The 144,179-nt window shown below is 37.6% G+C and overlaps 4 protein-coding genes and 1 non-coding gene across 6 annotated transcripts; 3 read left to right on the forward strand and 2 right to left on the reverse strand.

The window, feature by feature from the left end:
- The first annotated feature begins 10,183 nt into the window (after nt 1-10,183).
- On the forward strand, nt 10,184-12,573 carry LOC136218596 (COMPASS-like H3K4 histone methylase component WDR5B). The gene is made up of 2 exons (XM_066005572.1): nt 10,184-11,135; nt 12,090-12,573. Exons 1-2 carry the CDS (start codon nt 10,476-10,478, stop codon nt 12,378-12,380), a joined length of 951 nt encoding a protein of 316 aa, XP_065861644.1. The 5' UTR covers nt 10,184-10,475; the 3' UTR covers nt 12,381-12,573.
- Nucleotides 12,574-24,752: 12,179 nt separating this feature from the next.
- LOC136221267 (small nucleolar RNA R71) lies at nt 24,753-24,859 on the forward strand. Its single transcript, XR_010685042.1, has one exon. It is a non-coding gene; the product is annotated as a small nucleolar RNA R71 (small nucleolar RNA).
- Nucleotides 24,860-45,681: 20,822 nt separating this feature from the next.
- LOC136217124 (probable serine/threonine-protein kinase At1g09600) lies at nt 45,682-51,156 on the forward strand. The gene is made up of 6 exons (XM_066003711.1): nt 45,682-46,014; nt 46,087-46,917; nt 46,990-47,084; nt 50,367-50,454; nt 50,532-50,882; nt 50,962-51,156. The coding sequence occupies exons 1-6, from the start codon at nt 45,682-45,684 to the stop codon at nt 51,154-51,156; spliced, it is 1,893 nt and encodes a 630-aa protein (XP_065859783.1).
- A 7,849-nt stretch (nt 51,157-59,005) lies between these two features.
- Nucleotides 59,006-83,376, reverse strand: LOC136218597 (mitochondrial ATP-independent inner membrane protease subunit 1a). The gene is made up of 4 exons (XM_066005573.1): nt 82,707-83,376; nt 82,395-82,619; nt 71,336-71,446; nt 59,006-59,332 (listed from the first exon to the last, which is right to left on the reverse strand). Exons 1-4 carry the CDS (start codon nt 82,815-82,817, stop codon nt 59,294-59,296), a joined length of 486 nt encoding a protein of 161 aa, XP_065861645.1. The 5' UTR covers nt 82,818-83,376; the 3' UTR covers nt 59,006-59,293.
- A 36,907-nt stretch (nt 83,377-120,283) lies between these two features.
- Nucleotides 120,284-124,310, reverse strand: LOC136218598 (solanesyl diphosphate synthase 1, chloroplastic-like). 2 transcript variants are annotated; one of them, XM_066005574.1, is made up of 6 exons: nt 123,730-124,310; nt 123,544-123,647; nt 121,872-121,999; nt 121,683-121,786; nt 121,134-121,261; nt 120,284-121,048 (listed from the first exon to the last, which is right to left on the reverse strand). In XM_066005574.1, the coding sequence occupies exons 1-6, from the start codon at nt 123,947-123,949 to the stop codon at nt 120,500-120,502; spliced, it is 1,233 nt and encodes a 410-aa protein (XP_065861646.1). In that variant the 5' UTR covers nt 123,950-124,310; the 3' UTR covers nt 120,284-120,499. The 2 variants fall into 2 exon arrangements, with proteins under 2 accessions (XP_065861646.1, XP_065861647.1); XM_066005575.1 differs by having other exon boundaries at nt 123,544-123,627; nt 123,730-123,842.
- Nucleotides 124,311-144,179: the final 19,869 nt, after the last annotated feature.

Below are 144,179 nucleotides of genomic sequence, written 5' to 3' on the forward strand. Positions count from 1 at the left end.
GCTGCTTCGGGGACCTAGATCCTTCCAACTTTGGAACATGCTTGACGGGCGAAGGTGAATGGCGACGCCTTTTATGTGAAGGACTTTTAAGACTTTCTTTTGATCTTCTTCTAAGTACATCTGGCTGAGCTTCTTTGAAAAATCCCCGCTTCCTATGACATGTTTGAGCAACATGATGTCCAGTAGAACATGCAACTGACCATATTCTTTCACTATATCTTCCATCATCCCTTGCCTTATTTAACTCTAAATAATTAACTTCCATCTGTGTAGCATGCTCGGCTTGAAGGATGTTCATTGATTCTTGAACAGATCCCATATTGTAGATTAACTGTGTTGTTGAACCATCCATAAAACTTCTTTGTTCATGATCCAATGACCCAAGACAAGCATCAATCCTCTAGTCTAAAGTTGGAGTAACAAACAATGGTGATATCAGATGATTACGAAAATCAACCAAGCCATGATAAAATGCAGCCGAAGTACTCTGCATATCTTCAGTTCTTTGGTTAAGCTGAATTACCGATTGAACTACAGATTGAACAGTACGTTGAATTACAGGATGAACAACTGAACTCTGAACATGAACCATCTTTTACGAAAATTGTCCACGCTCACTGCACCAAATGGTGTCTTCCTTTCTGAAATGTAACTCTCAACCGTCTCCGATGACCTGAAAGGAAAACAATCGTTAGAAAAGGGGGCCAGAGTTCAAGCGAACCCTCTTCGATGCTAAAGTCAGTTGAGTACTTAAGGAAGTACAAATTTAACTTGAAAGCAATTTAATAGGAGAGAGTGTGTATGATTACGTATCTGTAGCTCTGATTCCCAAGCTATTTTTAGGCAATAAAATGTGTACCTGGACACATAGCAATGTTTGATTGGTCTTCAAATCCTATATTTCTGTTCCGTGCTAAATGTGAATTGGGGAGTGTGCCTTTAGGATCCAGAGTGGCCATTGGTCCATATGTCCTTTGAGGTAGCTCACAAAGAAGCTTTATTCATCTATCCACTGTCCAAATGTATATCCACGAGCTTTGGCCCAAATGTTGGATTCGAGCCTAAACCGAAGGCCAAACATTCAAAGCCCATTCAATTACTACCGTATCAGATGGGCACGCGTAAATTTTCAGTGAGCAACATGGCTGAGCTTGAATCGATTACCATTGAGGTGGCTGTGCATGGTGAGTTTTGGGAGTAGTGACTTTGCTAGTTTGTAAGCTTAATATCGGTTTCTTTTTGCATACATGATTTGATTTTTGTCTTTAATGTTTTCTTTCTGTAAGTTCTAATTTCTCTTTATACGTACAATTGACCGAATTTAATGGAATAATATAAATGACGTGTTACGTTCCATTATCGAGGCCTAAATTGGTACACTTTTTTAAACGTTAAGCCTAAATTAATAACTTTTTTAAACATTAAACTTATATTGGTACTATTTTATACGTGAAGCATAAATTGTTCCTTCTAAAAAAACCATAGACGTATTACCTTATCACTAATAATAACTATCTTATACTTGAGTTACACGAAATGCTCAGATATCAGTAAGTACTCGAGTGACTGATAGGGCATCAAAGCTCGTAGCTGTCGAGGCAAGTTTCGATCATGAACAACAGCAGGGGATGACTTTTGCGGTAGTAGGAAACTCAAGCTCGACACAAGGAGGGAGGAAACCAACATTAAAAAAAATTAGCTCATAGAAAGCTCTCAATGAACACGAGTCTACAAGCTTTCACAGTCAGTTCAAAACGACCAAGAGAGCATGTGGGATTTTATGAGGATGTCATGGCTAGTGAAAGCACCGAGAGGAAAAAGTTACAATTGGATAATGACTAGAGGATGGTGGCCGACATAGGGCCCCATCCTACATTATGAAAATACTAAGTTGGAACGTTCAAAGGATGGGTAACACTTGGACGTTCCGAACCCTCTAGAGGCTAATGAAGGACAATTGCCCAGACATGTTTTTCTTAATGGAGACCCATTTATAGAAAAACGAATGCACCAACTTCTATAGACAGTTTAAAGACTTCAAATTGTTTATTATTGATGCAGCAAGTAGGAGTGGTGGGCAATTTTTGGTTGGAAAAAGGAAATTGATGTGGTCATTTCCCGCTATTCATTACATTGTATGTAGTACAAGTCAATCAGATACCGGTATGGAGAGGTGTAGGGATCTATGGATGGTCTGAACGATCTAACAAGACTCTCACATGGGACTTACTTAGGCATATCAGTAGCTTAGATGTTATCCCTCTTGCGACCTTTGGATATTTTAATGAAATACTATGGCAGTTGGAGAAAAGAGGGGGTAGGGACCGGGACAATGGCAACATGGCTGACTTCCACACTTGTTTGGATCAATGCAATCTGATGGATCTGGGTTTTGAGGGTGCAGAGTTTACATGGTATAACCGTCGCCAGGGAGAAGAAGCCATCTGGGAACATTTGGACCGTGTAGTGGCTACGCAGGAGTGGGTCGGGCTGTTCCTAGCCACACGAGTTCACACCTTGGCTCGGGTTTCATCTGATCACAATCCTATCTTGATTAATTGCGAAGCTGATATACAAGAGTAATGGCCTCGATGAAAGCTATTCAGGTTTGAGGTTATATGGGTGCGAGAAGGCTCGTGCTCTAACATCATTAAAACTTGGTGGAAGAACTCGAGTTCTGGACTGACTGTTTAGGATAAAATCAAGTCTATTGCTAAGAAGCTTACTCAATGAGCTTAGGGGCTTTCGATAATATTCACAATGAGATCCGCACCTTGACTGTGGAACTAGATGTAGTTCAGAAGCAGGAAAATCTGGTTATGATTGTGTCCGAGAACATATTATAGGAGCGTATTATCGAACTTCAGACTCGCGAGGAAATCAAATGGCAGCAGTGAGCAAAGGTTGAATGGCTAAAGTCGGGCGACCAGAACACTGGGTATTTCCACTCGAAGTGCTCAACGAGACGTCGGAACAATAAGTTGAGCAGATTACAAGACAAGAATGGAGTTTGGAGGGAAGGTCCGAAACAAATTGCAAACATTGTGGCAGATTATTTCTCAAGCATCCTCCTCCGCGAACCAACTGTCGACATGGAAGAAGTTATGGGGATTAAATATCCCGCCCAAAGTAAAACACTTCGCCTGGAGACTCTTAAAAGGGATTCTTCCGTGGCTATCAGTGTTGCGCCAATGGGGGATAAATGCAGAGGTTGGGTTTGGTTCATGCAGGGTGGAGGATGAAATGCTAGTTACAGTGTCCGTCTACACGATAGACGTGGAAATCAGCAGGGTTAAAGACACTGTGGGACAAGGTCAGGGCATCGAATATACAAAACTGGGTACTGGAATGCTGGACGCAGTCTGATAAAGTGGAAACTGAAATGGGAATAATAATCCTGTGGTGGATATGGTATAATAGAAACCTGCTTATTCACGAAGGTCAGTGTTTGGAAGCTGATGTTTTGATCCAAAAGGCCAGAAACTGCTACTCGGATTGGAGGCAGCGTAGTGGTGATCCGGAGGCGATTGAGTCCGTCAATTCACCCCTTGATACTTACAAGGTTTGGTGTCCTCCTCCCGATGGTGTCACGAAACTCAACTGTGATGCCGCATGGGAGGACAATGGTCTCTCCGCAAGTATCGGGGTGGTTGCTAGAGACTCGCAAGCACATGTTGTGCTCTCTGCCGGAATTCCTCTCCTTCCATGCCTCTCGGTTGAAGCAGGTGAACTCCTCGCGATTCAGGAAAGCCTTCGCTTGGCCAGAAACTGCAATCTTGATGCGATATGCGTTGAATCTGATGCGAAGATTATGGTGGATGCACTTACTAGTGGACATATTATGTCTTCTTTTCTATATTTTATGTACTTAGATGTAATACAATTATCTCAACTGTTTTCTAGCTGTACTTTCAAATTCATAAGGAGGGAAGGGAATAGAGTAGCACATAAGTTGATTAAGTGGACTCGGGATTTTCAGGCACCACTTATTTTACATGGGAATAGTCCGGATATAATGTGGCCTCTACTATGCAGTGATGCTATGAGTTTCTTTTTTTTTGGTGGAAACAGGAAAGAAAGACAAACAAACACCGAAACAAAAGCTAACCTGGGATTAGCCTAGGAAAGCTAACCCCAACTCTGTCCTCTAAAAGGAGAGAATAAAGATAGATAGGAGGATCCGAAAGGGTGGTAACACCTAACATCCCCTCGTTCCCAGCCGCCGCCAAGCGATCCGCAATTCGATTTTGTTCTCTGTAGATGTGACTGAACTCTAAGGAATCAAAGGAGGAGCTAAGGCTTCTTATAGCTTTGATAAGGTTCTGGCTATTAAGACAAATAGCATGATTATTAGAGATCAAACTAATAGCCTCCTTATTATCAGACTCCACAGCAAGCCTTCTAATACCCAGGTTTCTGGCAAGCTTGACTCCAGAAAGAATACCCCAAAGTTCCGCTGAGAAGGAAGAGCCCAAACCCAGGTTATGGGTAAAACCAGACAACCAGGCACCTCCCGCGTCCCTGAGCACACCTCCAGCCGCGATTTTTCCATTGTTAAGACAGGAGCCATCTGTGTTCAACTTTACCAACCCATCCTTCGGCCTACACTAACCAACGAGGTGAACCTCTTTATTCTGGGTAGAATTAGCAAGGGGTTCCCCTTTGAAGCTCCCCGTAATGGTAAGGAGTTTCTTAGAGAAGAACTCGGGTAGGTTCTGAATAAAAATAGTCTTCTCACCAAAGATCTCCTCATTCCTCCACTTCCAAAGGTGGTGGCAGATAATAGCAAATAAAATGTCTCCCTGCTCAATACTAGCCAGTAACCTACCTTTAACCCCATTGGAGAACCAGTCATTCTCAGGACAGGCAAAGAAAGAGGGGAGAATGTGGTGCGAAAGAACTTTCTGCCAAACCTCCTTACTCTTAGAGCAGTCCCTAAGGGCGTGGCACAAAGATTCAACTTGGCCTCTGCATCTACTGTAAGCACCTGAATCCGCCAAGTGTCTTCTATGTTTATCCGAATTAGTCAGCAACCTGTCCTTGACTCCAAGCCACATGAAGCTCCTTATTCGGTACGGGATTTTCAGAGCCCAAATAGCTTTCCAAGTGTCCGAAAGAGGGTCGGAACTGTCAAGAGTAAAGGCTTCAAAGGCAGACTTGCAAGAGTAAGCACCATTGTTCGTTAGGGCCCAGCAATGCCTATCCTTGTCCTCCTCGAGGTTACTAATCTTAACACCCCTGATTCTGAGGAGAGAATCAAGACTCAAGAAGGAATCAAACATAGACCAAATCCAGTCCCCATCAGAGTCCACCACATCAGCAATCCTCCAGTTGCGGAAATTGCAAGGCGGGGGAGAGCAACAAACCTCTATCAGCAGTTTATCTCCGATCCAGGTGTCATACCAGAAGCTTATGATCTTACCATTACCCACCTCCAGGCCAACCCCCGTGCAGAACTCAGCAAACATAACACTGAGCCCTTTCCAAAGGAAAGAACAATTGCCAATTCTCTCTTTAGGGCCCCCAAAGATTTTGTCCTTTCGATACTTGCCACAAAGCAAACGAACCCAAAGAGAAGAAGGGTTCTGCCACATTCTCCAGAGAAGCTTCATCAACAAGACCTTATTATTATCTTTAGCTTGTCTGATGCCAAGACCCCCCCTGCTTTTAGGCTGGCAGACCTCCTTCCAAGGAACTAGGTGAATCTTCCTACCCTCTCCAGACTCACCCCAAAGAAAACGCCGGTTGATTTTATCAAGCTCATTGAGAACCGGCTCAGGCAACTTACATGCTTGCATGATATGATTGGGAGCTGCGCAGTTGACAGATTGAATTAAGGTTAGACGGCCAGCCAAGGAAAGAGAATTGGCCTTCCAACTAGCACACAACCCATTAGTTTTATCCAGAGTCTCCTTAAAGGAGGCTTTGGAAACTCTGTCACTATGAAGGGGGATCCCAAGATACTTTCCCAAGGATTGGGTAAGAGGAATACCCGAAAGATCACTAAGCTTCTTGCAAAGGCTTCTATCCATGTTCTTAGAGCAAAGCATCCGGGACTTGTGGACATTGATCTTCTGGCCAGAAGCAACGCAAAAGCACTCAAGGATGTTCATGACCACCCCAATTTGCTCCTCATTCCCTTCCACAAAGATCATCATATCGTCAGCGAAAAACAAGTGGGAAATAGGAGGGCAAAATCTGTTAATGGACACAGGATGGAGACTCCCCTTATTCACAGCTTCTTGAATTAGGTGAGCCAACCTTTCCATTGCTATCACAAAAAGGAAAGGGCTCATAGGATCTCCTTGACGGATACCCCTAGAAGGAGAAAACTCATCAGACATATCTCCATTGATCAGAACCTGGAAAACAGGAGAAGACACGCAACCTTCAATCAAACTCCTCCAGTTCTCAGGAATACCAGCTTTACTTAAGCTATCCATAAGAAAGCTCCAATTTAAACGATCATAAGCTTTCTCCAGATCAAGCTTGAGAGCCACGATCCCTTTTTTACCCTTCCTAATTTTCATGGAATGGACCATCTCTTGGGCAATAACCACATTGTCCATCATTTGCCTACCAGGAACAAAGCTACCCTGATTTTGGCTAATAATCTCAGGAAGGATCCGCCGGATCCTATTAGCCACAATTTTAGTGATAGCTTTGTATAACACATTACAAAGGCTGATCGGTCTCATTTGCAAAAAGGAGGATGGCTTTTCAACCTTAGGGATCAGAACCAGGAGGGTTTTATTAACCAGGCTAATCTCGTTGGAGCCGCGGAAGACTCCAAAGATAAAATTATAGACACCATCCTTCACCGAGTCCCAGTGCTTATGGTAGAAACTAGCAGGGATACCATCGATCCCTGGAGCTTTAGTAGCTCCAATACTGGTGAAGGCAAGATCAATTTCTTTCCGGTCGATAGGACGAAAGGCATCAACAATAACCTCCTCCTCTAGCCTAGGAAAGGTGACCCCAGAGTGGGCTTTGTCCAGATCCACAACTTCCTCTTTAAAGAGGCTTTTATAGAACTCAAGAGCAAGGCAACAGATATCTTCTTCCTCATAAACCCAGTCACCATTAGAATCTTTAATAGCATCGATCTGGTTCCTTTGCCTTCTAATAATAGTAGAAAGGTGGAATTATCTGGTGTTCCGGTCACCATCCTTAATCCAAGCCTTCCTAGATTTCTGGAACCAAAGGAGCTCTTCCTGTCTAAGGACCGCTTCCAGCTCGTTCTGGAGAGATCTAAGATGACAATTCATACTGTGGTCAAAACGGATCTCCAAACAGCGTTGAATGCCTTCCATCCTCCTTAAGAGTTTATTTTTCCTTCGGATAATATGGCCAAAGATGTTTTTATTCCATCCCACCACATTCCTTCTAAACTCCTCAGCAGCAAGGAGAACATTAGAATGTGGTTGCCAATTATCCTTAACAAAGTTCCTGAACTCAGGATGGGTGTCCCAAGCAACAAGGTACCTAAACAGTCTATTCCCTTTGGGCCGATGACCTTTAACCAGCTTAACGAGGATAGGACAATGGTCCGAGTGGCGAAAAGGGAGATTCAACACCTTTACCTCAGGAAATCTATAGATCGCCGCAACATTCGCATACACTTTATCCAACCGAACAAACACGTTGTTCCTTTTCCAGGTGAACTTGTGGCCAGCCGCACCAAGGTCCGAAAGCCCGCAAAGGTCCATATTCTGCTTATGGTTAAGGCACCGGTTGATATAATGATTGCCCCCCCTTTCTGATCACTCATCCGGGCAATATCATTAAAGCCACCAGCGACCAACCAAGGATCCATCATATTCGTACTAATAGAGAACAGGATCTCCCAAAGCCTCTTTCGGTTAGTCAGAATCGGATCGGCATAGACAAAGGAGATAAAGAAAGGGTTGTTGCCAGGAAAACACACCTTGCTATGAATGAATTGATTATCTATAGTAATAATATCAATATTAACACGACCTGGCTTCCAAAAAAGCCAAATCCCCCCTGCTCGACCAGTCGCTTCCGACCTGACACACTTCCAATTTTTAAACTTTTTAACCACCTCGTCTGCTTTAGAACCACTAACCTTGGTTTCCAGAAGAGCAAAACAAGAAGGATTAAACTGCTTAATAAGATCATTAACATGGATGCGGGTCGCCTTGCTAGCCGCACCTCTAACATTCCAAACAAAGAAGTCCATCAGAAGGAAGACAACTGATCTCAGGCCCAAACCTTAGAGCAGTTATTTATTCGGGGCTCCTGAGAGCCTAGAAGAGGTGCCAGCCGGCCCTCTCTTATCCCAAGAATCAAAAGAACCCAGGTTCTTCTTAAGGTTAGCGTTAGGTTTCTTCAAAGGTAACTTATTAACTCCTATAGACTTACCAATTAAGGGGTCAACAAGAGGGTGCAGGACACTAACCTCGTTGAGCTTAGCTTTCCCTGTCGAGCCAGTGATCTTGGCTTTCCCCTTAGCAAGGGCTTTGGGATCAAAGAGAGGATTAATAGAGTCCCCGAGGTAGGTAGCTGGCTCAGCAACCTCCAGACCAGGCATACTTAACTCCATATTCTCAGTAGGTAAATCCAAACCCTGACCCTCCTCAAGAGATAGGGCTCCGAATCTAGATCCTGAAACAGAAACTGAGTCAACACCAGCACCACTCTTAATAACAGGAGGCCTAGCCTTGAACTCAGGAGCCATCTAGAGAGAGAACTTCTCCTTACTGATCTCTGGAACTTGATCCCGAGCAGCATTAGCCCGTGGCTTCCTTCGGATTTACCTTTTGGCCAGCATCCATGGCTCAAAGTTCTTCTCTTCACCTTGGCTAGCTTCATCTCTACCTATAATAGGTTCTACCACCTCCTCAACCACATTCCTTCTTTTAGGGCAGCCAACAAAGGTATGGCCAAACATGCCACATTCATAGCAGATATTGTGAATACCTTCGTATTCTATATGGAAAACCTTATTCTGAACAGAGAATTTAGACAGAAGAGGCTTAGCAAGATCAATGTCAATACATACCCTGGCAAACTTGCCTCTTACTGCCCCAACAGTAGTTTTATCAACGTGGTGAACTTTCCCAACCAGGCCACCAATCTTATTTAGAAATCTTTCGTTATAGTATTCAATGGGTAAACCTGGGAATCTAACCCAAGTAAGGATCCTATTCACAGAGCAGTCATGAGGATTGAAATTTGGGACCCATGACCTTAGCGCTAAAACATGATTGGAAATGATATAAGGTCCACCATTAATCACTGTATTATAATCTTCTGCCCTAGTAAATTTTATGACATAATAGTCATTCTCCAGATCCGTGATGGTAACCTTCCCTTTCTTAGCCCATTGGGCCTGGATCCTCTGGGCAAAGTAATTAAAGCTTATTCTTTTCCCAAGAACAGTAACAATCAAGGAGAGTTTCCATTTGGCTCTAAGAACCCGCTTGTCCTCAGATGAAAGCCGGATAACAGGACACAAAGGGTCCTCATGCTCACCATCCTCAACATCTGAATCAGAAACATCTCCCTCTGAAACCTCCTCGATAATGTCATCCTCAATCATGGGTTCTTCCTCTACCACCCCCATTATCTTGTCTTTCCAGGATAAATTCCCCAGCCCTAATCTAGGGTTAACATAAATATCGGGACTAGACCTAGGACCTGAGATGTTTAGGCAAGCAGCCCCCTGGGCCAAAGCCCCGCTCAACGGGGGAGCCACAAAATCCCCAACATCCCTAGTCTCCTTGCCGTCATTCGGGGCCTTGCCATGGGCAACCACCATTCGTGTCGGTAGCCCCGCGTCGCTGCCTACCATCGTAGACACACCAGGCGAAGGCCTACCGCCCTCCCCAGCCGGGGCGCTAAAATCATCAACGCATGCCAAGGATCCCGCCCCCCGCTCATGCTCGCCACTTCCTGCAGCCGGCCGTAACACGGATCCATCACTCCCGCCAATGCCGTCAACCAGATCCGGCGCCCCCGAAGCCGCGGCCGAACTCTGGCCACGCTCCGATCCACAACGTCCCGCCCCATCAACGCCTTCCTCCGGAGCAGGACCCCGTTCCCTCGACCTATCACGGATCCGGTCGGTGCTGAATCCGGTCGGTGCTGAATCGCCTATCCCGCAGAGATAAATCCGCCCATCTCCTAGCCTCCTCCGCCACACTACCAACGTGAACAAGATCCACGCCCAGCCCCTTCGCCGACACACGAACCGCCGCCTCCTTCGCAGCCCGGCCGCCTGCTCCTCCTGTTGTCACCCTAGACCTAGCCTCCCGTTCCTTCGCCATCCAAATCGCCCAAATACCAAAAATCCCCCTAAACTCTATTTGCCATTCCAAAACTCCGCTCTCTTTCTCAGTTCATGCCCCACTTCAATTGTGCAAGATTACATGATATTGTTCATCGGAATCATAATTGTATAATCTGAGATTTCTTGAGCACAACTCTGGAAATAACAAGTTTACTAGATAATGGCCAGTGGAGGAGCCACCCAACAGCCACCGCCGTACAAGCCATACCGCCATCTCAAAACCTTGGCAGCTCACGAACGTGCAGTTTCCTGTGTAAAATTCTCCAACGATGGTACCCTTCTAGCCTCAGCTTCTCTAGATAAAACCCTAATCATCTGGTCGGCGTCTTCTTTTTCCCTTCTCCATCGGCTGGTAGGCCACTCTGAGGGGCTATGTGATTTGGCTTGGTCATCGGATTCCCATTACATATGCTCTGCCTCCGACGATCGCACTCTCCGCATTTGGGACGCGCGGCCTCCGTTTGAGTGTCTTAAAACCCTAAAAGGTCACTCCGATTTCGTCTTCTGTGTGAATTTTAATCCTCAGTCGAACCTCATCGTTTCGGGGTCGTTCGATGAAACGATTCGTATTTGGGAGGTGAAGACGGGAAGATGCTTACGCGTGATTAGAGCTCACTCTATGCCGGTTACATCAGTGCATTTCAATAGGGATGGTTCGTTGATTGTTTCTGGAAGTCACGACGGGTCTTGTAAGATTTGGGAGGCATCTACAGGAGCTTGCTTGAAGACTCTTATTGATGATAAGAATCCAGCAGTTTCGTTTGCAAAGTTTTCCCCCAATGGCAAGTTCATCCTCGTTGCTACTCTTGATAGCACTCTTGTAAGTTTTCTTCTTTTCTTTCTTTGTTCCATTCACTTTTTTTTTTATATTCAGTTTCAATTGTGGATCATAGCTACTCCTAAATCGATTTCCCAGAGTGAATATATGTCATAGAATTTAGGATAAAGGGATTTTGGAATTTACAGAGTTGAAGATAGGTATAGGGCTCTCTCTCACTTAGCTTTGTAGATGCAACATTGCTATGATTCAGCCCAATCTCATTTGTATACCTATCAATTAGGGTGTGTTTATTGATAATGTGGATTAATAATAACACATGCTAGTAAAAGTTGCAATTTTTGTCACCATGTTCAGTCATTTAGATGACCTGTTTATTTCCCATGGTTTATTGACTTAAGGTAGTGGACGTTGTAACTAGGATTATGAAGATTATGAGAAGAACAGAATTTCGATGTCCTTAATTCAAATTATCAGAGACTTCATCATGTTAATGAACCTACTTCTTATTTGTGGATTAACTGTCAAAACATTATTTTTGGTTTCTTTACTTGGAAGAATTTTCTAAACTTTGATTTGATAAGATTTGGTGTTTTTTTTTTTTTTTTTTCGTTTTTCAAATTGTACACCTTTTGAGGATGGAACTATTATGCTTGTGGACTTCACAATCACGCTCAGATTGAATGAAGAAATATCAAAGTTTCATCCATTAAAGAGTACATCGATGGTTCTGTTCGTCAAAGGGGGGGGTACATAGTTCATGGGCTAAATTTTAGGAAAGTCAAAATTGAAATACAGGCGAACTTACCCAGTTAAGAACTATGAAACAAACTCATCTATCCTAACCTTTTTAGGTTTCATCTGTGGTAGGAAAGCAAGATGTGAATTCTTAATAACTGGGTTTTCATTCAGCCTCCAGAATAGCAATATGTGTATGTGTTTTGTTCATCATCTAATAATATGTATTAAGGATGGGATTTTTGTTTGTCAATTCAGAAGCTGTGGAATTACTCGACGGGAAAGTTCTTGAAGATATACACGGGGCATACAAATAAAGTGTACTGCATTACTTCGACCTTCTCAGTGACAAATGGGAAGTACATAGTAAGTGGATCAGAAGACAAATGTGTATACTTATGGGATCTCCAGCAGAAAACTATGGTTCAGAAAATAGAAGGTCACAGTGATACTGTCATTTCTGTAAGTTGTCATCCAACTCAGAATAAGATAGCTTCTGCTGGCCTTGATGGTGATAGAACTATTAAAATTTGGTTTCAAGATTCTTAGACTCATTTCCTCTCTATAAATCTTCATATCTGGGATTTTAAACTTGCTTATTATTTACTCAAAACAATTCTGCCCTTTTTTTTTTTTGAAGAAAAAACGATTGTGCCTCAGAGACTGTTTAAAGTAAATTATGAAACTCAAACAAATTAAAACTTTGGTTCATATGAATGATAAAGTAAAATTAAAAGAGATAGATGAATGTAGGTACTTTTGTGGTTGTCGCCAAAGAATAAAAATTGAAACAGAAACATTGTTTATGCTGTTATTTGGAATAGTCAGGCTCAAAAATAGGAATAGTTTAATGTTTTGGTAAATAGGTCACAATGTTTTTATATATAACGCTAGTCAGTTTTTGTGTTTTTAAAAATAATTATATAGTTATTAAGTTTTGTTTTCGTCAATCTTTTAGTCTTTCTGTTAAAGTAAAGTCTCAAATTAGACTAAATAATGACAATGCTACCATTTTCCCTATAAAATAATGCTAAAACGTTTATTTTTTCTTTTCTTCTACATACTTTTTTTTTTATATAAAAAACCATATCATTCCATTAATTTAGAAAGCACAAATACATCACGAGGATAAAGATGAATAAAACCTTCCATCCATATAGGCTACATCCATAAAGGGAAGAAAATTTATTTCCTACATATCAGGGAGTGTTTGGTTGTGTTAGAAGACACCATGGTAGGGCTGTAATCGAGCTGAGCCGAGCTGAGCTTTGACCTGTTCAAGTTCGGCTCACAATAAAATTAACGAGCTCGAGCCTGAGCCGAGCTTGCTCAACGAGCTCGAGCCGAGTTTCGAGCTTGTTTCGAGCCCAAAATCCTTTTTGGAATTGGTTCATTAAGAAAATTATCTAACCATGAATTGTTTGTGAGTAAATTGTTAATTACATCTGTGAAGTTTGCTCGCAAATAACTCTTTAATTGTGTACATAAACAAGCTCACAAACAAAGTTCGTGAATAAATAAACAAAATGCTTACAAATAGTTCGTCTATTACTCATTTATTATGTTTTTGAACGAACTCGTCTAATAGTAAATGAAATAATATTAAGTTTAAATATTTGTAAACTAATACAAAACTATATAATTTTCTACAAAACTAAAATTTGTTCATAAATGTTCTAATTGAGCCTGCTTGCGAGCTTTCGAGCCGAGCTTTGGTTATCAAACGCTTGAGGATTATCCCCTTCGTCTGGTTGGCACCGTAGTGACAGATCACAATTTTAATTTTATCATATTCAAACATTATATGACAAGTCTCTGGCGCCTAGCACAACACATGTCTTTCAATTATCGAGATAGGGGAGAATAATTCTCTTCCGGTTTTTTCATCAACATGATTTGCGATGGGTTATGGACGAGGACACCAGACATTTTATTATCACCTTTTAATGCTTCATGAGGTAACATATGGAGAAATACCAACGACTGTACCCTATCATTACGATGCTTCTTGGGTTCAAGTCTATGGTTATCAATTGTTTTTGTCAGAGAAGTGGTGGGCACAACATTAGGCAATTATGTTGGAACCTTCATGACCTATAATAATAAGAATAAATGGACGATGGATCGTAGCTATATGAGAATTCGAGTTTGTTTAAATATCAGACGACCATTAAAAAAGATAAGAAAATTCGCAAGGCGGGAGGTGAATGGTTAACATGTCTGTTCAAATATGAGAAGTTCCCCTCTCTCTGCTTCATTTGCGAAACAATATGCCACATTGTCTATTTTCAGCAGCTTGAAAGTGATATTATTCGTCTATGAAGTGTTTTACTGTGGGGGCTCTTTATTGTCGAGCGACAATGCTAGGCGGAGAATGCTGGTTAAAGCAAGAAAGGGTTGGAGGAGGTAGTTGGCTATTGTGGAAGGAGAGACTGTGGAGAAAAGTCAGCAAACCAGTAATACTAATGAAGGCACTATCAATAGCAATATATTCCATCTTACTAGAAATTTTGGTGCATGTATTTTTTAGAGTGGGCAATCCAAGAAAGGGAGAGGGTGGATAAGCAAGCTGGGGAGATCAGCATTGGAAGTTAACCATGAGAGGAAAAGGAGACGTGGGGAAGAGCAGTGACAAGGGGATCACAGGATTGTTAAAGTTCAAATTAAGGTGACGTATATTGATAACCGTAGCCCTAAGCAAGCTGCTAAAAGCAATACTGGCTAGAATTATGAGAATCATGAGTTGGAACTGTCGGGGGATTAGGTAATGCCCCTAGAGTTCCTGTGTTGTGCGAGCTTATTCAAGCCCATAAGCCTGATGTTATTTTCCTTTTTGAAACTCACATTTATAATTCTCTTATTGAAATTATTTGAAATAAAATTGGTTTTGACGGGTGTTACTCTGTGGATAGTATTCGTCATAGTGGGGGCATTTATGTGCTGTGGAAAAATGCTAATTGGTGCTCTTTACTTTCGTTTTCTAATGATCATATTGATATCGAGGTGTTTGATAGTGTTATAGGTAATTGGAGGCTCACATGGTTTTATCGTTGCCCGGGACGTTCTCAAATGAAAATCTCTTGGAATATTTCGCAAAATATTTCTAGTGCTTCATCCTTTCCTTGGCCATTTTTGGAGACTTTAATGATCTTCTAGCTCAAGGCGATAAGAATGGTTTAATTGCTCATCCGGAGTGGTGCCTTAAAGGTTTTTGGGAAACTATTGTAGCTTGTGGTCTTATAGATCTTCCTATGTCGGGTTACCCGTTTACTTTGATTTGTCACCGAGGTAAATATTGTCCTCTAAACAGACTCTAGCAAGTGCACTAGATACAAGTAATAAAGTGATAAATAGAGTATCGTCTCCACAAGGATTGATGACCAAATTTTACTAGAAAAACCTTGCAGAACAGGGTGTTCGTGGTGTGTGAATTCTTTATATTGAGAGATATTGTGAATGGGTAACCAAGTAAATGATTCAGCTTATAAAAATGAGTATTTGATAAAGATAAAAGATAGAACAGGTTAGGTCCCAACAGAACATGTTACTTTCAGTCTCTAAACATCCTATTTATTCATGAATGATGTAAAGTGAAGTCAAGGTCTCTGCTTTAATGCTCACTTAAGTCAACTCTCGTGTGTTCTTAAGATTCTAAGACGTACTACAACCTTAAGCGTCCCTAAAGTTGGTTCTTTCTTGCATTACGATTGAAACAACATTTCTATTAAGAAAACCCTTGATACAACCTCCTAACATTCCTGCTTCGGGGGTTTGGACGTTTGAGAAATAGTTCCGTGAAGATGAAAGCAGTTCCCTATCATTCATCCAACACTAACATACATGCATATAGCAATGAAATGATAACTTTCTCAAACACGACATAATATATCACCATTCATTCATAAATAAGAAAATAGAAGACTTACATAACAGGCCCTAACTGGCCGAACCCGTTCAAAACGACTACTCACTCATGCTAAAGAGTGAACAACCTAAATCACATAAACAGAACTCCATGAAAGGAGCTTGAAAGATCTTCGAGAGCTTCTCTCTCTAAAAACTAATCTATCTTCTGTTCTCCCAAAAAAGATCCTCCTTCCTTTCCCTTCACTACTTTTATAAATAGAAGGAAAAGGAAACCCGTACACAAAATATTAACAAAATATTACCAAAAGGAAAGATTGTTCAAAGTATCAAATATATCTAGAAGTGGTTAAAATATGTTGACCCTTGAACACTCAAGGGTCGATCACTCTTGTCATCATGTTACTTTAGCCTCTCATTCCTACCCGCTCCTGCCTGTCAAGTCGCTACCCGTCATCAGGTACACAACGTTTAACCGCTGGATCAAAGGGTGCACGTCTCCTCTTGGATGCTGCAAAACAGGCTGCATAACAGCCTTTTTGACTTAATCTTTTCAAATCTGCATAAAACACTTATAAGTCCTTCATTTAAGTAATATTACGCCTAAAACACCCCTAATTTATCACAAATAATATGTTTAATTGTAGTCAAATTCATGCCTAACAAATACCCCCAAATTAAATCTTTGCTTGTCCTCAAGTAAACAAAAGATAGAAAACAAAACAACTTACTGGAAGAATTTAGGTATGAAAGAATACGGAAGACAGATTTGATGAGATTACAGAAAGAACAGGAACAAGGAATTACAACAGATTATCTAGCTTGATCAGAAAATGATGCTCGGAAAATTATAAACAGAAATGCGCAAGTCACGGTCATAATTGAAGTTATGTCAGTGTTAAATCATGTATCCTTACTCAAGAAATTCCTCAAAGCTTCAAGTTAAACCTCAACTTTCAATTGAACAACCTGTTCACCCGAAATGCCTCACTAAGGAAGGGATGTTTCACTCACTCTCGAATGGCCCTTTTCTGCCATAAGGAAGGGAATGCAACTTCTCTCCTCAGCTCAGTAAATATACCCGTTGGGTGTGAATTTGCTTATCGGTCCTATTTCTATGGATCAAAATTTTCCAAACAAAGTCCAAAGGTCTTTAATGGTTGTACTGTAAGGTTAAGGTATAGGTGTGGACGTGAATGACTTTTTATGTGTAAGAATTCTGTCCTCATGCATATTACACAAATACCTTGGTTTTTAACATACAACTCTGCACAGTTTGTTTAACAAATGATTTACCCCATCTTCCCATTAACGCCTACCACTAAACAACCACTCTCAATGATTTTGGGCACACACTATGACTGTGTGCCCTGAATTAGGAGGTGCTTTTATTGATTCATATTGTTTTTCCTCCCAATCATTCTATTAAATATTTTATCTCAATGTGTGCGCGAGTTTCCTCTGCCAATTATATTTTCAATCAACACAGCTTACATGAGGCAAATTCTCGGTTCTTTAGGATCAAAGTGATGGATTTGTGATTATTTAAAGGCTAAGTTAACGAAAGAAAAGGGGTAAAGCTCAAATGGTTCATCCTACTATGTGAGTGCAATGCACGGGTTATGTCTTTTAATGGTTGAGTTGGGTGCCTAAGTGCCTTTATCATTCTAAGCTTGTCCAAAATTTTTCCATTTCTATAAGGCTTACCAAAGCAAATTCTCCCTAAAGATAGTAAGTACTATCCCACTCTTTAATGAATCAATGCATTTTACATGCAATTGTAGGCTCAAGTTCTCACTATTTTGGGGGTTTCATGCATTGGGGCAAAAGGTCCTTCAAGTGAATGTTGATTTAAAACTTAAAAATTCTTGGAACTTCAAGACTCGAGAATTTAAAATTATCACAAGGCTATCACCACACATTTCAATCATAATAAGCGCAAACTGTTTAGGAATTACTGCAGAGTCTAAACAATCGAAGCACGAGATGTTTACTAGAAAATGAACACAAAACAAGAATTATTTACTGAGGATGGGCAAAGATTTACATTTGTACATGCCAAGAGTCACATGGGGATAATTTATTATTCAGAACATACTACAATAACAACTTGTTCAATCTTTTATCATGTTATGCACACAGATATTGCAATTATTATTGTAATTTCCCCACCCCCAAATTAGAATCGAACATTGTCCCCAATGTTAATACTAAAAAGCATAGGAAAACAACATAACATGATATCAAAGGAGTTTAAACAAATGCAAAGAAGGTGTATAAGTGTTACCAGATGCTTGGATAGCGACAATTGGAATGTTCAGACAAGCGGGGAAAGAGAGGAATCAACCTATCTATCCTTAGCAGGAGCAGTGCCATCCCCTTTCGAGGAGGCAGCATCATTGGGTTCTGTAGCAGGTTTTGCTCTTATCGGACTTTTTATTGAAGCACTAGAGAGACTCTCCCGCCCTTGATATTCTTCCACACAAAGTTGCTTCAGCATATCAACCTCGCCCTGCAGATCAACATTTTTATGCTCCAGAGCATGGATCTGGTCTCAACAGGTTTTGGTCTGTGCAAACATGGCGTTGAACTTGGAGAGGATATCTTCATTGGAGAGCTTTGCGCATTTCTGGTAAAAGCCAAGATCATTGGCTTGTTCAATTTGCTCAGACTCTGACGACACTGATACTGCAGGCTCGTTCTTCCACTTCCGACTCTCAACCCTCTTTGCCTCAACGAAATTTGGCATCCATACCCACTTGCCATTCACCATCTTCCCGAACATCATGCTTTGTAGGCTTCTCAAATCGATTTGGTCCGGGTGGTTCACCACCGTCAGCCTGTTTCGGTCTTCAGGCTTGAAGACCCCGATTGCCTCAGCTATTCTTGTCACAATGCTGCCACAACAGATGACGGAAGAGTTTTTCCGCCCAAAAGCACTAATGTATTCCCCAAACCAAAACCCTAAGTTCATCCTGTGCCCATGCATCATACTCCATAGAGCCGTAAGGTATAGTTGCTTGATTTTCTCTCGCGAAGATGGTGCCGGAAACCAGTTTGTGCAGATAACGGAGGGCGTAGTCCTTGATGTTAGATGCTTTTGAAGCACTACCATCATAATTTGGCTGGCCAGAGATTGAGCGCCAGAAAACCGTCGGGTCGAACTCATCCGGGGTTTCGGTGAAAGCCCCCTTGTAGCCGTCCGATTCCAAGTCATCATCATCAGTGGCACCGAGCAGGTTGTTAAATGTGTTCAAAGATGGCCGAAGGGTATGGGTCATAAGCCGAAAACTGAACTTCCCTTCTTCTTCAGGGTCAGTGATCTCTAGGTTATGTTTAAAGGTGGCCAGAAACTCCAGCGTAAGGTCCCTGTAAGCGGGCTCCTTCATCTCAAAGAAATAGCCAAAGTGGCATGCTTCCATGGGCTTCTTCACACGCTCTGCAAGTTTAAGCTTTTTCAGAGTCTCCCAGTAGATCGTTCTTACCGGTCTGAACTCCAGTTGAGCCAAATCATCATAATACTGCTGCACAACAGCGTCTTTGAACTGGGATAATTTCTTTACCAGTTTTTCATCTGGCACAAAAGCAACTGTGCTTGTGCCAACCATTTTGCCTTTCGCTTTGTCTTTCTTTGCGCCTTCTATTTTCACTTGCTTTCCAGAGCCTCGAGTCCTCATCATGAGACAGAGACTAAATAGGTGCACCCACAATGGTTATCAAAAGAAATATGGGGAACGGTGTGAAAGGGAGATAAGAAAATGTTTACTAGGGTCCGTAACACACCCTTTGTCCTTTAAGTAGAAAAAAGTTTGAAACGGTCTGTTGCCAGAACCTCCATTATGACAACGTTTCTCTTAACGCCACCTGTATGAGTGGTTGTGGCAACAGCAGCGGACAGACGAAAGGACGCTTAGGGGAGCAACGGTTACTTTTTGTTTTGAAATTACTATACTCCACCTACTTTGATTTTACCGAGAGATGTGCACATGCAAAGTACAATAGGCAGCCCACAAATAGTTTGATTTGACGTCCCATTTTTCTCAAAATATTCAATTTAAATTTTTTTGACCATTTGATTCCCCCCCCCCCTCAAAAGCTTTTCTGTCCCCTTTTTCTCTCAAGTAAAAATTAAAACTTCACCCTAGTTGAAGGGTAAAAAGTTTATATTTTTGCTCGCAATTTACGTGATGAAAATCAAGTGGTTAGCTTACGGACCCTCAAGACAACACAACATTAATTTAACTCAACAAGGCAATCATACATAAAAAAATTTACAAAATTAAAAGTCGGAGATTACTCCCCTGCTGCAATTGGTGTTTGCAGCAAACACCCTGTTCCTGATTCTACTGGCTCGGGGGGTCCTAGAAGTGGACAGTGTCAATTTCCCCCTGGTGATCATTCTCGAGATATGGTTTTAACCGCTGTCCGTTGACCTTGAAAGGTTCATGACCATCTTTGACAATCTTTATTGCTCCGTGGTAAAACACCTTGTTTATGGTGTAAGGTCCCGACCATCTGGATTTCATCTTCCTAGGGAATAGTCTGAGGCTCGAGTTGTACAAGAGGACCATCTGTCCTTCTCGAAAGACTTTCTCCTGTATTTTCCTATCGTGCCATTTCTTGGTCTTTTCCTTATAATTTACCGCGTTTTCGTATGAAAACAGCCTGAATTCCTCCATATCACATAGTTGCAACCGTCTCTGTTTGCCCACAGGCTGTTTCTCAAAATTCAGGAAAGTTAACGCCCAGAAGGCTCTATGCTCCATCTCGACTGGAAGATGACAAGATTTACCATATAATAGTCTAAATGGGGACATTCCAATGGGTGTCTTGTATGCAGTTCTATATGCCCACAAAGCATCGTCAAGCTTGTTTGCCCAGCCCTTCCTAGAATTGCCCACCGTTTTCTCCAAGATTCTTTTGATCTCTCTATTGGAGATCTCTACCTGCCCACTTGTTTGTGGGTGATAAGGTGTGACAATTCTATGAGTGACTCCAAGCTTGCCCATCAACTTTTCAAATCGGGCATTGCCAAAATGGGTTCCTTGGTCACTAATGATAACTCGTGGGACACCAAATCGGGCAAACAACCTTTTCAGGAATTTTACAACCACACGGGCATCATTAGTGGGACTAGCTATTGCTTCTACCCACTTGCTTACATAGTCTACTACAACTAATATATATTTATGCCCAAAAGACGTAGGGAATGGTCCCATGAAGTCTATGCCCCATATATCAAATATTTCACATACAACAATGTTATTGAGGGGCATGACATTCCTAGCCGAGATATTACCTGTTCTTTGGCACTCATTACAAGTACTTACGAACATATTGGCATCCCTGAAGATTGTTGGCCAGAAAAAACCTGATTGGAGCACCTTTGCGGCTGTCCTGCTTGCACTATGATGTCCTCCAGCTTCTCGACCGTGACAATGGCTCAGAACAGCCTGTCCTTCCTCTTGGGTGATGCATTTGCGTATGATCTGATTTGCGCACAACCTGAAAAGATATGGTTCTTCCCAAAAATAATATTTTATTTCAGCATAAAACTTCTTCTTTTGGTTGGTGGACAAGCTGTGAGGTTTAATTGAACTAGCAAGGTAATTGGCAATGTCAGCAAACCATGGAGTAACTTGTAGAGAATATAAACGCTCATCTGGGAAAATCTCTAAGATTTCCGGTTGTTCCTGGCTATTGGTATGAGGAATTCTAGACAGATGATCAGCAGCTACGTTGTCTGTTCCTTTCTTGTCCTTCATCTCGAGGTCAAATTCTTGGAGCAAGAGCAACCACCGTATCAGCCTCGACTTAGCTTCTTTCTTTGCAAACAGGTAGCGCAAAGCAGCGTGGTCTGTGTAGACAACTACTTTTGACAAAACCAAGTATGGACGGAATTTGTCAAAAGCATACACCACTACAAGAAGCTCCTTCTCTGTCGTGGTATAGTTCTGCTGAGCCTCGTTCATCTTTTTGCTTGCATAATAGATCGGTCTAAACTTCTTCTCAATTCTTTCCCCAAGAACAGCTCCGACGCATGTGTCGCTAGCATCACACATCATTTCAAAGGGCAATTCCCAATTTGGTGCGGCTAGAATGGGTGCACTGATCAGTTTGTCTTTCAGAATCTCAAATGCCTTTATACAGTCTGTTCCGAAAGTGAAATCCACATCTTTATGTAACAGAGCTGATAGTGGTAATGCAATCTTTGAGAAGTCTTTTATGAATCTTCGGTAGAAACCCGCGTGTCCAAGAAAACTTCTAACATCTTTCACATTAGCAGGAACAACCAGCTTCTCTATCACCTCCACCTTTGCTTTGTCTACCTCCATTCCCTGTTCTGAGATCTGATGTCTGAGCACAATTCCTCCCGTAACCATGAAATGGCACTTCTCCCAATTTAGGACTAAGTTTGTTTCTCTACATCGTACTAACACAGCCTCTAGGTTGTTTAGACAGCTTTTAAATGAATTTCCATACACAGAGAAGTCATCCATGAAGATTTCCACCGTTCGCTCCACCATATCATGAAAGATAGACATCATGTACCTCTGAAATGTAACAGGGGCATTACACAACCCAAAAGGCATGCGTCTGAAAGCATAAGTCCCGTAGGGGCAAGTAAAGGTTGTTTTCTCTTGATCTTCACAATGGATGGCAATTTGATTATACCCGGAATACCCATCAAGGAAGCAGTAAAATTCATATCCCGCCAATCGTTCCAACATCTGATCAATGAAGGGCAAAGGAAAATGATCCTTCCTGGTTGCCTCGTTGAGCTTTCGGTAGTCCACGCATACTCGCCATCCTGTTATTGTCCATGTGGGAACCAATTCATCTTTTTCATTTAGAACAACCGTGGTACCTCCTTTCTTTGGAACTACATGTACAAGGCTCGTCCAAACGCTGTCAGAAATAGGGTAAATAATCCCTGCATCCAATAGCTTGATTACTTCTTTCCTCACGACCTCCTTCATGTGTGGGTTCAATCTGCGCTGTGGCTGGACACACGGTTTGTGGTCTTTTTCCATTAGGATCCGATGAACACACACCGCTGGACTAATCCCCTTGATGTCATCTATCTTCCACGCAAGTGCATCCTTGTTTCTTCTTAACACCTCCATAAGTTGAGCTTTCTGATCAGGGGTTAATTTGGAAGATATAATCACCGGGCTTCCGCTTGGTGGTTCGAGGAAGGCATATTCTAAGTGTGATGGCAGAGGTTTTAGTTCAGGTTTCGACAAAGGCACATTGGGCATTTCTGGTGGTTCTTGATGAGTAGGAATATTGGGGTCTAGAGGGAGCGTTGAAGCTTCTGTCTCGATAGAACAGCCTGTTCCCTCGCAAAGATTCACCTCTTCTCCCAAGAGTGCCTCCAATGTGTCCTGTCCCTGTTCCTGCGAAACACACAAACTTTGGAAATCATCTAAGAAATAGCATGTGTCATCACCAGTGTTATCTCGTCTCATAGCTTCATTCATTTTGAAAATGATTTCCTCCCTATTAATTCTTAAAAATAATTGCCCTTCTCCTACATCAATCAAGGCTTTACCCGTTGCTAAGAATGGTCTGCCCAGAATAATAGGAACATGCAGATCCTCATCTATGTCCATTATGATGAAATCAACAGGTAGTATAAACTTCCCTACTTTGACTAACACATCCTCCACAACTCCCCTAGGGTAGCATACAGACCCATCAGCCAGCTGAATGGACATTCTAGTTGGTTGTGGTTCTCCTAGCCCTAGTTTAGTATACACAGAATATGACATTAGGTTTATACTCGCTCCAAGGTCACATAATGCATTTTCAATGTTTAACTTGCCAATAGAACATGGAATTGAAAAACTCCCTAGATCCTTTAGCTTTTTCGGAAGCTGCTGCTTATTTTGTAGTATTGATGAGCAGTCCCTGTTCAGTTGGATCATCGAGATGTTTTCCAATTTCTTCTTATTAGATAAGATATCTTTCAAGAATTTTGCATATGTGGGCATCTGTGCAAGTGCTTCCACAAAGGGAATGTTGATATGCAACTTCCTCAAGGTGTCTAGCACTTTTGAATTTTGCTCTTCAAGCTTCTTATTCACTAGCCTCGTCGGATATGGTACAGGTGGTACATAGGGAGGAGGTGGATAGTACTTCTTCCCTAGTTCCTCCTGATCATTGTCAGATGTAAGACCTGTCTCGGCTGGCTTCTCTTGGTCAAGAACAGTCTGTTCCTGTCTCTTCTCATTAACTCCGGAACTACCTGCACACTCAGCACTCTTATTAGTCATCAAAGGAGGATTAGTTTCCTTACCAGATCGTAGGGTGATAGCCATGACATCTCCTTTAGGGTTTGGTTCGGTATTACTCAGCATCACCTCTTTTCCTTTTGATGATGAAGCAGCCAGTTGATGTACTTGTGTCTCCAAACTCTTGATGGAAGCCTGTGCCTGCTTCATAAATTGCATCATCATGGTCTTCATGTCTTGTTCTACATCCTCCTTGGGTGGAACAGGCTGTTTGTAGTGCTGTTGCGGCTGCCTCTAATAGTGTCCTCCTTGTTGTTGCTAGTATCTAGGTTGCTCCTGCTAGTTTGGCTATCCAGTCCATCCGAAATTTGGATGATTTCTTGTAGCTGGATTGTATGTACTGGAGTATGGATTTGGTGGGTTCCGTTGATTGTATCCAGCATAATCACATTGTTCCTGCTCACTTTTTCCTTGCTTAACTCCAAGACAGTTGATGTTGAAGTGAGGCCCTCCACAAAAATCACAAACATCATTAAATGGTGGTTCACTATGAATGGATGAGACATTGATCTTGCTGATCTGCCTAGCAAGCTGTTCCACTTGGGTCGTCAGCTTTGAAACCATGTCACCATCTGCCGTTCTTTTTCCTTCACTCCTAGCTGAGTGCCAATTATAACTTGTGCTTACCACCTTTTCAATGAGGTCGTACAAGGCTTGTGGTTCAAGATCCTCGGGGTTACCATTCGCAATGGATTCAATCTGGATTTTGTACGTGTTGGTGACTCCATTGTAAAAATTTTGCACTTGCATCCACATGGGGATGCCATGATTTGGTACCCTTCTTAACAGCTTTTTGTACCTTTCCCATGCCTCGGCCAAGGATTCATCCTCTTCTTGCACGAAACGGGACACCTCATTTCTGAGTTTGATGACCTGTCTAGGTGGAAAGTATTTCATTAGAAAAGCACTGGCCATGTCCTGCCATGTTGCAATGGTCCCTGGCTGTAGGTTCTTTATCTAGTTCTTTGCTTTATCTTTGAGAGAAAACGGAAACAGCTTCAGCCTTATCACATCATTGGAGACTCCTCGGTTTGATCGAAAAGTGTTGCACAGCGTAATAAACTCCTGGATATGTCCATTTGGATCTTCCGACTGGTATCCACTGAATTGCACACCTGCTTGCAACATATGTATCATGGATGCTTTTACTTCGAACATGTTGTTCCCTTCGTTAGGCAACACAATACACAACGAGTGTCCTTCCGTGGTAGGTCTGGAGTAATATCTGATTATCATGATTGGTGGATTGTTGTTCTCTCCTTCTTCTTCAGGAGGAGGTTGAACTGGTTGTTCTGGTATTCTTCCAGCCATCCTTCTTTCTCTTTGTCTTTCTCTTTGTCTTGCTCGTCGAGCTCCCGCTTGGTTTCGTCTACACGTTCTTTCTAGTTCAAGATCAATAGGAAAAACTGGTGGTCCAGCTCTGCGCATAGACAGTAAGAGAAACTGCTTCTGGCTGCACTACGTAACAAACAGATTAAAAACACCTTGTTTCACAGAAATTTTTAGATAAACTTTGTTGCTTTCAATCCCCGGCAACGACGCCAAAAACTTATTGTCCTCTAAACAGACTCTAGCTAGTGCACTAGATACAAGTAATAAAGTGATAAATAGAGTATCGTCTCCACAGGGATTGATGACCAAATTTTACTAGAAAAACCTTGCAGAACAGGGTGTTCGTGGTGTGTGAATTCTTTATATTGAGAGATATTGTGAATGGGTAACCAAGTAAATGATTCAGCTTATAAAAATGAGTATTTGATAAAGATAAAAGATAGAACAGGTTAGGTCCTAGCAGAACATGTTACTTCCAGTCTCTAAACATCATATTTATTCATGAATGACGTAAAGTGAAGTCAAGTTCGCTGCTTTAAAGCTCACTTAAGTCAACTCTCATGTGTTCTTAAGATTCTAAGGCGTACTACAACCTTAAGCGTCCTTAAAGTTGGTTCTTTCTTGCATTACGATTGAAACAACATTTCTATTAAGAAAACCATTGATACAACCTCCTAACATTCTTGCTTCGGGGGTTTGGACGTTTGAGAAATAGTTCCGTGAAGATGAAAGTAGTTCCCTATCATTAATCCAACACTAACATACATGCATATAGCAATGGAATGATAACTTTCTCAAACACGACATAATATATCACCATTCATTCATAAATAAGAAAATAAAAGACTTACATAACAGGCCTTAACTGGCCGAACCCGTTCAAAACGACTACTCACTCATTCTAAAGAGTGAACAACCTAAATCACATAAACAAAACTCCATGAAAGGAGCTTGAAAGATCTTCGAGAGCTTCTCTCTCTAAAAACTAATCTATCTTCTGTCCTCCCAAAAAAGATCCTCTTTCCTTTCCCTTGACTACTTTTATAAATAGAAGGAAAAGGAAACTCGTACACAAAATGTTAACAAAATATTACCAAAAGGAAAGATTGTTCAAAGTATCAGATATATCTAGAAGTGGTTAAAATATGTTGACCCTTGAACACTCAAGGGTCGATCACTCTTGTCATCATGTTACTTTAGTCGCCCATTCCTGCCCGCTCCTGCCTGCCTGTCAACTCGCTATCCGTCATCAGGTACACATCGTTTAACTGTTTGATCAAAGGGTGCACGTCTCCTCTTGGATGCTGCAAAACAAGCTGCATAACAGCCTTTTTGACTTAATCTTTTCAAATCTGCATAAAACACTTATAAGTCCTTCATTTAAGTAATATTACGCCTAAAACACCCTTAATTTATCACTAATAATATGTTTAATTGTAGTCAAATTCATGCCTAACAGTAAACCTAACGAAGTGTAGGAGAAACTTGGCAGGTGTTTTGTCTCGGATAATTGGATGTCTCGGTTTTTGCAATGTACTCCATACAATACCATTGCACTGACATCAGATCACTCACTAATTATTCTTTAAATTGATGCTTAGTTGATGTTAAGGCCGAATCGTTAGTTTAAATTTGAGATAAATGGTTACGTCAAGAGGGCTTGCATGAAGTCGTGAGGGAGGCTTGACAGGATGGTATGAGGGGGCTCGGTGGAAAGTAGGTTGCAAATTATGACGTCTAGATTATCTTAGTGGGGCCACAACTTGGATGTTAATTTTACAAAGGAAAGTAAGTCTTGTAATAAAAAAACTCGAACAGCTGCGCACCAATAAAATGAGTATAGACAATGGGGAGTACGAGGCAGTCCGTATAAGTTGGTCAATCTTCTCTTATGTGAGGAAGATCATTGGCAACAAAGGGAAAAAGTCATGTGGCATCAGGAGGGAGATGCAAATACTCGGTTCTTTCATGCATTTGCTTTAGGGCGAAGAAAGATGAATTTTCTTACGAAGCTGCATGGTGCGGATGGGGAATGGGTTTCAAGTACTAACATGCTTTGCGAAATTGCTAAGTCTTATTTTGCTGATCCCTATCTCCTTACCTGTTTATTCAATGTGCAGAATGCCTACCAGCTCTTCTGAAGCAAGTTGAAGCTCGAGGCATTATCCATGGGTGCAAGGTTAGCAGGTAAGCACCCCGTATCTCTCACCTCTTGTTCGCTGATGATAGTTTTTTTTCTTCAGGACCTCTACGGTGGAAGGTCAAACGATGAAAGAGTTACTGTTGTACTATGAGAACATCCCAGGGCAAGCTTTGAATCTCTAGAAATAGAGCATCATGTTCAGTTCTAATGCCCATGCTTTAAGAGAATATCAAGCAAATTCTTCGAGTCTCATCTTTGCTCAACATAAGCAGGTATCTAGGCCTCCCTTTCCTAATTGGCCAAAAAAGATATCAGTGTTTAGCTACTTGAGGGATAAAATGTGGCAGAGGCTCTTTAATTGGGATGTTAGATTGTTATCCTAAGTAGGGCATGAAGTTTTCCTCAAATTATTGGCCCAAGTAATCTCAACCTATTGTATGAGTATTTTCATTCTCCCAGTTTCCCTGTGTACTGAGCTCTAGAGGATGATGAACTCCTTCTGGTGGGGTTCGAAGGTTGATAAGAGGAAAATCCATTGGGCTTCTTGGAAGAGACTATGTCTGAGAAAGGAGTGTGGTGGCATTGGGTAAAAATATCGCTAACAATAAGTATATTGCTAAAATATCGCTAACAATAAATATGCTGAATAAATTTAAAAAAATTAAAGACAGTTTATATAACTAATGGTAATTTTCTATTTTCATATACAAAAATAAAAAGGAAAAACTTACTACAAAACTTATATATATATATATATATATAGGAGAGGGCTCTTGTGAGAACCCTTTCCTAGGTGAAAACTCATCTTAGGTGAGAACCACCCAAAACTACGTAGTTTTGGGTAAGAAAATTTTAAAAAAAACAATGCTGTCTAGGAGGGATTGAACATGGGACCTTGCATCTATACTCCATATTACTTACCACTGAGCCAATTATCTTTCTTGTATATTATGTGTTGCGCTGCTTAATATATTATGACCCTTTTAGCTTCCATTGTTTAATATTTGATGCATGCACTTATTAATATCAATTAAATGTGCATAATAATAAATTATTAATAAAAAAAGAAATATGCATAATAATGAATTATTAATAGAAAAAAATACAAAAACATGCTCTAATTTCTTATTTATTTAATTCCTCTATATTTTTGTAATTTATATTTTAAAATGTTAAGGACGGTGTTCTAAATATTGTTACATATATTCTAAACTTTATAATTTGTGTTCTAAAAATTAAGTATAATGTTTTAAAAAATAGTAAATATATGGACCATTTTTACATTTGTTCTATAATATAATTTATAACACTCATATTCTAAATAACATAATGTATGTTCTAAAAAACATAACGCATGTTCTAAAGTTTATATTTTGTGTTCCAAAAATTAAGTATAATGTTCTAAAAAAATCAGTAGATATCTCAATCGGTTTTTCATTTGTTCTATAATATAATTTATAACTCATGTTCGAAAAAAAATAACACGTGTTCTAAAAAACATAACGTATGTTCTAAAAAATATGCCGTACGTTCTAAACTTCATAGTTCGTGTTTTAAAAGTTAAAATATATGTTCTAACGTTTGTTTTAAAAAATATATAGTTTGTGTTCCAAAAATTAAGCATAATGTTCTAAAAAAATCAGTAGATATTCACTTGTTCTATAATATAATTTATAACTCATGTTCGAAAAAACATAACACGTGTTCTAAAAAACATAACGTATGTTTTAAAAAATATGTCGTACGTTCTAACTTCATAGTTCGTGTTTTAAAAGTTAAAATATATGTTATAACGTATGTTTTAAAAAATATATAGTTTGTGTTCTAAAAATTAAGTATAATGGTCTAAAAAATCAGTAGATATCTGGATCGTTTTTTCATTTGTTCTATAATATAATTTATAACTCATGTTCGAAAAAACATAACACATGTTCTAAAAAACATAACGTATGTTCTAAAAAACATAACGTATATTCTAAAAAATTTGTCGTACATTCTAAACTTCATAGTTCGTGTTTTAAAAGTTAAAATATATGTTCTAACGTATGTTTTAAAAAATATATTTTCCTATGCAACATAAATTACAAAAATATAAAGGAATTAAATAAATAAGAAATTAGAGCATGTTCTTGGATTTTTTTTATTAATAATTCATTATTATGCACATTTCTCTTTTTTTCTATTAATAATTCATTATTATGCATATTTAATCGATATTAATAAGTGCATGCGTCAAATATTAAACAAAAAAAACAATAGAAGCTAAAAGGCAGATGATATATTAATCAGCGCGCGAAATAATATACAAAAAGAGCAATTGGCTCAGTGGTAAACAACAAGGTATTGGTGAACAGGTCCTTGGTTCAAATCCCCTAATAAGTAGCAGTATTTTTTCTTAATTTTCCTACTCAAAACTACGTAGTTTTGGATATCTATATATATAGGGGAGGGATCAGGTGAGAACACTCCTTAGGTGAGAACCACTCAAAACTACGTAGTTTTGAGTGTAAAAATTAATTAAAAAATTGGGGTTTGAACCCTGGCCTCCTCACTTACACTCCACACTGCTTACCACTGAGCCATTTGTTTCTCTTGTATATTCTGCCGCGCGCTGATTAATATACCAATGCCCTTGTAGCTTCTATTGTTTAATATTTGATGCATGCACTTATTAATATTGATTAAATTCACATAATAATTATTAATAGAAAAAAACAAATGTGCATAATAATTAATTATTAATAGAAAAAAAAACCAAGAACATGCTCTAATTTCTTATTTATTTAATTCCTCTATATTTTTGTAATTTATGTTTTAAATTGTTAAGGACGATGTTCTAAATATTGTTACATATGTTCTAAACTTTATAATTTGTGTTCTAAAAATTAATATAATGTTTTAAAAAAATAGTAAATATATGTGCCATTTTTTTTTGTTCAAAAAAAAAAACTCACATTTTAAATAACATAATGTATGTTCTAAAAAACATAACATATGTTCTAAAGTTTATAGTTTGTGTTCCAAAAATTAAGTATAATTTTCTAAAAAAAGCAGTAGATATCTGGATCGTTTTTTCACTTGTTCTATAATATAATTTATAACTCATGTTCGAAAAAACATAACACGTGTTCTAAAAAACATAACCTATGTTCTAAAAAATATGTCGTACGTTCTAACTTCATAGTTCATGTTTTAAAAGTTAAAATATATGTTATAACGTATGTTTTAAAAAATATATAGTTTGTGTTCTAAAAATTAAGTATAATGTTCTAAAAAATCAGTAGATATCTGGATCGTTTTTTCATTTGTTCTATAATATAATTTATAACTCATGTTCGAAAAAACATAACACATGTTCTAAAAAACATAACGTATGTTCTAAAAAATATGTCGTACGTTCTAAACTTCATAGTTCGTGTTTTAAAAGTTAAAATATATATTCTAACGTATGTTTTAAAAAATATATTTTCTTATATAACATAAATTACAAAAATATAAAGGAATTAAATAAATAAGAAATTGGAGCATGTTTTTGGATTTTTTTCTATTAATAATTCATTATTATGGACATTTTCTTTCTATTAATAATTCATTATTATGCAAATTTCTTTTTTTTTTCTATTAATAATTTATTATTATGCAAATTTAATCAATATTAATAAGTACATGCATCAAATATTAAACAATAGAAGCTACAAGAGCATTGATATATTAAGCAGTGCGCAACATAATACATAAGAAAAGCAAATGACTCAGTGGTAAGGAGTGTGGAGTGTAAGTGAGGAGGTTAGTGTTTGAACCCCAGCAGCAACATCAGTGTTTTTTAATTAATTTTTACACTCAAAACTACGTAGTTTTGAGTGGTTCTCACCTAAGAAAGGGTTCTCACAAGAGCCCTCTCCTATATATATATTAGTATATTAAGTAAAAATATAGAGATTAATTAATTGTTTGATCTAATGTTTTTTCTCATAAATATGTACCTGGTCATATGAATACCACATAGCCTTTGAGTTATATTTGTCTTTTCTTTTAGTTCATTGCACATATATTTATTTGACATTCTTCTAACAATATTCTTTATTTTTACAATATCGCTATGAAATTATAATTCCATTACTTGACATCCTAATTTTATTGATTGATAGAATGATAAAATTAGACATATATAACATCCGCTTCTCGTCTTTTTCATTTCTTTCAATGCAATGATGAAATTATCTAAGATACAATATTTGGAGCTTATACTCTGGCGAACAACTATCCTTAGCTTTTACACGTGACTTTTGATTTGTTATTTCTAAAAATACAATTTTTTTTTATCCTGCTCTTTTTATTTTATTTTATGTTGTTTGGCGTTTCTTATCTAATTAGTTATTTTTTCGCTCTTCAGCTCTATCATTTTCATTTGTTTCTCATTTGATTTTCTTTTGGTTTCTTTGATATTTATATTAGGTTTTCGTTTGTATTGTGCTCGATTATTTTTTTTGTGTTCATTATTCATTATTTTTTTTCTTACTTAAAAAAATGAAATGATGAAAGGTAGTAAGAAAGTGCATTTTAATGCATTTTCTTATAAGGGAGAACCTTCTACAACTTTTAGTTCTGGAGATTCTGAAGAGAAATCGTTACTTAAATTGATTGACGATTTGAATTTTTCCTAACCCTCTTAGTAGTGTGTCAGGTACTAAGTCTCATAGGAGAATTTAGAAGAAAATACTCTATTTGTTCTATAATATCTGTTGTTTTGTTGTTTTCACTAGGATTAAGGGGCAACTAATTTGTCTTGATTTTTAGGAAAAAATAGAATGGTTTAGGCTAAATAATCTTTATTTCTAGGTCTCAGGTGTTATCTAGGCTATGGGGGGTTTGAATTTGTTTTGTTTAATTAATCTACTCCTAGTTAAGTTATGCTACTCCTAGCTAAGTTATTCTACCCCTAATTATGTTATTCTACTCCTAATTGATTTTTCACTAATGAATTTACCCGAAGGAACATGAGATGATACGATAATAATGAAGATAGAATTGCTAAGGCAATTGATTAAAAACCTAACCCTAGTCACTTATACTCGAGGCGATTAAACCTACTTATCATCCTGACGTCCCTAGCACATGATTCCTTTGTAAGGGCGATACTAGCTCTAAGGCTCAGCAATTTGGGCCTCATCAACTAAGAGGTTGTCAATCCCTTAGGCTCTGACTAGGTCAGATTCGGCTCGCAATATGTGCCAACTTAATTTTTGGACTTTTGAATGAGTTAAACCAATCAAGTAAAGCGTAAGACAAAGATTAAATCAATAAATCAATATGAACAGAACAAAAACTATAATATTATTAAAGATGGAGAGAAATTGTCACATGTATTCAATTAGCCTAGGATTCATAGACTGTATCAAGCGTTTTAAACAAACTATGAAAAGGATGAGAAAATCCCTTTCAGAGAACCTGTCTACCGCTGCAGGCGTCTTCCTAGGACTTAAAGATGGACCTTGAACAATCCTCGGTGGGCGGAGCTTCGGAAGTTCTTCAATGGAGGTTGAAGGAGATGTAGGAGGTGGAGAGGATTCTTCAAGCGTGAAAGCTAAGGAAAATTACAAGAATGAAAGATATCTAATTTACAATTAGAAAGTCCTATTTATAGTCGCGGTTCGGGCCCTCTTTCTGACCTAATTCGTTTCCTTTTGCAGGTGGAAAGACGTGGGGTCGATCGTGGCGTCGTCGGGCCGGGAATCAGTCTATTGAATGATTCCCGCAGGTCAGCTCGGCGAGCTGGCCCCTTAGGGGCCCGCTCGCCGATCTGGCCATAAAAAGGCCATTTCGATGAGCGGGAATGCCCATAACGCCTTGTGCAACTGCCGGATGTCCCGAAACGCAATTTTCGCCCGAACTCGTTCCTGTTTTAACCTGCACATGCACGTAAACTCCAAATAACATTAGTTCCGAGGCTAAATTGACCCGCCAATCGCTTGTTTTTGAGTAAACACTCCGTTTGGTGTGACTTTTGGCGGACCAATTATCCATAAAAGATAATGGACATTTAACGTACATGCTAATTTGGCCATATTTGCCTAAAATAATTAGAAAACGAGCCTAAACAACGAAAAGTAGATAGAACATATACAATTTCTAACTAACTCACACAAAAGCATATAAATGCGAGAATTGCTCGCTTATTCATAAAATAACGCTAAAAACCGTCCTAAAACCGTACCCAAAGATAAGGGGTTTTGACCTATATCAGTTGCCTAATCACTTCAAGTTTAATAATAACACAACATTCAACTAGTATTGGATGCAATTCTTATGAGCACAATGACAATAAACGTAATCCCACACCTAAGAGATTAACTGTTTCTAAATTTGAGTCTAAAATATTGATCTTTATGGCTCTAGCTCACCATTCAGGGATTATTTGTATCAATCCTAGCCTCAACTAACGTTTCGTTCCATGTCAATCTTGGGCAAATAATACTATATGGAGATTCAAACGTTGTTCAAAAGTTTTCGCATGCATCAATTTCATTTGAGTGTTCAGACTTTTCAAGCACAATTTCAACTGTATTGTCGGGTTTGCTAAATGCATCATATTCAACTGCCTAGGATTCTGTTTATTCCTAAAAACTGAAAACAAAGAAACAAAATCTCTGAAATCCTAAGAATTGAAAGCAAACAAACAAAGTCTCTAGAAATACACACATACACACACAATCATGCAACATAAACTAGAAGTAAAACATGCAAAGTCACACAAAATGGCATAAAGAAATCCAAAATTTTCTATCCTATTGCACTCCTCCCCACACTTACGAGATGCATTTATTCCAGAAAGGCATAAACCGAAGCATAAAGTAAAGTGCAAGAAAGAAAATAGGATAGAAAATACTCCCTAGGGGTGGCGGTCCATCCAACCTCGGATATCGCTCGCCAAGCTGTTGAAATCCAAGCGGAAATCTTGAAAATCATAGTTAAGTGCCTGGATATCCGCTATGTTTTGCTCGCCAACAATAATAGCCTGCTCCAACCGCTCCTCTAAATCACCACCATAAGCCGGCTGGTAATCCTCGTCCTCCTCCTCAGAACTGGACTGCATCAGATCTGCCGAACCTGCACCAGAAGAACTGGCTCCAGCTGTTCCTGTACCTGCATTAAAATCTCTATTCCACACACTAGAGTTGTGGATTATACTAGCCCTATGCAGATAAGATTTACTAAGTAGTGAAAATGGAATACTGGACTTTTGTTTCAGCTCATCCGTAAGACCTTCACAAAAAGCAATGCGAGAAATAATAAAGCCGAAGGGGAATGCAGTCTGCTTATTGAAGCGGAAGTTAGCCATTTGATGGCAAAGGATGTGGGCCATCCCTTTTTCATACACCACAGTAGAAGGAGGTCCATTTCAGTGACCTTATCGGCCTCCCTCTGACCACAAAAATTATATGAAATCCATTTGTGCATTAGACGGTCCATTGGGTCCGTCAGACTCTTGTTTGTGGCAGTGGATTTACTGTAACGACCACCCCTAGAAATTTCAGTGAAGTACGCTTTGTGGTATAAATCCTTTGCCCATTTAGTAATATCGGCCTCCTTAAATTTGAAGGCCGTATTAAACGTTTCTTCAGTCCAGGCATATGGGGTATTATTAAGGCGGAATTCTAAAATTTTGTCCCCTTCATCGTTGGTCTCATATCGAAGAGTTGTGTAGAACTCTAAGATGTAGAAAAGATACAGGGGACGCCGACGTTTATCAATTATGTCCCACCCCATTCCGTAAGAGAGTGTTAACACTCGCTTTTAACCCACATTTATCTAACCATTCCCAATCAAAGAAGTGAGGAATTGAACATTGATAATTTTTAATTTTCTGAAAGTAATAGGAAAGGACATAAGTACCTATGTGAAAGTGCACATGGGTAAGGTTGGTCGGTATTTTGGGCGGGGACAATAGGAGGGCGTCGTGGTTCCTCAAAAATTCGGGCCCGTACGATCCTTGAATTGGCTCCAATTCCTTGGGGAGTGAATCTATGCGGCGGCGTAGGCATCTTCGGGTTGGATCTGCCTTTGAAATCTACAAAAAATACAAGCACAAAATAACAAAAACAACTAAACTCACCCTCTAAGATTAAACAAAAACTCCCAAACAAAAATAAAATTAGTGATAGTCTTTAGATAAGCTAATTAGAACAAAAACCAACAAAAATTCAAATTAAACGATTAACTAGCACAAATCAACCCTAAAAACAAATATTACCACACAATTAAAAGCAAAATCACAAAGGGGTTAGAGTAAAAATTAATTCCTAATGCATGCAAATTCCTAAATAAACCAAGTTCCCCAAAATCAAAATAAGACCAACAATCAAACCTAAACCAAAATCACAACAAAATTAAACCAAATTTGAACTTACAAACCAAAAGACTTGAAGAAGGTGGTGGGAAATGAAGAAATGAGAAGGAGGAATGATGTTGGGGAAGAGGTGGTAAAGGTTTGGAGGTTTGAAGGGTTTAAATAGGTGAAAGAGAAGGGATTTGGAAGGTATTAATGGTGGGGAGTTGAGAAGTTGGGAGTTAGGGGTTAGGAATCTAATTAATTAGGTGGGAGTTGAGGAGATGAGAGTTATGGAGGAAGGAAGAAGGTTAGGGTTTTAGAGAGAGAGAGAGAGAGTGAGAGAGCAATTGATTAAGGAGAGAGAGAGTGTATGGGTGAGTTATGTGATGGTAGGGGAGAATGAGGGTTAATAATTGAGGTTAGGAGGGTTAAATTTGGAAGTTTGGGGGTTTTGAAGGGGTTGGTTCGGCCAACCCCTCGCTGAGCCGCCCAAGTATAGCCTTGGGCGGCTCGTCTCGTCGAGACACAGTGGCTATAAAAATAGTCGATGTGCTCCCCGAGGGACGTCTCGTCGAGACATCCCTTTGTCTCAACGAGAAGTCCCCTGTCTCGGCGAGACAGGTTCTTGTCTCGCCGAGACAAGGCGGACATGCCTAAATTTATATATATATATATTACCTGAATCCTGGTTTTGGTTCTGCTGAGGTGGTGGAGCTACGAATCCTGGTGGTCCTAAGGCCGCTTGATTGTTGGACCAACTGAACCCTGGATGATTCTGTCTCTAGGGGGTCTTGTAGGGTCCAAACTGCTTTATATAGTTCACCTGTTCAAGAACCGTCGGGCACTCTACGTTCTTGTGCCTGCCACTACAAACCTCACACTTCGGCACTGCTTCCGGTGTCTTCAGCTGAGCTACTAGGGGGTCCATCTTCTCTGTAAGTGCTGCTATCTGTGGGTCAGGTTCTGTAGGTGTACTTAGGGCAGCAATAGAAAAAACGCCCCTCCTCTGACTTGGCTTCTCAATCTGCCAATGTGCATTTCTCTTGGCTAGCTCTTTCACCAAACTGTATGCTTGAGCTGTCGTCTTGTTGAAAAGGTTGCCTTCGCTGATGCATCAAGTGAGGCTCTGCTAGCGGAAGTGATTCATGAGTAGAACAGGTCAACAAGATGGTGCACTTCAAATCCATAGTGGGGGCACCTCCTTAACAGTTTCTGGAATCTCTCCCAAGCCAAGTGTAGATTCTCGCTCTCAAACTACCGGAACGATGTAATGTCGCTCTTGAATTGTGCAGTCTTTGATGGAGGGAAATTTTTTTGCTAGAAAAGCGGCTACTGTGGTTTCCCAATCTGTGAGAGAGCCTGGTGCAAGTGAGCTCAGCCAATCTGCAGCATCATCCTTCAAGTAGAATCAGAACAGCTTTAGGAAAACCTGTTCAGGGGTCACATCCTTGTACTTGAAGGTGCCATAGTACTCCATGAACTTGTTAAGGTGTGTATTGGGGTCTTCATGGTAATCCCCACCAAACTGACCCGAATTCTAGATCATCTGGATCATTGCTGGTTTGATCTCGAAGGAAACAGCGGTGATCTCGGGATCAAAGATACTAGAGGTAGTAGTAGGCCTCTTCGCCTTAAGCAGTTCCATGATAGACCGATCAACCATTTGTTCTTCTTCACAACCTTCCTCAGGGATAGCTGTGTTAAGATCCTCGTTGGCTCTCTGCCTGATCAAAGCCACCTTGCGTTCTTTCCTTAACCTGCGAGAAACACGATCAATTTCAGGATCAAATCCGAATGGAGAATGACTCCGAGAACGTCGGTTCATAGGAAGCTAAATAAACAAATATACCAATCTAATTTAAACTAATTACAATTACAATAGTCCTCGGCAACGGCGCCAAAAACTTGATGCTCGCAAAGTATATAGCAGTTAATAGGACAAGTGTATCCTATCGCAACAAGTAATATTGTGCTAAGCACGAGATCGAACCACAAGGACTATTATCCTAACTAGTAAATTCGACAAGTTAATCTAACTATTTAGTGGAGTTGGTGATAAAATGGTTTGTGAAACAGATTAAATAAACAACTATCTAATTAAAGCAATAAACAGAACAAGTCGCAGGGTGGATTGTGATTCAACGTTGGTTACAATCTAGGATAGGGAATTCATTGATTAACTCCTAAGTATGAGTTTAAGGACTCCAGACTTATGTTCTACTAGTGATTAATGGTAATTGTCCTAAAAAGAAAGATTAATGTGATCAAGATTCATCTAACCTATTCACATGCATTCGGCTAACGACTTGATTAGGCATATAACTTAGGGCATGCAAAGCAGTAGGTTCCTTGACAATTAAGACTAAAGCCATGGACCAGTCACGAAGCCACACTCCTAGTGGTCTCTAGCAAGGTCAGATTTACACAGGTTCAACATAGATAATTCCATGGTCAAGTTCTTATCTATCTATAATCCTATCTTTGTCAGGTTTATAGGCATTAGGCACAATTATATACATAAAGCATGCAAGTTGATCGTCATCGAGTCTCATTCTAGCAATAATCCTATTCCTGGCAATATCTAGGCATTAAGCATGCATCATCTGATCAATCAAGAGTAATTACATAAACCCTGGGTCTTAATCATACATATTCATATAACCAATTTCATCCCCATCCTAGATTGGATAGGGATTAGCTCATAGACAAACTAATCATAACAGAGATGTAAACATGAATAACGGAACACATTCTTGATTAAAAGTAAAATATAGATAAAAGGGAAGGAGAAAAGAATTCTAAAACCCTTTTGTCTGATTAATTACAATGAACAAGGTAGATCCTCCACCCGTTGAGCTTGTTCTTCAACAGAATAAAACTAAGCTACGAATAAAATGTAAAACTGAGAAATAATGTACTGGAATAGCTAATAAAAATCATCTCCGGAAGACTGAGAGTAGCTCCCTATTTATAGAGATTGGGTGAAACCCTAGTGTCTCTGGGGTAAAATAGGCATTTTGTGCAGTAAAAAGATGGTTTCAATGCTCTAATTCACGAACTTCAGCAAAGGCAAGGCGCTGGTGCGCCTTTCCCCACCTCGTCTCGTCAAGACAAGGACTGTCTCGATGAGATGAGGGCCTATCGCGACGAGACATGTATGTGTCTCGATGAGATAGGTCCCAATTGGGGCAAAACTCCGGATTTTGTCTGTTTAGGTCATTGGGCTTCCGAAATATGCTCTAATGGTCCATGATGAATCCCAAAAGTGCTCTGACGGTCCCTAAATAGTCCGAAAATGCTCCAATGAGCTTGGGTCTGGTTCGGAAATACTTGAATAGTCCTTGGAAATCCCTGAAAACACCGAAAATGCCATAAATAAAGAAAAATACTGAATTTAACTAAAAACTAACAAAATGATACTAGAATTGAGTAAAAACAAAGTGAAAACAATCCAAAACAATCCTAAAAACTCTATAAAATAGGGAGCTATCAGGAACATTTCCAAGGTAATGTCTCCACGTGGTGCATGCATAAATGCTGGCCAACAATTCTATTTCATAGGCAAATGATGCTTACGGAACAAATATAAGGACAAGTACACTCGTTACATACAAATGATGAAGTGGATATTGAGGTGCTTGCATGAAACCTCTAATTATTTTCTTGAATATGGAAGATCTTATTAGTTTGGTTGGTTATTGTGATTCTTACTACGTTGGAGACTTTGATAAGATGAGATAATTGAGGGGTTATGCTTTTTTTTTTTTTTACCATTGGTGATAATATTATCAGTTGGAAAACTTTTCAAGAGCCTAGAGTTGTGTTGTCAACAATAGAGGCAAAGTACATGACACTATTTGAAGCCATTAAAAGAACAATATGGTTGACATTTTCTTGCTTCGTGAACTTACAACGAAACAAGAGGTGGTGTATATTATACATTTGATAAAAGATTAAATGTTTCATGAAAGAACAAAATATTGACATACAATATCATTTTGTTCGAAAGTTGTGGGTAAAAGGCAAATTTTGCTCAAGAAGATTCATATTTCTAAAAATTCGGTTGACATATTAACAAACCTTGTATATCCTACCAAGTTTTCGAGTTGTGTAACAACTCAGTATGACTTGGAACATGATGTGTGTGGCCCTAATAGGCACAAGGAGATGATGCATAATATGAAATTAATAGTTGAGGAAGATATTGTTAATATTAACTATTAAGTCAGATTATTAGTTAGCCATGTGTAAAATCATGATTTTTAATAGTACTAGTATTGTGCCCGCGCGTTGCGCGGGTAGATAATATTTTTTTACAGAAATTTAACATTTTAATACCTTTTAAATTTTATGTCATTTACATATAGTACTTTGTTTTTAACAAAGTAAGCATTACTTTGTTTTTTCCACCATTGGATGGTGATGAACTTTGACAAAGTAAGCTCATCCAATGATAGAAAAAACAAAGTAAAGCTTACTTTGTCAAAAACAAAGTAAGCATAGAAGGCACCATTAAATTAATGAACATACATTTATAATTGCTTGATAATAGTGTTTGGAAGTTATTGAAGTCATAATCTTTTGTCCCTGTTGATATGTTTGTAATGATCATTCATTTCCGTTCTTGTATAATATTTTTTCTGTATAATCTTGCAATTTTAAAATAGTTACTACACTTTGTGACGATGTTTTTTCAATCACATTCTAGCTCTCCTAAGAAAAATCTCGTGCTTTCTAAAATCTTTAATAAATCCATGAATTTGAAATAAGCTTACCTTTTTTAATAATGTTATTTGATTTATATAGTAGTTTGGAGGTTTAAATATTGTGTAAATTATTACAAAGAAAAATTAAATGTGTTATCAAATTTTTTTCTGTATAACTAGTTTTAATGCTATTTATTAAAATCAAGCGAATTGAATTTGAATGGACCCTTACATATTTTTTATCATTATATAATTTGTTTTCATTGGGATATTTTGTAAGTTTTTTTAAAAAAAATTGCGCACAATGCGCTTACATTAAAGAAGAAAGAAAAATCCCCACCAGACCCGGATGTGATTCAAACCCATGACCTCCCTAGTCATAGGTAAGTTCTCAACCACTAGGCTAAGTTATTTTATTATATCTATTAAACATAAATATATATATATATATATATATATATTCAGTTATATTAGTTTTAATGCTATTTATTAAAGTTAAATGAATGGAATTTAAATAGATCCTTACATATTTTTTTGTCAATGTATTATAATTTTTTTTTCCAGTTATATTGGTTTTAATGTTATTTATTAAAGTTAAATAAAGAGAATTTGAATGGATTTTTACATATTTTTTATCATTATATAATTTTTTTCGAGACTACATGTGACATATATCTGTATCACACACACATCAATATATACCTACTTAAAAAGTTATATCAATAGACAATAAATGAAAGGGATATGACGATCCAATCAAATAATTTCTATTTGAAATAAATAAAACTTACAATTAATAAATTATAAGAATTGGAGATAGAAATTAATATATGAAGATGTTAAAATTTAACTTATTATCATTTATGGTACACATAAAACTGTTAAAAAATTTAACTATTAAACTACTAATTTACTAACGTATGAAGATCTTTTTGTTCTCGTTCAAAAAATATCATCTTGATATATTGGTTCATCAAAGAAATTTCTTATATAAAGATGACTGATAAAACCTCGTGAAATACTAACAATGTTATACAAATCGCAATATAATGATTAATAACTATAAAAGCTAATGTTGCAAAAACAATTGTCTTAATATCCCATACCTAATGTATATTTTAGGATTTTGGGCATTAAAAATTATTTTTATTTATCTTTCATTTTGAGTTCATATCTAACATAATCCAAATGGTTTCAAGAATAGACATTTTATCAAGTGTATAGGATGTTTATAATCTATCCATCTAAAGGATTAAGGAAAAAAAACTTAACTTCTTAATGATGACGATGATAATAATAATAATAATAATGTAGAATGGATGACTAAAAATAGGAAAAAACTTAGAATGGTAATCATGGCCAAACATGATTTATAATTGAAATAAATTTCATTGTAAGTATAATGCTTCAATACATTTTTAATTATTATTTTTAATATGTCTTCAACTTCAATGAAGAGCTATTGTATGAAACTTTATATCTATTCGTACCAAAATGCATAAAAAAATTCAATTCTTATGAGTTAGATAAACCCAAATTAAAAAAATCAGTGGACTTCTCCAGGTTTTGAATTTGGAAAATTGATCTATCTCCAATTAAACCTAACAATCGAGTCCATATAAAGTCAAAATCCAAATTTTATTTAGAGTTAACAATCCAAACGATTACACCTAGCAACTTATACTAAAAAAATGAAAATATACCAAATCTTTATTTTAGCCATTTTGAAAAAAAAACAAATAAAAAACATAGATAAGATAGCTAGAGGTGTGAAACAACACAATTGAGAATAAAATAACTACTACATATGAAAAAAATCGATTAATTACCTTGGGAAATATAACGATTTCCTGTCAGTTTTTACACTTTTGCTTTTCCCGATTTCAGTTGCCCATGTCTCTTCTATTTCCATCAGATTTCTTCAATTGGAGATATCAAAGTATAAATTTTGATAATTCTTGAAGAAAATGCTATTAATACAGTTTATCAATGGAAATCACTCCTAAATAAATATGAATCTCTTAATGAAGTAAGAATAAAATTATAAGACTGTATTATTTGAAGTAAGAACAAAATTATAAGATTAAGAACTAAACTAATACATAATCAAAATTAAAGGTAGATGATGACTTTGATTTTCGGTGGCCAATGAATATAATGATGGAATGCTATGTATCATGCTTTATATATAGGTTTATTTGTAACTTTTGGATTTTCTTCGGTTTATGTTTTTTTTTATCTTCATTTAACTCTTATTTTCTTTTATTACTTTAATTGATGGAGTATTAATTGACAATAAATAATATGTTAATATAGTACTAATTACATAGAGATAATTAAAACTCATTAACTCATTTATTCTCTTTGTTCCTACAATGCCAACTAAGCCAAAAAGTCTCTAAAACACTTCTTGCAAATTCTTTCTGCTTCCGCTATTATATATAGTATAGATGAGAAAACATTGCTTTTTTTTTAGAGAAAAAGTATTGCTTTTTTAAATGTGTGGGAAAACATGTTTTTGGAATAGTTGGTATGAAAATGAATGTTGTTTAATTTCCATTTGTAAATTGATCTTTTGAGGCTTGTAAATAAGGGATTTAATGCTAGACTTAATTCATCAATGAGAGAAAATAAAAATAGAGAATTAAAAAACACTTGGCATATAATTTATAGAAAAATTATTAGGTTTGTGAAGTTTTATAAATTTCTCTTATAAATTGTTTTTGGTTGCTCTAATAATAAAAGTTTCTTCTCTCTTGTGTACGTAGGCACAAATTGTTGGAACCACACAAATCTCTTATCTTGTTTATTGTATTTATTTTTTAATTGTTCGATTAATTCACATAATAAAATACAGTCTTAATCTCTTAACAATTATGATTTCCCTTTTTTTTATCTGCAACTTATCTATGGCTCTATTAATTTGCCGAAAATATTATGCATGAAAATATTTTCCTAATTTTTCCTTTCCAAATTTTTCCTTTTATTTATTATTCAAGTTTTAAATGAAAGAAAAGATGTGAATCTAGGGTTTTCTCTCATCTTGCCCTCTTAGCAAGTTTTCTCCCATCTTGTCCTTTTGCAAGTTTTTTCTCATTGATTTTCACCGATGGGTTAATTGAGCAATTTGGAACTATCTTATGTGAATCTGAGCCTGGATGAGGAGGATGATGGTCGTGTTACTATGTAGGACACATATTCGAATGCTGAGCATTTGAATTTTTGCTAGTGTTTAGTTGGAAGATTTTTAACAGGTAAGTTAGTGGATTTTCAAGCTATGCATGATCTCATGGCTTTTCCATGAAGATCGGGTAATGAGTTAATATCAGATCAATTAACCCAAACTTATTCATTTTCCAATTTTTTCATGAGTTTGATATAAGGGGGGTTATGGAGAACGATCATTGGAGTTTTGATAATAAAATCATAATTACTCAGAGATTATTTGTGAATAGTTTGGTCGAAAGCAGTCACCAGGGGTTCAATGTGGCTAATGAGTGACACCAGTGCTAGGAGTGATGGTGGATTTCGGCCAACGAAGATTGACGGTTCAACAAAGTTGAATTATAACTCCCAATTCGGAAGTGGTGCAATTAGTGGGGATGTTACCTTGAATCAAGGAGAAGAGCAAGGGGTTACTCAAATACTAGTTGACTAAATAAGTGGGGGAATATTGAAAACGATAAGACATTTAAGACTGTTTTAAATGAGGAGGTAGTCAGATTTGATCCAAAACATAGAAGAATGGAGGAATCATTAAAGGAAGGGACAATTTATAAAATTAAAAAAGAAATGGAAGTGAGCAAAAAAAGGTCAAAGGTGGGCTCTCTTGGACAGGCACGCCTATCATAATGAGTATCCTTGATTGGAATTGTCGTGGGCTAGGCAACCCACGGTCAATTCGTGTTCTATTGGATCTTGTTCGGGTTAATAAGCATGCGAATGGAAATTATTTGCCTCGTGTTGGAGAAGCTCTAGGGATCCGGAAAGCACTAAGTTGGTTAGAGAACAAGGGAGTTGATGGGTGTATTGTTATGACAGATGCTAAAGTTGTGGTGACCGATCTTGCTCAACCTTCATTTTGTTCTTCTATTGGTCTGGTGTTAGATGATTGTAAAAGGTTGTTAAGGGTTGTAAGGTTCTTTTAATGATGGTTATGTTAGTTATGTTAATCATTCTACGAATAGAGTCGCTCATGATCTTGCTAGAGTTTCCTATTCTAGGCCAGAAGTTATAGAGTGGTCATCTAGACTTCAAGATTCCATTGTTTAAGCTTTGTAATGTATGGTTTTTTTTTTTTTAAAAGTAAAACTTTTTCTAAGGCATTGGTAACTCTACTCCATTTTTTCTTACCATTTTGAAAATAGCAACCACCTACAACTTTTTCCCGTTTTTGTTGCTGTAGTCAAACACCAAAAAATATTTTATTTTCCAAAACACATTATTTTTCGGAAACAAACTTAATATGTTTTTTTTTTTACTTTATAACTTGTTCCATATTTTCCATTGTCGATGATTGGCAGGAGCTCTGTACACTAAGATTGTTTCTTTTCTTGTCTTCTTTTACCGTACATGTACACAGTTTGTATAGTTGTATGTATAAGAAAGTGGAATTAAAAAGACAAATATATATATATAGTGTTTTTGGATTCCTTTTTTATTATTGTCATCATGTAAATGTTTTATTTAACAAATCCATGTGGACATTTGAAATGCAATAGAGATATTAATCATGATTTTTAGAAAAGTTAAATTGATTAAATGTAATTTGTTAGGAATTATTTGTGAAATATGTTGAGGAAAAAAAATAAAAAAAAAAATGTTGAAAAAAAAACAATAATTAACAGGGTAACATATCTTAAATTAGATCCAAAAAAATCTCTTGGCTAGTCTTTTTTGTAGCAACTACTCAAATCTTGATGTCTCTCTTTGTAACTGTTCCATTCCTGACAAAGTTTTTCAAAATTCCAGAGAAACACATTCAATATTCAACTTGATTTCTATCTTCCTCATTTTTGTTTGTTTGTTTTCATTAAGAGAAAGCAATGATGAAGTGGGAGAAGAATATAATATTGGTTAGAGATGGTGTTTAAAGGTTAATAGTGTGATCAGAATAATAAAATTGGATCAAATAAAAGCAGCGATTACCCTGAGATTGAAGGCATTGTGGATTGGAATAATGGGTTGCATTTGCTCGAAAGCAACTCGAGCAAATGAACATGGACAAAACAACAATAAAGAAAAATCAAGAAAAGAATCAAAGAAATCTGCAGCTAAAAAAAGACAAGAAATAATTAATGAGAACAAAAGTGAAGATGATAATAATAACAATAGTAAGGAAGATGAGAAGAAAAAGAGCAATATTAACCTGTCAAGGCTATTGAGCTTAGGTGGAGGTGAAAGAGGAGCACAAGTGGTGGCCGGTTGGCCTTCTTGGCTTACTGCTGTTGCCGGAGAAGCAATCAATGGATGGGCTCCTCGAAGGGCTGAATCTTTTGAGAAGTTGGTTAAGGTTAATAATTACTTCATTTTCTTTGTTTGTTTCTTTTTAAGCATAGCATATAACATATGTACTGTTTTATAGGTTGGACAAGGAACATACAGTAATGTGTACAAAGCTCGAGATCTAGAAACAAATAAAATAGTAGCATTGAAGAAGGTAAGATTCGCAACAATGGATCCAGAAAGTGTTCGGTTTATGGCAAGAGAAATAATAATATTGAGAAAGCTTGATCATCCAAATGTAATGAAGCTTGAAGGAATAATAACTTCAAACATGTCTGGTAGTTTGTATCTAATATTTGAATACATGGAGCATGATCTAGCTGGACTTTTGGCAACACCAGGAGTTAGCTTCACAGAACCACAAATCAAATGTTATATGAAACAACTCTTTCATGGCCTACAACACTGCCACAGTCGAGGAGTATTGCACAGGGATATAAAAGGCTCTAATCTTCTATTAGACCAAAATGGGAATCTAAAGATTGCTGATTTTGGGTTGGCTACTTTTTTTAGTCCACCTCCAAACCAACCCCTAACTAGCCGTGTAGTAACACTTTGGTATAGGCCACCAGAACTTTTGCTAGGTGCCACCACTTATGGTGTTTCAGTGGATCTATGGAGCAGCGGTTGTATTCTTGCAGAATTGTTTGTTGGGAAGCCAATTATGCCTGGAAGAACAGAAGTAGAGCAACTGCATAAAATATTCAAGCTGTGTGGATCACCATCACAAGACTATTGGAAAAAATCAAAGCTACCAAATGCAACGGTATTCAAACCTCAACAGCCATATAAACGTCGTGTGGCTGAGACATTCACTCATTTCCCTTCTTCTGCTTTAGCCCTTTTAGATGTTCTACTTGCAGTTGAGCCTGACGCTCGTAAATCTGTTGATTTTGCACTTTCCACTCAGGTACCTACATTGCTTTTTTTTTTTTTTTTTAAATGTCATGAATTACCATTTTTCTATTTTTGTATTGTATAGTTCTTCATCAATGATCCTCTTCCATGTGATCCATCTAGCTTGCCAAAGTACCCACCAACCAAAGAATTTGATGTCAAATTTCGAGACGATGGAAGGTTAGGACTATTAAAATATTTATTACTATTAAAATAATTATAAAAAATTTTGGATAACTTTTTAAACTATCTAAAATATTTATTACTATTAAAAAAACTATATAATTTTTTTGGGTAACTTTTATAAAAATGCACAAAATTATTTCAATTTATAAACAAACCTATTTAAAATATTTAATGTGATAATGGAATAATTGTCAAATTAGTATATTCAAATTTTTTTTTATTAGACAGAGATAAAACTTATCTAGCAGCATTAGAAATAAATTTACACTATTTCATACATTTGAGACAAATTTACACTTTCTAAAAAACGATAGAAGTAAATCAACCTTATCCCCTAATATATAATTATATCTTATCAATACTTTCTCTTTTTAATTTTATTATATAAGTAAATACATATTAAAATTTAAAAAACATAAATTTTTTTTTAAATAAAAATAACAATCTTGTTTTTTTTTTTATCAAAGATAACTTAGAAATTCTAGGAATATGCGAGCACTTGATGAATTCAATTTTTTTTTTTTATTGATTTTGATCATTTTTTTTATAGAATAAGGTACCAAAATAGGTTTAAGGTTTATGCGAAAGTACCAATTTATGCTCAACGTTCAAAATAGTACCAATATAAGCTTAACGTTTACAACATAATATCAATTTAGGCTTAACATTTATAAAATAGCACCAATTTAGACCTCACGTACAAAATAGCACCAATATAGGTTTAACGTTTACAAAATAATACGAATTTAAGCTTAACGTTTACAAAATATAAACAATTTAAGCTAAACGTCAAAATTAAATTAATCATATTATATTCTTTCTCTATTAACTTTATATGTTATCTTTTTATTTAGTTGTATATTCTTATTTATTATAATACAATTAATTAGTATTATTGTCCATTAAGATCTTATATATGTTTTTCATCAATGATTACTAAATTTCATTGTTCATGTAATATATGCAAACTAAAAGTAATTGAATATCCACAATATTTCGAACACTGACATGTATCAATATTATTTTACACGAGCCATGGAATTTAAGAGTCATGGAATGGTTGATGAAAAACAAATATAAGGTTTTAATGGGCAAGAATACTAATTAATTGTATTATAATAAATAAGAAAATGGAACTAAATAAAAAGATAACATATAAAGTTAATAGGAAAAGAATATAATATGGTTAATTTAATTGTGACGTTTAGTTTAAATTGGATATATTTTGTAAACGTTAAGTTTAAATTCGTATTATTTTGTAAACGTTAAGCTTATATTGGTGCTATTTTGTACGTGATGCCTAAATTGATGCTATATTATAAACGTTAAGCCTAAATTGATATTATATTGTAAACGTTAAACCTATATTGGTGCTATTTTGAACGTTGAACCTAAATTGGTACTTTCCCAAAAACTTTAGACCTATTTAGATACCTTATCCATTTTTTAAATACATTAAGCTTCTAATTTTTAAATATATGTTTATCATGCATAGAACGGTTAAAATAATATTGTTCTTGTAGAGTAAAATATATAATTATGAAACTGTGTTGCGTGTCAATTTATACATCAATTGACACATTAAGGGCCTGTTTGGTTCAGCTGTTAGCTAATAGTTGTTGCGGTTGCTGTTAGCAGTAAGCTGTTAGATGTTGCTATTTGTTATTAGCTGTTTAATTACTAGTGTTTGGTAAAATTATATTGAATTGTTGATATTCGGATTTAAAATGTCTAAAATGGACATATTTTAAATTAATCAACGATGAAATTATAAAAGGAAAAATGTGAAAAAATGCCCATAACGTTTACAACTAGAAATAATTTTACTCTTAACGTCTAAAATGATACAATTTTACCCATTATGCTAGCAGCTACAAGCAATTTTACCTTTAACATTGACAAGTTAGGTCGATTTCAGATATTATTAGAAAACATAGATATTTTATTTTTTATTCTATACCAATTGCCCATAATCAGTAGTTCTAAAACAGAGATTTCATTTCATTTTATTTTTTTTGCGATTTAATAATAAAATTGAAAATTAATATTTATGAATTCGGCGAAATATTTGAACTTTTTTTATCCAACGCGTACAAAAGACAATATATATCTTTTTTATTTTCTTAAAAAAAAATCACGTCTAATTATATGTTTGTAATCTCTTACTAACAATGATAAAATGGTGTACATGTGAAGTGTAGATGACAATATCCATGACCAAAAACAGACAGTTTGAGAAATTATTTCTCAAATTGACCCAACTTGTCAATGTTAGGGGTAAAAAATGTTAGAGTGGCTGCCAATATTAGGGGTATAATTGCATAATTTTAGACGTTAAGGGTAAAATTGCTCCTAGCTATAAATGTTAAGAGTATTTTTGCACTTTATCTTACTATAAAATAAAAAATATGTTGCACAAATTAATAAAAATAATCTATATAAAAAATAAAAAAATTATTGAACGCAACAAAACCTTGTTCTTCCGGTAATTATGTTTTAGAAATATAAATAATGTTAAAGAATAAACATATTTTATGAAAATAAGAAGGATAATTTTGTCAATAACATATAACTACAAACAGCTCCAAAACGCTCCAGTTTTCAGAGAAAATGCTAAACGTTGCGATTATAAAAACCTAACCAAACACTATATTTCCTGCGGTTTGAAGTGAAATGTTAAACCCTCATCCGAAAAGCTGAAACAAACACTCTCTAAAATAGTTACATACCAACCGTTCCATTTACTCTAAATGGAATTTAAATCTTATACAACAAAATCATTAAAGAGAGATTTATTGAAAAATAAATATTAATGTACTAAAAAAATTAATGATACAGGGCTTAATGTGCGTATTTAAAAAATTAGATACTTAATATGTGATCATGCACTTAATATATCCCTCCCTTTAAAAAATTAAAGACTTAATGAATAACAAAATGGTTTGATCAAACATGCATTTTAACATTAATAGAATTTCTAAGTAATTAAATATTGTATAAAAAGGAAATTGTTATTTTTATTTTGAAAAAAATTAATGTTTTTAAATATTAATTATTAAAGTACTTAAATATTAAATAATATATATGCATTTAATTCATTGGGTGCTTAAATATGGAAAAAAATCTTCTGTGCATTTTTTCTTAATTTTATTTTCTTATTATTGTCATCTCTCTAAGCAAGCATATGAAAACCCAAACTCATAATTGCTTTAAAAACTGGTGCACTTTGTTCATCGAAGCTGAGCCTTATTTTCCAAAAAATAACATTTATGGCAGGCGAAAAGGATTTGGAGGCAAGGGAAATAGAAAAACTTCAAAAGAATCTAAAGCTATGGCACGCACCAATTCAGAGATGATACAACAGGTATTTCTCTTCAAAGTACAGTAAACAATGCAAATGCAAATGCTATGACTGAAACTGACATTGTTTATCTGATACAGAAGGCACACAAGCAATCAAACCCTAAAGTCAGCAGCAATCCAGCAGAAGAAGAAGGGCAATCAAGAAATGTTTTTGCCAATTTAGGTCAATCTATGCATATGAGTCATGCCAACAAAAATTCAAGTTTCAGGGTTAATGGCCTATCATCTACTTCTCCTAAGCCCCAAATATTGACAAATCAGAGATCTTTTAGTCAGGCTCTTGTAGGAAGAGGCAATTCACACTTGGATAGTAGCAGTTCTACTTTGAATCCAAGATATAACAATCTTGAGGTTTCCTCTCACCATATATTCAATAGGCAGAAGTTGTCCAACATGGAGGATCTATCCATGAATTTCAAATCCTCAAAGGTAAGTCAAAGACAAGGCTCAAATTCTATTGCTTTGTTTTAGAAAGAAAATAATTTGGCATACTGCATTAACATATCAGGATCCATTTTATAACAAAGGGAGAATTCACTGCTCTGGACCATTGACCAGCGGAGCAGGAGGAAACATCGACGAGATGCTGAAATTGCATGAGAAACACATCAAGGAAGTTGTTCGTAAAACAAAGGCTAACAAAACAGTAAATGCAAATGAAAAAAATGATTCACAATTATACATTGGGGAAAGAGGCAGATAGCCTATTCTTTTGGTTTCTAGATTGCATTTGCGAGCTTCAAAGGATTGGCTCACTGGTCAAATTGGACCCAATCATGTTTTTCGACAAATCAACCAATTTTATATACAAAATCTTAATTTTGGAAAACATTGACCACATTTGAAGATTGATCAGTTGAATTCAGCATCACAAAAAGTAGAGAGTAGCATAGAAAAAGTGTCTTTGGTCTTTGGTTTTAATTCGTCAAGCATACTATGTACAGCTGCAAAATTAAAATAGTCTATGCATTTCTTTTCCTCACTTGATTCAAAATATTCCTCAAAATCAGTTAGGTTTAAAGTCCTATAATCCAAAAAATAAGAAATTAATTGAAACTAGAGAGATTTAGGGCAGTTTCCATGAATTGAAACATGATAAAAAAAACATGAAAATCCTTGAGGATGCCCAATAAAAACAATTATAGGCCGGGTGAAATAGAGTTGTCATGTTTAAGAAATTCAATGAGAACCCATTGGATCGGCCGGAAAAGCTGAAAGAAATAAATTGAAAAGAAAGAAGATGTATTAGAACCTTTCATGCGATTGCAAAGCAACGATCAAATGCGAAAGGAAATAACTGTTTCTTTTTCTATTTGCCCGCAACGGAACAAGAACGGCACCTTTGTTCTCCGCTCTGTTCTCTCTAAAGGCATTGAGGACCACAAACCCTACTCTTCCTATTATATATACTCAAGAATTCTCTATTTTACCCTTCTATTTTGTCAATAATACCATCTATGAAAGACTTTAAAACTCATGGACTTCTTTGATTTTTCCTCATGCCGGGTATGGATACTATATTCTTACCTAAAAAATTTATAACTTTTTAAAATAACAAAAGCTATCATTTTTTTTTTTTTTTTTGTTAATTTCAAATAAAACTGTTTTACATTTTTACAAATCGGTTTTTGTAGTTGGTAAAATTCTATTAATCGAGTTTTATATTCAAAACTACCTTTTATGATCATCAGGAGCTTAATGCGATAAAAAATAAAAGATCGAAAACTTAACATGTCCAAATAAAATGTCAATGACTTAATACACCAAAATATGAAAGATAAATGGCATCAGAATGCTTTTAAATCTCATGTTTGCCTTTTGTACGAGATAATTCCTAGCTTAATTATTGTGATAAATAATTGTAATTATATCCAGGAAAAATTCTATCTTTATCCTTTTTTTTTTAGGAAAATGGAAACTTTATTAAGAATTTTCAAGCAAAACGTTACAAAGAAAATGAGAGAACATGAGCTCACACTCCACAATCAGACTTACGGCCACTCACTCAAGAGTCACTATTTACTAAGCTCATGAAGACTCTCACCTGTCTCCAAGCAGGCCTATAGAGTTATGGATCAACAACACGAGGCATTACCCACCTACATAGATGCCTTTAGATAGTAGGGGTAAAAGGCAAAACTTTTGTTGAAAAACAATTTCCACTAAGTTTTTAATTATGACAAAAATCACATTTAAGGATTTAAATTCTCATAAGTATTTAATTGAGAAATTATTATACTAATGGGTTTGCTAGGTGTTGAAATATAAACTCTAAGTATAATTGTCAAAGGCCCAATAGCCTTAAAAGGCCCTAACAATATAAAAGGCCCAACTACATAAATGTTTATTCGAAATTAGAAGTCAGAAGACAAGATTCAAGAGAATCAAAGTCAACTTACAGGCATTTCTGGAATTTTATACTGATGGGTTTGCAGCAATCCCTGTTTACTATGACCAACTGTCCGCCCATTAATGCCTCCCTTGATTTCCCATACCCACTGGCTTCCGACCGTGAGCTATTAGCCTTTAGACTACTTATTAGGCCTCTCTATAGTGGTAAGAACAAGACCTGGCCTAGGTATACTCCTTTATGGAGGGACTAGATTAACCGGTTGTCACCCTTGTTTGCCCCTCAGTGGCAAAAACAACAAATTAAGGACTTCATTGATTTGACTGCCCAGCCAATCCAGTTTTCTGAGGTTCTGGTATTTGGTGCATTGTCCATGTGGTGTATCTCCTACAATTCCTTCATCTTCTCTGGGGGCCAATGTCCATCACCCTTCGAGATATACTTGCTCTGGCCCATTTGCTAATTCTTGGGCTGGACTTCCCTTGCATGATCACCACAGAGGCCTCTCCCAATTTCAATGTCACACCTTTCAATTATTATAAGATGATTGCTTCCTATGCTTCTCTCATGGCAGAACAAACTCCGACTGAGGATGAACATATTGCCTTCTTATGGGTTCTGCTGAACAAGTATGTGCTCTTCCCCTTCGGTGGGGTACGACTCTAGACTCTCTTGCAGTGGCTAAGGTCCTAGCTTCCGGAGCCACCTTTGCTTTTGGCAAGATCCTGTTGGGATATGTTTTTCATCAGATTCAGCAATCAATCATCAGTGAGCCATTCACCAAGCTAAGTGGAGGTGTCCGAGATTTCAATTTTTCATTAAAAGCAAGTTGTTTTACCTAAAAAGGGAATGAGTATGTTTTTATAATAAAAAGACCAATCACTGGTCTAGTTATTCTTATTTTGATCCCCTTCTCATGATCAATTCACTTTCTTATCTTGTATGATCGTTTCTAAACTTGATCATATACAAAAAAAAAAAACAAATATTAGTTCATATATAATAATCTCATTTTCCTTTAAACAACTTGCTCAAATATCTTTTATGCAGATTTTTGTAAATATTTTTAGTGCTATATTTTTAACGCTATTTCACTTTTTGACACACCCTTAACCTTAACCACATTACAATCCGAACTTCGAGATTGTTTTTGATATTGTTTGAGTCTTAGCAATGTAGAGGTATTCAGATGAACGTGCAAACTCACCTGTAACTTTAGGCAAATGTAAAGATGAGAGTAAACGCCGAGCCACCTAAATATTGTGTGATTGAGTGAACAATTTTCAGTGAGGTGTTTATTTGGTTTTGTCCCTTGAACTCGTTTAATTAAGCATGTCTCATTTCCCTTAAAAGTATGGCCTTTGCTAAATCAAATTGCAGCTTTTGGGCATTGTGTGAAGAGGTTTGATAGGGGTCAAAACCCCCTATATTTTAGTACGATTTTAAGAATTATTTTGTATCTTTTATTGTCTTTTATTGTCTATTTATTTACTTTAATAGTAATTTATCTTTGTTTTGTCAATTTTGGGTTTTAAATTATTTTTTTAGCATTTTGTTGTTGTTGTTGTTTGTTAAATATTCCTAACTTGATCAATTATTTTGCCACTTTTAATAAATTAATCTTCTATATGTTATAAAGGCGAATGGAGGAAAATAATGTTTACATGTTCGGAAATCATTCAGCAAGCTTACTCAAAAAACCTAGACCTATGGCTTGTGATACGCAAATTGCGCAGGAGGGGGTAAGAACAGATTTCACTCAAATTATCTCTAAGGTGCTTGCTAACCGACTTAAGAAAGTCCTCCCTTGTCTCATATCTGAGAATCAATCTGCATTTATTAAAGGTCGTTCTATTCATGATAATATTCATATTGCTTTTGAGGTGATTCACAATATGAAAAGGAATCTGACCAGGAAGAAAGGGGAGGTGGCACTCAAAATTGACATCAGCAAGGCCTATGATAGGGTAAATTGGGATTATTTATCTGCATTATTGGACAAATTGGGTTTTGATCATGTCTGGATTAAATATACAATGCTTTGCGTCACCACGGTGAGGTATTCGATCAAGGTGAATGATAGGATTGTTGGTCCCATATCTCCTAAAAGGGGTCTGAGATAGGGTGACCCTTTATCTCCGTATTTATTCCTGATCTGTGTGGAAGGTCTCTCAGCTCTTATCTCACACTCTGAACGGAAAGGAAAGGTGCACGGAGTCAGAGTCTGTCGACGTGCTCCTCCTATTTCTCATCTATTGTTTGCTGATGACGCCTTTCTGTTCTTTCGTGCTAATTTTGAGGAATGTCGGGAGATGAAACGAATTTTATCAGTTTATGAGGAAGCTTCGGGGCAAGCGGTAAATTTTACAAAGTCTGGCATCTTATGCAGTAGTAATGTTGATTCGCTGTTTGCAGAGGGCATTTCTAGTATTTTGGGGGTTACTCAGCCTCTTGACACTAGACGCTACCTTGGGCTTCCATCATTAGTGGGGCGGAAGAAAAGGGCTATATTCGCCCAATTGAAAGACAGATTGTGGAAGAAATTGAAAAAATGGAGTAATAAGCCCCTGTCTAAAGCGGGACGAGCAACTTTGATACGAGCTGTGGGACATGCCATCCCTATTTATTACATGAGTATCTTTCTGATACCAATTTCAACGGCCGAGGAGCTTCAACGCATGTTAAATTCCTTTTGGTGGGGAAATAAAAATGATGGGGCCCGTGGAATTAATTGGATGGCCTGGGAGAAGTTATGTGTCGCGAAGGAGGAGGGAGGCCTGGGATATCGGGACTTCACTGCTTTTAATTTAGCACTATTGGGAAACACAAGGGTGGCGATTACAGTCATCTCCAGATTCTCTTGTCAGTAAAATTTTCAAAGCCAAATATTATCCTGATGGGGATTTCTTGGAAGCAAGATTAGGACACTCTCCTAGCTTCATTTGGCGGAGTATCTGGAGTTCTCAATTTTTTCTTAAGTTGGGAAGTAGATGGAAGATCGGAAATGGGCAGTCCATTAATGTCTGGAATGATAGATGGTTGAGAGACGAACTGCATGCAAAAATCACCTCACCTAGAATTGAGGGCCTGGAGGAACTGAAAGTAAGCGACTTATTTATTCCAAACTCTGTCGATTGGGACTTTGACCTTCTAGAGGAATTGTTTTCTGAAGCTGATATTGCTGCTATCAGTCGAGCTTCGATACACGTCGCAAACAGGAGGGATGAAATAATCTGGAATGAGTCGAAATCGGGCCTTTACACAGTCAGGAATGCATATTGGACGACCATGAGGGAGGGTGGGATTTCTCAAAGCTTCAGAGTTGATGGAGATTGGCAAGGGATTTGGAAAGCTGAGGTTCCGTTCAAAATTCACTACTTTTGTTGGAGGTTTGTCCGTAACTGTATTCCTACTCGAGTCCGATTAAGGAATAGAGGGGTGGATCTGGCTGATGACTGTGTGATGTGTTCACTTGATATTGAAGATGTTTGGCACCTCTTCTGGTTATGCCCAAAAGCCCAACAATTGTGGTGAGAAGCGGGCCTGTTTAATGAACTGAATAACTTGGCTGCGGATGCGGACAATTTCTCACATCTGTTTTTTTTTTACTTTTGCAGGTTAGGGAGTCCAGGACGTTTTCAGCTCTTTATGGTTCTCCTTTGGTGCTGGTGGCGTGCGAGAAACGAACTGCTCTGGAAATAGACGAGCAGCCAGACGTCAAACATTATCAGTAATGGACGGCGGACATTGGAGGAGTGGCAGCTTGCTCAGCGTCGAAGGAGCATCTCTAACAGCAGGTCGCCCCTCTCTTCGTGTGTAGGACGATGGCACCGCTCGTCCCCGCAGGTCCTTTCGTGCTATACCGGAAGGAAGCACTTTTACCATTCTAGGAAAATCTGGATGCAGCGCGGCGCTAAGGCGAGCAGACGGTTCCTTCATATCAGCTCGGACGAATACAATTGAAGGGCTAATGGACAACCGCGAGGGAGAGGCCTTGGCTATTCTCCAAGCTATACATTAGCTTACCGAGAGAGGAGAAACAAACGTTATTCTTAAAAGCGACTCCCAAGTGACAGTACACGCCATTCAATCCAATCATCTTGACGTTTCAGAATTTGGAGATATTATTGGTTAGATTCGCAACTTATTATCGACACACAGAGGCTTCTCAATCTGCTTTATTCGCAGACTAGCAAATGGCCTTGCCCATGCTTTTGCAAGAGCAACCTCACAATATGTTAGTCCGTTCTTTTTTTATGCTATTCCGAGTTTTGTTCCTTTATCCGCTTTGAATTTTTGTAACGCTTTGATTCATTAATGAAGGTAATTTTCAAAAAAAAAAAAAATCTTCTATATGTTATTTTGAGTTGTGCCCAAAATTAAGAAATTAACCTACAAAAAATAAATCAATTTTGACTTAGTAATTAAAAAATATTTTTGGTATGATAATTAAATAATTTTGGGTGAATTATCTAAATAATATATTATGAGATTATGTGCAGATTTTTAGAGATAAATGTGAAGATTTTTAAGGTTTAGAAGTAAGAGCCTTTTTTACCAGATTCATTGGACTCAGCCTTTCTGGCCAGATTCATTGAATCTACTCACAAGTTCAAATTCAAATAAAAATAAGGGAAAAGTATAAAAATAAATCTTGTGGTTACACCTGTTTTCGAACAACACCCATATGGTTTAAAAGTTTGCAAAATGGTAACTTGAGGTTCATTCCGTTAGCAAACACATACCAAATTGACTAACAATGTTAAAAGTCAAAGGCAAAAGAGTTAATTTGGTTCTTATATTTATTTATTTTATAAATTAACCCCTTTATTATCTAATTATCATAAAAAAAACTCAAAATAAAAAAATAAAAATCAATTACACCATTCGACCTTTGATGCAAGCAAAAGTAGGAGATGAAGATGGTTGGAGAGAAATTAGGAAGATAACCGAGTTGAAGATAACCCATTGTAGGTGTAGTGTTTGTCCATGGTTTTGAAGGTATAAGTGAACGAAAAGTAGGTTTTTGTTTCACAACATCAATTACATCATTGAGATGGGTTTTCTGGTACTTGGCTTGTTTGATAGCTGAGTATAGGGTAATGGGTTCAAATGGTCTTACAACTGATCTAATTTTCGACCTTAATCCAACATTAAAACTAGAAATATAGAAAGATTCAGTGTGATTAGGATGAACCATTTCACATTTTGAGCTTGATAGCTTCAAGTATCTCCTGACAAGCTAACACATTCGTCTCTTGTTTTAGTTGGAAAAGCCAATGCACCACATCTTCTAGAATCCAGTTTTGATACCACTTCTCAACCCTTCCTTGTAGGTATAGCCCAACTAATACCACTATCTTCTTTTCTGTCACCACAAATATTTGGAAATATTTGGTGCACTTGTTAATCCACGGATCTACATATGTTCCTCCAAAGGAGCATAAATCACATTTTGGAAAACGCTTATTGAAATAGGGAGGCTTTCATGATGAGAAGTATCTCTTGAGTTTGATCCGACATTACTTCCTAATATTCCTTTCGCATGATGACTGCTAGAAGGTATATATGTGTGTGTGTGTGTGTGTGTGTGTGTGTGGAAGAGGAAATAGGAACTTTAGGATTGCTCTAGACTAATTTGGTTAAGGTGGTAATCGTGGTGTGGATTTTATCCTCCAAGTATCGATGTGAATCTATTTGATCTTTGCGTAGTTGAAACCGCTCTATGGAAAAAGCTTCTAGCCTTTTGTGTTGATCTCGTATTTGTTCCAATTGCTCTGCAGTGGTCTCAAATCTATCATGGAACTGGGTGGTGAGATTTTTGATTTGTTATTCTAGGGCATCCATGGCTAACTAAGTCTTTTTGGCTATGCGTGTAATTCGTAGAGGTACTAACCATACCACAGAGGAATGGCCGAAGGAAGGACCATCTCTGATACCAATGTCAAGGGTAGTACTGACTTTAATACAAAATTAGAAAAATTAGGGTTAGGAATAGAAGAATAGAGAAGGAGAATAGATTAAGAAATTCTGAATATTCTCAATGTTACATCTGAGGTCATAGATTGATAAGTAAATACGTAAGTGATGTAACAGCGAGCCTAACAACTTCCACAATAGTCCAAAATAGGCTATTGCACAAGAAACACAAATATCTAACAAAACTGACAAACCGGGCATAAACTTGATAAATAGCGGCTAATAATAACAAAATAACAACTAATTTACTTCTTCCTTATGCTGTATGTGACAATCTACTCTATCGGTATACCTTGTTTGGGGTATGATAATTACTACGAACTTAAAGACCAACATAATAGCAGGCAGACAGAAATTACAGATTAAAAATTGTCAAAAATAATATCATGATAACAAGAGAATCACTAATCCGTCACCTCTATTCAAAATATATAGAGAGAGAATCGAAGAGTTCAGCCTAACAAAATGATGATTGATTACCTCCTAAAATTACAATCTTTAGTGATTTTGATTATTGTCCCACTGATCCAAAGCCATGTGGCGGCCACACCTAATTGGCAGAAGAAAACCAAAGATTATTTGCACTATTTATCATGAATCAAGTAGTAAATGTGACAAAACATTCGGAGGACAAAAGAGAAACTTTTAGCAAACAGTACTTGACATATGTGAACTACGCTTAGCATACAAGTCATGAGAAAACATTTGCCAAAACAAATTGTATGCAATACAATATTGACAAAAAAAGTAAAGGTTCTCAATTTTCATGGAAATAATTTTTTCCCTCATGATTGGCAAGATGGGAACATAATAGCAAATATACCACGCCACATTTTTTGGAAGTTTCAATCAAAGATAACAGGCCACAGAAGCTATTCTGTCAGAAAATTAGATAAGTTAGAACCTGGTACAGGAGAGGAACTACATTAGCTTATGGGGAGGGACAAGTTAAATAATAATGTTAATAATAATAATAATAATAACAACAATAACAATAATAGTATTGAAATAAACCAAAACCCCTAAAAAAATTAGCTCACAACATCCCCTGAAAATGATGCAACTGAGGAGATTTCCTTGCTTGAGAAGGAGGATTAATACGAACACGACTCCCAGTAATATATAGTTTTGTGGTTTTTGCTAAATTGATCATTAGCTTGGAAACTGTCCCGGTCCTTAATGATGTTCAGATTGGTTGAAAACATTGAACAGAAATAGAAACAGAAGTATATATCGAAACCTCACTCTAGTTGTAGTTTTGGCCTTTTTTACTTCTGTATATATCAAAAGCACACTTTTCAATAGTATCGTGGAAGATTCTACCTTCTCAAAATAATTATATATATATATATATATATATAAACTTGTTTTTTGAAACAATTGTTTGATATAATGATGAATCATGATATCCCATAGATTCCTCTCTATCTCCATGGTCTGTAGTATGGTATCAGAGTCTAGTTTTGGCTTCTCTTTTGGGATTCTGGATTGAGATTCCAGAATTTATTTTCTGCCTTGTGAGCAGAATTTCTAGGTTTGCATGTTTGGGTTGTTTCTTTCGGCATTAATGTCTGCCTTGTGAGCAGACTGTTTGAACCTAGTGTTCCAAGTCTCACTTAGTCTCACCGCCCCTCCCACGAGCTTCCTCTTCTGCTGACCGTCCGATCTGCAAATTCCAGTAACAAATCTCCCAGCACATGGCAGCACCGTTTCCGGCGACTTTTGGTGTTCCAGCGTTGTCTGGGTATTTCCAACCTTCATGTATGGTTTGTGCAACTTGGATTAGTGTTTAAATTCTTTGTGGGTTGGGTTGGCAGTGATTATTGCGTTCTTGGTCTCTCCTTTTTGTTATATGTCTAATATGTTTTGAATTGTATTGTTTGTTTTGTTTTTGAGTTGTATTGTCTTTAAGACTATGTATTCTGCATCTGTAGCAAACAGAACATGATTAAAATCCATGCTCCACCTTCAGGGGAGTGTAATAATGTAAGCAGGGTATGAATCTATCTAAGTATGTGTTGTAATTGTCTAGGTAGTATCCTTAATGTGTACATATATGTGTTCTCCTTCAATGAAATATATTCATATAGTTTTAGTATATATGGTATCTCATGTGTTTCCAATGCATTCACATGGTTTGTAACACTTACATTACATTTATGAGATTACCCTGAAATTCTGCATTTTTCCTTTACATTTTCACTCAAAATAAGAGTTTTATCCTATCACTGTCAGAATTGGAAGACGACATCGAACTTTACCTCTTGATGGAAGTGATGCAGCATTTGAAGTCTAAGCATAGTGGTGGATGACAGAAACTAGAAACTATAAATAGGTCAATGTTTTTAATTTTGCAAGACCTCCCCTCCACCAAGAAAAATATTAAGACTTCTAGTTCCACAGTGACTAATATATATAGAGCATCAACTTCAAAGCAACATAATAGCCAAGTAACAAAATCACACTCATAGAGCTGTAAATTTGCTTTGACAATTTAAGATCTGATCAACAAATATTCTGACTTTAAGTTTTAGACTTAAGCTAGTTAAGTGGTTCAAGAATTAGAATCATATGAACTTAAATGAAATGGATCAAGGGGCATTGACTCCTCAAGAGCAACTAAGTCAAACTCCTACATAAGTTTCTTAATGCAGTTTTAACCTTTTCCTTACCCACTGAGACCAACAATCTTCACATAAATCATGTCCTCCCTTTTCAAATAGCTTCCTTTCTTTTATTTTCCTTCCCTGAATTCCATGTTTATGCATCTGAATTTCTATACTAACATCTTGCTTCAAATTGCAAAAAAATAATAAAAACCTATAATTAATATCCAAAACTGTATAAATGCAAGAGTTTTATATTCCAACATTGGAGTCACCGCATAAATCAATTATATCAAGTTATATATATATATAAAAATATCCATTTAAATATACTTTTGTCTACATATAAGTATGTATAAAAATTAAGGGAAAGTACAAAAATAAACCTCGTGGTTACACCAGTTTTCAATCACAACCCTGTGGTTTAAAATTTTTCAAAATGGTACCATGTACTTCAATCCGTTAACTAACATAAGCATTCTTGTCAAACGGCGTTATTTGTGCTGAGCTGGAAATTTTGGTCAAATAGTCAATGGGGGTATTTTTGACATTTTCCACCATATCCTTCTCTGTAGTAGTTCGCCTCTCCTCCATAGCAGCTCCGCCATGACGAAGTAGTTCTACCTCTCCTTCTCCATAGTAGCTCCGCCATAGTAGTCCCGTCGTAGCAGCTCCGTCGTTTTCCTAAGTCTCACCTTTTCTTTTTCTTCTGCTACTTTCTCAACCTTCTGATTTTTCTAATTACCCACTAAAATTAAATTGCAATTATATATGTATGTTCAATTTCATGACTCCATTCTTCTCTTTCTTCTGTTCAATTTCAGTTTAGAGAAAAGATATGCATGTTCTAATACTTTCCATTTTGCAGCATTGAATTGCAATTATATAAATTATTCAATACTTTTCAGTTTTACGCTTCAGAAAACTCCATTTCGTAGTCCCTTTTGCATGCCCCGAAAACGCAACATCGTCGGCGACTTGAAAGAAAAACTCCGAGGAGATGAAGATGGAAACATCGAAGGTGTCGAATAGCCTGAAATTTTATGCAATGGTGTGAAATAATGAAAAACAGAGTACGAGCATCGCTATCACCACTGTTCACCTTCTCATCTCCTTCCATTGTTCCGCCGGCGGCAGCGGCCAGATGTTTCACTTTCTTCCCCCGTATTCTTTTTTACTTTCTCCACTTTTTTCAACAAATACACCTTCACATTCTTCACTGCAGATCGTGGTTACCCGAGAGAGGAGAGAACAAGAACAAGGAAGAAGAGGGAGAAAATGTTAAAAATACCCCCATTGACTATTTGACCAAAATTGACAGCTCAACACAAATAACTTCGTTTAACAAAAATGCTTATGTTTGCTAACGGATTGAAATACATGGTACCATTTTGAAAAAATTTAAACCGTAGGGTTGTGATTGAAAACAGATGTAACCACAAGGTTTATTTTTATACTTTTCCCTAAAAATTATATGGATTTGATAGAGAACAAAAGTTCACACAAAATTTTCAAAAAATGCACTGACTCTGCATGCTAAGGGTTAAAAATCAAACAGCAAAACATGTACAGAGGCTAACTGAAGAGAGAGGGAGAGAGATCTATATGTTCTTGGGCTGAGCTCTTTTCACTTACATGTATACTTGCAAAGTCAAAATTAGACCAATAGTGGTCAAGAAGCTTTAGCTTAATGGTATAGCAGCTTCACACTCTCACATTTACAAGGGAGGTGGGTTCGGGATACAAGGAGGGGAATGTCACGATTATAGATAGTAATTATTTAGGTATTATTAGGTGGTTAATTGTTTTTACATTAAGTTGTATTTAGTTTTAATAGATGTTATTAGGAATGTTTACCACTCTAACAATAATACAGTTGTGGGAAATTATAACAGTTGTCATGTCAGTAGTTGTTATGTCTATTTAGAGTCCTCCTTTACTGTGTAACGATTATCATATTAATATTGAATGAAAACTATCTCTCTTTCCTTCTTTCTCTCTTCTCTCTACTGCAATTCTCTCCCTAATTCTCTGTTCTCTTTCTCTTCTTATTCTTCTCCTATCTCCTACCTCCAACCCTAATTCTTCCCTAATCACTACTTCCAACAATCCCTAATTGTTACATTGGTATCAGAGACCGTCTTTCCTCCGTCCATGGAAGATTTTGAACAGCAAATGGAACGGTACCGCAGGGAGACACGTGAGGGCATCAAAGGTTTGACGAACAATCGAAACAGCTTTGCAAGAAGCAACAAGAAAATTATGAATAAATCTACAAATCCTTCTCGGTTTTGATTCAATCAATTCGAGAATTTCAAGGCGTTTCAGATTATTCTTCAGTTGCATCCCAAGTGTTCGATGAAAAGTCCGAGCAGAAATTGGAGCCGGAAGATTTCAAATTGCAAGGAAAAACTATAGAGATCGTTGAGCAGCTGCACCAACAGAAGCAAACAGCTACTATGGAGGTTCTTGAGCTTCGAACGGAGAAGATAACCCCAGAAAATACCGGTTGAAACCTGAAAATCAGTTTGAATCAAGTTCATACCCATCCATAGATTTTTTTAAGCAAGCTAACTTTCAGGACATCCCTCCCAATGATGTGATTGAGGCTCCTGGGCACAATTCTACTTTTAGATCTCCCCTTAAAGCAATGGCACCAAACTAACCATTTCTACACCATAACCTCTGCTGAAATAAACCCAACACATGTAATAACTCAGAAACCTAACCCAACATTCATACCTCCATTAACTACTTCACCCTTACTCAGAACACCCCAATCAAACCGCAACTTCTGCCTAAAACCAATCTGATACCAGTGGCCAACCCGAAAACTCCGGACAGTGTACTATTTGGAACAAATGTGAGCCCATCGGCTGGCCAAACAATAGAGTTATGCACGTATTGGTTCTTCTATGCTAAGGAGTGCGACTCCTGATCCTCAAGTTGATGCTAAGGCTCTGTGCCTTTGCACTACTCCCATTAGACAAGGGAGACCTTATGCTTATGAAAAAAGGAGGTTTTAATGACTCAACATTAATCATGGGTATTTCCTTTGGCATGAACGAGTCTATAGATTTATCAGCTATTTTAATTGACATTTGGAAGAATTGGGTCTGCTGTTAGAGTGAAGATGAAGTGGCGTGGAGCAGCTAAAGAACGATAGCTAAATTGTAGATTTGTTGCATTCATAAACAGAGCTGAAGGACAAATAGCAAAAGATGAAATGCAAGGAGTGGTTGTGAATGAAAATGAGTTAAAGATTGGGTGGGGTAAATCTGTGGCCCTTCCGTCACTAGCACTACCTCTTCCAACTCTAGGACATATGACCATCAGGATTGATGAAGACATGCACTTGGTCTGGTCTCATCAAATGTATAATGTAGAAAATTATAAACAAGCTCTGGGACATAATAATTGACAAGGGAGACCTTATGCTTATGAAAAAAGGAGGTTTTAATGACTCAACATTAATCATGGGTATTTCCTTTGGCATGAACGAGTCTATAGATTTATCAGCTATTTTAATTGACATTTGGAAGAATTGGGTCTGCTGTTAGAGTGAAGATGAAGTGGCGTGGAGCAGCTAAAGAACGATAGCTAAATTGTAGATTTGTTGCATTCATAAACAGAGCTGAAGGACAAATAGCAAAAGATGAAATGCAAGGAGTGGTTGTGAATGAAAATGAGTTAAAGATTGGGTGGGGTAAATCTGTGGCCCTTCCGTCACTAGCACTACCTCTTCCAACTCTAGGACATATGACCATCAGGATTGATGAAGACATGCACTTGGTCTGGTCTCATCAAATGTATAATGTAGAAAATTATAAACAAGCTCTGGGACATAATAATTTTGTTTATGAGAGGAGTTCATTAACTCCGCCTGTGAGGGTCACTTGGTGGCATTTACAGCCGGTCCCAAGCCCGGACAAAGGAGGAGGATTGCGGTAGGTTTGTGGCGGCCAGCGTAAAACTTAGCCACATCTTATGACATGAACCATACTATGAATATCGTGGGGGCGTTCCCTACTCAGCGACGCACTGCACTTCCTAGACCCGGGTGTAGTGAAAAATATGCAAGGGTTGCTAGTTTGTCGTCCCGAAGCGGCGCGCCACCCAGGACCCGGGGGTGGTGTCAAATATGCAAGGGTTGCGGGTAAATAAGCTAGTCCACGGTAATGGTAGGGGTAGGGGTAATAGGTTACGCTTTGGGACATGGAACATAGGCTCTTTGACAGGAAAATTAGCTGAAATTGTAGATGTTATGAAGAGGAGGAGAATAAATATAATGTGCCTACAAGAAACCAAGTGGGTTGGAGCCAAGGCTAGAGAGATAGCTCCTTGGGGTTCTAAACTGTGGTACTCAGGAAAGGATAAGGGTAGAAATGGAGTAGGTATTCTTATTGATAGGGAGTATATTGATGATGTAGTAGCGGTGTCTAGGAAGAGCGATAGAATTATGAGTGTTAAGCTTGTGATAGGAGATGAGGTTGTGAATGTCATAAGTGCATATGCGCCACAAATAGGATTAGATGTCTCTATAAGACAAGCTTTTTGGGAGGACTTGGAGGAAGTGGTGCAACAGGTTCCCAGAGATGAAAAGATGGTACTAGGTGGTGATCTCAATGGACACGTAGGTTCTAGGCGAGATGGGTTTGAGAGTGTTCATGGAGGGTATGGTTTCGGAGATAAAAATGAAGCAGGAAATGATATCTTGGAATTCGCATCAGCCTATGACTTGAGTATTATGAACACATGGTTTATGAAAAGAACATCCCACTTAGTGACTTATCGGAATGGCTGTAATGCGAGCCAAATTGACTTCTTCTTAGTAAGGAGTGCTTGGAGAAAGAGTTATGTTGATTGTAAGGTGATCCCTGGTGAGAGTACGACAACCCAACATAGAGTAGTGGTGCTTGATTTTCGAAGTAGGAGATGTATGAGAAAACGAACACCACAAGTGGAGACTAAGATTAAGTGGTGGAAACTGCAAGGGGAGAATCAACAAAAATTTGTGGATGAGATGGCCAAAAAAGATATTTGGACTTGTAATATGGATTTAGATATAGATTCGATATGGACTAAGATGGAACATAGTATAAGGGAAGTAGCGAAGGAAGTTCTAGGGGAATCTAAAGGTAGCATGCCACCGGGTAAGGACACATCTTGGTGGATAGAAGAAGTACGACAAGCAGTAAAGAGTAAGCGAGAATCCTATAGAATATTAGGGAAGTGCATAAGTGATGAGAACTACGAAAAGTACAAAGAAGCTAAAAGGGAAGTAAAGAAGGTCATACGTGATGCTAGAGCAAAGGTGAATCGGGATCTGTACACAAGATTGGACACGAAGGAAGGGGAAAGAGACATATATAGAATTGCTCGGATGAGAGATAGGAAGACGCGAGATCTCGGAAAAGTTAAATGTGTGAAGGATGTGGACCAAAAAGTCCTAGTTGGAGATAAGGATATCAAGGAACGATGGAGGTCCCATTTTGATAACTTATTTAATGGAGATCGCGGACAAGAGGTTGGAGATATAAGTATCCCTCACGATATGATAAATCGTGAATGCATACGAAGAATTCAAAAGGGTGAAGTCAAAATGGCATTAAATAAGATGAGATTGAAGAAAGCAGTAGGACCTGATGGCATCCTTATTGAGATTTGGAGATGTTTGGGAGAGAGAGGAATCGAATGGTTGACGACGTTCTTCAACAAAATTTGGAGAAACAATAAGATGCCATCTGAATGGAGGAAAAGTATTCTAATCCCGTTGTATAAGAACAAAGGCGATGTCCAAGATTGTGCCAACTATCGAGGAATCAAATTAATGAGTCACACTATGAAACTGTGGGAGCGAGTGATCGAACAAAGGCTAAGGAGGGCGGTGAAGATCTCGGAAAACCAGTTTGGCTTTATGCCGGGAAGATCAACTATGGAAGCCATCCACCTAATGAGACAATTAATGGAGCACTATCGAAATAAGAAGAAAGACTTGCATATGGTTTTCATTGACTTGGAGAAGGCATATGATAAGGTACCAAGAGAAGTACTTTGGTGGGCCCTAATAAGGAAAGGCATTTCGCGGAAATATGTTGACATCATAAAGGACATGTATGAGGGAGCATGCACGAGTGTACGCACCAGTGTTGGGAAGACTGAAGAGTTCCCTATTACGATTGAAGTGCATCAAGGTTCTGCACTAAGCCCTTTTTCATTTTGCCATCGTTATAGATGAACTAACGAGTTCACTTCAAGATGGTATACCGTGGTGCATGTTGTTTGCAGATGATATTGTGTTGGTCGATGAGACGAAAGAAGGCGTGGAGAGGAAGTTGGAACTATGGAGACAAACTTTAGAATCTAGAGGCTTTAAGCTGAGCCGAAGTAAAACAGAATATTTGGAGTGTAAGTTTAGCGGCGATAGGAGTAGGGAGGCAGGGACAATCACACTAGATGGGAAAGTTGTTCAAGCATCGGATTGCTTTCGGTATTTAGGATCTATTATTCAAACGGATGGAGAAGTAGATGGAGAAATCTGGTTGGGCGAAGTGGAAGAGTGCTACGGGTTTCTTTTGTGACCCCGGCATGCCAAATAGATTGAAGGGAAAATTCTACCGCACGGCAATCAGACCAGCACTGTTATATGGTACGGAGTGTTGGGCAGTGAAACACTGTCACACTCATAAGATGTCGGTGGCGGAGATGCGTATGTTGAGATGGATGTGTGGTCATACGAGAAAGGATCGGGTGAGTAATGAAATAATTAGGACAAAAGTAGGGGTTACATCAATTGAGAATAAAATGAGGGAAAACCGACTAAGGTGGTTTGACCATGTAAGACGAAGAGCGCTTGATGCGCCGATTAGGAGGACTGAAGAGTGGCAAAGGGATGTAATGGTGAGGGGTAGGGGAAGACCTAAGCAGACTTGGAGGAGGGTGATCGAGAGTGATATGAGTTTATTGGGGATTGAGGAAAATATGGTAGTGGATAGGAAAGAGTGGAGGGAGAGAATTTGTGTCACTGGCACGACTTGATTTCACGGTTTTATATGATGGTTCATGTTAGCCGACCCCGAATCATTTCGGGACTAAGGCTTTGTTGTTGTTGTATGAGAGGAGTTCATTGCACACATATTCTTCTTATTTTGGCTGCTACTCTTCGATTTGAGCCGTTTTTTGCTGTGTGTTGAATAAATGGAAAATGCTTGGAAGGAAATGAGTGATATTGATCTTGCAATTCGTCACTATTTGATTGCCATTGAGCTTCGACCTAACTTTGCTGATGTTGGGTCAAACTTGGGTAGTGCCTACATTCGAATAGGAAGTCTTGATTTTAATCAATCTGATTCTAGTTCAGCTGATGTAAGTGATGGTGATGATGACCAAGAAGTTCGTGTAGAGAAGTCAGAAAAATCAGGAGGATTAAGAAGGTCAATGCGTACAAGGAAGCCTATAAAATACATTCTAGATGGAAATCATGATGAATGTGATGCAATTAGTGCTGATTTTCAGCCTCTCCATGTGGTGGGTTTTTGTGCTCTTGAGCAAATGTTGTCACCAAGAACTGAAAATGGACTTAGTGCTACTCCTGTAATGGAGCTGATGATTACAGTTGGAAAAGCAGTCCTTCAATTACATTGGGAGCATGGACTAGTTGTTGATAGTGTATGCTTCTGTTCTTCTCTTGACATGGAAGGATTTTCCATTTCCATAGTGAAGGCAGAGGTAGCAATCTTGAAATGCTTGGACATTCCATCAAAGGCTGCATTCTGGCTTGCTGGAATTAATCCTAATCAATCTACGAAGAAATATGTTGCACTGCCATCTACTCAATCCACAAAAGCAGATGAGCCATTAGGTCATGCTATTTATGAGAAAGCAATGAATGCAAAAATTGATCTTAGGGACAGCAATGTGCAAGGAAGCAGCTGTTTTGGAGGTTAGAATAATTCAAGGGGTCAACAGGTTGACCATGGATATTGCAGCTCCATTTAATGAAACAATCGGTGAGGCAGATGCACTACTTGCTTTGCAGTCCAAGTTGAAGAAGAATGTTGAGATCCAAGTTGCTCCTAGTTCTGATGACACTCCTATATATATGTTACAGAGCCAAGCTCACTGATGCAGATTACAAGACATACGGGCAGCATTGGACACTCCTTGGAAATTCAGTGTGGCAAGCTCACATTTGTACATTCTTAGGGACAAGAATGCTTCAAAGGGGGGAGTATTGTCACAACTATAGATAGTAATTATTTAGGTATTATTAGGTGAGTAATTGTTTTTACGTTAAGCTGTATTTAGTTTTAATAGATGTTATTAGGAATGTTTACAGCTGTAACAATACAACTGTGGGAAATTATAACTGCTACCATGTCAGCAGTTGTTATGCCTATTTAGAGTCCTCCTTTGCTGTGTAATGATTATCATATTAATGTTGAATGAAAACTATCTCTCTTTCCTTCTTCCTTTCTTCTCTCTACCGCCATTCTCTCCCTAATTCTCTGTTCTCTTTCTCTTCTTATCCTTCTCCTACCTCCAACCCTAATTCTTCTCTAATCACTACTTCCAACAATCCCTAATTGTTACAAGGAATTGGGGAACCATTATTAATCCTCCTTTAATTTAAAGAAAAAAGAAACTTAAGACCAATATTGTGGCCCATAGAATTAGAAAAAATGGGACTGCAAAGAGAGATGGTTTAAGAGAAACAAAATCAAATTGGAGAACATAGAAAATGTCCAGCTTCAAGAACCAGAAAAGAGTAAAAAAAAAAAAAAAAATCCTTCCATAAAAGATGCAAAACACATTACAAAGAAGTTAAAAAAGAAAAAAAAAAAAAAATATATATATATATATATATACAAAACAAAAGAAAGCAATAACGATAGAAACTTGGCAAAGTTGTGATTGTTGGACGGAACCCTGATTGGCCTTAGTGATAGGTCAGATCCTAGCAAGCTGCTAGGAAATGAAACCTGAGGCAATCCTATCCTACTACTGTAATAACTAATGTTTTCAGATTCCCTAAATTCTAAAACCAATTATGTTTATCTTATGTACTAAATGAGGAAGGCAATTTAAAACATCTTGCTTCAAGAACCCCAAAAGACTCAAAAAAAAAAAAAAAAAAAAAAAAAATCCTCCACTTAGATGAAAAGCATTATCTATAGAAAAGGATTCTCTTTTGTTTAAGCAAAAAGAAATAACGATTAAAACTTGGGATAACCGTTGTTTTATAAAGGTCACTCAACTTCATTTTCTTTCAGTAAAGTAAGTGAACTTTACTTTTTATTTCAATAAAATCATTACGGTCAATTCAGCCAGAAAAATGTCTCCTAAATAGTGACATGGCAGCCACGTTGGAAAGAATTTCAGAAAATAAAAAATAAATATTTTATCTACTTAATCCAACTTATTTAAACTGTCATGTGACTGCCATGTCATACATATAAGCAAGTCATTTCTACCATGGCTGTCGCATCACTATTCTGTTGATTTTTTGTCTGAATTAACTTATTTCTACCATGGCTGTCGCATCACTATTCTGGTGACTTTTCTAAAATAAACACCAATCTTCAGTGACTTTTCTAAAATAAACACCAAATTCACTTGGTCATTAAGGTGCATGTGAACATTGCTGATAAACTTTTAACTAATAGAAGTTTCTCTAGTTCCACTACGTCTTCCACTCCATAAGTTGGATTAATACTTCAGGAATCAACAGTGAAATGACTCAAAGATGTAAAAAAAACAAACTCAAATATCTGTGACATACATTGCAGGGTACCAGAGGAACTTTATTTCTAGTCATTCATTACTAAACAAATGATTCTAGGAATAAATTTATATATATAAGCAACATTCCACACAACACTTCAGATTATATGACAAAGTAACAACTGACAACAAAAGACATAACCATAAAAGTGGTAGAAGTTTACCCTCAAAAATACTTTGCCTTGAATAAGACCATATGGAACAGGCCCATAATGTCTTGAATCAGTAGAGGCATACATATTGTCTCCCTGAATCCAAATGTGCCCCTTTGGGACCTATAAATTGAATTCAAATGCCAAAGAAAAATTAATAATCTAAAATCAGCAGAAGCACATTAGGGGATCAAAATATAAATTCAAAATATATTCATATAAAAAGACACTTAACTTATAAGCATGCAGGAGGAAAGAATTCAAAGATTCATTCTACCTCTTACAAGTTAGCAATGAAATAGTACATGCAGCAGTAAGTGATAGAGAGAAACAAGAATGTCAAGAAACAATTCCATAACTACATGATCTCAGATCAAAGGATTCAATCAGGATTCAGGTGTGCACACAAAATCCAAGACGGAAAAATTGTAAAAAAAAAAACAAAGAAGTCTGGATTCTGCATTGCTACTTCATGAATCAGGTGAAGCTCATCATTAAGACATGGGAATTTGAATGCAAGGATATAGAAACATCAGTGATTTTAATTTGGGGATAACAAAGCACCTATAGACAAATAGGAGAGTGGTAAAGAACAATATACTTTATGGATTCGAAAATAGCCATATATTTTGATAAATAGATCAACCTTTATAAACTAATGCTGAATTCACTGGTAGGAAAAGTCAATCAAAGGCTTGAAAATTTTGTTACAGTAGCATAGTAACCAGGGGCCATTTCAGTAGTAGTAGTAAGTGAAATACGGCATTCCAAGAGTGAGTCAGCACTATGGTTATGGGAAAGAAAACACAAATATTGAGTTGCAAAGTTCGTTTCCAGCTGAAGAAAAACAATAAATGAAACTGCTATTATCCTAAGCAGATCAGAGAGAAAATCCTGTAGGTATCAGAATGCTGTCGAATTTGCATCTCAGTCTGTCAAATACTGGCATTAAAACTAGCAGGGTGTCAAGAGTGTCAAGAGTAGTACTGACTTTAGTACAGACTTAGGGTTAGGAAAAGGAGAATAGAAGAAAATAGAATAGATTAGGAAATTCTGAATATTCTCAATTGTTACTTACTATTACATGAGAAATTTTACAGTACTCCGAGAGTAATACACCAGACCAATGAAAATCGTTTTGCCTACCACTACATGGAAGATGATTGGTGTACCGAAAAAAATGTATATATGTGGCATGAATAGATTGGTAAGGAGTATTTCTCCGGGAGTACTCTAAAATTTCTCCTATTACATAGGTATGACCTTATATATCAGCTGAGTACAGCTAAGGTCAGATACAGTTGTGATGTAACTGGCCTAACAACTTCCACAATAGTCCAAAAGAGGCTAACAACAACAACATCAAAGCCTTAGTCCCGAAATGATTCGGGGTCGGCTAACATGAACCATCATATAAAACCGTGAAATCAAGTCGTGTCAGCGACACAAATTCGCTCCCTCCACTCCGCCCTATCCACTACCATATTTTCCTCAATTCCCAGTAAACTCATATCACTCTCGATCACCCTCTTCCAAGTTTGCTTAGGTCTTCCCCTACCCCTCACCACTACATCCCTTTGCCACTCTTCGGTCCTCCTAACCGGCGCATCAAGCGCTCTACGTCTCACATGGCCAAACCACCGTAGTCGGTTCTCTCTCATTTTATTCTCAATAGATGTAACCCCTACTTTTGTCCTAATTATTTCATTACTCACCTGATCCTTTCTCGTATGACCACACATCCATCTCAACATACGCATCTCCGCCACCGACATCTTATGGATGTGACAGTGTTTCACTGCCCAACACTCCGTACCATATAACAATGCTGGTCTGATTGCCGTGCGGTAGAATTTTCCCTTCAATCTATTAGGCATGTTGGGGTCACAAAGGAAACCCGTAGCACTCTTCCACTTCGACCAACCAGATTTAATCCTATGAGCAACATCTCCATCTACTTCTCCATCCGTTTGGATAATAGATCCTAAATACCGGAAGCAATCCGAGACCTGAACAACTCTCCCATCTAGGGTGATTGTGCCTCCCTACTCCTATGGCCGCTAAACTTACACTCCAAATATTCTGTCTTATTTCGGCTCAACTTAAAGCCTCTAGATTGTAGAGTTTGTCTCCATAGTTCCAACTTCCTCTCCACTCCTTCTTTCGTCTCATCAACCAACACAATATCATCTGCAAACAACATGCACCATGGTATACCATCTTGAAGTGAACTTGTTAGTTCATCCATAACGATGGCAAAAATAAATGGGCTTAGTGCGGAACCTTGATGCACTCCAATCGTAATAGGGAACTCTTCCGTCTTCCCAACACTGGTACGTACACTCGTGCATGCTCCCTCATACATGTCCTTTATGATGTCAATATATTTCCGCGAAATGTCTTTCCTTATCAAGGCCCACCAAAGTACTTCCCTTGGTACCTTATCGTATGCTTTCTCCAAGTCAATGAAAACCATATGCAAGTCTTTCTTCTTATTTCGATAGTGCTCCATTAATTGTCTCATTAGATGGATGGCTTCCATAGTTGATCTTCCCGGCATAAAGCCAAACTGGTTTTCCGAGATCTTCACCGTCCTCCTTAGCCTTTGTTCGGTCACTCGCTCCCAAAGTTTCATAGTGTAACTCATTAATTTGATTCCCCGATAGTTGGCACAATCTTGGACATGAACAAAGGGATTAAGATACTTTTCCTCCATTCTGATGGCATCTTATTGTTTCTCCAAATTTTGTTGAAGAACATCGTCAACCATTCGATTCCTCTTTCTCCCAAACATCTCCAAATCTCAATAGGGATGTCATCAGGTCCTACTGCTTTCTTCAACCTCATCTTATTTAATGCCATTTTGACTTCACCCTTTTGAATTCTCCGCAGGCATTCATGATTTATCATATCGTGATGGATACTTATATCTCCAACATCTTGTCTGCGATCTCCATTAAATAAGTCATCAAAATAGGACCTCCATCGTTCCTTGATATCCTTATCTCCAACTAGGACTTTCTGGTCCACATCCTTCACACATTTAACTTTTCCGAGATCTCGCGTCTTCCTTCTCTCATCCGAGTAATTCTATATATGTCTCTTTCCCCTTCTTTCGTATCCAATCTTGTATACAGATCTCGATTCACCTTTGCTCTAGCATCTCGTATGACCTTCTTTACTTCCCTTTTAGCCTCTTTGTATTTTTCGTAGTTCTCATCACTCCTACATTTCCCTAATATTTTATAGGATTCTCGCTTACTCTTTACTGCTTGTCATACTTCTTCTGTCCACCAAGATGTGTCCTTACCCGATGGTATGCTACCTTTAGATTCCCCTAGAACTTCCTTCGCTACTTCCCTTATACTATGCTCCATCTTAGTCCATATCGAATCTATATCTAAATCCATATTACAAGTCCAAATATCTTTTTTGGTCATCACATCCACAAATTTTTGTTGATTCTCCCCTTGCAATTTCCACCACTTAATCTTAGTCTCCACTTGTGGTGTTCGTTTTCTTATACATTTCCTACTTCGAAAATCAAGCACCACTACTCTATGTTGGGTTGTCGTACTCTCACCAGGGATCACCTTACAATCAATATAACTCTTTCTCCAAGCACTCCTTACTAAGAAGAAGTCAATTTGGCTCGCATTACCGCCACTCCTATAAGTCACTAAGTGGGATGTTCTCTTCATAAACCATGTGTTCATGATACTCAAGTCATAGGCTGGTGCGAATTCCAAAATATCATTTCCTTCTTCATTCTTATCTCCAAAACCATACCCTCCATGAACACTCTCAAACCCATCTCGCCTAGAACCCACGTGTCCATTGAGATCACCACCCAATACCATCTTTTCATTCCTAGGAACCTGTTGCACCACTTCCTCTAAGTCCTCCCAAAAAGCTTGTCTTATAGAGACATCTAATCCTATTTGTGGTGCATATGCACTGATGACATTCACAACCTCATCCCCTATCACTAGCTTAACACTCATAATTCTATCGCTGTTCCTAGACACCGCTACTATATCATCAATATACTCCCGATCAATAAGAATACCTACTCCATTTCTACCCTTATCCTTTCCTGAGTACCAAAGCTTATAACCCCAAGGAGCTATCTCTCTAGCCTTGGCTCCAACCCACTTGGTTTCTTGTAGGCACATTATATTTATTCTCCTCCTCTTCATAACATCTACAATTTCGACTAATCTTCCTGTCAAATAACCTATGTTCCATGTCCCAAAGCGTAACCTACTACCCTTACCCCTACCTCTACCCCTACCATTACCGTGGACTAGCTTATTTACCCGCAACCCTTGCATATTTGACACGACCCCCGGGTCCTGGGGTGGCGCGCCGCTTCGGGACGACGACCTAGCAACCCTTGCACATTTAACATTACACTCGGGTCTAGGAAGTGCAGCGCGTCGCTTAGTAGGGAACGCCCCCACGATATTTATATTGTGGTTCATGTCATAAGATGTGGCTAAGTTTTACGCTGGCCGCCACGAACCTACCGCAACCCTCCTCCTTTGTCCGAGCTTGGGACCGGCTGTAAAGGCCACCAAGTGATATTGTACAAATATCTAACAAAACAAACAAATAAGGAATAAAACTTAATAATAAATAACAGCTAATAATAACGAAACCATAACTAATACTTATTCCTTCCTTCAGCTGTATGTGACAATACCCTCTCCTTTAGCACATTTTTGTCCCCAAAAATGATAGAATTCTAGAAATTGCTTGCTAATTGTAGTTTCACCTTCCCAAGTGGCATCTATTGCTGAGAACCCAGTCCAAAGTATAAGAAGTTGTTTTATATCATTAATGTAGGCAGTTCTTGTGTTAAGAACCTTCTTAGGAAGAATGATCCACGCTGCATCTACTATTGGAGGAAGTGTAGTAATCACACAGGGCGAGTTTTGCACTCAGGTGGCAGCTGCAATTTGTTTCCTACCTTGCCAATCCTTTCTAGAATAAGGAATGGCCCATAGTATTTAGTATTTAGCTTAAGCGAGGTGCGCATTGCCACTGTTGTTTGCCTTGATAGCAGTGGAGTTCTTGTATTGAGAGCGGATTCATTTTGGTTGAGGTATGATAACCATGCCAAACTTATCCAGTCAGGCCACATTTTAGGATTGATAAATCACATGCTCCTGAGATAATTCTCTAGGCATTGGTTAAGCCTCTCTGTCTGACCATCTGTTTGAGCTGCAGCTTAGTGCCCAAAAGTCTCATGATCTCTCTCCAAAATGTTCCAATAAAAATCTTGTCCCTGTCTGAAGTAATGGTACTAGGCATGCCATTCAATTTAAAGACATGGCCTAAGAATGCTTAAGCAACTATAGCAGCATTAAAGGGGTGAGAGAGAGAGGAATGAAGTGACCAAATTTAGTGAATCTGTCCACTACTACAAGGATGGTGACAAACCTTTTTTATTTTGGCAATTTCTCAATGAAGTCCATTGCCACATCCTTCCATGCTTCTTGAGGAATGGGCAAAGGCTGTAGTAACCCTGGATAGGCTAAGTGATCTACCTTGCACCTCGAGCAAGTATCATAGGTAGACACCCATCTGGTGACATCTGCCTGCATCTTTGGCCAGTTGAAATGTTGGTGTAGTCTTATGGGAGTACCTTTAATCCCTAAATGACCACCAATAGAAGAGTTGTGAAAAGCAATGAGTACTCTTGTCCTTAGATCAGCATTGCTGCCAACATAGATTCTTTGTTTGAATCTAATAATGCCTTGCTGCAATATGTATCTAGGGTCACTGAAGGTTGTATAATGAGTTGTTGAAGTAGGTTGGAGGTAATGGGATCACCTTCATAGGATAAGTCAACCTCTTCGAACCAAGTTGGATTGACTAGTGATAGGCTAGAATGATGCTTGTGTATTACCTAGATAAGGCATCTGCAACCTTTTCTTATCCTTTCTTGTATTGAATAGTATACTCCAATCCTAAGAGCTTTGATATGCCTTTGTGTTGCAGATAGGCATGTAGCTTTTGTTCTAACAATTGCTTAATGCTTTCATGGTCAGTTTTAATAACAAATGAGGAATTTTCTAGGTAATGTCGCCATGTTGTACATGCTTGCAAGATTGCTAGCAATTCTCTTTCATAAAGAGATAGATTTTGATTTCTAGGGCTAAGATAGGTAGCAGAAAGGGTTACCTTGTTGCATTAACAAGGCAGTTATGCACGATCCACTAGCATCATACTCCAGCATAAAGGGTTGCTTGAAATCTGGTAGAGCTAACGCATGGCCTCGATCATCGGTGCTTTAAGTTCCTGGAAGGTTGTTGCAGCAGCTGGAGACCAGATAAACCTATCATTCTTGAGTAGGTCGGTTAGGGGCTTACTAACGCTTCCATATCCCTTTATGAACCGCTTGTAATATCATGTCAAACCAAGAAACCCTCCGAGCCCTTTAAGAGTTGTAGGTAAAGGCCAATTAGTCATTGCAACAACTTTAGTTGGATCAGTGGCAACACCTTCATAGGAAATTATGCGTTCTAGATAAAATACAAAGGGAACGACAATTTTACACTTGGACCCCTTAGCAAAGAGTTGAAAAACCAACTGTAATACTCTTCTTTTGAATTGCTATAAACTAAAATATCATAAAAAAAATACGAACAGAAATTTCCTAAAGTAAGGTTGAAAAACTGTGTTCATTAGGGATTAGAATGTTGTTGGTGCATTTGTGAGGCCAAAAGGCATCACTGGAAACTCATAGTGCCATGTATCAGTTCTAAATGTTGTTTTATGCACATCTTCAAGTCCCATCCTGATTTGATGGTATATAGACCTCAGATCAAGTTTAGTAAATACTTTAGCACCCCTAAGTTCATCAATGAGTTCCTATATGATCGGAATAGGAAATTTATCCTTCACAATTCCTTTGTTTAGCTCCATGTAGTCCACACAAAACCTCCAAGTGCCCTCTTTCTTCTTGACTAGTAACACAGGGGAGGCATATGGGCTATGACTGGGTTGTATAACACCATCCTGAAGCATTTCTGCAACTAGTTTTTCAATTTCATTCTTTTGGTGATAGGAATACCTATAAGGTCTCATATTCGCTGGTTCAGTGGATGTTTTCAGAGGAATTTGGTGATCATGAGCCCTCTTAGGAAGTAAAGATGTAGATGATTGAAATAAGTGGTTGTATTGGGTGAGTAAAGGTACGTAGGTAAGTGGAGTTTTAGGGAGGCAGTCTGTTGGAATTGGGTTCGGGTCAGGTGGTTGTTTAGCAACGAATATTAGAAACAAGATTGAAGAAATTCCTTTCCACCCTTTCGTGATCATCCTATTTATGGATTTATGAGACAATGATTTCAAGGATATGTCGTCCTTTATCCCTTTTAACTCAATCTCTTTCTTACCCTGTACCAGTAACCTATTGTTATCAAAATCAAATGTTACCGGTGTATGTCTCCTCATCCAATCAGCCGTCAAGATCATATCATAATCGCCTAGCTCTAGTACTCTTAAAGGAAAAGCAAACTTGTTGTGATGCATGGTCCAATTGCAATTTTGACATTTATAGTTCATAGTCAATTGTCTGCCATCAGCTAACAACCGCAGGTTTCACTTTGAGGAGGGGCAACTTCAATTCTTGGGCTAACTTTTGATCTACAAAGCTATGGTACTGTAGGGCCCACGAGTTCACCAACAGCTCCACCATTAGTATGATATTGTCCGCTTTGGGCCAAGCCCGCACGGATTTGTTTTTGGGCTCCTTCCCAAAAGGCCTCATACTAATGTTGTTGGTGAACTTATTTATAAACTATGTAACTCCCTTGTATCTTTCCGATGTGGGACTTGGGATGTATACCCAACAATCCTCCCCTCAGACCAAGGACCACAAGCCTCCCCTTCAGCGATAATCTGTCTAATCATCTTGTACCGCAGCCAACCCGCAAAACACGCCGCCTGACCACCACAATATCAGGAAGACTTTCGACACAAAGCACCAAGCACAGATTTCCCATCACGAGGTCACACACTGAGAGCCTCCCACATCTCCTTAGATCTCATGCACCATGACTCCGAGCATTGTATGCATGTTCTCCTAGCCGAACCATCAGCTATGATACCACTTGTAGGGCCCACGAGTTCACCAACAGCCCCACCATTAGTATGATATTATCCGCTTTGGGCCAAGCCCGCACGGATTTGTTTTTGGGCTCCTTCCCAAAAGGCCTCATACTAATGCAGTTGATGAACTTCTTTATAAACTATGTAACTCCCTTGTATCTTTCCGATGTGGGACTTGGGATGTATACCCAACAGGTACTCTTATTATCGAGTAAGATCATGATGTCCTTCTTGTGCAGGGTGCCTTGCTTGAGGCTACCACTTGCCATCCCACCATCTAAGGCATTAATTGCCAGGGTGATTTGTTGATCATCATTGTTAGCCTCTACAATCTTAAGTTCCCTTTCAACTGTTTCTACTTCACCATTTCTCTGTTCTTCTACCTCTTCCTCTCCACTTAAAACATTCAGCTTCTTGTTGGTGCATTGGTGGCCAGAGTAGTACTTATCCCCACACTTCCAACAAGCCCCTAGAACTTTTTTAAAGTTGTTAAGGGTGGTAGGGTTTGATTCTCAGTTTTTGTATTTGAAGTTTGGTTAGGATATGATGTGTGTGGTAGTTGCTGTGTTTAGTGGTTTTGGTTTCACTGCATCAATGACATCCTTGAGATGGTTTCCTCGTACTTGGCTTGTTTGATAGCTGAGTATAGGGTAGTGGGTTCAAATGGTCTTACGGCTGATCTAATTTTCGACCTTAATCCAACATTAAAACTAAAAATATACACCCCTTTCAATTTTGAGCTTGATAGCTTCAAATTTCTCGTCTCTTGAGTTGGAAAAGTTGTTGCACAACATCGTCTATTTCTATCTCCTGGAATTGTTTTTCAACTTCTACCACGAACTCAGTGGCCTTAGGATTGGTGGGGATCCGATTTTGATACCACTTCTCAACCCTTCCTTACAGGTATAGCCCAACTTATACCACCTTCCTCTCTTCTGCCACCTCAAATATTTGGAAATATTTAGTGCACTTGCTAATCTACAGATCTACATTTGTTCCTTCAAAAGAGGGCACATTTTGGAAGAAGTTCATTGAAATAGGGAGGTTTTTCATGATGAGAAGTATCTCCTGAGGTTGATCCAGGGTTACTTCCTAATATTCCTTTCCTATAATAATTGTTAGAAGGTATAGATATAGAAGAGAAAACAGGATTTTCAAGATTGGTCTAGACTAATTTGGCTAAGGTGGTAATCGGAATGTGGATTTTGTCCTCCAAGGACCGATGAAAATCCATCTGATCTTTGCGTAGTTGATTCTGCTCCCTCAAAAGAGCTTCTAACTTTTTGTGTTGTTCTGCTTGTATTTGTTCCAATTGCTCTGCAGTGGCCTCAGATCAATCATGGAACTGGGTGGTGAGAGTTTTGATTTGTTGTGTCAGGGCATCCATGGCTAACTGAATCTTTTTGGCTGCGCATGTAATTCGTAAAGAGGTACTCATACTAGAGAGGAATGGCCGGAGGAAGGACTGTCTGATACCAATGTCAGGGGTAGTACTGACTTTAGTACAAAATTAGGAGAATTAGGATTAGAAATAGAAGATTAGAGAAAGAGAATAGAAAAAAATAGAATAGATTAGGAAATTCTGAATATTCTCAATTGTTACTTTCTATTATATAGGTATGACCTTATATAGCAGCTGAGTACAACTAAGGTCAGAGACCGATAAGGAAATACCGTTGTTACACCACAGGTGACCTAACAACTTCCACAATAGTCCAAAACATGCTATTGTACAAGAAAAGCAAATATCTAACAAAACGGACAAATAAGGCATAAAACTTAATAATAAATAACAGCTAAAAATAACGATAACATAAATAATACTTCTTTCTTCTGTTGTATTTGACACAGGGTCAAACAGATTTCTTCTAATGCAGTACTTCACAGGTTATAAGCACCTGATACTATTAAAATAGTGAAACAATAAAGAAGTTGGGCTGAGCCTTGCTAGACATGTCAAATGAAGAAGTTGACATTATGAAAGGTTTTCTTTCATAATACTGCAGCAGGACATGGTTCTAACATAACAGAGATGGTTAGTCTAGTCTGTTCAAAATTAGCAAGTGGGGAGCACCATCGGTATTAAACCTATGTCGAGGCAACCTTCTGTTAAGCTAGAGATGCAAATAATTTCTCTAAACTAAGAAAAACAATAAATGAAACTGCTATTATCCTAAGGAGATCAGAGAGAAATCCTGTAGGTACTGGAATGCTGCCGAATTTGCATCTCCATCTGTCAAATACTGACATTAAAATTAGCAGGGTCAAACAGATCTCTTCTAATATCGGAAGAAAATTTTTTGAAAAGTTGCTTCAAAATAGTAGCCGATTTCTTTAATGCATAAACAAATAGATAAAACGAATTATGATCTCAAATTAAGAAATTCATATAATTTTTCTGTTAAAAAAACTCATATAACTTCTCTAAATTAAGAATTCCCTTGGCTTAAGACACTTGGAATTCTGTCAATCACATCTCCACTAAACATAACAAGCAGTGGCAACAAATTCCAGGAAGTGATGCAGAAAACAGAAAAAGAGAAAACAGAATCACAGCAAACCTTAGTCTAAGACTTTGGCTAGTCCATGATATACATCACCACCCGATAAAACTAATATAGCATTATATATCCTCAGAACATGAAGTTTCCTCTCACTATAAATTACTATTTACGCACACCAAAAGCAAAACGTGAGCATACCTGGAAAGACTAGTAGGAAAAAGCATATGTAAGTTGATCAATAATGAATGTATGAAATGCAAATGCCTGATATCTCTTACCAATTCCAGTTAAAACTACATGCTTTAAGAATTCAAAGTTGCTTCCTAAATATGGAAAGAAATTTTTCGAAAAGTTGCTTCAAAATAGTAGCGGATTTCTTTTATTCATAAGCAAATAGATAAAATGAATCATGATCTCAAATAAATTGAAAGTTAAAACCCTGATCATACCTGGATGGTACGAGACCTCTCAGTAGCAGCTGGATGTGGCAAGAAAGTGATGGTGTCGCCGGCCATGGCTACAATGCGTTTGGTGATCATTCTGGTAGGATCAGAAGGGGAGCGAACAAGCACCACATCTCCAGGTCTAACTCTCTCCAAACGGTGAGAGAAGTGTTCCACTACTAAGACATCACCAGACAGATTAAGCGTTGGAAGCATGCTCTCACCATAAACCTGAAAACAACAACATTCAGAGACGAATCAGAGATAAGAAGGGGAAATGGACTTGAATAAAATAAAAGAAAACAAAAAAAACAGTACCAGGAGGGGACTCCATAAGTAAGTGTTGGTGATGTGAAGAAGGCAAAAGAAATTGGCTACAATGGATGAATTAGCTAATGCCTTTCGCAGTAGGCTCCGCCATTCACTCATATATAGAATCTCGCTCTACCTTCTGTTTTTCTTTTTCTTTTTAGTGCGAATTCTGCGAGGAAACGGCGCCTTGATACCAAATCTTAAAGAGACTCGAGTGTTTGACGTCTGTAGTGAAATTGGACAAGCTAAATGCTTCTGATTGTGTAATTTTATGCTCGTCAATTTTGACCCTTTAATCAATTTTGGGGATAAATTTCACACATGGCATGAAGTAACTTAGTTTCAAAATTTGATATAAAAATAAAAGTAAACATAGAATTTTTTGGCAATAAAAAAGAAACTAGATCCAAGAAGGAAGATTGCCTTCTTTCTTCTCCTCCCATCCTTCTACAGGACAGAGATTCATCATGGCAAGGGCATATCGACGTGCATGACCCATCCGCACTAAAAAATACGCTTAGTAAATGTTTACAGTTAGGTTCGCATTTGGCTTAAGTAAGTAGCCAAGTGGTCGCTCACACGCTAAGGGCTAAAGCTCCTTACCCTTTCCTGCGAAAACCAAAGCATCAAAGACATCGGCCACCTAGTAAAAAACCGACCGGGGTTGTGCTCAATAACTGCCGTCCCATCCCTCATTACTGATGCTTATTTTGTTTTCTATTCACTTTTATTGAAAAAGAAAACTATCTTCCTACTTTTTTTTAGTTTTTTTTTTTTCCTTTTTTCTGTTGAAGTTCATACTTTTCTTTAGATTTTTTCCGTTTGATTTGCATCTATGAGCTATATCTCTTCCATTTACACTTTTTTCGACTTTACCAAAAGCGGAAGCGTATTATCGTATACGTAGATCTATGGATTTACGGGGTTGCACCAATAGAAAGGATTCATATCCGAATAGTCGGAAGAAACTAGATGATGATTGGTTTGCGGCTGCTTTCAGGTGCATTTGGATTCGAGAGAAGTATGAGATTTGTTGTCCTTTTATTTTAACCGTACCTTTTATGGTATTTTTTGCTCTTTGTAGTCTTTCTATTTCCTTTGTGGCATCTTTTGCTTTTTGTAGTCTTTCTATTCCCTTTGTAGATTTTATATTAGGCTTTGGCCTATATATGAGTAAGGTTTTAATCCTTACTATTTTCATATTGTACTCATATTTATCTAATGAAATATATATGCATTATTATAAAAAAAAAAATCAACATTTTAATAATATACTAAAACTAATTTCAATCTTGAACATGTGTGGATTTGGATGTAGAAATTAAAATTCACAACTAATTTAAATGTTATTGGATAATATATAAAATAATATGTCTAAACTTGAGTTCTAGAAATGAAATGATAGAGCAATGGATTCAAAGATTATAAATAAAAAGATCATTCTTAGATTCCTAGTTTTACTTATAAAAAACTTAACTAACTTAGCAAAGTTTTTAAGGAAATGAAAATGAACGTAAAGAGATTTTTTAATTTTTTTCTTTTTATTGATTTATAAAATTCTTGATTACAAATAATGGAAAATGAAGAGATTATCCTGACAAATAATCATAATACAAACACGGGTTTAAGGCTTACCTATTATAGAGCAGAACCAGTTGAGAAGATAAATAGTGTAAGAATAGGATCAACAACGATATCGTATCACCTACGATGACGTTAGCCAAGAAGTGATAACGAATGATCCACGAACTAAATGTTGACTTATGAGACAGAGGGGATGTCGCAGGAGTACAGAGGGAGGCATAGAGAATATTGTGGAGTGTGATTATGATTAGGAGGCTATCTATTTATAGCCTCTAGTTAGGTTATAAAACTCTAACCTTAATCCTCTATCCTTTTAGATGGGCTTGGCCCATTTTACTTATGGGTGGATAAATATTTGGCCTGTAACCCGAATATTCCTAATATCTCCCACTCACAAATAATGGAACATATCTCAATCCTCGTCTCAGTCTCATCAATACTATTGCAAATAGTTCATGTGAATGGCATACTATGGAGAGCTCTAGTGCTATATACTCGTTAGAACATATAGCTGCTCGATGTGCATGTATCAAATTTGGAACTATACATTCGTTGGAGATATAGTCTTTACATTTGAACATGGATCGTCACTGGTGTGTGTTTTATCCTAGATTCCACATCACATCCACCGTAATAACATTGATCTTTATAGTTTGTCTGTTTTTCATAAATATGCATATATGCATAAGTGTCCTGACAATGAAATACAAGAACTCTCAAGATGTGAACTATATGGATATTTTCCCTACTACATTATTCCTTCCATCACATTCTAACTCGCTTATCGAGTTGGGTTCTTGTTGGTTGGAATTATCACATCAACCTAAAGGTAACCCTTCCAAGGTAGCCACATTAGATATACTTATAGAATAAATTAAGGGTCTTAATGATAATAAATTTCGAGAAATTGTGATTTCACGATGTAAGTCTCACACTAGAAAAATGCGAGATCGGATTTTTTCCATCTTGTGGTTGTTGGTCCCTAATAAGGTTAGATTAGTTCTAAAGGGGGTGAATAGAACTAATCGACAATTTAAACCTTTAGAATTTTTTCTCCTTTAATTCAATAGCAGCACAGATGCAACTCTCGGAATCAGAGGCAACTTCAGTTTACTGAGGTTGATTCTGCTTCTGACACTTGCACTCAGAGGATAGCTCTTTCACATGAGCTTTTGAAGATCTCTCGGATAAATGATTTACGCGTTAAGCACAGGATGATCAGAGTTATATATATGTGAGATAAACTATTCAGATCATGCAATGTTCAGAAGAAATAAAAGACAATAGGGTGGAAAGAAGTACTCGATGGATTTATACTGGTTCGGCCTTATGCCTACGTCCAGTCCTCATAATTCATTCTTTTGAGCTTTAATCCACTAAAGAGCTCTTTCACAAGTACAGAACAAACCTTTTACACAAATAGTTTAAGCTTGAGTAAAGTATTGTCCTTTACTCCAACACTCAACTATCACTCTCTTGTTACTTACCTGTAACCGAAGCAATAACAGAGCTTCTGAATTTACAATAGAAAGGATTCTGATAGGAAACTTAGATGAACTAAACTCTCTCTATATATGATTACACAAATATGAAAATGATTATGTATAGGTGCTTTTTTCACTTTTGCAATGTATCTCATTTTCACTTGAATGATTAGTGTGAAAATGAAGCTTGAGCTTGGCTTTAATAGATGAAGCATTCAAACTTCACATTTGAATCAAAAGGTGCTCATTATGAAGAAACAACTTTTGTTCTTCTCTGGAGCTTCTAACTTGATGCGTCTGTTTTACCATTTAAGCAAATAGTCGTTCCACAATTCAAAGGCCATTTGACTGTTGAGAGTCATGTCCAATGATCAGCTTCTGAATCCCGAACTTGCAAACGTACAGACTTCACATTTTCTGATTCGTGATTATCGAGAGAGATGGGTTGTTTGGCAGTCTTCTGTCTTCTAAAATTTTACCAGAAATGGAAAGTCTTCTGTTGACTTTCACGTGGGCTCCTGCTCCTAGGATGTTTCGACTTGGGCCTTTAATTTTATTAAGGCATTTTTACTTATGTGTATTGCTTCAAACATATTTCAAACACTTAAACAAACTTGTTAGCAATAAAAACACATTAATTCAATTCCGAATTTTAATACCTTGGGGATCTGATTCCTTAAATCATTATTTTTGGCATAATCAAGAACTTCATCAAAATTGGGATTCAACGGTTGTTGTTAAAGCACACATGGTATGAAACATGTGTTATAGTGTTCTTTTCTTTCTTCAAAAGAGAAGGATGTCTCTCATTTTAACACCATAAGGAAACATAGGTTCAGATGTGTCAAAAAATCTAACTTTAGTTCACTACTTATAGTTGAAGGAAATTATACAAGCCTAGGCGCAACGGAAATATAAAATCTTTATCTATTTTGTCTACTTCCTTTTCCCAAGATCCGTTAATCGTTATTTCATATAAAGAGGAATTGGACAAAATACCGTTTGGTTGATGAACTATCTACTATTGCTAACAAAGTGCCCACATGGATGTCACTTCAATCACGAACACAGTCACGAACATAAACAAGAAATCAAAACGAAAAGTTAGCAATCAACCAAATAGCAACCAAGTGTAGATTGCCTCTAATGGTATCCACACGAATATAAGAAACAGATGAACGGAGTAAATAATTTAATCGAGTAAGAGACGGGAGAAATCTTATATTTCTAATATGCGTTGGCCGAATTTCTAAGGCAATGGGGTCTATTTGTTGGGGTTTAGTGTCCTATAGACAATTGTTCTAGGATATAAACTTAATATAAATGAAATGTTCTTTATATCATTTGTTTTAATAAGATATGGTTTCATAACTATATAAAGGCAACCTCTTTTAAGAACTAAATAAGTCTAATAAAAGGAAATCCCTAAGTTTGTTTAAAGTGATTATAAAGTGTTCATACAAGCATGAAGTGAGACGAAACTTTATAATAAACTAATAAACTTAAAACCACCCCAAGTCAAGTAATATGTTTAGAAATAGGATTGACATATCACTGTTGAGACTTGCATGTAACAATGTCTTCTGTCGAGACAGGGAGATGATCTCACAAGCTTCAGATATGCAGATATCTGGACAGTTACATGGATTCAATGAAAGGGAGTTCATTAGGATTGGGGACTTGACTTGAGATAACAGGATGGGTAGATTTATCCTTGTCACCTGTACATCTCATTGGTATTAATAGGTATAAGTAATCCTATGACTCAAAGGAATGTTAATTAGTGATTCTGGATTAAGGAATGTGATGCTTTGATCCTGTTGTAACACGATCCATAACAGAGATGACTCTGGGATGTGAACGGCATGCGTTGGATATCACATGAAGTAATTGCAAGATAGTTATACATAGGATTGAGCATTTGTCACTCCTGATAAATGGGAGATACGTCCAAGGATTGCTTCTGGAAGACTTGACTCTAAATCCTTGCAAGGTGATAGCTTAAGACTTGAAATGCAGATTTCACTTAACCTATCTAATTGGAGTTAACTTGGCCTGTACAAGTAAAACGAACATCTCGCTATATGTGACTTGACATTATCCATAGTCATAAGATTCTGTTCAAGGATGTAGTTGATAAAGGATCGAATTATACTGTAACTAATACGGAAAGGTCAACGACAGAATCAACATGTCTTCTTATAGCTCTGGGGGAATGTTTTGGATCTGCCAATCACATTTCGCGTACTCATTCCGTTATGCAAAGATTAAATATAATTCTGAGAAAATTAATTTAATGGTTGCATACGGCTAGAAGCAATAAGAACCTAATGGGTCACACATAAGACTTGGAGCCCAAAAGAGAAACAGATGTTAATTAATTGATGGAAGCCCAACTGAGTTCACTAAGGCCCAGTACATAGGGGGGCGATTTTATGTATATAAAATACATAAATAATTAATTTGATTTTTAAAAATTCTAATTAGATTATGATTGTGAATTAAATTAATTAAAGGATAAATAAGTTAGGAGGTTTAATGAGATTAAATTGCTTATATTATTATCCTGTCAAGTTATTATTATTGTCTTTATATTTAGATATAATTATAGATAATAACTAATAAAAAATTTATTCCGAATTAAATTCTTATTCAGTTACCTAATTCTATCTAACTAGGGTTTAGATACAAGAGAGGATATATAGCCCCCTTACATGAGAATTTCGGCCAACCCTAGCTAACCGAAGAGAGAGAATTTCGACACCCCCAGTTGAGGATGAAATAATCCACCGCTTCCTCCCGTTTCAATTGATTATTAATCTCTTTCTCTTATCCTTGATCTTGTGTTGATTTATTAGAGGCAATCTACTTTGGTTGCTTTTATACGGTTGAGTTCTAATCATATTTTGAATTGTGTTTTTGTCTTGTGCTCGGGAACTCGTAGTAAGAGTTGTGGGCACTACGATTGCAACGGCAGATAGATCTTCAAAAGGTATTTCTTTCTATCCCTCTTTATATGAAATAACGATTAACGGATGTTGGTTAATGGAAAAAGGTTAAAATTTTTATATTTCCGTTGCCAAACGTTAGCCTATTTTCCTTTAGTGGTATCAGAGCCTACGTTAAATCCGTTATTTCATATATGAAAATTAAGAAGTTTTTCAATCAGATTGAATGAATATTTATAGTTAGGTTAATTAACGAAACTGTTTTGATTAATTAATTCTAAAGATAAATAAGTTTTAATTAATTGTTAATTAAAATAGATTATGCATATGTTCCTAATTATTTTGGTTGATAATCATTATAACAAAATCTATTAGTTTTATAGTTAGATTGATAAAAGTTAGTTTTTTTTTCTAAAGATAAAATAGAAAATCTCTAATAGGTTTTTTCTTATTTTCTGAAAATCGTTTTAAAACCGTTTTAAAACTGATATATGTATATATATATATATATATATATATATATATATATATATATATATTATTTAATTTGGATAGCAGCTCGGGTTGCGCCTCACGGCGCAACCCGACTGCTGTCCTGCGGCAGCGGCGGACCAGATGCAATGGCTGCTGCCAAACGACAGCAGCCACGTGTTCGGGCCCGGCCCAAAACCTACATATTTTAAAATCGTTTTAAAATAGTTTTTAAATATATTTATATACATATATGTTTCAGAAATTAATAGTTTTCTGTTTTTGATTATCGGATAAAAGAATTTATTTAAAAGTTTGTTTTACCTATTTGTAAATCAAAAGTATTAAATGAATTAAAATCAAAATAACCGGGATATGCATATATAGGGTTTTGTATAGTTGTATTAATCTAATATGTAATTGCTACATTTAATTAGATTAAATATATAAGATACGAAACTGATAGAATTAAAATTGGATGAAAGTTAATTTGATAAGTTAATTCGATTAACCTAAATATTACATAAATATTTTATGTAATCAACCAATTAAATTTATTTAATTGAGTCTATGTATGTTTGGAGTTATGGACATATTTGGGCCCTCTATTTAGTCTTTTGGTATTTTTGAAATAGGGCCTGCGTGTCCTACCTATCTACTATCTATTGTAATTTCTCCTCTCATCTAATTCCCTTCAAGATAATTGAAGTTTTCTTTAGTAGTATAGAAATTAATATGTAATTTCAAGGCGCCATGGAGAAGACGGGGGACCTAAAGAGAAATATGTAATAGTTAGTATTTCCCTAGGTTTGGCCTTTTATTCCGTTTCTGGCTCAACAGAATAATTTAGATAATATGTCCATAACACCAATGTATGTGTCTGATGTATGCTAAAGCAAATCAAGACTAGGTTAGATTATAAGACTTAAAATAAAAATCTCTCACTAATTAAAAGTTAAGTAAATAAGCAAGTTATTAAAATCGGTTGCCCCTCCCTAATATTATAATTCAGCCGGCAGTACTGGGGGCCTTTGGGTTGTTGAGTAAACTCAAGCTCGGGGTCTTATGGTAACACCTGAATTATCGAAAAATCGTTTTTCATGAATATGGGGTAATACTTAAATTAGATTATGATAATTGGATGGGTAAACTCATGTTATCGTAAACTAATGGGCAATATGGTTGGGATTAATATGAATAACATATTAGTTACTAATGTGGTTAGTAACCCAATAACCTAGGAGTCATATTATTGATGTGATTGATTGCATGAATCTACCTAACAAATGAGACTAGCTTGTTGAGTAAACTCAAGGTGAAATCTCAGGAGTTAGGATCCTAGCTCACTAAAGGATTTTTGAATTTTTTCGAATTAATATGGAGGGCTATTAATTTGGAAAAATAGTGGGAGCAATTTAAAATAAATTAAAAGACCTATAATTTTAGATTGATGTACTTTAAAGCAAATGAATAGCATACGTTTACTCTTTCTCACTCTCAGGATTAATTAAAACACTCCTAAAATCATGACTAAAACCAATCTGCAAAATATACTTACCGATAACAAGTTGAACGGTTCAAACTTCACCGACTGGTATCGCAACCTCAAAATCGTTTTGAAGTTCGATAAGGTAGGGTATGTACTTGATACACCGATACCCCCTAACCTGGCTGATGATGCTCCCATCGAAGAGATCGATGCTTACCAAAAGCACAAGGCTGATGACGATCATGCGGGATGCATCATACTTGCATCGATGACACCGGAATTGCAAAGGCAACATGAGGAAATGGATGCATATTCCATCATCATGCACCTGAAGGAGTTGTTTGGGAAACAGACTAGGTGCAAACGCTACGAGATATCAAAATGGTTATATCATTGCAGGATGCAAGAGGGTACACCTGTGATGACACATTGTGTCAAGATGATTGGCTATATTACCAAGCTTTCTAATATTGGATTCGCGATGGATAACGAACTAAGTGTGGACTTAATTCTTCAATCCCTCCCAGAGAGTTATTCACAGTTCATCATGAACTACCAGATGAATGACTTGCAAACCTCTCTTGAAGAGCTTGCAAACATGCTCAAGATAGTTGAGCCTAATATGAAGAAAGACAAGGCAATACCGGCTCTTGTCATAGAGGGATCAAAGAAGAGGAAAAGGAATTTTCCCAATCCTAAACATTCCAAGAAAGGCAAGAGGGCCATGCCCACTAGAGCTAAGGGAAAGGAAGTGAAGAAGCCCAAAGGAGAGTGCCACTTCTGTGGTAAAGACGGGCATTGGAGAAGGAATTGCAAGGAGTACCTAGCATCCCTCAATAAGGGAAAAGACGGTGCTTCAACATCTGGTATGTTTTATATTGAAATAAATACAATTTCACAGTCTGAATCTTGGGTACTTGATACCAGATATGGATCTCATATTTGTACGAATATGCAGGAACTAAATCGGACTAAGGAATTGAAGAAGGGAAGCGTAAACTTGCGAGTAGGAAATGGAGCAAGAGTTGCCGCCCTCGCTGTTAGAGATTATGCTTTGAGTTTGCCCTCTGGGCTTGTAATAGAATTAAGGAACTGTTTGTATGTTCCAGAAATGTCTAGAAACATTATTTCTATTAGCTGTCTTGTTGATGACGGTTTCATATTTCAATAAAGAACAAACATTGCGAGTTTTATAGAGATGGGATTTTCTATTTTTCAGGAATATCACAAAATGGGATTTATGTGCTAGATGACAAAATTTCTGTATTCGCGATTGATACCAAAAAACATAAGCTAGATAATTCGACTTACTTGTGGCATTGTCGTTTAGGCCATATAAACAAAAGACGCATGCTTAAGCTACATCAAGATGGGCTTATAGATTCAATTGATTCTGAATCATTGGAAACATGTGAAGCCTGTTTAAAAGGTAAAATGACAAAGACACCCTTTAACAATAAAGGTGAGCGTGTATCAGACACTCTAGGATTAATACATTCAGATGTATGCGGTCCTATGTCAGTCCAAGCAAGAGGAGGATTCAGATACTTCATAAGCTTCATGGACGACCATACCAGATATGGTTATGTTTACTTGATGAAGCACAAGTCCGAAGCTTTTGAGAAATTCAAATGCTTCGAGAATGAAGTAGAAAATCAATTAGGAAAGAAAATAAAAATACTTCGATCCGATCGAGGTGGTGAATATCTTTCAGATGATTTCCTGAATTATCTAACTGAATGTGGGATATGCTCACAATGGACACCTCCTTATACACCACAACACAATGGTGTATCCGAGAGGAGGAACTGTACCTTACTAGATATGGTACGATCTATGATGAGCATAGCATTATTTCCAAAGACATTCTGGGGCTATGCCTTAGAAACTACCCTCTTCACCCTAAATCGAGTACCAACTAAATCCGCTAGTTCCACACCATATGAATTGTTTGTTGGTAGGAAACCCACATTTTCATGAGAGTATGGGGTTGTTCAGCATTTGTCAAACGCGTAGCGTCAGACAAACTAGATTCTAATTCTGATAAATGTTTCTTCATTGGATACCCTAAGGAAACTATGGGGTATTACTTCTATCATTCAGATGATCAGAAAGTAATAGTATCCAAGCACACAACCTTCTTAGAGAAAGAGTTTCTCGAAGAAACAGAAAAGGGAAGCATGATTGAAATTGATGAAGTTCAAGAAGAAGAAACACCGACTGAAACAACAGAGGCGGTTGAGGAACCTGAAGCAGTCCCATTGGATGAGACTCAAGTGCCACCTACTCATAGATCACAAAGAGTTCGTGAACTCCCAGTTAGATATGGTTTTCTAGTGGGAGATGATGATGAGGTTCCCGTGTTAGACGACGAACCCAAAAACTACGAAGAGGCTCTAACCAGTCCAGATTCTAAAGCATGGCTCGAGGCCATGGATTCTGAAATGGATTCAATGTACACCAACCAAGTGTGGACTTTGGTTGATCCACCCGAAGGGATAAAACCCATTAGGTGCAGGTGGATCTTCAAGAAGAAGACTGACATGGATGGAAAGGTTAGTACCTACAAAGCTAGGTTAGTAGCGAAAGGATATCGTCAGAAACAAGGAATTGATTATGACGAAACTTTCTCTCATGTGGCTATGTCCAAATCAATCAGAATAATGCTCGCTATTGCCGCTCACTACGATTACGAGATTTGACAAATGGATGTGAAAACAGCTTTCCTAAACGGAAACCTGCTTGAGGATGTATATATGATGCAGCCTGAAGGTTTCACGTCAAAGGATGCAAACAAGGTTTGCAAACTACAGAGATCCATTTATGGACTCAAGCAATCATTGAGAAGCTGGAACAAGCGTTTTGACGAAACCATAAAACAGTTTGGTTTCGAACAAAATTGCGAAGAAGCTTGCATTTACAAGAAAGCAAGTGGGAGCTCAATTGCATTTCTCATATTATATGTGGACGATATATTACTAATGGGAAATGATATAGCTCTACTACAGTCGATGAAAGTATGGTTATCAGGTAACTTCTCCATGAAATACCTTGGTAAAGCAGCTTATATACTTGGTATAAAGATCTACAGAGATATATCAAGAAGACTGTTTGGTCTTTCACAGGCTACATACATTGAAAAGGTGCTAAAGCGGTTTAGCATGCTTGAATCGAAACGATGTAACTTACCCATGGTACATGGAGTAAAGTTAAGCAATCATCAATGTCCTAAAACCGAAGATGATAAGAAACGCGTGGCTGTAATCATGTACGCCAGCGCAATCGGTTCGATTATGTATGCTATGCTTTGCACTAGACCTGACGTAGCGTTAAGCATAACGAGTCGTTATCAAGGTAATCCGGGAGTCGAGCATTGGAATGCCGTCAAGAACATTCTTAAGTACTTGAGAAGGACTAAAGACATGTTCCTAATGTACGGAGAAGGGGATCTGAAAATAGAAGGATTTTCAGATGCCAGTCATCTCACAGATGAGAACGATTTTAGATCCCAATCAGGATACCTGTTTATCTTGAATGGGGGCGCGGTCAGTTGGAAGAGTTCTAAGAAGGGAAGTGTAGCTTTTTCTACGACCGAGTCAGAGTACATCGCTGTTGCGGAAGCAGCAAAGGAAGCGGTTTGGATTAAGAAGTTCATTACAGAACTTGGTGTGGTGCCTGACATTGTAAATCCCATTACTCTGTACTGTGATAACAATGGAGCCATTGCACAAGCAAAGGAACCACGGTCTCATAATGCATCCAAGCATTACCTAAAGCGATACCACCTTGTAAGAGACATTGTTGCAAGAGGAGATGTGAGAATAGAAAGAGTACCTACTGAGGACAACGTTGCAGATCCGTTGACAAAGCCCTTAGCCCAGAAAGTACATGATCGTCATCTAAGTTCTACTGGGATAAGTTGTAGAAACAATTGGCTTTAGTCCAAGTGGGAGTATGTTGGGGTTTAGTGTCCTATAGACAATTGTTCTAGGATATAAACTTAATATAAATGAAATGTTCTTTATATCATTTGTTTTAATAAGATATGGTTTCATAACTATATAAAGGCAACCTATTTTAAGAACTAAATAAGTCTAATAAAAGGAAATCTCTAAGTTTGTTTAAAGTGATTATAAAGTGTTCATACAAGCATGAAGTGAGACGAAACTTTATAATAAACTAATAAACTTAAAACCACCCCAAGTCAAGTAATATGTTTAGAAATAGGATTGACATATCACTGCTGAGACTTGCATGTAACAATGTCTTCTGTTGAGACAGAGAGCTGATCTCACAAGCTTCAGATATGCAGATATCTGGACAGTTACATGGATCCGATGAAAGGGAGTTCATTAGGATTGGGGACCCGACTTGAGATAACAGGATGGGTAGATTTATCCTTGTCACCTGTTCATCTCATTGGTATTAATAGGTATAAGTAATCCTAAGACTCAAAGGAATGTTAATTAGTGATTCTGGATTATGGAATGTGATGCTTTGATCCTGTTGTAACACGGTCCATAACAGAGATGACTCTGGGGTGTGAACGGCATGCGTTGGGTATCACAGGAAGTAATTGCAGGATAGTTATACATTGGATTGAGCATTTGTCACTCCTGATAAATGGGAGATACGTCCAAGGATCGCTTGTGGAAGACTTGACTCTAAATCCTTGCAAGGTGATAGCTTAAGACTTGAAATGCAGATTTCACTTAACCTATCTAATTGGAGTTAACTCGGCCTGTACAAGTAAAACGAACGTCTCGCTATATGTGACTTGACATTATCCATAGTCATAAGATTCTGTTCAAGGATGTAGTTGATAAAGGATCGAATTATACTGTAACTAATACGGAAAGGTCAACGACAGAATCAACTTGTCTTCTTATAGCTCTGGGGGAATGTTTCGGATCTGCCAATCACATTTCGCGTACTTATTCCGTTATGCAAAGATTAAATATAATTCTGAGAAAATTAATTTAATGGTTGCATACGGCTAGAAGCAATAAGAACCTAATGGGTCACACATAAGACTTGGAGCCCAAAAGAGAAACAGATGTTAATTAATTGATGGAAGCCCAACTGAGTCCACTAAGGCCCAGTACATAGGAGGGCGATTTTATGTATATAAAATACATAAATAATTAATTTGATTTTAACAATTCTAATTAGATTATGATTGTGAATTAAATTAATTAAAGGATAAATAAGTTAGGAGGTTTAATGAGATTAAATTGCTTCTATTATTATCCTGTCAAGTTATTATTATTATCTTTATATTTAGATATAATTATAGATAATAACTAATAAGAATTTTATTCCGAATTAAATTCTTATTCAGTAACCTAATTCTATCTAACTAGGGTTTAGATACAAGAGAGGATATATACCCCCCTTACATGAGAATTTCGGCCAACCCTAGCTAACCGAAGAGAGAGAATTTCGACACCTCCAGTTGAGGATGAAATAATCCACCGCTTCCTCCCGTTTCAATTGATTATTAATCTCTTTCTCTTATCCTTGATCTTGTGTTGATTTATTAGAGGCAATCTACTTTGGTTGCTTTTATACGGTTGAGTTCTAATCATATTTTGAATTGTGTTTTTGTCTTGTGCTCGGGAACTCGGAGTAAGAGTTGTGGGCACTACGAACGGTAGATAGATCTTCAAAAGGTATTTCCTTCTATCCCTCTTTATATGAAATAACGATTAACGGATCTTGGTTAATGGAAAAAGGTTAAAATTTTTATATTCCCGCTGCCAAATGTTAGCCTATTTTCCTTCACTATTTATAGTCCTTAATTAATTGAATCCTAATTCAATTAGGTTTAGTTAATTAGAATCCTAACTAGCTTAGATTTTCTAATTAGATAATAATATGTATTTATCAAATATTATCCATATCAAATATAATATATATTTAATAAATATTATCCTAATCCCATTAGAATAATTAATTAGGTTAGGATAATTATATAGATGTATAATCAAATTATATTATCTAATTAACATTATCCTTTTTAATTGATTTAACCAGAATATAATCTAATTATATTTATCTAAATAAATCAACTATAACCCTAATGAATACACTACAAATTTCGGCTTCCTATAGTCTCTCTCCATTAAATTACTATTCCATCTTCCGGTCTTACTTCATGTGTGACCTGTTAGGTTCTTACCGAAGCTAGCTGTATATGTTTATTTAAATTAATTCTACTAGATTAATTTAATCCTAAACATATAACGGAATAAGTGCGCAGACTATTTTATCAGAAACGTCTCATTCCCCTATAGTGATAAGAAGTCATGTTGATTCTGACCTTTACCTTTCAGTATTAAGTCTAGTATAATTCAATCCTTCATCACATCCTTAGACGAATCTTGTAACTATGGAATATGTCAAGTTACATATATCGATACGTCTGTTTTACTTATTCAGGTAGAATTAACTCTAAATAGATAGGTTAAGTGAAATCTCCATTTCTACTCTTAACCCTATCACCCTTGCAAGGGTTTCAGTTAATTCTTCCACAAGAGGCCCATGGATATATCTCCTATCTATTAGGAGTGACGAATGCTCAATCTAACATTAACTATCTTGCAATTGCTTTATGTGATACCCAACCCTGCTCTCACACACCTTAGGGCCTCCCTATAGCGGATCGTTCTCACATAGAATCAAAGCATCACACTTCATAATCCAGAATCATTAATTAATATTTATTTGAGTCTGAGAATTACTTGTACCTACTAATATCATTTGAGATGAAACAGGTGACACTAGATAAATCCATACATCCTGTTATCTCAAGTCGAGTCCCCAATCCTAATGAACCCCTTCACCGGATCCATGTAATTGTCTAGATATCTCCATATCTAAAGCTTATGAGATCGGCTCTCTGTTCACAACAGAAGACATTGTTACGTGCAAGTCTCAACAACAATACATTAATCCCATAAACACATTACTTGACTTGGGGTCGTTTTAAGTTTATTGGTTTATTATAAAGTTTAGTCTCACTTCATGCTTGTATGAACACTTTATGATCACTTAAATAAACTTGGGATTTCTTTTATTTAACTTAATTAGTTCTGATAAAAGATTAATGCCTTTATATAGTTTAATTTACTATATCTTATAAAACAAACGATAATGAACAATTCATTCACAAATAGTTTATATCCTACAACAATTTTCTATAGGACACTAAACCCCAACAATAATGACTACTTCCGACTATTTAGATAGAAGGCTCTAAGTTGTCTCAACTTTCCTTTTAAATTACACTTAATCTGTTTCATACACATGTAGTGTATGTCATCATCTTGCATCATGATGAAACTTCTTTCATATCTTTTGTAAGGTGGCTTCTGTTATTAAACATGCTCTTGAATTGTTCAAAAACAACCTCATCCTTCTATTTGCCACCATGTGACAAAATAAGGGTAAACGCTCGTGTGAGTGAGCTTATTTTCTGTCTGACATGAATTATATCATATAACAGCGAACATTAACAAAAAAATAACTGCACTCGTGTATTGTAAAAATTCACGAGACCTTTATTAATAACTCATGTTCACAAAAATACATGAAAAGTAGAATTATGTTTAGATCTTACGCAATCCTTGGGATCTAACATGTTTTGTATAAACATCTCCTTTGACAGGTTTCATAGGATCCACAACCATGTCATGAGGGGACATACTTCATACTAACTTCTTTGCGCGCAATTAAGTCCATGAAAAAGTGGTACTCAATCTCTATATGCTTTGACTTGATATGGTATCTCTGATCCTTATTGAAAGCAATAGCAGATTGACTATCGTTATTAACTACAACCAGAGTATTAAAGGTAGTAACATTTAAATGGTTTAGGAACCTATTCAACCAAACTGCCTCTTATACTACCGATGAGTACGATACGTACTCGACTTCCATGGTGGATAAAGCTACACACGTCTATTTTTTGCTACTCCATGAAATGAAACCATTCCCAAGCAAGAATACATAGCCTGATGTGGACTTCCTTTTGTCCAAATCTCATGCCTAATCAACATTTGTGTATCCTCTTATATTGAAATCTTTGCCTTGATAGCATAAAGAATAGTTTGAAGATACTTTAAGATATCTCAATATCCTTTTAACAGCTGCCCAATGTGCTTATCCTGGATTAGATTGATATCTACTTAAAAACCCAATGACATGATAGTTATCAGGTCTTGTACACAACATAATATAGATTAGACTGCCAATAACGTAAGGAATTTTTTTCATTCTTTCTTTTTCTTCTTGTGTTTGTGGACACATATTGGTACTGTAGGTGATGTACATGTCCTTAGTCATCAGGCTATATATAGGCTTACAACCATGCATATTGAATCAGTCGATGACTTTGTTAACATAAGTCTCTTGAGACAGAGCCAATATGTTCTTCGAACGATATCTTGAAATCTCAACTCCAAGAATATATGCGACTTCACCCATACACTATGCCATTTTCCCTTTCACATGATACAAGTTACATAACAGACATTTGTTTTTATGTCATCTGATTGTTTTTTGTGACAGTATATTAAAATTATGTCATCTGAAAGCTTAACTGTAAACCAACTCAATTGACATATGGCCTTCCGATGACACAATTATGTCATCTAAAGAAAATGCACGTTTAATTCAAAATTTATTTAATCATCAGATGACACTTGTGATAAATTACTGTCATGATATTCAGAAAAAAAAAGTGGCAAATGAAATTTCACTTACGTGGCTAACTAAAACAGATCCCAAATTTAAGGCGCTCAATATGTTTGACTGCAATTTCAGCTCATATATAAACCATAACCTAGAGACTAAATTAGATTTCGCCTGTAGCTTAGGGTCCATCTCTCTCACCCCTCTCTTTGGATATCTCTAATTGCTTTCTACATGCAAATCACTAGGACTGATATCGAAACACGGTAATGGTAAGCCATATTTACTACGTTCCTTGATGTATTAGAGTTTTATTGTTCATTAATCTATCTTTTCCTCATCCAATTTACTCTTGCGGATGTGGATTTCAGCTGCTGGAATAAGGATCTCTTAATTTCCAGACTTACTGTTGAAAAGGTTAGATCTCTCGCTTAGATACGCTGATTTTACTGTATTCATTGTGAGATTCACTAATGAAAAGCTTGGGTCTTTATCTTACAAGTGGGAAATATACTTCGTGATGTTGTTGTGGGTGATGCTGAGATATGTAGATCTTGCTCTTTTTATTTGCAAATATTATTAGCATTAGGGATTATGAACTGATCTGATTCCTTTTTTATTTGAAAATAATATTTGCAAGGATATTAAGAATGCTTATGTACATGGGAAGGTTGATTGAAGGGATGTTCAATCAGTTCATGCCTATAACATGGGAAGATTTCTTTAACTTATTGAGTATATATATGTGAATGTGATTGAATGTTATCTTATTGAGTATGTGCGTGAAGCTTGTATGAATATGTATATGCATAAAGCTTGTATTGGTATGAACTGATTTCGTTTGTATACATTAACTAGACATGAATATGTAGTGAAGGGTTGTGTATGAAGCATAGTCATATAGTGAACTTGCATGTATGAAGCATAGTCATATAGTGTGTATGAATCACAGTGGGTTATATTGGTATGAACTGATTTTGCTTGTATACCTTAACCAGGCATGAATATGTAGTGAAGGGTTGTGTGTGAAGCATAGTCATATAGTTATGTATGAAGCATAGTCATATATGAAGCATATATATCAAATGGATATATTTGTTTCATTGTCATACATGTGAGTTATATTGCTATGAACTGATTTTGTTTGTATACCTTAGTCAGACATGCATATGTGCATGAAGTATGATCCTGTTTATGATTGATGTTCTGTTTATGGTTGAATAGGTATGAACTGATTTCGTTTGCATACCTTAGTCAGACATGAGTATGTGTATAAAGCATGATCATGTTTATGGTTGATGTTCTGTTTATAGTTGAATATGTATGAACTGATTTCGTTTGTATACCTTAGTCAGACATGAGTATGTATATGAAGTATGATCTTGTTTATGGTTGATGTTCTGTTTATGGTTGAATATGTATGAATTGATTTCATTTGTATACTTTAGTAAGACATGAGTATGTGTATGAATCATGATCCTGATTATGGTTGATGTTCTGTTTATGGTTGAATATGCATGAACTGATTAGTCATGCTCTTATACTTTATATGTTCATTGAGTATGTGTATAAAGCATGATCCTACAAGTTATATTTGTATATGAACTAACTAAGCTTGTATGTTTGCTTGGCATAGATGTGAGTTATATTTCTATGAACTGATTTCGTTTGTATACCAGTCAAAATGGTGGAAAAGTAATTAACTAGTAAAGCATTGAGCCCCGATTGCCAATCATATCAGACTCCACTTGCATCTCGAAGTTGGGTGAATTGGTTTTCCTATGACGATTTGTAGCAGAGGAATGAAAAAAATTGGAGTTCATACCCCCTTCTTTAAGCCACAACTGCTTAGACCATTGACGCTAGTAAATCTCTCTCTGAAGAAGCAGACTATCAAGATGTGGACTTTAAATCTTAAAGCCTTCCATTTAAGTAAAAATTTACAAATGGGCCTAAGCCCTAGCAAGAGAAGAATTACACTATATCTTTACATGAAATTGAGAAGAGAAGAAGTGAATGAGAAAGCCTAAAACTATATATTTATGTGGCATGTTCCTGATTTCCCGCAAGTAAAGTAAAAAAATGAAGTGTCATTCTTAGGTGGCTGCTGATGAGGTGTACTTTGGTTCCTTTGAGGGTTCCAATTCTTATTAATGTTGTAGTTATAGTTATAGTTCTGATTCTTTAAAAGTTCCTGATTGGATCTTAGAACAGCCATGAGAACCACAAACACCTCTTCTTCTTTTTTCTGTTTTCGAGCTTCCTCCTTAATACGGATACGGGTGATCAAACTTTCCAGCGAAAATTCCTTAGTTTTGTGCCTATGAACATTTTTAAAATCCTTTCAAGAATGAGGCAACTTGTCAATAATAACAACTTAAAACTGTTCATTAAGGAGCATACCTTCCGAGATCTCGTGAGAAGTTTTTTGGAGTTCATGTGATTGAGCCTCCATATATTTGTCATCAGTTATATGGAACTTGAGATAGCGGCTAATAGAATACTTATTTTCTTCAGCCTCCTCTGTATCATATTTCTTTTGCAAACATCCTAAATGTCCTTTGTAGATTTTTGTTCAGCATTATAGTAGTCGTATAGATCATCTGTCAAGCCTTGAAGGATGTCATTTTTGCAAAGGAATCAGTCTTTGACCATTTTCTGCAGCATATCTTTTTGCTTCAGTAACGGTTTATAGAACATCAAGTTTTCCAGAGGTAAGAATAGAAGCAACCCTCTTTATAATTAGATAAAACAACATCTTATGTTTCTATCATAACAAATGAGCCCCCTTAAACTGAAACGGCTTGTTTATATCAATCACCTCATTGGTTTGTTCGGTAGCAATTGTAGCAAAGAATGCCTTAAAATTGTTATTGCATGAATTGAGAAAGAATAAAGTTACTAAACATAGTAATATGGGATGAGTTATGGACGAGGTCACTCTCTTTAAGACGTTCGCAGCATTGTCCAAAGATATGCAAGCAGACTAGAAGTCGGTCGTCTCCAAGAAAAAACAATATAGTCAATCAATTGTAGGAACAATTCTGATTTGCGCGAATCAAAATTGCTCAATGGAATAACTATAACTCAATTTCGAAAAAGAATAGATTGAGAAGAAAACCAGAGAAAGAATAAACATCTTCTGCTTCAGAAAAGTTAATGTTGATGCCATTTTTTTCTATGAAAATGTTGAGAAAATATAGAGAGAAAAATCAAGGAGGCTGAATAAAACGTGAGAGACTGGTTCTGATCATGGACCAGTTCAAAACTCCTTCAAAAATAGTTGTAGTTAAAATTAATTTTTAGAATTTTTATTTGGTTAAATAAAAAATTCTTACAAAAAAATATAATTGACACCACAAAACTCAGCACTGTCGTTCAGATGGATTTCGACGCATGTAGTGGCCAAGCATAATATAGGTCCTTATCCCTTCACAAAAGTGGGATACTCTTGGAAAACACCCAATAGTGTGCCAATTCCCTTTATAATAGCACTTACAAGTGCTTATTTTTCAATGTGGGATGCATTCCGCTATCTTGACACAATGAGACATAAAAGTGGACTTTAAATCTTAAAGCTTTCCATTTAAGTAAAAACTAGTATTGTTCCCGCACGTTGCGCGGGTCTATAAAAATTTGCTAAAGAAATTTAAATTTAAACTTTTAATATTTTTTAATTATATAATATTTGCATGTAATGATATTAATATTTTGTTTTAAAATAATTTTAAGTTAAAAAAGAGAATAGTTTAAAAAAAACTTTGTATAATTTCTTTGTCGAAAATTACAAACGTGGTAGAATCACTTAAGTCTTGAACTACTATTGCGAGCTTATATCTGCAGTTGTGAAAGAAAAATACATCCTTATAATTTTAATTAATATTAAAAGATAAATTATTGTTATTTTATTATTAAGTTATACCTGGAAATTACAGTTCTTGGTTTTCGTTCACATTCTTCACACAAAAATGTATCAAGCTTCGGTTATACCTTGTTTCGAAAAATTTCACATGCTAAATAGTACATGAATTTGTTGTTGATACTCTTTTCAATTTTGATCAAACACTAATATATGGCTTTTTAATTCCTTATATCAATATATTATAAATTATAAATAAATATATATAAATTGGTTTTCAATTTTTATTTGTTACTATTTGACAACTCGTCAAAAATACATTTTTTTGAAAGAATGAAATAATTGTATTAATAATCAGCCCATAGGGCGGTAAGCAAAAACGAGGGTGGTACATTCCACCACTCCCCGTGTCCAGACATAGAGCCAACCGATCGAACCAGCACATGAGTCGGTTGATTCGCTGAACGTTTAGCAAAATTAACATTGCAAAGCATATATCGTAAAAGAGATTTACAATCAGAAACTAGGCGACCAATAACCGAGGGACTTCGAGCATCATTTTGAACTGCCTACACAAGCAGCTGGCAGTCCGACTCCACCTCAGTGTTCAGCCAGCACCTCCCCTTGATCCAGCTTAACGCTTCGTGAAGGGGGAAAGCTTCTGCCACATATCCTTCGCACGGCCCCTGCAGCAAACCATAACGACCAACCAAGAATTGACCAAGTTCATCCCGGGCAACCATACCGAAACCAATCCTATCCGGGCTATGAAATACTATTGCATCCATATTTATTTTGACCAAACCCGGACCAGGCGGCGTCCATCTTTCTACAGTTTGGGTTACAGACCGCAGCACCATACCTCTCAACTGTTCTTGCGTCTGCTGCCAAGATTGGTAAAACCCCAATGCTTCATTGTATCTGTTCGCTGCAGGCATTTCCTTCTGGTTCTAGGGGCAGTCATTTCGGCTTGCCCACACCACCCAACAAGTCATTGCAGCGATCTCCAAATTTCGACATCTAGTCGTTTCTAATAGGGAAAATCAGAACATTTGAAAGTTCTCCATCCGTGCACTGCAATCCCCCAACGGCGTCGAGTGCCATATTTCTCAAGCCTTCCGACACCCAACTAGGGCATGAAGAGTGTCCTCAACCTAAATAACGCACCTAGGGCAGTCTGTCGCCACCTCCACTCCCCGGCACCTTAACTCCACCATTGTTGGTAAGGAACCCAAGAGGGCCCTCCACATCAGATTCTTTACCTTGGGGGAACTTGCAACTTCCACACAAGCTTCCAATTAATAGCATTGTCTGTAGCCGTGTTATCCACTGGGGGATAAACCACTCTTGAGTATCCGGTTTTCACACTATACTCTCCCGAGACCTCCCACTGCTAGTACCAAGCGTCTGGTTCTCGTGTTAATAGCATCGGCACACGCTTGATCAGGTCCCTATCCCAAGCATTGAACAGATCCTGCAAAATGTCATCATCCCAAGCGTCAGCGTCTATAGATTTTAGGCTAGCAACAGTAGCGTCACGCAGCTCCTCCGAGCCACCGCTTTCGATATAGGGATTATTGTCCGGAAGCCACGGGGATCCCCGTATACGCGTTTGTTCACCCGACCTGATGGATCTGCGGACCCCGGCACTCACCACATGCTGAGCTTCCAGAATGCTTCTCCACACATAGCTCGGGTTATTCCCCAGTTTAGCCTCCAGAAAACCAGATGAAGGATAGTAACGAGCCTTATATACTCTTGCAGCTAATGAATCCGGCTTAGTAAGCAACCTCCAGCCCTGTTTAGCAAGAAGAGCAAGATTGAACTAGTGGAGTTTTTTGAAACCCATCCCTCCACTTCTCTTGGGTGCACACAGCTTGTCCCAGGATTGCCAACATACACCCTTGCTTCCCTGACCTGTCGTACCCCACCAGAAAGAATTCATCATTTTCTCAAGGTCTGCACATAAGAGTTTTGGGATTAGGAAGAGGCCCATAGCATAAGTAGGGAGAGCCTGTAATACTGACTTAAGCAAGATTTCCTTCCCAACACAAGACAAAAACCTATTCTTCCAACTCCACATGTGTTTTGAGAAAGCTTCCTCAATGTAGCTGAATACATGGGCTTTACTGCGGCCAATAAGGGAAGGTAGACCAAGATACTTTTCAGGAACTGATATGAGAGATATCCCAAGAATAGAGCACATGGTCTCTTGTCTGTCACTTGAGCAGTTCTTGCTAAAAGAGATTGATGATTTCTCAAAATTGACCAGTTGCCCCGACGCCTTTGCATACAAACCCAAGCTTCCCTTCACTGCTTCACACTCACTTGCGGTGGCCCTAAAAAATAGATAGTTGTCATCAACAAAAAAACAAGTGGGAGATCGGCGGTGCTCTTCTCGCTATACTACAGCCATGGATGATCCCTCTTCTCTCAAGGTCGGACAAGTAAGCCGAAAGGCCCTTAGCACAAAGCAAGAAAAAGTATGGTGAAATAGGGTCCCCCTGCCGGAGCCCCCTCTGAGGCAGGATTGGCCCCACAGTATTATTTGATGCACAATGAAATACTTAGCTTTTGTAACACACTGCATAACCAGGTAGATCCACCCATCTGCAAACCCCAGCTTCCTCATTATACCTTCCAGAAACCCCCACTCAACCTGGTCATAAGCCTTGGACATATCCAATTTCAGCGAGGCGAACCCAGTTGACCTCTGTGTACGTCTGTGAATCCAGTGGTTAACCTCAAAAGCCAACATAATATTGTCAGTGATCATTCGACCCGGAACGAAAGCACTTTGAGTAGGGGAAATAACTAGGTGCATGACTATTTTAAGCCGATTTGCAATTACCTTGGCCATTATTTTATATATCACGTTGCATAGGGCGATAGGCCTCAAATCAGACACTAACTCTGGATTGGATTTTTTTGGAATCAATACAATGTTAGTATCATGGATTGCCTCAGGAAACACTCCTATATTTAGCCAGTTCAGACAGGCTACCGTCACCTCAGGACCCACAACGTCCTAGTATGTCTGATAGAAATAGGGATTGTATCCATCCGGACCCGGGCTTTTATCCGGTTGCATACTAAAAATCGATGTTCTAACCTCTTCGGCAGTAAACGGCTTCATCAAGACCTCATTCACGCTCGGGTCAATTTTTAGAGCTACACACTCAAGGATTCTACTCGCATCTGATCCCCTTGTGGAGAAAATATCCTAAAAATAGCATGTTAGCATCACATCCATACTGTTGTCCCACTCATACCACTTTCTTGTTTCGTCTTTAAGCCTTTTAATAGCATTCGTCCTGCGTCTCTGTGTCGCTGAGGCATGGAAGAACCGGGTATTGAGGTCCCCCGCCCTGAGCTAGCTCTGTTTGGACCTTTGCCGCGAGTACAATTCCTTCTGAAGCAGCACTTCCTCAATGCATCTTCTTACTGCCTGCAGTTCATTAGTAGCGTGTAAAAGGCATGAGCCTTTCCATGACGAATATCAGCTCTGCATTTTCGGACTTGGCCATTGAACCTGTCTTTCAACGCTTCACCCCACTTCAGGAAAGAGATGCTACATGTCTGTAACTTGCCCAGCAGACCCACCGCATTATCAGCTCACCACACATCTGTCACCTGATCCCGGAAGCCTGACTCCCCAAGCCACTGTGATTCGAATCGGAAGCATCTGTTACACTCAGAACTCGCATGCGCTACTGATAAGAACAAGACCGCATGATCAGAACAACTCGCGTCTTCAATTTTAAGGATCGCTTCAGGGAACATTGACAGCCAGTCTACCGTTGCGAAACACCAATCCAACTTCTCTTCGATATAGTGCACTGACCCCCTACTTTTCTTCCATGTGAAACGATGCCCAATCGACCGAACTTCCACAAGTCCGCAACCATCAATTACGTCATTAAAACCACGAAGAAGTGACGACGGGTGACGGAGCCCGCCATATTTATCAGATTGAAGCCTCATGCCTTTAAAATCACCATATATGACCCATGGAAGATTACAGCTAGCTGATAGGGTCCTTAGCAGTTGCCACGACTCACTACACCAGCGACGCTCAGGAAACCCATAAAAACCAGTTACTCGATACTCCGGCAAACATAAAAGAGAGACTTTGAAATCAATATAATTTGAGGAAAACCCCAGCAAATTAACAGAATTTGGGTGCTTCCACAAGAGAGCAAGGCCACCCCCATAATTAATAGGATCCACATAGAACAAACCCGCATAATTTATTCTTTTCTTTATTGCTTCAATTTTTTGACGATTACACATAGTTTCCATCAGGAAAATAAAAACAGGCCTAAACTTGGACACTAAATTTGCTAGCAATCAAACTGTCCAAGTTCTGGTGTTTTTATTAAAACGTAGTTAAATTCAAAATATTTACAAGGAAACTTTGTTGAACACTTGGGCAAGTTCATTCTTACAGACGATATGATCGTTAGGTCGGCTTATCGGAAATAAGTGTAAATTTGGTCAAGGTAGAAATCTACTCAACATCAGGAGGATTCTCTACGGTTCAAAGCCCTTTAATTGAAGGAGTTTACGTATATTACACATTTATAATTTTTACAAAGTTTAAAGTTGGTATCTTTGCTTAATGCAAACGAGTACAACTCTTCTCTTATTTTAAACGCTAAATGTTTCTGTCTTGTAATTTTATCTCAAGACGAAATTGATTTCTAACATTCTACATATATTCTAATCTGATTCTTATTAAATCAATCTCAAAACCAAATTCAATTAACGATTTTCTATTTAATAAACCTAAGTCGTATTCAAACTATATCAAAATAAGTTTTTGTGAAAAAACGTTCCCTGTGGGATCGATATCTTTTTATTACTACAAGCAAAACCGTGCACTTGCGGAAATCGCTCAATATGCAACAAAAGTCATTCCAAGTTTATTCTAGAAGGAATCCTGTATACTGGTGCGATCTACCATAGGTTCAGTAAGGCACATAAAATGGATAAGTTGTAGAGATATCTCTGGGTCTCCAAATTATGGATACCACGACAATTCCAGAAAAGCACACTCATTTAAAACGGGCGGGCGGTTTACTGACTCGCTTTAAACGGGTTGTGGGAATCTCGGGGGTGCAATTATTTGACTTAATTTTCTGATGTCGAGTCACTGTCTGCCATGAGTTCTCCTCAAGTTTAGCCTGGTCTGTCCATGACAGTGTTTCTCACTGCTGTGTACTGACATTTTGGCCTAGAGAGGAAGTAGCACTTCTCGGAGAAGATATGTTCTCATTCCCCGGGGAATCTGGACGCGGAACCTCATCCACTATAAGCTCCTCATTAGCCAAGGAATCAGATATGTTTTCCATTACCAACTCTAACCTGTTTTCATTTGTTCCCACTGCAATCTTCTCAGTGGCCTTCTGCATTGTGTCCTGCGATCTTTCCTGCCTAGGAGGATCAGCCTTCTTCTTCCATTCATATTCTTTCATTCTAGACTTTGGCCCAGCTGGTTTCCTATTTCTTTTACAGTCGTAAGCCATGTGGCCAATGCACGAGCATACCTTACAAAAACTCGAGAGATTCTCGTATGACACATCGATCCATAACTATTTCCCATCCCTCTCAATCCCAGACTGAAACGGGAGATCGCTAGCTAAGTCCACGTCAATGAGCATACGGGCAAAGTGGCCAAATTCTCCTTCTAGAGTTGCATTATCAAAACGCATTAGAAACCAATCCCTTGAGCAATATCTGAGAGTATTTGTGTGTCCCAATACTCCTATGGGAGGGAGTACAACCTCACCCACACCTAAGCTATTGTTGCTCTTTCAGCAAAAGGGTCGAAGTCCGGGACCCAATCTTGGAGTCGGAACAAACCTGGCTTCACTGCTATGATTCCTTTACTCAGTACCAAATCCTTAACCCCTTGAGATGGTAACAACATATGAAAATAACCTTTGCCAATGGATATCAAACGCCAACGCAATTCCCCAAACCTTGGAGAGTTTCTGCTTAAGCTCTTGCACCTTCCATGATGAATCCCCTTTGGACAGTACAAGTCTACCAATTAAAGAATGTTTGCATAATTCAATCCTTCGATTATAGGCTTCCTGAGAAATTTTGATTGACTTGATACCCCCAATTTTACTCACCTTGGCCGAGGAGGCGACCGTTTTCGGGAGAGTTTTCATTAGGATCGATGAGTACAGCGGAGGCCCTACAGCTGGTAGAGGTGTTGCTACGGTCGGAGGCAGAGGCGGTACTGCCAACGGGATGGAGTCTGTAAACCGTAGCTTTGGATTGAAGAGAACTCCTATTCCAATGAAGTCATCTAGAGAGGGAGGCGCAGCCGAGGACCCCATCGGGAGTCCAAACCGGAACAGCGCCGGCGGCTGGCAAGACACGACCTGAGGTAGGGTTTCACAGGGAGGATTATCATCAATATTAACCTACTTAAAAAGTTATATCAAGAGAAAATAGATGAAGGGGATATGACAACTAAATCAAATAATTTTCATTTGAAATAAATACAACTAAAAATTTAATAAATTATAAGAATTGAAAATATAAGTGAATATATGAAGATGCTAAAATTTAACTTATCATCATTTATGGTACAAATAAAACTGTTATAAAAACTTAATTACTAAACTACTAATTTACTAACGTATTAAGGTCTTTTTGTTCTCCTTCAAAAAATACCAACTTGATACATTGGTTCATTAGATAAGTTTCTTACATAAAAATGACTAATAAAAACTCTTGAAATACTAACAATTTTGTACAAACCACAATATAATAATTAATAACTATAAAAGCAGTGTTACAAAAACAAATGTCTCAATATCCCATAATTAATATATATTTTAGGATTTTAGACATCAAAAATTATTTTTATTTAGCTTCATTTTGAGTTTATATCTAGCATAATCCAATTTTTTTTTAAGAATAAACATCTTTTCAAGTGTATTTGACAATTATCATCTCTCCATCTAAAGGATCAAGCAAAAAAGCTCAACTTCCTGATAATAATAATAATAATAATAATATAGAATCGAAGACTAAAATGAGAAAGAAACTTAGAATGGTAATCATGACCAAACATGATTTATAATTGAAATAAATTTCATTGTAAGTATAATGTTTCGACACCTCCTTAATTATTTTCTTCAATGTCTTCAACTTCAATGAACAACAAGTGAAACTTTTTATCTATTCGTACCAAAATACATAAAAATAAAAAATTTAATTTATATGGGTTGGATAAACCCAAATTAAAAAAAAATCAGTGGACTTCACTAGGTTCTGAATTTGGAAAATTGATCTATCTTCAATTAAACCTAACAATCGAGTTTATATAAAGCCGAAAACCAAATTTTAGTTAGAGTTAACAATCCAAACGATTACACCTAACAACTTATACTAAAAAAGAATGAAAATATACAAAATTTTTATTTTAGTGATTTTAAAAAAAACAAATAAAAAAACATAGATAATGTAGCGAGAGGTGTGGAACAACACAATTGAGAACAAAATAACTACTACATATGAAAAAAATCGAATAATCACATTGGAAAACATAACGATTTCCTGTAATTTTTTACACATTTACTTTTCCTGATTTCAACTGTCCATGTCTCTTCTATTTCCATTAGATTTCTTCAATTAGAGATATCAAAGTTTAAATTCTGATAATTCTTGAAGAAAATGCTGTTAATAGAGTTTATCAATGGAAATCGCTCCTAAATAAATATGAATCTCTTAATGAAATAAGAACAAAATTATAAGACTATATTATTTAAAGTAATAACAAAATTATAAGATTAAGAACAAAACTAATACATAATCAAAATTAAAGGTCGATAATGAATTTGATTTTCGGTAGCCAATGAATATAATGATGGAATACTATCTATCATGCTTTATATATAGATTTATTTGTGACTCTTTGATTTCCCTCGCTTTGTGTTTTTTCATCTTCCTGTAACTCTTACTTTCTTTTATTATTTTAATTAATGGGCTATTAATTGACAATAAGTAATGTGTTAATATAGTACTAATTATATAGAGATAATTAAAACTCATTAACTCATTTATTCTCTTTGCTCCTACGGTGCCAACTAAGCCAAAAAGCCTCTGAAACACTTCTTTCAAATGGGCTATTAATTGACAATAAGTAATGTATTAATATAGTACTAATTATATAGAGATAATTAAAACTCATTAACTCATTTATTCTCTTTGATCCTATGGTGCAAACTAAGCCAAAAAGCCTCTAAAACATTTCTTGCAAATTATCTCTGCTTCCGCTATTATATATAGTGTAGATTCATAAATGAGCCTAAGCCCCAACAAGAGAAGAGTTACATTATATCTTTATATGAGATTGAGAAGAGAAGAAGTGAATGAGAAAGCGTAAAACTATATATTTATATGGGATAAGGTGCAAAAATACCTCATAACGTTTATGGCTATGAGCAATTTTACATCTAACATCTAAAATTGTGCAATTTTACCCCTAACATTGACATCCAATAGCAATTTTACCTTTAACGTTGTCAAGTTGGGTCAATTTGAGAAATAATTCATCAAACTATCTTCTCATTCATGAATCTTGTCATCTACACTTCACATGTGTATCATTTTATCACTCATTAATAGCACATCATAAAAATATGATTAGACGTGAAAAAAATTAAAAATATACTGTCTTTTGTATGATTTGGACAAAAAAAAATTAAAATATTTCATTGAATTTATAAATATTAATCTCCGATCCTATTATTAAATCACAGAAAATATGAAATATATATTTTTAATTTAAAACAAAATGATATGCAATTGGTGCAGAATAAAGAACAAAATATCTGTGTTTTAAAATAATGTCTGAAATTGACCCAACTTGACAATGTTAGGGGTAAAATTGCTATTGACTACCAATCTTAGGGGTAAAATTGTATCACTTTAAATGTTAATGGTAAAATTGTTCTTGACCGTAAACGTTAGGGTGGTATTTTTGCACCTTATCCCTATTTATATAGGCAACTATTAGATTAAGCCGTACAACTAATTAACTACTAGGATAATTGCACACTAATCCTTATACTATTTATTTGTTCAACAAAAATCAAACTTGAAAATACCTTATCCGGATCCTCTCCTGTTTTACTAAAACAGGAGAAGTCCAGTTCATTAAATCTCAGCCCTTCTTTGAATTTAATGGGCTAGGATTTAATTAATACTGTGTAATTACATTTTGAATATAGTAATTAGTTTTATTTTTTGTTTTTCTCTTCAAAGCAGTCTGATGTGCTCATCATGGTTCTATAGGAATCTATCAATTTAGGGTAAATTACACCCACGGTCACTAAATATTATTTATTTTCACGATATGAATACTAAACTTCAAAACATAATATAAACGTCACTTAACTTTATATATTTTAATGTTATAACAATTAAATTTAGATAAGGTGCAAAAATACTCCTAACATTCACACTTAGGAGCATTTTTACTTCTAACGTTTAAAATGGTGCAATTTTACCCATAACATTGGCATCCAATAATAACTTTACCCCCTAACATTGGTAAATTGGATCAATTTGAGAAATAATTCATCAAACTATCTTCTTGGTCACAAATTTTATCATCTACACTTTACATGTGTATTAATTTATCACTCATTAGTAGCATATCACAAATATACAATTAGATGTGAACAAAATTTAAAAACAAATTAAAAAATATATATTTCTTTTGTACGAGTTGGACAATTTTTTTTTTAATATTTTACCAAATTTATAAATATTAATCTCCAGTTCTATTATTAAATTACAAAAATATGATTTTTTTAGAACCAACTGATATGCAATTAGTACAGAATAAGGAATAAAACATCTGTTTTTTATAATAATGTCTAAAATTGATTCGACTTGTCAATATTAGGGGTAAAATTATTCTTAGCTGCTAATGTTAGGGGTAAAATTGCACCATTTTAGACGTTAGGAGTAAAACTGCTCCTAAGTGTGAACGTTTGGAGTATTTTTGCACCTTATCCCAAATTTAATTGTTATAAAGTTAAAAAGTATAAAGTTAAGTGACTTTTATATTATGTTTTGAAGTTTAGTATTCATATCGTAAAAATAAATAACATTTAATGGCCATGAGTATAATTTACCCTAAATTGATATATTCTTAGGAAAAGTGATGAGCAATAGTGATGAGCACGTTGGACTAATTACTGCACTCAAAATGTAATTACACAATATTAATTAAATCCTAACCCTTTATATTTAAAGAAGGGCTAGGATTTAATGAACTGGACTTCTAATGTTTTAGTAAAACATGAGAGGATCCGGATCCCTTATTATAATAGAGTATCGGAGAAAATAAAATTTCCATGATCCATTTATTTTGAAAAACTTAGGTTATGTTAAATTGAAGATGGAAATATTTTTAAGGGTAAAGTTTTTTTTTTAAAAACCCATGGATTTTCATTTTTATCAAATTGGTATATGTAATTGTTTTTCCAATGAGCGCTGATGACCTGAAAATTGAAAAATTCAAAGAGTTAATATTCTAAGCAACTTTAAAACCTTTTATTTTTGAAGTTATTTAAGTGTTGTTTGGTGATAAAAGAGAAAGCGAATGTTTAGAGATTTTTTTTTTTGAAAATTATGATTTTAGCAAATAATAAATTTGATTCGATAGTAAACAATTTTAATTGAAAAAGTGAAAGCAAAAGTTTTTGTAGACTTTTCTTAAAAAAAAATCAAAAAATTAACGTTAAGTGCTCCCGTTTTGGAACCGCCGCTACCTCCATCCTCGACTTACTGCCGCCGTCGATGGCAAGCGATTCCCATCGGTGATTGCCGTCCTTCCGCCGTCGTCGTGAAGGTTGTCTCAGGTCGTCTCTGAGTATTGAGTAAGTCTTCTGTTCCGTTTTTCCGCTTTCTCCGGTTTTCTGTTCTTGCGGTTCTGTGCTCCTGTTTCGCGTCGTTGCCGAACTGCTGAGTTTTCCGATGGCTTTGTAGTCGTCGTGTGGTGTTACGGCTGTTAGTAATATCTCTTGTTGCTGCCTTTAGTTTTTTGGCATCGATTTTCTTTTGGTTTGGGATTTACTTCTCTACATCTACTGGGGATTGGGTTTTTTTGGTTCTGATTAGGGATTTTGATTCCTAGTCTATGTTTTAGTGGAGTTGATTGTCTCTCATTGATGTTTGGTGGCATATTGGTGGAGCTTTTGTGTAGATTTGGGAGAAGTTTCTTGTTTTTGTGTTGTGGTTTTTTGATTGTGATTGTTGTTTGGTGGTGGAGTTTTTGTGTGGATTTTTGGAGGAGTTCTTGATTCTGTGTTAGTGGATTTCTTTTATTTTAATTGCTGCTTGGTAGTGTTTTGGTGGAGTTGTGTGAAGAGCTCTTGCTTTTGTTTTTGCTTGCTGAGTTGGTGGAGTTTTGTGGAGATTGTTGGAGTTCTGTCTTTTGAGTGTTGTTAGGTAAGAAATGGAGAGGGGTATGGCAGGGTTAAGAATTGGGGAAGAAGGAGAGGGGCATATGGAACTAGAGGTTCAACCCCAGGTGTCAGTCGTGGAGGATAATGGGCTATGGTTTGTGGGAAGATTCGTGGCTGATAGGCCTCTAAACTTTATGATCTTGAGGAATCGTTTGGCGGTGCTATGGAGACCAGGAAGGGGTGTCGACATACAGGAGGTAAGTCCTAACCTCTACTCTATCGAGTTCTTCCATTGCATTGATAGGGATAGGGTTCTGGCCGGAGGGCCATGGACCTTTGACAACTATATGTTGATTATGAACAATTGGGACTTAGGAGTGAACCCGGAGGAGATTTCACTGTTTATGATGCCAATTTGGGTCCAAATTTATGGCTTACCTCTAGGTACTATGTCTGAAAATGTGGGCAAACAATTAGGGAACTTTTTGGGAGTGTTTGAGGAATATGATATGAACAACAATCTTGGTTTTCGTAGACTTTATATGCGTGTCCGAGTCAGTATTGATTGTAGATTACCTCTAAAGCGGTTTAAGAAAATCAAAAGCCAAGGAAATGTGTGGTCTTTAGCTACGTTCAAATATGAGAGGCTAGGAATTTTCTGCTATATATGTGGGTTGATGGGTCATACAGACCGGTACTGTGATAAACTGTTTGATCTGCAGGGGGGAGAGATTCAAAGGGACTGGGGGGAGTGGTTGAAGGCCCCGATTAAGAGGAGTGGTGACCAGAGTGGGGCTAAGTGGTTGAGGGAGGGTTCTAGGGGGGAACTGTCAGGTCGGGGAAGGGGAGGGCGTGATAACCCAGGGGGAGGGAGTTCGGGAATATTTCGGGATATAACAAATGTGGGGGCGGGTAGGGGTGAAAGATTCATACCGACAAGGGTGGTGTCAGGGGAGGTGGAGGTGGGTATCTGTCCCATTTCGGGTCCGTTCCTTAGGATACCCGCAGGGGGAGAGTCACAAGAGGAGGGGGGTGAGAGAGAAGTGAATGAGGAGGTTCAGGAGGATACGGAGATGGAGTTACAAGAAGCTAGAAAGAGGAGAAAGGAGGGGAAAGAGAGAGAGGGGAGTCAAGTAGGAGTGAAGGATACAGGAATCCCAATTCCAGACAAGGATATGGAGAGCCCTAACGTAAACTTTTCGGCGAGCCCTAGTGAACAGGGCCGCCGGTTGGGATGAGTTATATCAGCTGGAACTGTCGTGGCCTGGGAAACCATCGGGCGGTTCGTCAATTGAAGGAGATTGTTTCTTCCTAAAAACCAGTTCTTTTATTTTTAATGGAAACACTTGTAGAGGATCACAGAATTGTCAGCCTCAAACAACAGCTGAAGTTTGAGGGAGCCTTCCCTGTAAATAGAAGAGGGCGGAGTGGGGGTCTAGCATTGTTCTGGACAGGGGGAATGCAAGTAAGTGTGAAGAGTTACTCAGAGCATCATATAGATGTAGTCATAAATGATAGTGTGCGTGGTGATTGGAGGTTGGTAGGTTTTTATGGTTTTGCTGAACGTAGCAGGCACAACGAGTCTTGGGAGCTGCTAAAGAGATTAGCAGGAGAGTCACATCTACCGTGGGTGATCATAGGGGATTTCAATTGCATTCTTAGAAATGAGGAGAAGAGGGGAGGGGCAATTTTCCCTGCCTATCTGATGAGTAACTTTCGTGAGACAATTGAAGAGTGTGGGGTGATAGAATTAGAGCTTAAAGGAAACCAGTTTACTTGGGAGAGGGGTCGAGGTACTGATATGTGGGTTCGAGAGAAACTGGATAGGGGTTTTGCATCTGCAGGCTGGATTAGCATGTTTGCTAACTATCAATTTAATTCTTGCATGTCGGGGTACTCAGATCATCTTCCTCTTGTACTTCGAATGACCCAACAAGAGTCATATCAAAGGCCGAAAAGGTTTTATTTTGAGGAAATTTGGCTGAAAGAACAGGAGTTCAAGGACCTAGTGATTAGTAGTTGGAATAATCAGGGTCGAAGGCCTGTGCCTGTGAAATTAAAGGAGTGTGTGAGGAAAATGACGGATTGGGGGAAAAGTTATAACTTGAGATTCAAGAGTCGTATCAGAAAGTGGAGGAATCAAATGCAGGCTTTACATGGTAAAGGAGACGGGGCTTCGATAGCGCAGTTTTTCTTAGCCAAACGAAAGTTGAATGAGGCATTGGAAGCAGAGGAGAGCTTTTGGAAGCAGAGGGCCAAAGTGTTCTGGTTGAAAGAGGGTGATAGAAATACTCAGTTTTTTCATGCTAGTGTCAAAGCAATGAGACAACAAAACTCAATTACCTCTCTTTGTAATGACTCTGGAATGGAATTTACAAATCAGGGTGAGTTAATGGTTTTAGCTCATCAATACTTTCAAGAAGTGTTTGCCAATCCCATCATTGCTCAGAATGACACTGCTAATGTTATTGAAGCTGTGATTGACTCGGCGACAAATGATCTGCTCACGGCACCTTTTGAGATTAAGGAATTCAAGGATGCACTATTCTCGATGAGTCCAAACAAACCCCCTGGGCCTGATGGGTTGAACCCTGGGTTTTTCCAATCTTTCTGGGACATCATTGGGAAGGACTTGGCTGCAGCCTGCGCAGAGTGGCTCAATGTAGGGAGATTTCCTTCTGATCTAAATGATACTACTATTGTTCTTATTCCAAAGATTGACAACCCTAGATTGCTGAAGGATTTTCGTCCTATCTCCCTGTGTAATGTGTTATACAAAGTAGTGGCGAAGGCCTTGGCTAACCGTTTGAAGGGGGTCCTGCCTAGAATAATTGGGGATACACAATCTGCTTTTGTTCCTGGTAGGTCTATAATTGACAATGTGCAGGTGGCTTTCGAATCCATTCACTTCATGAAGAGACAAAACAGAGGAAGAAATGGCCAGGTGGCTCTTAAAATTGATATTAGTAAAGCCTATGACAGGGTTGAATGGGAATTTTTGAAAATTGTAATGTCTCGAATGGGCTTTAATGACATCTGGATCAACTGGATGATGTTGTGTGTCACTTCGGTCAGGTATAGGGTGGCAGTGAATGGAGAATGTACTGAGCAGATCATCCCTGGCAGGGGTCTCAGGCAAGGAGACCTGCTGTCACCTTATCTATTTATTTTGTGCGCAGAAGTTCTATCCAAACTAATTAGGCGAGCTGAGAGCGAGGGAATGTTATCTGGTTGTCGTATTTGTCATAGAGCTCCATCAGTCACACACTTATTTTTTGCAGATGATAGCTTTCTGCTCTTTGGAGCTTCGGCAAGTGAAGCAGGAAAAGTTTTGAGCATCCTGACTAAGTATGAGAGGGCATCTGGTCAGGCAGTTAATCGAAATAAGTCAGGGATTTTCTTTAGTTCGAATGTGAGTGGGAATCTGGAAAATGAAATCAAAGGCATTCTGCAGGTCCATACCCCTTTGGATACGGGGAGATATCTTGGTCTCCTATCTCTGATTGGGCGGTCGAAAAGGCGCATTTTCAAGTTCCTGATTGATAGACTGCGTCAGAAGTTTGGAGCCTGGGTTCTCAGATTTCTTTCTCAGACTGGCAAAGAGGTGTTGCTTAAGTCAGTGGCTCAGGCTTTACCTACCTTCTGTATGAGTACATTCCTTCTACCCTTGTCTATTTGTGATGAGCTCCAAAAATTGATGAACTCCTTTTGGTGGGGTTTAAAACCTGAGGGAAAAAGGAGTATCCATTGGTTTGATTGGGCTAAATTATGTCGACCAAAGGATGTAGGAGGCATGGGCTTCAAGGACCTACATATGTTTAACTTGGCATTGTTAGGAAAGCAGGGCTGGAAGCTAGTGAGTGAGCCAAATACTTTAGTAAGTAAAGTTTTCAAAGCTAAATATTTTCCAAAGGAAGACTTACTTTTCTCCAAATTAGGCAATAATCCTAGTATGGTTTGGAGAAGTATCTGGAATGGATTGTGGGTATTGAAAAAGGGGCTAAGATGGAGAGTGGGAGATGGTAAGACCATTAGAGTTTGGAAGGATGCATGGGTGCCCAAACTAGATGATTTTTGCATAAACTCATTTTTGGTCCCTGGGATGCAAGATATGAGAGTTGCCGACCTGTTACTTGAAAATGGTAGGGGATGGGATCTGGATAGGCTTCATGGGTGTTTAAATGAAGCAGAAGCGAGTGCTGTTCGTGATATCATTCTACCTTTTGATGTGAGAGAAGACACTAGGGTGTGGCACTGGTCGAAAGATGGTTTCTATACCGTGAGTTCGGGTTATACTGAAGGGGTGAAGGGGGAGGAAGAAGATGTGGGTAATGAGGACTGGAGAAGTTTGTGGAGGTTGGATGTCCCCCCTAAGCTTAAAATGTTTATCTGGCGTGTCTGTTCAGATTGTTTACCCACAAGAGCCAGATTGGCTCAAAGACGTGTTCCCATCACGACTGAATGCCCTGTATGTGTGGAGCAGGACGAAACGGCTAACCATTTATTTGTTAATTGCAGCTTTACAGGTGATTTATGGAGGATAGCCGACTTACCGATCCCTCAACTTGGAGAACAAACTGTTGCTGATTGGCTATTGCGTGAATTGTGCATACCAGATCAAGACAGGCTCATCCGGGCGTGTTATGCTTTAAAGACTATTTGGGATCACCGGAACCGGGTATTATGGCATATGGAATGGTGGCCTGTGGACACCAGTTGGCGACTTGGATTTGAAGAGTACCGTGAATGGAGGGCGTTTCAACGTGGAACTAGTGCTAGTCCCATGATTAGACAGCGACATCATGGCAGGGAACAATTTGACCCGTCAATCGCAGACCATCGGCGTCGGCAGCCTGATCAAGCAGGTCCATCACGACTAATCCCGCAGGTATTAACCGGACTCTCCTTTCCCGTTTATGTTCCCTCTCCGAAATGGAAGCCCCCAGCGTTAGGTTCAATTAAATGTAACGTTGACGGGGCGTTGTTCATGGAGGAGGGGTGTTGTGGGATGGGAGCAGTGATCAGGGATGCAATGGGAGCATTTTTATTTTGTAGCAGCAGCTGTGTCACTAGTTTCAGGGAGCCTCGAGTAGTCGAGGCACTAACATTAAGAACTAGTATGATTTGGTTGATGGTTTTGCATTACACACATGTTGAATTTGAGTCTGATGCGAAAGTAGTTGTGGATGCAATTCTGTCAAGCAAAAGAGACATCTCGGAGTTTGGATCTCTAATTCATGATTGTCAATTTATTCTAGGATCCAATCCCGATTTTAAATTGTCATTTATTCCTCGTTTAGCGAATAGGGCTGCTCATTTGGTAGCTAGGCAGACCTATTCCAATGCTAGCGATTTTGTATCTTCCGAAGTGCCGGAATGGTTGTTAAACACTATTATTGAGGATGCGAATCCTATTGATATATGAGATTTCCGTTTTTTGGGTCAAAAAAAAAAAAAAGTTTTTGTAGACGTTAACTACCACTGCGTGTAAAATATTTTTTTATTAATATACTCTGAAATGGGTGATGAATAATAATCTTATGAAGGATACGTACATAAATATTGGAAAAGAACAAAAATATTAATTATGCGAATCGAAATGATATTGTGGTGTATAAGAAAGAAAAAGAAAAGTATTTCATAAATAATAATGTATGAGCTATAAATCATATCTAAATACTATTAACCAATATACAGCTTCTCCCAACTCCAGCAGAGCAGGAACAGAAAACAATCTTGTTGATTTGTATATGTGCCATGACAATTGTCGCCACTTATTTTTGTTTAATATTAATAAGTCTTCTTTCTGTTACAAGATGAATTTCCCAGCTAATCAATCCTTTCAAGATTGAACAACAGCATTTCCTCTAGAGCTCTTCGAAATACGCCCGGAGGAAGACAACTCAGATTCTGCATTGCAAGATCAGCTTTCTCCTTAGCTAACTCTTGTGCCTTTTTTATTCCTCCCCCTTGCTTAACCAACTCAATAGCTTCGTCCAGAGAACCACTCTCGCAGAATTCAGACTCGATGATTTCTCTTAGTTTCGGCTCTTTCTCTAGAGCGAATATTACAGGTGCAGTCAGGTTCCCTTTTGCCAAGTCACTTCCAGCTGGCTTTCCCAGCTGTTCTGCTGTCTGTGTAAAATCAAGTATGTCATCCACTACTTGGAAGGATAGTCCTAGATTTTTACCATATTCGAACATTTGTTCAGCTACACTCCTGTCTACTCCACTAAAAACTGCAGCTCCTTTTGTACTAGCTGCAATTAGAGATGCTGTTTTGTAATAACTTTTCATCAAATATTCCTCAAGTTCAACATCACAGTCGAACAAACTAGATGCCTGCTTTATTTCACCACTAGCGAAATCCTTAATTACCTGCCATTGCCAACAAGTGAGTAAAATTCAGTATAACATAAACTTACTGTATGCTATGCGAATGCGGGTGAGGTTACTCCTTTACCTGGCTGATAAGCTTTATTACTTCAATGTTTTCAAGGTTTGCCAGATACCAAGAGGATTGAGCAAACATGAAGTCCCCAGCCAGTACTGCCACTCTTGTTCCATATTGTTGATGAACAGTTTCCTTTCCTGCAAATCAGCAGCAGAAATTCGAGGTCAAGTGAGGAAAAGCAAACCCATTACCTAAAGGAACAAGCACCCATCTTCATTTCCTCTTGGACCCATCATGTGACAAAGGTATCTCTGAAATTGGACTTGCGGAATCTACAGCATACAACTCTTTTTATATCAAAGGCCAATAGTTTCTTAGTATTCCTTTATTAATTCCTCCAGCTGAAACTATAGCACTAATTATCACATCCGGTAAACATGTGATGCGTGGACAAACACAATAAAGGTGGGAATTGCTGTATCGGTGCTTCAAAGAGCATCAGATATTTATCCACAATTTTGGATGTTAATTTGATTGTATTACTGCTGCACAATTCCTATAAATTGGGGAACCTATGAGATTTTTTCAAGGCACTACAATGTAAAGACCCTAGACTACCTCTTCGCATGTCACTTTCGTCTAATACATCGTCGTGTATTAAGCTTGCTGTATGGATCATCTCTATAATCTCAGCAAGACGCCGATGTTTTGTAGTAAGTTCCCTGTGAGAGAGAATTCAAAAATCAATTTAACATTTTGCTCAAACTTATATAAAGCACACAGGGAGGAAAATTAAAGAAGACATACTCTAGGCCTGCTATTTCTGCTGTGGCTCTTGATACTAGGAATACCAAGGCCGGTCTCATCCTCTTCCCACCAGCACCAAATATTTGCTCAGCTGCAGACATTAAAACTGGATTTTCCGCACCAACAATCTACTAGAGCATTGATAAATTAAAAAATAAGTACAGTCACAGTTAAAAATCACTCTGATTTAAACATAAACGATGTTCTAAGCAGCTATAAACAGTCTGTACATAGAGATGCAATATGTTGCTGATAAACATGGACATAATTTGAATATTGAAACATCTTTGATTCTCTTAGATCAACCTTCTTTCTTTAACTCATCAAGACCCAGGGCGATCTTGGTTTTCATTGTTCTGAAGCACTAAACTAAAGAGGAAGTTGTTGAAGCATAATTTGGCTATGAGAAGACTACTTAGGTACTACCTGCTCGGTGCATCTTCTAACCTATGTAATACTGACGTCGAAAATTGTATCAGTGAATCACAATATCCAATGTTCGTTTCTATCCTAAAAATCAAGTTCACATATGCACTACTAGAGGATAAACATAACATTAGAAAACACACAGAAGAATTTATTGCTTAAAAAGTTAAAGAAGCAAATACAGTAAGATTAAACGATCGTAAAAGAGACAATTCTTATCAGTTCACCAAATAGACAAGTGGGCAATAAACTTAATACAAGTGATAAGTTCTCCAATAAAAAGAAAAAACAGAAACCATGGCAATGTATGAGTTTTGAGCCTCTTTTTGGCAGAAGCAAACAAGTTCTTTATTAGAATCTTACATAATCAAAACTATAAATTCCAAAACACTTTCCATTGTTTCTGTGGCTGAGGTTCATTTTCAGTCATATGACTGCCTCTAATAAGTTTCCGTTGTTTCTATGGCCACATCTCATTCACTTTCTATTATTTCTGAGCCAATTAATTTTTCAGTCATGTCCCGATTTATAGGTTTTGCTATCAGAGCTTGCCTCACAGCCAAGCTAGCCATGTTTAAACATTGAATCTTTGTGGATTCAAAGAAGATAAAGTTTACTTGATGAAACCTAATTTTGTGGAGTACTTTCAAAATTTGACGCTTAAATGTGCTCCCAAAATAGCCAAGACAAACTGGAATATAAACTATTCAACAAAATAGCCACAAGGGATTATCCTGGTCCTGGAGCACAGTTGGAGCGGTCATGAGTTATAATCGCCATTTTCATATACTCAATATTATCACACAGGAAAAAATTGATGCAAAAACCCTGAATACTGATAATTGAATATAAACATTATACTAAAAGCCCATATAACTCTCCTGACATGGAGAGAAAGGGCTGGTATAGAATCTCAAGTTTCTCCTTTAAAGATCCTCCTTAGTATTTATTTTTGTTATGAACATACACATTGAGCAACTAAGACAAACCCTGATCATATAATGTTGTTGTCTCTAACTCAAGACACTAAGAAGCCTTGACTACAATTAAACAAAACACCAACTACACTTTCCCTACTATTGAACTAATGCCACCAAAACTTCAACCTACATGCACCTGTAGCACATGTTTTTCTTATTGTAACTAAAGAAGAAACAGAAGCCTACTTTGCCCTAGGGTAGGTCAGAATCACATAAAATCAATTCCATTCCAGCAGATAATAGAAAACAGCAGAGAATACACTCACCGACTGGAGGTTTTTGTTAAGAGTCTGAAGATCATCAGCAACCACTTCAAACATATCTTTCAACGAAATTGGGGTTCTTGCATCCTTGAAATCCAGTAGTGTTGCTGAAGCATGAGTAAGTTGTGCATTGATTTCATAAATAGGCAAAACGTACTTCATTAGAGCAAAAGAAAAGAAAAGACGTACCAGCAAGTAAAGTCTCAGGAGGAGACTTTGTAGAAGAAAGTCCTCGCCGGGTAAAAAGCAATCTTCTAGAAGAAAAGTCTCTATTGCAAGTCCTAGAAAAGGACTTGGCATAATTCCTGACTGAATACCTATCTGTTGAAGCATTGGAGGAGCAGCCACAAGCCACCAAATCAAGAAGAGTCCTCCCAAAGTCAAGACTCCGGCATGTGACTGATATCATTTCTAAGTAAGGAAGCAAAAGTATGAAAGTTTCAGTCTGAAATCGAAACACCCAGATGTGAAACAAACACCCCTCAAATTCCCATAAGCGAAAGAAGAAGAAGAAGAAGAAGAAGAAGAGTGAAACACTTGTATTTACTTTAGAGGGAAACTTGAAGACGCCAAATGGGTGATAGGGTAAACAAGTAGTTTCTCTATAAACAGAGCAGACGATGATACATTAGAAATGGGAGGGAGGGAGCATTGAGTTTGAGTGAGTGGATCAAACAAGCCCACATAGGACTCGTATGATTTGTTTATATCTTTCTTATCAGCTCGAGGGAGATAAAAGGCTACTGTTCTTTTGGACAAAAAAATAAAATAAAGAAGAGAATTTTGATGTTAGAAAGAAATGAAAATGTACTACTACCCTCTCGGCTTCAAATCAAATACGATTGTAAGAGCCACACCACAATTATTATTATTTTTTATTTATTAATAAATAGATTTTGATATCTGATTTTGTTTTCCTGTGCATGATGTGGATTAGGGATGGTAATCGGTTACCCGGCACTGTCAGATCCTAATGAGTATTCGTACCATGTATAAAAGAGTATGGAACGGGTATGAAATTAAAATATTATCTGTTAGGGTAATGGAACGGGTATGGAAATACTTCTAGGGTACCCGGTACCTGTCATAACTCTTTTATATATTAAAAAATATTATTGTTTTCTAAATGTAAGATATAACATTTGAACTCTAATCTTTTGTTCTTCAACCATTGAATGATATCAATACACTACTTTATTCTTATTGATTAAAGTTCAATTTCTTCAATTTTTAGATTGATGATTTATTAAATTTATACTTCATTAAATTTGTAATATTTTGTGTTTTATTTATTAATTCTTAACGGGTAAGGGTTTCTGCGGGTACCCGTGAATTAAATGGGACGGGTATGGAATGCAAAAGATATACTCGTTAGGGTAATGGGACGGGTACGGGTAATAAAAGTTAAACGGGTAAGGGTTTGAGATTGGCACTACCCGCAGATACCCTACCCGTTGTCATCCCTGGTGTGGATGAATCTCTCTTCCTCATAATTCTATATAATAAATTTATAGTAAAATTAACGATTTAATTACAAAATAAATTGTAGAGTTTCGCTCATTTTAGTGGATTATTATACCCAGCCCCAATTTCCCACCCTCAGCCCCCGAAAAAAGATGATACCGTCCCTTAGAAAAAATTTGAAAACCCTAAACTCTCTCAAACTCTCCCAAACTCATTTATTTCCGAAATCAGAGATTACACGTATAATAGCGAGCAATCTGTCATCCCCGGGAAGAGATGAGAACAACCAAGCCGCTAAAGTCGATGTATTTTTCCGTTTGAGCATTTCTATTTTCGGTTTAATTTTTGTAAAAATTAAGGCTGTCGGACTGTCGGGCGCATGAACATCACGCCCCACCTTGTGGTGGGGCGTGCGTACAAGGTGGGGCGTGATGTTCATGCGCCTAGTAGTCAGAAAAGTGAATTTAGGGGTTTAGGCCCCGAAATATTACCGAATTTGATCATAATGGAGTCTAATGTTCGTTAGTTAACATTTACATGTTCCGTTAGAAGACTTCGGAGGTAACGGTGTCGATTACAGTGGAGAATTTTATCATGTACAGAAGTTTGAAACATATCAGGAAGCTGTTAATTGGGCAAAACAGATGGCGATTCGTCTTGGCTTCGAGTTAAATATAGCTTCTTACAAAACAGGGGGTAAGTTAAAATGGATATTGGTTATGTTGGAGTTTAGTGTCCTAAAGACAATTGTTTTAGGATATAAATATTAATGAATAAATTGTTTATTTAGTCATTTGTTTAATCAGATATATAGCATTAAAATGTGACTATATATAAAGGCACTAATCTTTCATAAAGAAAGTAATCCTAAGTTTGTTTAAGTAGTTATAAAATGTTCATACAAGCATGAAGTGAGACTGTACTTTATAATAGATCAATAAACTTAAAATCAACCTAATTCAAGTAATATGTTATAGGGGTTGACATATTACTGTTGAGACTTGCATGTAACAGTGTTTTCTATCGAGACAGAGAGCTAATCTCACAAGCTTTAGATATAGAGATATCTAGAAAGTTACATGGATCCGGTGAAGGAGTTCATTAGGATTGGGACCCGATTTGAGATAACAGTATGGATTGATTTATCTAATGTGTCAACTATTCATCTCATTGGTATTAGTAGGTATAACTAATCCTCAGACTCAAACATTCATTAATTAGTGATTCTGGATTATGGAGTGTGATACTTTGATTCTGTGCGAACATGATCCACTACAGGTGAGTGCCTGGGGTGTGTGAGAGCAGGGTTAGGTATCACATAAAGTAATTACAGGATAATTAATGTTAGATTGAGCATTCGTCACTCCTGAGAAGTGGGAGATATATCCAAATGGCCACTTATGGTGAATTGACTGAAATCATTGCAAGGTGATACAGTTAAGAGTAGAAATAGAAATTTCACTTAACTTATCTTTCAGAGTAAATTCAACTTGTACAAGTAAAACAGACTCTTCGTTATATGTAACCTTGACACGTTTCATGGTCATAAGGAATTGACCAAAAGGATATAGTTGATGAAGGATCGTATTATACTACACCTAATGCGGAAAGGTTAACGTCAGTTATCAACCTGACTTCTTATTTGCTCTGGGGGAATATCATAGGTTCTGCTAGTAACAGCTCGCGACGATATTCCGTTATATATATATGTTGGAATTAATCAGGATGAATTAATTTCAAAGGATATATACGGCTAGTAGCAATAAAGGACCTAATGGGTCGTATATGGGACTTGGAACCAGAGGACGAAACTGTCATTAGTAGGACACACTACATGGGCTGAAATTTAGAGTATTATTAGGGATAATTAATTTAATTAATAATTATAATTAGATTATAGTTGTGAATTAAATTAAGATTATCTCATAATATTAATTAGAGATTTTAATGTGATTATAACTCTAATTAATTATCCTTAACCTAAATTAAATAACTAATTAGATTAGTGTTATTGTCTGAATATAATTAGTTATTATTTAGATAATAATTAAGTATTTATTTAATTATCTAATTAGTAATTCTATTCCGAATTGAATTCTGATTAATTAATTAAACAATACAACTAGGGTTAGGATTTGAGGAGTCTACAAATAGACCCTCAACCCTAGAAATTTCGGCCAACACATACAAGGTGGCTAGAGGAACCGTTCCGAAATTATCCCAGCTAATTCACAATCTTTCTTACTCTTTCTTTGATCTCATATCGATTCCTTTAGAGGCAGTCATTGCGATTGTTATTATTAAGGTTGATTACTAACATTTCTTCATTTTCTATGTCCATCAAATTGTTCGTGACTCACAGATTAAATCTAAGAAGTTGTGGGCACTTCGTTTGCAACTGTAGATAGTTCGTCAGACAATGTATTGTCGGGGTTCAGTGTCCTATAGTCAATTGTTCTAGGATATAAACCAGCTGTAAATGAATTGTTTTTTATGTCATTTGTTTTAATAAGATATGGTTTTCAAACTGTATAAAGGCAAGTACTTTTAAGAACTAAATAAGTCTAATAAAAGGAAATCCCCAAGTTTATTTAAAGTGATTATAAAGTGTTCATACAAGCATGAAGTGAGACAAAACATTATAATAAACTAATAAACTTAAAACCACCCCAAGTCAAGTAATATGGTTTGAATATGGATTGACATAATACTGTAGAGACTTGCATGTAACAATGTTTTCTGTTGAGATAAAGAGCTGATCTCACAAGCTTCAGATATGCAGATATCTGGATAGTTACATGAATCCAGTGAAGGAGTTCATTAAGATTGGGGACCCGACTTGAGATAACAGGATGGATGGATTTATCCTTGTCACATGTTCATCACATCGGTATTAATAGGTATAAGTAATCATCAGACTCAAAGGAATGTTAATTAGTGATTCTGGATTATGAAATGTGATGCTTTGACTCTGTTCAAACACGATCCATAATAGAGATGACTCTAGGGTGTGTGCGGACAGGCGTTGGGTATCACAGGAAGTAATTGCAGGATAGTTAACATTTGATTGAGCATTTGTCACTCTTGATAAATGGGAGATACATCCAAGGATCGCTTGTGGAAGGCTTGACTCTAAATCCTTGCAAGGTGATAGCTTAAGACTTGAAATAGAGATTTCACTTAACCTATCTATTCGGAGTTAACTCGGCCTGTACAAGTAAAACGAACGTCTCGCTATATGTGACTTGACATAATCCATAGTCATAAGATTATGTTCAAGGATGTAGTTGATAAAGTATCGAATTATACTATAACTAATAAGGAAAGGTCAACGACGGAATCAACCTATCTTCTTATAACTCTGGGGGAATGTTTACGATTCTACCTATCACAGTCCTCGCACTCATTCCGTTATACAAAGATTAAATGTAGTTTTGGAAAATTAATTTAATGGTTGTATACGGCTAGTAGTAATAAGAACCTAATGGGTCACACATAAGACTTGGAACCAAAAAGAGGAATGGATATTAATTAATTGGTGGAAGTCCAACTAAGTCCACTAAGGCCCAAATATAGGGGGCGAAATGCATGTGTATTAGACACATGTGGGATTAATTTAATTTTGATAATTTTAATTAGATTATAATTGTGGATTAAATTAATTATAGGATAATTCAATTAGAAGGTTTATTGTGATTATATTACTTCTAATTATTATCCTATTAAATAAGTTAATATTATCTTATAATTAATTTTTGGATATAATTATAGATAATAATAAATAAGAGTTTTATTTTGGATACAACTCTTAATTAATAACCTAATTCTATCTAACTAGGGTTTAGATACAAGAGGTTATAAATACCCCTCCCCCTTGCATATTTCGACCAATCCAACTCAATCCCGAGGAGAGAAAAATTCGACCCCTACCGTAGAGGATCGATTTTCCACCGCTTGCTTCCGTTCAATTGATTTTATCTCTTTTTCTTTATCCTTGATCTTGTGTTGATTTATTAGAGGCAATCTATTTTGGTTGCTATTCATCGGTTGAGATTCTAACTTGTTTGATCTTGTCTTTTGGTTTGTGCTCGTGAACTCGGAACTAGAGTTGAGGGCACTTCGCTAGCAACAGTAGATAGTTCTTCTAAAAGGTATTTTCTTCTATCCTTCTTTATATGAAATAACGATTAACGGATCTTGGAAAAAGGAATTAGGTTAAAAAAAATTATATTTCCGCTACCAAATGTTTGCCTATTTTCCTTCATGTATTTCATTCTATCCCTCTTTGTATGAAATAAGAATTAAAAGATATTAGAAAAGGGAAATAGATAAAATAGATAAAATTTTATTATTCTGCTACGCCTAGGCTTGTCTATTTTCCTACAGGTAAAATGTGCCCGTGGTATAAAGAATACTCAAAGGAATAGGGATAGAGATATGGAGGACGTAGTACGGAGGATACGAAAACAAAATACTGTGGTTGCAAATTCCAGGTGAAGGTTCTAGAAATCGCTGAATTAGGGGGTTGGGTGGTGAATGGTGTGGCTGGAGAGAGAGGACAGCACAATCATGGATTAGTTGTATATCGTCAGGGATATCGACATATGGGCGGATTAAGTCCCAGTTCAAAAAAAATTGTGCGTCAAATGAGTGCAGCTCAAGCAAAGCCTTGTGCTATTTTTGCAGCAATTAAAGAAAAACATCCTGAGGATTGCCCGACCCAAAGACATGTGTATAATTATAGGGAAAAAATAAGGATTGAGAGTTTTGAGGGTCGGGATGTAATCAGTCAGTTTTATCGGCTTGCTATAGATATGGATTATATCCATTGGACGCAAGCAGAACCGGGAAGCAATGTTGTGACTCACCTCTTTATGGCACATCCTACTCCGATCGCCATGTTCCTATCCTACTACTTATTTGTTGTAATGGATTCAACATATAAAACAAACAAGTATAAAATGCCATTTTTTTGAGATCATTAGAATGACGCCTTCAAACAAGAACTTCTTAATTGCCTATGCAATTATGAAGGATGAGACTGAGGTAGTTATATGTGGGTTTTAGGAAAATTGAGGTTTTTGCTTGGAGATGATGTGCATCCGACAGCCATTGCTACTGACTGGGAGTTAGGATTACTGAGACCGGTTAGTGTGGTTTTTCCTGAAACTCATCATTTGTTGTGTACGTGGCATATTAATAAAGATGTGGAGGATAGAGTAGGCAAGTTGATTGGAATGAAGGATTTTGGAGAAATTTTTAAGAATGCCAAATGGAAAGCAATAATTGAAGCACCGACAGTAGCCGAATATAAGGAGGCAGTGAGAAGTATGAAGAATACTACTGCCAAATGGCCTCGTGTGATACAGTATATGGAGATCATATGGTTAGTGCATAAGGAGAAGTTTGAGGCTCAGATTGATGCTATCAAGTAAGACATTTTTCTTTTATTAAACAACTTTTTAATTGTAATGAATTAGTTTTGTAATGTGTTTTACTGTATATAACCAGATACTCACTTGAGGACTTGAGACGAAGATTTGTAGTGTCTCACTGCGTAGCTCCTTTCACTTACCTCAACTTACATGTTTCACATTACTGTTTGCGTGTACTGTATGATGAGATGGTGCGTATACATGGATTGATTGTTGATGCGTTAATGGATTGCGGATGTGTGTTGTCCATGACTCATGGTATTCCTTGTTCATGTGAAATTAGAAAACATATTGATTCCGATACACTGGTTAGTATGGACCGCAACCATCCTTTTTGGAGAACCTTTGCTTTTGATGGTTTGAGTGACATACCAGCTACTGCTCCCGTATATGGTGATGGGTTTGAGGATCATCGGTTTTTTCACTCTCTTGTGGAAAAGGTTGACAAATTAGATCTTGCAATGGTGCGTAGCATATCTGTCTACATCCATGATCAAATTAACCCGGATCAAGGCAGTTACAAAGAAACCGAGGTTAAAGATACAGTTAGGGATAGACCAAAGGGGAATTCATCTACAAAGCGCAATCTGAGTGCATGGGAGTATAGTCAGGGTGCATGTGGCCGTGCTTGGTCTTCTACTTCGAGGAGTAGTCGTAGTCGAGGCCGAAGCTCATCGTCCTTTGTACATAACAATGAGATGCCGGGTATTTATTATTTTCATAATAAATAAGTTCATGTTAAAGTAAATATATTATCACTGACGAACTTCATATATTCATATTTGCAGCCGGATTTGATGCGGATATCAGCGGATACCAACATTTACATAGGGTTCAGGAACTTATCGTACCATATATTACGGGATACCTAGATGTTGTATCAGATGGTAACTGTGGATTTCGTGTTTTAGTCGACACCATCACAAATAGTCAAGAGGAGTAGCGATCTGTTACATAGTTTATAAAGAAGTTCACCAACTACATTAGTATGAGGCCTTTTGGGAAGGAGCCCAAAAATAAATCCATGCGGGCTTAGCGCAAAGCGGACAATATCATACTAATGGTGGAGCTGTTGGTGAACTCGTGGGCCCTACAATTGGTATCAGAGCATCGTTGAGAAGCTATGTCAGGAGGTGCGAGATTCGAAGTTGCGAAATTCAATGGCCATAGAAACTTCAGTTTATGGCAGACAATGATGAAAGACTTGTTAGCGCAGCAAGGGCTGTTGAAGGCTTTAAATCCGACAAAGCTAGACGGGATCAATTTGGATGACTGAGGGGAACTGCAAGCGAAAGCAGTCGGGACCATACGGTTGTATTTGGCAGACGAAGTCATGTATCACGTGATGGCTTTGAGTAAACTAGGAGAAATTTGGGTGAAATTGGAAGCACAGTTTATGTCGAAAACTCTAACGACTAAACTGTATCTTAAACAAAGGTTGTATCAGTTGAAGATGAAGGAGGGTAGCTGTTGGTCCCATGTAACGTAGTAGGTTTAGTTCCAAGGGGGGGTTAGGAACTAATGTAACTTTTTCGCTTAATAATGCTGACTTAATTAAATGTTTGACGATTTAACTCAGCTTTAGGTCAGCAAGGCTGAGTGAGGTGTGAGACAGCTTTAATCAGATACTGACTAGTGCTGTTTCAATTGTGAGTTGGGGAAGTAACACTTTAGGTCAGCTCCCAACTCATCACTCTGATTACTCAGCGTCTGCTTGTACAAATTATTTACTGAGCAATTTAAGCAAGCAACACATACATAAACATATATATCAAGAGAAAGGGTTAGAGATTACTCAGCAGACTTATCCTGGTTCGGCCTCACCGCCTACGTCCAGTCCCCAGAATCCCTCCGAGCTTTTTCAATCCACTACTGAGCTCTTTAAAGGTAGAGCACAAACCGTTTACAATAGCAACTAAGTATGCAAGAGTACCATCCTCTATTCGTTTACTCAATCCTATCTACCACTGAACACTATAACCGAGTATTCAGATTTTCTCTACCACTGAGTACTATAACCGAGTACTCAGCTTCACTCTTCTAACCTTTACAATTGATACAAGATTGTTCTCACAAAATGAAGAACACTTTAGATGAATAAAATTCACTCTAGACTTTTACACAATGATTGGAATTTGGTGTAAGAACTTGCTTTTTCTATTCAGACAGCTTCTCTTTTGGATTTTTGACTTAGTGAAGATTTTGCTTATCTGTATCTTTCTTGTATGTATACGTCCATAATCCAAGTGATGAACTTGTCCATTTATAGTGAATTCTGAAGCTTCAATGATTTGAATTCAGACATATCTGTTGAGAGTAAATGGTCTTCTTTCGTCATTGATTGGTCAGCTTCCAGAATTGCAGGCCAATCCTGTCTTCTGATTTTCGCAGGAGCCAGGCTTGCCAGATTCATCTTCTTGCGCCAGGTTCATCTTCTAGCGCTAGGTTTTGTCTTCTTGCCAAACGTCAGATGGTCCATGCGTCTCGAAAAGGTCCTCGAAACGGATTTCCGAGGCTTCTAAAATGTGTCAGACTTTGTCTCACAAGTTGACGGATAATTGGACACTGACTAGATTATCACTCAGCTTGACTTAGTGACGACTTGAATATTACTTAGCTTGACTCCGCAGCTTCGCCTTCAAGCTTTTCTGAAGAAGACGTTTCTTTCGTAAAGCTGAGTTGCATTCTACTCAGCTCTGCTGTGTGACTTGCTCATGCTAACTTTGCTTTGTCTTTCTTTTATAGACTTTAAGTTCCTGTTCTAGTTAGTTAACTTACTCAACATTGAACAAACACATTAGTACAATTAAATCAAATCACTTAAATTTAATTGTTTTAATCATGGGATTAACTTACATAATTTTGTCAAATCAAAATCATGTGGAACGGGGTTTCAGCAAACTCCCCCATTTTGATGTTGGCAAAAGTATTTAATCAAGGAACTCAGTGTTGAGCATCCCTCATGATTTTTGACCTTTTTATTCTTCTGAAATTACTCCCCCGTAAGGGTTGCATTTGTTGACTTAGTTCAACTCTAAACCTTCTAAGATCTAATTGAGTGAATCTAAGACTTGAGTCCACTGACTTAGTTCAATTCTAAACCTTCTAAGATTTAATCGAAAAGAGCCTAAGGTCAGTTTCCGAAGAAGGTCAATACTTGGAACATTTAGACATTTACTCAGTTTTGATACCTAGTTCAATTCAGGTATCAGAGTTGGGTTCTGGTATCAGAGTTAGATTCAAATATCAGAGTTGGGGTATACTGAGTGTATTTTACTTGATAAATTTTTATGTTCACAAGTTTTAAGTTGTTGTTCAATGAGTTTGTATGAGACAGATCAGCATATAAACACAGCAAGTAAGCATCGCATATATAAAGACAGTTAGGATAAAAGATGCTTATATATAAAAATACTCAGCTCAACAAGAACATGCCATAAAAACATAAGTTACAAGCTAAGACTATAGACTATTGCTAGTTCTATTTCTTGATATTGGCTTGAACTTGATTTGACTTGGGTTTGGTTTGGCTCGGCTTGGCTGTTCGTTGTTGTTGAGTATGGGTGCTTGGGACAGCAGAAGTTGAGCCAGGAGGCTTCTGCTGAGTTCCAGCAGCTGGCTGCTTAGCCTTATCTTTCTCCCCCATTTTCTGCTAAGTTCCAGTAGATTGCTTAGCTTGATCTTTCTCCCCCGTTTTGCCAGCATCATTAGATTGAAGGGGAGGAGCATAGAACTGCCCTTGTTGAACAGCACGAGTCAGTATGGATGAATAGTGTTGCATGTGACCCGTACTTTCTCTAAGACCCTTAAAGACCTGCACGCCATCGGCCATACTTAAAGAGGGATTTTAATATTTGTGCTGAGCATGCTGAGTAGGTACTCAAGTGATTTCCTTATCCAAGTAATGGAGTCCGTCATTCGTGCATAGGATTGATAATACATCCTGAGCAGTGCAGAATCATACGAATGACGCTGAGTATTAATGTGCCGAACATGCGCAAGTGTTGACCTGGTGCAGTGCAAAATGTCATTGGTCTTGACTTGGTCAGTATCCATTTCTTCTTTGCTCAAGTTGAGTAGGTGTATAGCCTCACCGATTTGTTCTATGGAGCATTGAGAAGAGGGGGAGATAAGTTCACGAGCCCCGGTTAGCTCGGCGGACAGCTGGGAGAAATGCTGAGTGACCTCAGCAGAAGTGGCGGATGATGAGTTCGTAGTAGTTAGGGCATTGATTTTCCCTTCGATTGAGTTCATATGATTAACCATCATCAGCTGAAGTTCGGCCAGCTTGACCATGAATTCTTGCTTGGGCTGCTGAGAGACTAGAGAAGTCATGACACTTATCGGCTCCTTGAGACCTTTGAGTTCGGTCAAAAGTTGCGTGACGGAGGAAAATTAAGTTGGCTCAGCAGGAATGGATCCAGCAGCATCGGCTTGAGACTGATGAATCTCTTGAAGTAGAGTTTGAGCAGAGTGGATGATTCGTCTTCCTGACTTAGAAGCATCCAAATAGGTATAAGGATCATCAGTGTTGTGCTCAGAGGCCGTTTTCTGGTTAGCAGTAGGTGGAGGATTTTGATACTGCCCAGAAGTGGAAGTGCCAGCCTGGTCAGCAGCTGCACTTTTATTGAAGCCAGTAGCAGGAGCTGGCTGGTTTTCTAACTGCACAGTAGAGGAAGGAAGTGTTGTCTCAACAATATTATTGACCTGCTCAGGGTCAGTCTGGAGTTGAGTTGAACTCTGAGGTGGAAGCAACTCAGCACTGTCTTTAGCAGGTGGAGTTTCCTTTGCTAACTCTTTTTGTTGAGCGGGAGAAACTTCGAGCACTTGCTCAGTGGAAGGATGAGCAGAGGTGTCGGTAGAAATTGGATCCTTAGTGGCTTGTTCCTCAGCTTGAGAAACAGAGGCTTGTTTTTCCTTTACTTGGTCCGGAGTGGGCTCAGTGATAGTGGTGAAGAATTGGAACTAGAGCCCGGTTAAGTCTATGATTGGGTCCCTCAGTGGTGATTCATCCAACAGATCTATCACGCTGGGCTTTTGAGCTTTGCGTTTGAAACGCTTGTCCGCACTGCCCTTTTAGGTTTTGGTTGGAGGAGAAGGGTCAGCGGCAGGAGAGTCTGGTGACTCAGAAGAGAAATTGAGTCCTAGGTCAGAGTAGAGAGTCTCTTCAACCTTGTCCTTTACTGGAGACTTAACTCCTTGCTCATCAGTCTGCTCAGCAGCAGCTGTTTTACTCGGCTCAGTAGAATGTACCTTGTCAGCTCGAGCCAGTTCCTCAGCACAACCTTGTTCTTCCTCTTGATCACAAGGTGTCTTTTCCAAATCAATTTCTTGACTTCATACAAAATGTGAGTCCGCTGAAATCACAAAGTCAAGTGGGTTAGCTTCTAACGGCTTCAAGTCAGAGGTTTTCTTCCTCTTAAGCGACTGTTCAAGTGTCTCCTCACTTTCCTCAGGGTCAACTCTCTTCTGTTTCTTCTTAGCTGACTCTGGCTTTTCTTGCACTGGCTTAGTAGGAGCAGCTTTCTTTCCACCAACTACCACCCTGATTTTCTTGACAGTCTTGTTAATATCTTTGGCTAGTTGGGTTGAGGATTGGTCAGCTTTTCTCTTTCTTTCCTGCCTAGTGCGCTCAGCTGGTGCTGCTTCAACCACAACTTTCTTTCCTTTCTTTGACAACTCAGCATCTGTCTCTTCAACAACATCATCCTCAGCAGGAGCTTCTTCGACTACAGCCCCTTTTCCTTTCTTAGGTTTGATAGGCTGACTGTGAGCTAAGCCGAGTAGGATGCCCGTAGTGATTTCAGTCCCTATCGTATTGATTTCCCCCTTTAAGCTGACTTTGTGATCCTGTAGAATTTTGGTGATGAGAGAACCCATCCTAAGGATCCCAGTGCTGCGTTGGAAGGCCCCAATGAGAAATACAGGCATGTTGAGTGGTTTGTAGTTCAACATGTGCCAGATGAAGCACTGTTCGAAATTTGAGGCTGAGGAGGAGGCGTTGACCTTAGGAAATAGATAGTTGGTTAGGATGTAGTGTGCTTGTCTCTGAGGCTGACCCATGTTGGTACTGTAGATTTCACCGCTGTGGTTCTTGGGTTTACAGAACTCAGCTACGTACTTAACCCGCTTATAATCATTTGTGCAACGCAGTTCTGCACCTTCTGCTTTAAGCTTTAGTAGGATAGCAAGGTAAGAGGGGGTGATGGTGATGTCCTTATTTTTAACCGTGGTGACTAAATGGTCATCGTCGTCCTCAACGACCTTTAGATTTGCATAGAACTCCTTCACCAGTTGTGGGTAACTAGTTCCAGGGAGAGATAACAGGTCAGTCCACCCATTCTTTGATATCCAGTCGTAGAACAGTTTCTCAGCTTCGACGAAGCTCTTAGAGAACCATCGGGAGTGGTAGATTTTTAGGCCTTTAATGTTGTTGAAGACCTGATAGAATTTCCTCTCTTTGGGTTTCTTCTTCTTCTTTTCCTTCTTCTTTTTCGACGGAGTTGTTTGGTCAGTGTTAGGATTTTCACCGAGGATGTTGACCTCGGTCATAGCTTGGTCATGCTGACCATGTAGTTGTTCTTGAGACTCTAAGGAAGTCTCGTGATATTCCTGCTCAGCAGGAGAGGCAGGATTAATGTCTGAGCGGTTGTCGTCGTAGTTCTCGCTGGAGTTATTCTAGGAATCGCTCGACATGGTGTTCTTGAGAATTTGAGAAATGCAGAAGATTTGGGAATTGAGAGAGAGAGAGAGAGATCGAGTTCGAAATGTTTCAAGCGTAAAGAAGAGTTAGCGGGGAATCATCCACTATTTATAGCAGGTGCGTGTTGATCTGATAGGTCGGAATGGCGGTTCGTTCTCGAATAGATCAACGACAGTTATCTCTGGCATTAATGACACATTCGGCGCATGGTTTTCTAATCATTATGCTTATGTCATCCTAGGTGGATACTTAAATACGCGTGCAAGCATTAAATTTCGCAAGTTGTCTTACTCAGCATCTAGGATACTAAATGTTTGGTGTTCTGAGTGCTTAGTTTAGCGTAGAAAGGATATATATCATGTGAAGTAACTCAGCATTTAGTAATCACTCAATATATATATCAACTCAGCATACATTGATTTCATAGTATTCAGTTTTACTCAGCATATGATAGTTACTCAACATGTAATTATCACTTGGCATATTATAATCACTCAATACTCATTTAGCTCAGAAATTTATTGAAGAGGATTATGTTGAAACACCTTTCCACATAATTTTGATTTGACAAAATTGTTTAAGTGTAATTAAAAAATATTCTAAACACACTAAGTTTAAATGCTTTGATTTATTCTACTAATGTGTTTGTTCAATGTTGAGTTAAATTGTTTATAAGACACAAAGATTAAAAGGCCCAAAGCCCAATACGGAAGTCAAAGCCCAAGTCAAACAGTTTAAGGCAACTCGGCCCGCGTATGTCAAAACGCTGTCGTTATGTACAAAACGCAGCTCAGTGGAAGAAGGGTCTAGAAGACCTTCGTGGAACAACTTCGGGACGAAGCTACTGAGTTGATTCGACAAAGAGTACAAGACAGCAGCTGAGCAAGAACAACTTCCAGACAAAGTGTTTCCACTTTGGGTAAAGTTTAGAAGACACAGAATGCTGTCTAGTTGACCTTACCATAAATGGAGAGACATTCTGCCGAGCTGACCAAAAGTTGACCGAGGACAGAAGATACTCAAATCTGATTGGCCGAGAGCTCTGAGCAAGACTGGGTGACAACGACAGGAAGCCGTTTCCCTCCAACGGTTATTTTGAAATTCGAAATGACCGATGCCTCAGACGTCTCTATAAATAGAGCCCTTCAGTTGCTTCATTCAACACAGAACTTGATCAAGCCATTACGCTGACCAAAATTCTACTCAAAGTTCTGCAAGAAAAAGCAAAGCAATCTTACACCAAATTTCATATCTTTTGTGTAAAAGTCTAGAGTGATTATTCAATCATCTAAGGTGTCTTAGCAATCGTTGTTTAGGACAAACACTTATCATTTCTAGAGATTAGAAAGGAGAGGCTGAGTACTCGGTTATAGTACTCAGCGAGAGATTAGGATTGAGTAGAGGTATAGAGGAAGGTACTCTTGTTATACTCAGTTTCTAAGATTGTAAAAGGTTTGATGCTCTACCGTTAAAGAGCTCAGTAGAGAATTCGAAATCTCGAAACGTGTTCCGGGGACAGGACGTAGGCTTGGAGGCCGAACCTGGATAAATCTGCTGAGTAATATCTTTCTAACCTTAAACTCCTTTATTTATATATTGCTTGCTTAAACAAAAACTGACCAAGTAAAGAGGTCAAGCTGAGTTGTGCGCATTGAATATCTGAGCTCAGGAATAGACTCTAAGTGCTATCTCCTGACTCAAGTAAAGAAACTGACCTAGTCACCAGTTGACTAAGCCAGTATCTTGCTATTCACTCAGCGCCGCTGTTAAAACCTTTTTGTCACGAAAAAGAAGTCTGCCCTAACTAAAATTTTTAAATAGTTCCTAACCCCCCCTTGGAACTATACTTGTAACGTTATAAGGGACCAACAGATTAGACATACCGATAGCTTCCCTTAGTATGCTGAACTGCTCATGAGCCAACGGCTTCGTGAAGATATCCGTAAGTTGTTCATCTGTTGGAACATAAGTCAGCTTGATCTCACCCTTGAGTACATGATCTCTGATGAAGTGATGCCTTATGCTGACATGCTTCATCCTGCTGTGTTGGATTAGATAAGTCAATGGCACTTTTGTTGTCATATTTGACTTCAATTGTTTGGGTTTAGACTCCATAATCATCCAGCTGTTGCTTGATCCATAGGACTTGTGCAACACAGCTTCCAGCAGCAACGTACTCAGCTTCAGTTGTTGACAGGGCAACTGACGACTGCTTCTTACTGAACCAAGACACCAGACAGCTTCCAAGGAAATGACATCCTCCTGAAGTGCTTTTCCGCTCAAGCTTGTCTCGTCCATAGTCAGCGTTAGTGTATCCAACTAGTGTGAAATTGTTCGTGTTGGGATACCATAAGCCTGCACTCACTGAGCTTTGCAAATATCTAAGGATTCTTTTTACAGCTATGTAATGAGATTCCTTAGGGTCAGTTTGATATCTTGCGTAGTAACATACTGAGTACTGAATATCTGGCCTACTTGCCATTAGATAGAGTAGAGAGCCGATCATACCTCGATACAATTTGCTATCTACTGACTTACCTTTTTCATCAGCACAGAGCACCGTGTCAGTATCCATTGGGGTAGATATTGGCTTACAACTTTCCATATCGAATTTTTTCAATATCTCCTTAGCATACTTAGTCTGACTAATGAAGATGTCATTCTTGCCTTGTTTGATTTGAAGTCCAAGGAAGAAGTTGAGTTCTCCCATCATTGACATTTCAAACTCAGTTTGCATCTGTTTGCTAAATTCCTTGCACATAGACTCATTAGTAGCACCAAAGATAATATCATCTACATATATTTGTGCCAATAGGGTATCTTTACCCTTTTTCTTAATGAATAAGGTTGTGTTAGCTTTTCCTTTGACATAGCTTCTAGTCAGTAGAAAGCTGGTGAGTCTTTCGTACCAAGCACGTGGTGCTTGTTTTAGGCCGTACAGAGCCTTTTTGTGTTTATAAACATGGTTTGGGAATTTTGGATCCTCAAACCCTAGAGGCTGACTACCATAAACCTCTTCATTTATAACTCCATTAAGAAATGCACTTTTGACATCCATTTGGAACAATTTAAAATTCATAAAGCTAGCATATGCACACAATATTCTTATTGCTTCTAGTCTAGCTACGGGTGCAAAGTGTTGGTCCCGTGTGATTAGTTCCAAGGGGGGTTAGGAACTAATGTAACTTTTTAGTTTTAATTACACTGACTTAATTCAATTCTTTGAGTTTCACAACTCATCTTTGGTCAGCGTGGCCGAGTGAAGCGTAAGACGGCTTTAGTCAGATACTGACTAGAACTGTTTTACTCTGTGAGTTAGGAAATGACACTTTTGCGGTCAGCTTCCAACTCAGCACTCTGATTTACTCAGTATCAGCTTAAACAATTTATATACTGAGTAAATATAGCAAGCAACACATACAGATATATGTTGAAAGAGAGTTAGAAATTACTCAGCACGACTTATCCTGGTTCGGCCTCTCCGCCTACGTCCAGTCCCCAGAATCCCTCCGGGCTTTTTAAATCCAATACTGAGCTCTTTAAAGGTAGAGCACAAACCGTTTACAAGGCAGTTGAATATGCAAGAGTACCGTCCTCTATTCGTCTACTCAACTCCACTAAGCGCTACAACCCAGCACTTAGATTTTGTCTACCACTGAGTACCAAACCGAGTACTCAGCGCACTCTCTCAATACTACGATTGATACAAAATTGTTCTTTTTCAGACAAAGAACACTTTAGATGATTACAAAGAAAATCACTCTAGCATTTACACAGGAATAGAAATTTGGTGTAAGATCTCTTTCTTGTATTGATGTGCTTTTGTATGCATGCTCTTATCCTCTTTTTGTTTTTACAATCGGCAAAGGATCCAAGAAGTATACTTGTCCTTTTATAGTTGTATTCTAAAGACTTGTTCATTTGAATTATGGATTTGTCCGTTGAATCCAAACGGCTCCTTTTTGAGACAAGGCTCTGGTCAGCTTCAGATTTGCAGGCCAATCCTGTCGTCTGAATTCCGCAGGCGTCAGGTTTGTCTTCTTCTCGCAGGTTTCGTCTTTTTGTGCCAGTTTGTCTTTTAGCAAAAGAACAGTTGACCCATGCATCTTGAAATTGGCTTTTGCGTAATTCCAAGGTTTCTATTATTAGTGCAGACAGTTGTCGGATCTTGTCTTTTAGTGAACGGATCATTCGCGATGTCCTGAAGATCACTCAGCTTGTCTTTGATAGCCGTTGTCTACGATTGTTTGCTAATACAAATACTGAGTTCTCTTTTACTCAGCTTCCATGGTCAGCTTCGTTCTGCAAGACACAGTTCTCAAGAAGACTTCTCTACTTTTGATACTGAGTTGCGTTCCACTCAGTTTCGCTGATTTGTTTGATCTTTAAGCTTCTGTTCTGAAGATCTTCTATTACGTTGAGTTATACTCCACTCAGCTTGTGTTGTTTTCTCATACCGACTTCGTCCTGTCTTACTTTTTATTTCCATTTGCATTTATATTTACACTCAATATTGAACAAACGTGTTAGTACAATTAAATCAAAGCACTTAAATTTAATTGTCCCTTAATCATGGATTAACTTAAATAATTTTGTCAAATTAAAATCATGTGGAAAGGTGTTTCAACAAACTCACCCATTTTGATGTTGGCAAAATATTTAATTGATAGAACTCAGTATTGAGATTCCCCATGATTGAAATTCTTTTGAAACCCCGTAAGGGTTGCATCTATTGTCTTAACTCTAAACCTTCTAAGATTTAATTGAGTAAAATTAAGATATGCTTATACAGACTTAGTTCAATTCTAGACCTTCCAAGATCTAATTCAGATGAGTCTAGGTCAGTTTTTAGAAGAGGTTAGTGTATGAAACACATTTTTTACTCAGTTTTGATACATGGTCAGTTTGGTATCAGAGTTATGGGAAAACATTATCAGAGCAGATGTATCAAGTCTAATGTGTGTTGAGTATATTCCTTTCTCTTTTGTTTTTTTGTTCAATTTAAGACAGATCAGCATTATACGTAAGTAAGCATTACATAAGATTAGTCAATTTGAATGAGAGATGCATAAGTTTATAGATAGTCAGCAAGACAAAATACACTGGATAAGGAAAAAAATACAAGTCAAGAATAAAAACTAGCCAAACTATTTCTTCCTATTGACTTGGGCAGGATTAACTTTGCCTTTTCCCTTTTGTTGCTGTTGACTACTAGATGCTCCTCCTGTTTCCCTTGAGTGGTGCTGAGTTCTATCAGCTGGTTCTTTCTCCCCCGTTTTGCCAGCATCGGGCGGAGGAGGAACGAAAGTGTCGTTGAGAGCAGCACGAGTTAATCTTACGGAATACGCCTTAAGCCTTTTCGTGCTCTCACTTAGGCCATCAAAAACAGGAACACCATCGTCCAAGACAGAACCGGGAATCCTGATTGAGGCACTGAGCATACTCAAAATATATTCTTGGGATTTGCCTACCCAGGTGATAGTGTCAGTCAGCATGGCATAAACTTGATGATACATCTTAAGCAAAGCCGAATCATAGAACTGACGTTGAGCATTCGTGTGGCGCACATGTTTGAAGGTGGCGCAGGAGTACTGTAAAAGTTCTTTCGTCTTGAGTTGGTCAGTTTCCATTTCTCCCGCACTCAAGTTGAGTAAGCAGACTGCCTCACTTATTTGCTCAATGGAACACTGGGACGAAGAGGAGATTAACTCACGAGCTTTGGTCTGCTCAGCGTTTAGCTGGGTAAAGAGTTTATGAACCTCAGCTGAGGTTGCATACATTGAGTTCACAGCTGACAGGTTGTTAAGTTGACCCTGGAGAGAGTTCATATGGTTTACCATTATCAGCTAGAGTTCAGCCAGCTTCACGATAGATTCCTGCTTAGGTTGTTGAGATTGGAGGGATGTCATGACACTCAGAAGATCCTTAAGACCTTTGATTTCAGTCAAAAGCTGAGTGACAGAGGAAAGTTGAGTTGGCTCAATATGATCAGACCCAGCGGCTTCGGCATTGGATTGATGAATATCCTGAAGTAGTGCTTGAGCTGAGTCGATGATTCGGCGTCCAGACTCAGTAGCATGCAAGTATGCATAGGGTTCATCACTTTGTGGCCCAAATGCCGAAATATGAGTAGCACCTTGTGTTTGGTGCTGTCCAGAAGCAGATGTGCCAGCGTGGTCAGCGGATGGACTTTTATTCAGATTAGGAGCTGACTGGTTTGCGTTCTGTGTTAACGGATTTGGAAGAGGTTGATCTGTAGAGTTATTCACTTGCTCAGTGTCAGCTGGAATTGGAGTTGGAGATTGAGGAATTTCAAAGCTGACTCGAGCAGACTTTTCCTGCGCTGATTTAGAGGTCTGACCAGCAGGAACTTCAAGCACTTGCTTGGTAAGGATTGGATTTTCTGGAGTCTTGGGATCGGCTTGTTCCTCAGCTTGAGAAACAGAGGCTTGCTTTTTCTGGAGTTCCCTTGGAGAAGGCTCAGTGGGATTGGAGAAGAATTTGAATTGCATGTCAGAGAGATCAGTGATGGGATCCCGTAGAGGAGAATCATCCAAAAGGTCAATAACTGGAGATTTATGAGCCTTTTTCTTAAGTCGCCTTAATTTATTAGCCTTTGGAGGAGAGGGGTCAGCTTGAATAGAGTTAAGAGATTCAGAAGGTGAATTTACCCCTAGGTCAGCATGATCCTTTGCTGTTGGCTCAGCTTGTTTTTCAACCTGCTCAGCGACCACTGTTACATGTTGCTCAACATCTGCTATTTCCTCTGTGTCAAGCTGACTTCCTAGATTACCCAACTCTTCTTCTTGGTCAGCAGGTGGTTTTTCGAGATCAATTCCTTGGCTTCTCACAAAGTGTGAGTCTTCAGAAATCACCGAGGCAAGAGGGGGTGCATCTATAGGGTTTAACCCAGATGAAATCTTTTTCTTCTTTCGCAGAGGCTGCTCGGGAGTGTCTTCTTTCTCTTCTTCCTCATGCTCAACTTGCCTCTTTTGTTTTTCTGCTGACTTAAGTTCCTCCTGACCTTGCTCAGCTTC

The sequence above is a fragment of the Euphorbia lathyris genome, chromosome 2 (genome assembly GCF_963576675.1).
Source record: "Euphorbia lathyris chromosome 2, ddEupLath1.1, whole genome shotgun sequence".
Lineage (NCBI taxonomy): Eukaryota > Viridiplantae > Streptophyta > Magnoliopsida > Malpighiales > Euphorbiaceae > Euphorbia > Euphorbia lathyris.

Excerpts from the sequence above, each read along its gene's own strand:
- LOC136218596 (XM_066005572.1), top strand. The coding sequence starts at position 10,476 with ATGGCCAGTGGAGGAGCCACCCAACAGCCACCGCCGTACAAGCCATAC. Across the intron at positions 11,136-12,089 it reads CTACTCTTGATAGCACTCTT|AAGCTGTGGAATTACTCGAC; the intron begins GTAAGTTTTCTT and ends TTGTCAATTCAG.
- LOC136217124 (XM_066003711.1), top strand. The coding sequence starts at position 45,682 with ATGGGTTGCATTTGCTCGAAAGCAACTCGAGCAAATGAACATGGACAA. Across the intron at positions 47,085-50,366 it reads AAATTTCGAGACGATGGAAG|GCGAAAAGGATTTGGAGGCA; the intron begins GTTAGGACTATT and ends CATTTATGGCAG. Across the intron at positions 50,883-50,961 it reads TGAATTTCAAATCCTCAAAG|GATCCATTTTATAACAAAGG; the intron begins GTAAGTCAAAGA and ends TTAACATATCAG.
- LOC136218597 (XM_066005573.1), bottom strand. The coding sequence starts at position 82,817 with ATGAGTGAATGGCGGAGCCTACTGCGAAAGGCATTAGCTAATTCATCC. Across the intron at positions 71,447-82,394 it reads AGAGGTCTCGTACCATCCAG|GTCCCAAAGGGGCACATTTG; the intron begins GTATGATCAGGG and ends TTCAATTTATAG. Across the intron at positions 59,333-71,335 it reads AAGGCAAAGTATTTTTGAGG|GTGTGGCCGCCACATGGCTT; the intron begins GTAAACTTCTAC and ends TCTGCCAATTAG.
- LOC136218598 (XM_066005574.1), bottom strand. The coding sequence starts at position 123,949 with ATGATATCAGTCACATGCCGGAGTCTTGACTTTGGGAGGACTCTTCTT. Across the intron at positions 121,787-121,871 it reads GCAGAAATAGCAGGCCTAGA|GGAACTTACTACAAAACATC; the intron begins GTATGTCTTCTT and ends TCTCTCTCACAG. Across the intron at positions 121,262-121,682 it reads CGAAAGTGACATGCGAAGAG|GAAAGGAAACTGTTCATCAA; the intron begins GTAGTCTAGGGT and ends GCTGATTTGCAG.